The 123,672-nt window shown below is 32.7% G+C and overlaps 12 protein-coding genes across 20 annotated transcripts; 3 read left to right on the top strand and 9 right to left on the bottom strand.

Moving 5' to 3' along the window:
* Positions 1–20,954: 20,954 nt before the first annotated feature.
* On the bottom strand, positions 20,955–38,988 carry LOC110815923 (Leucine-rich repeat protein kinase family protein). Its single transcript, XM_022043899.2, has 11 exons — positions 38,132–38,988; positions 35,735–35,999; positions 28,854–29,043; positions 28,015–28,729; positions 27,489–27,918; positions 27,211–27,392; positions 26,004–26,163; positions 24,582–24,809; positions 24,135–24,485; positions 22,420–22,521; positions 20,955–21,575 (listed from the first exon to the last, which is right to left on the bottom strand). The coding sequence occupies exons 1-11, from the start codon at positions 38,689–38,691 to the stop codon at positions 21,324–21,326; spliced, it is 3,435 nt and encodes a 1,144-aa protein (XP_021899591.2). The 5' UTR covers positions 38,692–38,988; the 3' UTR covers positions 20,955–21,323.
* A 3,450-nt stretch (positions 38,989–42,438) lies between these two features.
* Positions 42,439–46,331, top strand: DMC1 (DNA repair (Rad51) family protein). Of its 2 annotated transcripts, XM_088215205.1 has the most exons (15): positions 42,439–42,581; positions 42,681–42,763; positions 43,476–43,567; positions 43,663–43,734; positions 43,849–43,887; positions 43,959–44,016; positions 44,106–44,151; positions 44,246–44,291; positions 44,695–44,756; positions 44,874–44,940; positions 45,018–45,110; positions 45,194–45,262; positions 45,349–45,427; positions 45,716–45,882; positions 46,116–46,331. In XM_088215205.1, exons 1-15 carry the CDS (start codon positions 42,565–42,567, stop codon positions 46,158–46,160), a joined length of 1,035 nt encoding a protein of 344 aa, XP_088071331.1. In that variant the 5' UTR covers positions 42,439–42,564; the 3' UTR covers positions 46,161–46,331. The 2 variants fall into 2 exon arrangements, with proteins under 2 accessions (XP_088071331.1, XP_088071332.1); XM_088215206.1 differs by lacking the exon at positions 43,849–43,887.
* Positions 46,332–46,390: 59 nt separating this feature from the next.
* On the bottom strand, positions 46,391–49,263 carry LOC110815869 (stem-specific protein TSJT1). The gene is made up of 4 exons (XM_088215207.1): positions 48,902–49,263; positions 47,556–47,796; positions 47,313–47,433; positions 46,391–46,932 (listed from the first exon to the last, which is right to left on the bottom strand). The coding sequence occupies exons 1-4, from the start codon at positions 49,099–49,101 to the stop codon at positions 46,742–46,744; spliced, it is 753 nt and encodes a 250-aa protein (XP_088071333.1). The 5' UTR covers positions 49,102–49,263; the 3' UTR covers positions 46,391–46,741.
* Positions 49,264–54,454: 5,191 nt separating this feature from the next.
* LOC110815928 (emp24/gp25L/p24 family/GOLD family protein) lies at positions 54,455–58,219 on the bottom strand. The gene is made up of 4 exons (XM_022043905.2): positions 57,890–58,219; positions 56,729–56,915; positions 56,364–56,471; positions 54,455–54,799 (listed from the first exon to the last, which is right to left on the bottom strand). The coding sequence occupies exons 1-4, from the start codon at positions 58,109–58,111 to the stop codon at positions 54,666–54,668; spliced, it is 651 nt and encodes a 216-aa protein (XP_021899597.1). The 5' UTR covers positions 58,112–58,219; the 3' UTR covers positions 54,455–54,665.
* A 371-nt stretch (positions 58,220–58,590) lies between these two features.
* Positions 58,591–60,631, bottom strand: LOC110815911 (perakine reductase-like). The gene is made up of 7 exons (XM_022043886.2): positions 60,518–60,631; positions 60,080–60,250; positions 59,764–59,967; positions 59,504–59,676; positions 59,299–59,395; positions 59,042–59,195; positions 58,591–58,958 (listed from the first exon to the last, which is right to left on the bottom strand). Exons 1-7 carry the CDS (start codon positions 60,572–60,574, stop codon positions 58,783–58,785), a joined length of 1,032 nt encoding a protein of 343 aa, XP_021899578.1. The 5' UTR covers positions 60,575–60,631; the 3' UTR covers positions 58,591–58,782.
* Positions 60,632–66,030: 5,399 nt separating this feature from the next.
* On the top strand, positions 66,031–66,940 carry ELIP1 (Chlorophyll A-B binding family protein). The gene is made up of 2 exons (XM_022043856.2): positions 66,031–66,260; positions 66,348–66,940. The coding sequence occupies exons 1-2, from the start codon at positions 66,105–66,107 to the stop codon at positions 66,792–66,794; spliced, it is 603 nt and encodes a 200-aa protein (XP_021899548.2). The 5' UTR covers positions 66,031–66,104; the 3' UTR covers positions 66,795–66,940.
* Positions 66,941–67,907: 967 nt separating this feature from the next.
* On the bottom strand, positions 67,908–75,651 carry LOC110815860 (dyggve-melchior-clausen syndrome protein). Its single transcript, XM_022043828.2, has 18 exons — positions 75,160–75,651; positions 73,990–74,226; positions 73,804–73,867; positions 73,586–73,715; positions 73,346–73,487; positions 72,921–73,169; positions 72,746–72,830; positions 71,958–72,060; positions 71,271–71,396; positions 71,080–71,193; positions 70,582–70,700; positions 70,347–70,431; positions 70,121–70,213; positions 69,948–70,037; positions 69,628–69,747; positions 69,396–69,487; positions 69,230–69,287; positions 67,908–68,302 (listed from the first exon to the last, which is right to left on the bottom strand). The coding sequence occupies exons 1-18, from the start codon at positions 75,338–75,340 to the stop codon at positions 68,222–68,224; spliced, it is 2,169 nt and encodes a 722-aa protein (XP_021899520.1). The 5' UTR covers positions 75,341–75,651; the 3' UTR covers positions 67,908–68,221.
* Positions 75,652–79,635: 3,984 nt separating this feature from the next.
* On the bottom strand, positions 79,636–81,975 carry HSFA6B (heat shock transcription factor A6B). 2 transcript variants are annotated; one of them, XM_022043894.2, is made up of 3 exons: positions 81,656–81,975; positions 81,468–81,579; positions 79,636–80,712 (listed from the first exon to the last, which is right to left on the bottom strand). In XM_022043894.2, exons 2-3 carry the CDS (start codon positions 81,534–81,536, stop codon positions 79,912–79,914), a joined length of 870 nt encoding a protein of 289 aa, XP_021899586.1. In that variant the 5' UTR covers positions 81,537–81,579; positions 81,656–81,975; the 3' UTR covers positions 79,636–79,911. The 2 variants fall into 2 exon arrangements, with proteins under 2 accessions (XP_021899586.1, XP_021899585.1); XM_022043893.2 differs by having other exon boundaries at positions 81,468–81,975.
* A 7,505-nt stretch (positions 81,976–89,480) lies between these two features.
* Positions 89,481–99,864, bottom strand: LOC110815934 (acireductone dioxygenase 2). Of its 3 annotated transcripts, none has more exons than XM_088215209.1 (7): positions 99,705–99,864; positions 98,106–98,217; positions 97,925–98,019; positions 97,545–97,659; positions 97,341–97,465; positions 89,994–90,064; positions 89,481–89,884 (listed from the first exon to the last, which is right to left on the bottom strand). In XM_088215209.1, exons 1-7 carry the CDS (start codon positions 99,720–99,722, stop codon positions 89,821–89,823), a joined length of 600 nt encoding a protein of 199 aa, XP_088071335.1. In that variant the 5' UTR covers positions 99,723–99,864; the 3' UTR covers positions 89,481–89,820. The 3 variants fall into 3 exon arrangements, with proteins under 3 accessions (XP_088071335.1, XP_088071336.1, XP_088071337.1); XM_088215210.1 differs by lacking the exon at positions 99,705–99,864 and adding an exon at positions 99,510–99,663; XM_088215211.1 differs by lacking the exon at positions 89,481–89,884 and having other exon boundaries at positions 89,995–95,754.
* Positions 99,865–102,195: 2,331 nt separating this feature from the next.
* On the bottom strand, positions 102,196–104,909 carry ARD4 (RmlC-like cupins superfamily protein). The gene is made up of 5 exons (XM_022043779.2): positions 104,664–104,909; positions 104,479–104,566; positions 104,247–104,341; positions 102,835–103,074; positions 102,196–102,431 (listed from the first exon to the last, which is right to left on the bottom strand). Exons 1-5 carry the CDS (start codon positions 104,673–104,675, stop codon positions 102,303–102,305), a joined length of 564 nt encoding a protein of 187 aa, XP_021899471.1. The 5' UTR covers positions 104,676–104,909; the 3' UTR covers positions 102,196–102,302.
* Positions 104,910–105,306: 397 nt separating this feature from the next.
* Positions 105,307–110,862, bottom strand: LOC110815819 (protein TIFY 4B). 5 transcript variants are annotated; one of them, XM_088215212.1, is made up of 9 exons: positions 110,535–110,862; positions 110,115–110,254; positions 109,697–109,860; positions 108,628–108,715; positions 108,382–108,544; positions 107,704–107,763; positions 106,578–106,641; positions 106,252–106,473; positions 105,307–105,883 (listed from the first exon to the last, which is right to left on the bottom strand). In XM_088215212.1, exons 1-9 carry the CDS (start codon positions 110,650–110,652, stop codon positions 105,871–105,873), a joined length of 1,032 nt encoding a protein of 343 aa, XP_088071338.1. In that variant the 5' UTR covers positions 110,653–110,862; the 3' UTR covers positions 105,307–105,870. The 5 variants fall into 5 exon arrangements, with proteins under 5 accessions (XP_088071338.1, XP_088071340.1, XP_021899468.1 ...); XM_088215214.1 differs by having other exon boundaries at positions 106,259–106,473; positions 108,628–108,718; positions 110,535–110,861; XM_022043776.2 differs by having other exon boundaries at positions 108,628–108,718; positions 110,535–110,861.
* Positions 110,863–116,326: 5,464 nt separating this feature from the next.
* Positions 116,327–117,188, top strand: LOC110815847 (EPIDERMAL PATTERNING FACTOR-like protein 4). The gene is made up of 2 exons (XM_022043804.2): positions 116,327–116,598; positions 116,675–117,188. Exons 1-2 carry the CDS (start codon positions 116,502–116,504, stop codon positions 116,917–116,919), a joined length of 342 nt encoding a protein of 113 aa, XP_021899496.2. The 5' UTR covers positions 116,327–116,501; the 3' UTR covers positions 116,920–117,188.
* The last annotated feature ends 6,484 nt before the right edge of the window (positions 117,189–123,672 follow it).

Consider the following 123,672-nt stretch of genomic DNA (forward strand, 5'->3'; position numbering starts at 1 on the left):
AAAAACATATATGTGTATGTATATATGAAAACATATAGAGGTTGCTTTAGGTTTCAAGCTAAAACAGTAGAAAACAAGCTAGGATTTAACATGGATTACAAGAAGCAAATGATATAAAGGAATATAATCCTTCATTCATATATATATATATATATATATATATATACACCCCGATGCTATATATCTTAGTTTCTAATCAAATCCATTAGATATACGCCTCTCTTGAAGCCCTCGGAGACCAGCAGGGTTATTGTAATACTAGAGGGTAAAATTATAGATGACATATCTGAAAACTCCATACCACCAGACTTTTTTTTTGAAATAAAATACATACACCAGACTTTAACAAGCCCTCAAGCCCTCATCAGAGGATTATCAAGCTGACATGTAGAAATCCTCCAGATGGTTGGAAAAATCAAACCAGTACTAATTGGGTACCGATACAAAATTGAAAGTAACATGGAATCTTGACCATATTGAGCTTCCCACCAAAACATAGGACCCAAAAGTCCAATACATATGAGCTAGAGAGAAACCAAACTTGATAGTGGGAAAAGAGAGAGAAATTATGATGATTAACAATTTACATATCTTTCAAGAACTTGAAGTACGAGTGTGGAGATGAAACCAGTGAGAGAACAATTTAATTAATTAAACTCAAATTGTTTGCTTAATTATTTGGGTTTCCTGGTTTCTAGATCTTCAAAACTTGAAAAGTACAAAAATCAGACAAGAGAAACATCACAAAATCAATTAAAAGATAGAGCATGCTTTGATTTTACTGGTAGATATCAAACTAACCTAACCCAAAAAGGACAAGATATTCTCTGGAATATTTGACCCAGGAAAAACCTTCAAATAAGACAAGTTTACTGTTCCATTGCTATGCTCATTTCAGATTCCCTGTATCTCATTCAGATTAAATTTTACTTGGTAGTTTTGTAAACACACATGACTACCCTGTTTGGAATTGAGAAGAATATAGAAAAGAAATTGTGTTTTTGACCCAGTCAGATCTGATGGATATGCATCTTCATCTTATACCAAACAAATCTTTCTTTCTTTCTCTCTCTCTCTCTCTCTCTCTCTAGAGCATAAATGCTATGAGTGTTTGAAATTCAATATTATCCCACTTGGTGACAAGTTGAGCACACTGGGTTAGCTGAAGAACAAGTAAAGAAAAGAGAATTCTTGTGAAATTAATTTAGGAACTAGAAGAAAATTGAAGATGCCTCTCCACCAATTGTTTACTCCGTACATATAGAAAGAAGCAGTTGGATTTACAGAAACCCTAGATAGACCAGAAAAATTAGCCATAGACAGAAGATATATAGGAGTGAGAAGCATATTCAAAAAAAGCAGAGTTCCATGGACAGGCAAAAAACATGCTAAAAAATGAACGAAAACATATGTATATATATACACACATGTATGCGAGAGATGATAATGAGTAGATTGTGTGCAGAAGATGACATGAAAGAAGCATACCCATCGATTAACAACATAAGTAGGGCAGTTCTAAGGAATACAAAGGGCTCAATCATCAAGGAATTTCTTTTTCAGCCAGTTGGGATTCTTGAAATTTACCCATGGTGCACCGAGAAGCAAAAACCTCTCTGACAAATATATATATATATATATATGTAGATAAGCCATCATTTTTACAAGAAATTAAAAAAAATAAATAACAAAAAGGAAGATATGCATTAATATACCCAAAAAAGAAGTAGGGTTAGAATTTAGGGTTGATAGAAAAGAGGAGAAAGATGATGATGGTTATAGTTAGGGTTTGTGGGTGCTGCAGTCAACGGGTGAAACTGCCATATGATCTGATCTTCACTCTGCATGATAAGAGAGAGGTTAAGATCATGCTGGCAGCTTCATCTGATGGCGGAGCACCATCTGAGAGGAGAAGAGAAGAGAAGAGAAGGTTGTTCAAATGTTTGGGTAGAGAAGAAAGGATAGAGGGGGGGGGGGGACCAAGAAATAGACCAAAAATAATTAAATGTGGTATTTAAATTTGATCGAATATAGGAAAAGCTAATTAATAATATTTAAAAAATTCTTGAAATAATATTTAAATAATTAAATACAAAAAAGTGGTCCCTCAAATTTGAATAAATATTGTCACGCCACCATGCAGTTTATTTATAAAGACAGCTTATTGTTTCTATATATATATATATTTGTTTTTTTTTGTATCACCATTAATAACTTTTTAGGTTGGGCCACAGAGAGAGAAGAGTGGTCCCCACCCTCTCTCTCTCTCTCTAACATTGAGAGGGAAGCTTCAAATATGAGCTTACAAAACACAAACTGGGGGACCATCTTCCTCTCTCTCTCTCTCTCTCTCTCTCTCTATAAATATATATGTATTGCATGGTTTCATAAGGTCATGTTGAATATATATATATATATATATATATACATATAAGGTTAACACATAAAGCAGAAAGTATAGGAGAGCATCTCAACCCAAGTTAACATTTATGTCAATCTCTTCTTTTCTTAGTTAAGCTTTTGGGCTGCACAACTCTCCAACTTACGCAATTATATGTATCTTTTAACATATATAGATAGCTAAATAAGTATGCACCAAATTTTTAGAAAATATTTTATAATAATAAAACTTAACCTTATTTGAATGAGTTAGTTTAAGCTTATAAGAATAAGTCATATACAAAATTTATTGAATTTATTCTAAATACAGACTTAATTAAAAATCAAACCTACCGGTACCACTAGAATACAACTTCTCTCTCTCTCTCTCTCTCTCTTCCTCAGCCATATGTATATGTATATATATGGGGTGTATATGTGCAATTAATCGAGTTGCTTTTGCAAGTATCTTTTATAATTTGCCTTGTTGGTGGTGTTGATACTGATAGTACTCTTTTTCTTTGCAAAGCTTGCTATATATTGGATAGTTGCTACACCTGCATTTGATTGATGCCAGCTGCATCATACCAGTTCTTCTTAACATGTGATTTCGACAATCTGGAAAATGACCCTCCTTCCCTCCCTTACTCCTTTCAATCTCTAATTACTCAACTTTTTTGTTACACCATATATTCATTTTAATATGTATACATACATATACATATACATGTACTACTTTCCCTTCCAGTGTATATCTCATTTTTTTTTTTTTTTATTTATATGTAGAGATATAGCATGCAGAATGTAGCTGCGTAGGTGTGATGATGATGACGACGAGAAGTGAGAGAGAACCCAGACATTCAAATTAATTATACATTTTGTGGGTTAATTATAAAGGCTGATCATGATGTAGATATTGCATCTCCACTCACAATCATGAGATAATATGATGTTTAGTATTCTAAAAAACACTGGCCCCATTAATTGGATTTGCCTAACTCTTTTTGGATTTCACTTTTTTTTATCTTTCTTTTTAATATTTACGCTTACCCATCTGTATTTCCATACTTTTTCTTCAATTTTTATAACACTACTATGCTTGGAACACTAATTAACCAATTAACTCAGCCTTTTAATTTAGGGATGATATTTTATATACAAAAGTCAGTCTAACCCAACATATTTGAATTTTGATACGATTCAATTATTTATTTATTTATTTATTTAAAATAACTTGAAATCTTTATATACTAATTTCTAACATTCGTAAAAAAAAACATGATAATATTCTTTTCATATAGTTCTCAAATTTATAAAACTTATGATAATTCACAAAATTATATTGTACTCAATTTATAAAATAATTAACTTTTAAGAAATAGATAAAGTAAATAATCTTATTTCTTCAAGTGTTAATTTAATAAACTACAAATTATTTATATATTGCATGACATGACAACATTTTCAAGTCATCAAATCAAATGTGTATTCACATAATAATAGAATTTAAAATTTAGAATTAAAAATATGTGCATACAACATATATACATATCTGCATATTATGCAAAACCAAAAATAACACTAAGAAGTACTTAATTCACTAGCAATTTCAACCTGATTAAAAGAAGTACTTCAATTAAGTCAAATTATTACTTAAAATCTCATCAAAACAAATATAAATTTGTAACGTTATGCACTAAGTCTTATTGATTTGAACTTTATAATCAGTAACCAATTTAATTCTTATGAGTGTGTTAAAATTTTCTCCAACAGTATTATTTTAGATTTAATTTAAACAAATTAAAATTTTCTGATTTTACTACAAAAAGGTATATCATAGTATATATGTCTCATAAATATTAAGACCATGTTCAAAAAATATTTTTTGTAATTTTTTTAGATTCTAAAACCTTAAAAACAAATGTTTTCTCCCCTAGAATAAAGTTAAAAGTCCAAAACGTTTTAAAAATATATTATTTGAAGAGAGATTATAAACAATAGATAATAAACATACTATAAATTTTTTAAAGATATATGAAAATTCCAGTTTCAAATTCATTCGAAAATATTAAAAATGAATCACACTCTTCACAACTTGAGAGTATGATTTATTTCCAAATTTAAAATTTATTTTCATATTATGATGATCGAATCCTCAACTTCATGTGTAATACTAGCAGAAAGAATAAAAAAATAAATATATAAAAGGTATATCCAAAAAATTTATGATTGTGACTCAATTACCTAATTTCTAGCCAACATTCTTAACTTTTTTTTTTTTTTTTTATTCTCTATGACTCAATAATAACTCATACTCTAATATCACTAAATTGTAACACTTTAAACTAAAGATTTAGATATATTACAGCGAATACATATTTATGAAATAATCTCACAAACATCCAAAACTCACAAATTAGACACTAACACTACACTCAAAGTTTTTATATGCGCAAATCTCTTGTTCAGAATCTGAATATATATATGTTATATTCATGAATTTGGTAACTCATAAATAATTAATACTTCATAGTTGTTATTATCATGTAAAAAAAATTATACATATATCTTCACAAATATAAATACTAAAAAAAAATTTGTAACTCTTAATTCACATTTTTTATGAGATTTCCTTGAAAATTTAATTCAAAACATACATATATGTGTATATCTAAAATTTAAATACATATATATAAGAAAATTTTGTCCCCAATATAAAGTAAAACTAATCTTAGTGGTATCAGTAACAAAATTATAAATAATATGCTACTTTGCTACTAATGGTATAGTGTTAGTTCCTAAAAAACTAACATGTTTATACGAAGCTAAAATTTTTATTTTTTTTAAAAAAGGTTGTTATATTTTTATCTAATTTTTATTAACATCCATTGCCTGATTCGACAATACCCAGCTAAAAATTTTTCTTTTCTACAATGAATAGTAGAAAATTGATACATTGTGATCATGATGATGAGCATACTCTATACAACAATAGAATTATGAGATTCATAAATTTTTAAAAAATATTTTATCTCAAAAAAATTATTTAGGAGTATGCAACAATCTTTCACATGTGATGTAAAAGGATCTCGTGATTCTAAATTGATCTCATGTAGGACTAAATTCCATGTTTTTTGATGAAGAACAAATTTATTTGTATTAAGTCTATAATTGATCTCTTTTGTATAATGTTAATCGATATGATCTCATCGATTAATACCATAAGATCTCGTGCCAAATGACAATTTGATTCTTTACCATAAGAATGATAATTGTCATTCTTATTATTATGCTTTTAATTCTTGTCTCATTCCACTAACAAGCTTTTTTTTAAAAAAAAAAAAAAATTAAATGTATCAATTTTCTACCATTCATTGTAGAAAAGAAAAAAAGGCTTAGTTGGGTACTGCCAAACCACACAATGGATGTTAATAAAAATGTAATATAATTTTTTTAAAAATATAAAAATTTATTTAGAGTTAATCTTGAGAGTGGGGTTTGTTTCTAGATCTAATTTTTTTTAGGTTATGATGATTGAACCCCCAAACTCAATTGTTATGATATCTATCAATTCTAAATGGACCAAAAATGTCATCTTGGTACAATTGAAGGAATATCAAATCCATCCAATAATCATCCCAAACATATTTTTCAAGACTGCTAAGTTGGTCGAAAATCATGCACGAGACTCATAATTTACTGCTTTTAAGTTTAATTTTTTACTCACCATATAACTCATTTGGCTTCGACTTTAGCTTAGATATAAATTTTTATATAAATTTACTAAAACAACATGGTCAGTGTAGAAAACTAAAAGAATTGTATGGAAAATTATACAAAAAACTATACAACTCCAACGTATTATACATCAATACAAGAAATTCATTCTACTAGTCTCAATTTTTAGTTTCTTATCTCATTTAAAACTTTGATACGTAAATAAATCTAAGGTTTAGGATATTGATATTTATAATAGTTTATTAAATAATAGTGTATGGAAGCTCTAACAGTTTAACAATTAATTAATTAATTAATTAATTAATATTTTATTTATTTATTGTTTTATTTACATATTAGGTATTACTCTTCTTTTTCTTTGTTGACTGTCATTGAAAGAACTAAATATTTGTTGCTTCTACAATTTTACTACTATAATATTAATATAATACTGATCCGTGTAAAAAAAAATATTAACTAACATTTGAGAATGGACTATAATCTTATTCTTCACCACAAACCCCTCCATCCACCCAGGGCTTATGATTCATATATTCTCCGCATATATCACAAGTATAATTATATATTTGTAGATACTTTTATCATTATAATTATAAATATGCTGAAAAAAAATAATTGATCCTATAAACAATATATAGAGACGGCTGTCTTTAAAGTGTAAATCTATTGTCATAGCCAAATAAGTCACGTAAATTTTGAACAAATGTATGTAATCTACCTCTTCGCTCGACCATTGGCTCCATCCATGCATGTGGAACTTCATTAATAATTGTAAGCTACTTTCAGCTCATTGATACAGGAAGAAATAATCTCTCTCTCTCTCTCTCTCTCTCTCTCATCCGCACCATGCATCCATGTGGGAGTTCATTAATAATTGTAAGCTACTTTAAGCCCACTGATAGTAGAAAAGTTAATCTCTCTCTCTCTCTCTATATATATATATATATAAATATATATGTACATATATCTATGTGTGTGTGCGCGTGTATAGCTACTCATATGTACACATATAATGAAACTGGGAATTTATTATTCAATTATTTTTTTCCTGCTAAGGTCCATTATGCAGATTATTTTATCCTGTAACTACAATGTATTTAAAGAGAATTATCAATATTAGTTCTAATTGAATTATTAGTATCATTTGGGTTTGATAAATATATATATATATATTAGTTTGTTAGTGCATTTACCAAGTCAATTTCGTCCTACTAACATGGTTACCCCATCCTTCCCAGCTTGGGAATCTCATTTTCTATAAAAATGAGTCATTCAATTTTAATCTCCATGAGATTACATTCATAGTCACCCAAGCTATGACTAAGGTTGAGTTACTTCCCACAATGAGATATGTGATGTCCATTGCTTTATTGTCTCACTGCTAAAATAGAATCCAAGATCCTCTAAATCCTTTGGGAACATGCACTTAATTGTCTCATTCTGACCCATAAACACTTAACTGCTAAAATTGAATCGAATTCCCGCAAGTCCTGGTTTTCCCCACACATATGCACCAGCATTGAACTTTAGTCTCCTAGTTTTAGATGGATTCCACTTTGTAAGTCCTGGAACACAATATCTTTTTTCTTTCTCTCCTAACCTTCTAAAGGGATATGACTATCTGATTGATGGATGTACTTCCAAACTTCTTTCACAGATATTTCATCTATTACATAAGTCTAATATCCTCACCAAATCATACTCCTCCTTTGATACAATTACTCCTTCCACTTTATACTATAGGGATTGGTAGGACTAATTGTTAATCTTCAACAAAGTTTCCCTTGAAAAATGTCAACAATATATATATATATATATGTATATAGTTAAAAGTATCAATCTATTGTACCCATCACGGGGAAGGAAAAATGCACATCCAGACAAAACTCGGAATTTAATCAGATTGTAAAATTGAATAATACTTTCAATCCCTGTTCAGTTTAATTAGAAACAATTAATTAGTAATAAATAACGACTAGTTCTTCCATGAAAACTTTGAATGGGAAATGGAGAGCTACTACGAAACTAAGATCTCGATTTATTGAGGAAAAGAGCCAGCGACCCCCAAGAGGAAGAATTTAAATGGTAGTTGTCAATGGGCACACTAATAAGTAACCTTTACGAGAAACTTAATAAAATTATGAACTTGGCAGCTCTTTAAAAAAATGAACTAATTAATTTTGGGAAGATGACTGCTCGTCCAAATTCTGATTCGACTAGGCAAGATATGGTGTTGTAATAATATTCCAGATGCATACCTCATGCAGGCCTGTTTTATTTGCTCTAATGTTGAGTTGTAACTTCTTCCTGCAACTTACTTCATCACTACTCCTATAGATACATACGCGTTGGAATGTCTTGTAATCTCTTAGTTAATCCACTTTTTTATTAATAATATTTAAATATGGGATTGAATGCCCAAAGCATAAAATCCCTCTTTAGGATCTTGCATTTATTCCACCAAGATAAAGATCGCCACGCCAATCCACGACTTTGTTTATGCCATTTCCAAATTCCAATATCAATCAATTATGTAATGAATATGATACATCAATATCTCCTTCTCAATTCCCCTATCCTATATATAATCATATTGATTCTATAGCACGTTGTAAAATATGATACAGCAACATACCAATATGCCTTTTGTTTGCTTCGCTAATATCTCTTTTGACCATAATTTTGGAGAAGTAATCTTACATCTCAAAGTTTTTATTTCATTTACTCTTACTATTTCATCTAATCTTCCATAATAATTCACATTTTCTAGTTTAATATGTTGTTATATACTTTTGGTTTATAATTGAATTTACATCAAGCGAATAACTATAACTCCTTCTGTTAGCCGTCAATCCTAGACAATCATATCATTACATATAATATTTCAAAATTTTTCCTATGTAGCTATGGTGTAAAAATGTGTTTTCCCATATAGTGCCATGGAGAGAAAAGACATAGTTATGAAATCCAAGCCAATGGTTAAATCTAAAGAGCTAATAATTGAAACAAACAATAAACAATAAAGGTTGAGCTCAATGTAATAAATTCTGAAAGTAGATTGGAGACTACAATGAATAACGATGGTGTTTAACACTTTAAAATCAAATGCATCCCAAGCTCATAAGGCCCAAAAAAAAAAAAAAAAAAGAAGAAGAAAGCCAAACCTACACTATGAGAAGCTTGAGAATATATATCATTCTGAGTTTGGTAGTATAAGGCCTATAAGCTCTATGGTGGTAGGTTGCACCTACTTTGATGGGCATGCACCTTTCGTATGTAGAATTGAGTGATTTCATGATAAATTATTAAACAAACAAAAAATGAAAAATCCTATTCTTGCACATGAATCTCTGAATTTGTAGCATAAGAATAGAAAAAATATATATAATGGCAATCAAAATAAAAGGAAAAAAAAAACCTAGAATAACAATGAGAAAAGCACCTAAAATTTAAATTTTTAATAAGGAAATTACCCTAAATAAGTTAAATGTGGTTTAGAAAATTTTACCAAACATTAGCTCTATACATAGGTCATCATCTTCAAAAGAAGAAAGGATTTTGCGGAATTAAAATATTGAAACTCTGAGAAACACTAACTCACTAAAAACTTGGTCGACCCAAACTGTAACTTGGGGTTAGAAAATGGTTCTTCCTTAGGTAGTTGACTCCACAATTTTTTTTTTTTAAGAATAACAAGAAGTCAACTAAAGTTTGAGAGTGTAAAAGTTGTTAAAAAGACATTCTAATTTATTATTTTCTTTTTTCTATCTTTATTTTTCTTGAAATTTAATTTTTTTAAAAACAATTATTCATAAAAATAAAAAGTGCTTCATGAGAAAAGTGTACGTTAGCAACTTTGTTAGCGCATACTGTCTCAATGTGAGCATTGCACATTTAGATATGAGAGTATTATGCATTACGCTAGTATAGAGATGGCAATGACCTAGATATGGGGTCGATTTTTATAAACTAAACCTACCTCAACTTGATTATGATTAAATATGAATCTATCTAGTATCAAGGAGGGTATTTTTTGTTTTACTTTACCGAATTGTTCATGTTTTTTCCAGTAGTTGACTATGTCAAAGGATTGTCTTTAGGGGAGAGAGAAATAAAGGAAATCCAGAAAGCAAGTTGTTAGATATGGCCATGATAGTTGCAAAGGTGATAAGTGGGTAACTCGTAGCAAAGACAAGTCGCAAGACTAAGAGGGCCCAAGGCTTCAATGCTGATGATCGTTCAATGAGAGGCAAGTGGTGGTAGATGTGGTCTTATTCTAGTGCTTAGTCAAAACAATAGGGAAAAAATAGTTCATATTGGTTTGATTCCATTTTAGACTGCAACTAATTGAAATGAATTAGAATTTTAAAAAATATATTAATTTTTTGAAAAATTCTAAAAATTTCTAAAAAATTAGAAAATAAAATGAATTCAATTAATTTCAGTCTTTCACTTGAACTCCCTCTTTTATCTAGTCATTTTTTCTGATCTTCTATGATCTAGTCTAGTTCAATTTTGAACTAATAAAAACCTTTAGATGGCAGGTTTAGGTCATAAACAAGATGAGAGGCAATGGTAGAGTATAGAGTGGGAAAATGCTTAATTGATATTTAATTAAAAGAATCCATTACCATTTAAAACCCTGTCATAGTTGGCCTAAACAAAGCTTCGTTTTGGCCTGGTCCACCCCCATAGTCGAAACACCTTGATGTGAAACTCATGGTCAACAATGTGATAAAAAAACTCACACATATACAATTAGCACTACAAACTTAATCTTTGGATAAACGCAACTAATTTAACTTATGATCAACCTATGATTTGAGCTAAGGTAATATGGATAAATGAATTGATTAGAACGCCATAAAAAAACTTTGATAAGTTAAAATCAATTCAAGAAATAGATTGTTAAAAATATCACAAGTTACTTTAATAAGTAAACACCAATTCTCCACTCAAGAAGAAGGTTGAAGAAACTTTATAAATTGACGAGCTAGAAAGATCTATATTTTATTACTTGAATACTTCAATGCTTACAACCAAATTCTTGAGCTTTATTATAGTTGAAGCCCAAGTGAAATACAATAAAACAAAATTTCCTAATTGATTATACAAGCTTAACTAGAAAACCAAATCAAAAATAAAAAAATAATAAAATTATAATTAGGAAAGATTTAATCAAAATAATGTAGATATGTTGCCCTTATAGGAAACCTTTTAATTGGTGAAGATCCTTCTTTAGTTGATAAGATTCTTGAGTGAAGAAAAGAAAAATTAGGTTTGATTTTAAAGTGGACACCAAATCTATCAATAATCTTCCTAAACCCCTGAAGTCCATGCCTTTAAATTCTTGAGATTTTATTTCCTCTTTTTGAAAGATTAAGATCAACCAATGAAGATCTTTTGGATTTAATGGTGATCCTCCTTGAATTTGATTCTTATTTTGGGATGAAAAACTTAAGGTAAAGGAAAGTTTTCATAAGTTCATAATTTCTTGCTTGGGAAAAGATCCCTCATGGTTAAAGGGAATTTTTCATAAGCTTATATCAGCTTCTTCCCTTAATTAGGTGAGGATGTATGACCAAATTTTTCCATGGCCAAATGGGCTTATTCTTCTTCTCTTATAGGCTTTCATGGTTAGTCTAAGCCATTTTTTCTTATTAATCCATCCCTTAATATAATTAAAGAAATCTTTCTCAAACCTTTTGGTTCATGCCTTTGTGTTTGTCCCACTTATCGTTAGGATGTTTTTCTCATGTGTTCCAAGTTCATCATAGGAGACTTTCAAGTTTTACTTCCCTCCATGTAGGCATTATTTATAGTCTAAAAATATCGATCACCCACAGTACAACCCATAAGGTCTAAGCTGTGCCTGATCAAATCACACTTTAAACGCATTGTATGTCATAACCATTTGAAATTATTAATTTGCAACTCTATTTGGTTTGAAGAGGTTTAAAGAAGCTTCTGAGAAGCTTGGATCTATGAAGATCATTTTTATATGCAAACTGTCGTCATGATAAGCTACAGTGCACGAGAAAATAGTAAATCCAACTGCATTATGGAGTATTTTTTAATCTATTAGTATTGTGTGCTAGAAGAGGGAGTAAAATCAAATGCGAATCTTGGACACAAACGAGAGAAAACAAGGATTTGGGACTCTAATTAGAGACGAGGCCATGATTTGCATGATGGAGAACATAGATCTTTGGAGATCACAAATGGGAGATTTTAACTTCTTCATATTTGTAGGCTGGAACATATTAAAAAACCGGGGGAGTTTTTTTCTTCAATTTTTTGGATGAGAATTAAAGGGGAATTGGAGAATAGAGGGAAGGAGAAGAATTGGGCGAAGGAAAGGAGGCTAAAAAAGAGCCGAAAGAAGGAGGTAATAATAGAGGGTCTTCTGGTAATTTGTTTTTTATTTTAATTATAGTAGAGTAAAGCAAAGTGATAAGCCTAGAAGATTCTGATGTATGCCCATTCAGAACCCTAGGTTCATGGAACTTAACAGAATTGCTTTAAAGGAGAATAAAACTCCCTTGAACATATGTATACATGAAGGAGAAGGAAATTGCTTAATCGTGCACATACAAAGGATAAGAACTGTTGAACATGCATACAGGAGAACATGGAAGCACTGAAACTACTTGAACTTGCACACACATGACGAAAGAGAGGACCTATTGAATGTATATGTAGGAGAATATGGACTTAAACCTATGTTTTTTTTTTGAGTTTGTTATTTTTTTCGGTATATATATCCTAGCATTTAACAACAATAAAGTTAGTTATTCATGAACAAATTTTAGGGATTATTTTTTCACCCTAAATAGAAAACTTTATTCACAAATCTACAGCTTTAATTAAGACCTACCATTAGTATCAGAGCTAGTTCCATATGTTAGATTTTTTCTAACAAGTGGGCTTAATGTGGACCTTCTTCTTTATAGTAATACTTTATTTACGTCAATTCCTTAAGAATTATTTAGAGACTATGGAGATTTAAAAGATTCATTATGTTTCAACTGTAGCGAGTCTTATGTATGCATAGGTTTGTACACGTCCAAATATTGCGTACATTGTTGGAATGTTAGGTAGATATTTAAACAATTCAGTTATAGATGATTAGAAAGCAACCAAACGTGTCATGCGGTATCTACAAAGAACAAAATGTTATATGCTCGCATACAAGAGGTCGGATCAGTTGGAGATAATTAGTTATTCTGATTCTAATTTTGTCGGATGTTAAGACAATAGAAAATCTATATTATACTATATTTATTTACTGGGAAAGTTATTTCTTGAAAAAGTGCTAAACAAACACTTGTAGGCTCTTCTACTGTGGCAGCAAAGTTTGTAACTTATTATAAGGCATCCAATCATAAAATATGACTGCGAAATTTTATCACTGGGTTATGTATTGTTGATGACATAGAAAGATCATTAAAGATATTTTGTGATAATAAGTTTACAGTTATGTATTTCAACAACAATAAGAGCTCGACAAAGTCAAAATATATAAATATCAAGTTTCTCGTTGTTAAAGAAAAAGTTTAGAGTAAATAGATACAGATAGAGCATATTGAAACATACTCCATAATTGCGGATCTGCTCACTAAGGGATTACCACACACTGCTCATATGGGTGTTGTATCCCTAAATGATATGTAGTTTCAGTGGGAGTCTTATACCATATTTACATTTATTTTGTAAGATATGTCATAAACTTTGTACTTTGGTTTTGATTTTTGTATATATGATAACATTCTAGTTTTTTTGTGTGTTTATGTTTATATATATTATTATCTCTAAGTTTTCTTACAGTTTATCTTACTAATGTTAAGGTAAAACTAGTTGAAAATAGGCATGCTTAGATCACATAACATGTAATTTCTATGTTGCGCATCCATGTTTGATCTATGTCATTCTGTTATACTAATATACATGACCATTGATGGGTTTAGTTACATTAGCTGTAGCGAAGGCCACTTTGATCCTATGTCGTTATGATCGATAGATGAGATTGTTTGGTGATGCGTTCAGGTATTGATAGAACAGTTCTGAGAACTCATATGGTTAATTAACGCATGGTTAAGGTGTCATATAAAGTCAAAGTGGGAGATTATTGGATTTTTTCTAACATGTGGGCTTAATATGGACTTTGGTATGTGTATTAGGTTATCAACTTAATGAGTTCGTTTAAAAATGATCAAATATAATTGAACAGTATTGGGTTTTAATACATTGGATTTAAGTATAGGCTTATAATGTGTAGATACTATTTTTGTAATATTTTTATTTTATGATAGATGAAATACGAATTACGAAAATATCAATATAAAAGGTGATTATGGTCCCCGAATCACAAGGTTATCATTTTATTTTTCTGAAATCCATCACCAGAAAAAACTAATTTCAATGTGTCGTGTTGATTTAGAAGATTCTACCGCCGGATGTGAACAATTCTTCTACGATGAATCCAGGTATGCTTCCTCTTATATTTCTCATTAATTTGGTACGAGATTGTATGTTTAGTTTTATAGATCTATGAATTTAACAAGAATTTTTTTCCATCACCATAATGGCAACCAGTATAGAATGAATTAAAAATATTAGAATGGAGCAAAGATGATTCAGTAGAATATGAGTTAAATGGAGCTTGGCGTTATAAATAAGTTTCTTCAAATAGAACACACTCTCAACAAGCAGAAAACTTTATTCACAAATCTACAGCTTTGATTGGGACTTATTATTAATATTAAATTTGGTTCTATAAAGACAGTTAATAAGGAACAAATTAAAAATTTTAAAGTAGAGCTAGGATGATTAAGGAGAGTATGAGTTAGATGGAGCTTGGCATTGTAAATTAGTTTCTTTAAATTAAAGACACTCTAAACAAGCTCATGAAAGCTATGTTTTCAAACAAAGAATGATCAAACAGTAGCACAATTAATCGTAATGGTCGATTTCGCTACAACAGAGAGAAACTCGAGAGAAATTAGACGAAGGGAGACACATGTTTTCATTAAATTGGCAAAATTTGAAAATTTAAAATATGGGGGAGATGACCCTACTGAATGATTCAATAGAAAAGTACCAAGCCATGATAGAAGCTTAAAAAAGTACCTTTGGTTTCTCTCTATGTTGAAGGTAAAACAAATCATGATGACAGTGATTACTCTACACTTATAAAGAAGAAGGAAGTGAAGTGATATTATTAGTTTCTTAGGAAGAACTATGGGCTCGGCTTGGACCAATAGAGTATAAAGACTTTGATGAAGCTTTATTAAAAGAGAAGAAGGTGGACTCTTTGTGAGACTACCAAAAAGATTTTGAAAAGCTAGAGAAACAAGTACAAGGCTGGACATAGAAGTCGTTAGTGGGAACATTTATAGGAGGCCTTAAAGCAGAAATTATAGAAAGAATTTAAATGTTTAAACCCAAGTTCTAAAGGAAGTAATAAGTTTGACACAAATATGGGATGATAAACTAATGCGCCTATGGAAATTCTCAAAGTCACTAAGGGTGAACCATGAACAAACCGATCTGGTCTCCCAAACAAAGACAACAACTGTAGAACACATGAAACATCTTACTTGGGATGAAATGTAATGAAGGCGAACTCAAGGCCTTTGTTTTAATTGTGATGAAAAATTCAATCCAAGTCACAAAGGTCAGAAACCTCAATTCTTACTTTTAGAAGGAGAAAATAGTATAAATGAAAAAGAATTAATAGCTGATGAACTAGAAATATCTCTACATGCTCTCACCAGATGGTTAACTTCCAGAACTATGAGGACCATAACTAAAATTGGGAATCCGGAATTGCTGATCCTCATTAATGATGAATCCACCTACAATTTCATTAGTGAATGCATTGCTAATTGGTTGCAACTCCAATAATACCAACCAAGTCATTTAATGTGAATGTGGCAAATAGAAAGATATTGAAGTGTTAAAGAAGATTTAAAAACCTTCATATTTTGCTCCAAGGTGTCCTATTAACCCTTACTTTTTATATTTTACCACTTAGTAGGTCGGATGTCGTTTTAGGAGTCTAAGTGTTAGAACAATTAAGAATAGTGACTTCTGATTGAGACAAAATAACAATGGAATTTCAATGGAATAATTAAGTCCAAACACTGCAATAAGTAGATATTCAACTCATTCAACTAGCATTTGTAAAGGTGGTGATAAAAAAATTTATGTTAAAGAAATTCCATGTTTGTTATTTATTTACTAAATAAGACAAGGTTGTAAAAAAAAGTTGAATAAGATACGCAAACCTTATCGATAATAAACAATTTTTAAATGGGCATTTTAGAAATTAGTCCCTATTAGATTGAACAAAGAATTGGTAAGGTAGCATATGAACTCAAGCTTCTCAAAGGGCCTCGCATCCATTTGGTCTTCTATGTTTTATTGCTAAAAAAAAACTAGGAGACTTCATCCTTACAACTGATGAGCTATCTCCTATTAATGATGATGGAGAAATTCTTCTATAGCCTGAAGTTGCCTTTCAAACGTGATGGATTAAGAAATAATTAAAATCTATCAAGAAAAGTCTGGTCAACTACAAACAACTTCAGTAGATAATGCAACTTGGAAAAATGCTTAAGAACAACAAAAGAGTTTTATTAACTTAAACATTAAGGAGAAGGTTCTTTTTATTGGGGGAAGTATTGATAACCTTAAAAGATCCCAATATGTGTCCATTAAAAACCTTAGATTCATGAAACTGAATGCAACAACTTTGAAGGAGAATGAAACTGCCTTGGACATGCATATACACGAAGAAGAAAGAAACTAATTGAATGTGCATACACACGAAAGAAAGGAACTATTGAATGTGCACAGGAGAACGTGGAAGCACTAAAATTGTTTGGTCGTGCGTGCACATGAAGGAGAGGAACTACTGAACACATATGAGGGAAAACATGGACGTAGTGCTATGTTCTTTTTTTTTTCTTTCAAATGAATATGTTATTTTCTTTTGTATATATACATCATAGCATTTGATAGTAATAAAATTTGACATTCATGAACAAATTTTAGTTATTCTTTCTCACTAGAAGTAAAAAATTTTATTAAAAAATCTACAACTTAGATTGCGACCTATCACAAAATGAACGGAAGAGAACAAGAAATCTCGTAGGGGCAATCAAATAGATGAAATCTTGCTTTTGAGATATGAATCGCTTCATTCTTAAAAATATTTGTATTGATTTAAAATGTGTTGAATAATAATAACAAAACTTCTTATTTATTTACTGACATGAGTGGAACTACGCAAATTGTATAAGTTCTTTATTTCATTTATGTTTTTTAAAAATTAAAAAAAAAACAAGAATGAAACATTAAACATCTAAGTAGATTTGAATTTGTTAGTTTATAATTTTTTAAACTTAATACTAATTTAGTTTATGACATTTGTATGACTTAATATTGTTTTGTAGAAATGATGATGTGATTACATAGAATTATTTGGATAACTGGATTTGTGTGTGAGTGATTTGAACATTGAATATGTTGAAGTACTAAAAACTATTAAGATTTTGAATAACTAGGGTTTGCTTAATCTCATATTGCAATTATAATTGTCTTGGCATTGTGTTCAATTTTTATATATCTTTTGTTATGATTGGGCATAACCTTGCCTTTTGGGAGTAATGTCTTTGAAAAGAGAAGATGATCGTGGACAAAGAGAAGTACGAAGAAGAAAGAACTCCAAAGATATCATTTTGAAAAAAAAGAGGTGAAAATTTTAAACAAAAAAAAAAAAAAACTCTCAAGTTATCATTATCTTTCTTTCATTTTTGGATTTATGTGGCAGTGAATGATTTTTATTTATTTTAAATATATAATTGATAATGAATGTCATAATCACACATGTAATAAAATTAGGTCAAAAGTAATTACCATATACTACTAAAAATGATGTCTCGTGATTTCATGTTTTGTTTTATTCATAAATTTAAGATTTTTGTTTTGGCTTGAATTTATTTTACATATTTGATTTATTTCTGATAGGTTCAATATTAGTTTCGTCTCTCCAATTCATTTGAAATCAAATTTGTTATAATTTTTTGAACATCTCATTCTTTCGATTGTGAAATGTATTCAAATTTTTATTTTATCTTAGTTGATTTGGGTATATGGCCTAGCATTGGAAGAAGATATAAGGCCTTCCTAATGGGACACTTATTTGAATATTTTTTGTTCTCTTACTTTTTTTTGTTCTCTTTACATGCAATTAATTTTTTGTAATTTAATTAACAACATAGTACTGTGTGTTTATGATTAATATTAAGACATAAAATTTGACCCACACGATTAAGTATTATCATATAAAATTTGATTTCAATCATAGTTAAATCACCCATACAAGATGACAATAGGAAAAAAAAAAAAAAAAAACCCTAATAATTAAGGGCTCATGTGTAAATGAAATTACCAAATATTCTATCTTCAATTGAGCTCTAAAGTGTTCTCTATTATTAGACTCAATATAAACTATTCCAGTATACCAATCAAAACATCTTTTAATTAACATTTGAGTTAAATTAAGGATCTACTTCAGCATTATAAATAAGCATTAATCATTCATCCCATAGAGTAATTAACTACTAATTTATGTATCCCAATTCCAAAGTGATTAATTAAACACTTTAGTTAGTTAATTTTTTAATTCTAACTTGATCTAAATCTTGGTTTAACTCTTTAATTAATTTTATTATTCTAAAATTATAACATCCTTATTTAACATTTAAAATCAGTTCAAATATAATATCTCATTTTTCACTCCAAAGCTTGAGAAAGATTTATTAAATTGACGTGTGAGAGACATTATGTGTAATCATCTAATTAAAAATAAATTTAGAGTAAGTTATTTTAGACTTATTATTCTTTAACAGCATGGTGAATACTTTCATTTGTTTACAAAAAATGTGTTCAAGTCGTGGTGCACCTCTTATGTGACTATGATAAGATTATGTTATGTATGTTAGCGGTAGAAGATTGTATAGTGTCACTTAATTAATAAAATATATAAATTTTTAATTAAAATAAATAATAAAAACTTATGTTAGTAACATAATCAAATAAATTTTATTTATTAATTATATTGAAAAAATAAATCACATTTAACATTTAATAATATCTCGTCAGCTACACGTATCATGATTTCGAAATAATTTTTCAAAAAAAAAAAAAAAGACTTTCATCAATAATTTATATAGAAGTCTCTCTATCTATTTATTGTATTCTAAAAAGACCTATATTATATGTAGTGTCAAACCCTATTAATCAATACTAATAATAATTGAGTAACATTTATGTAAGTTATATTTAACAGAAATTCATTTCTTTTTTTATTATTATATTTATGGATTTTTATTATCATTTGCTAATATTAATCATTTAATTATAAAATTTTATAAAATATGTTTGAATTAAGATTAAAAATAAAATTAAATCGTAATATCTGATTTTTGATGGATTATAACTCACGTACAGTAGTATTGAATTATATTGTTATTAAATCAAATATTCAGATAAGATAGCTTAAAATTTTGAAATAGAAATATGACAAGAATTAATCTAGGGAATGGGGAGCATGAGGCTAAGGAGGATTGGTTAAAAATTAAAGAGGGGAGGTGGGTGTAGACAAGTGCATCTAGAGGACAAACAAGAGAAGTGACTGTCTGTATGCCTGTAGTACACTGGCAGTGACATTGAGAGGAAGACTTTGGTAAGTGTTCCTTGATACATGATTTGCATCTGGGATGCCAGAGCTTTTAGGGCACCAGTGCGGCTGATAGAATGGTCCCCTTGAGGCCTTGTCCCTTCCTTCCCATCCTCATCAACCTGTAATTACATAATTTACTTACCCAAAAGCCTACTAAAATACAACCTAAAGGATTATCGCATGGTTATTAATAGGTCCATTTTTGTGTTTGTCTGATTTCACACACCCACAAAATTTACCCTCTTCACGTCCCCTTTCTTTCATATATTCAATATTGTCTTTTTTTTTTTAAATCACAAACCATACAAGGTCTTCAACCACCATCTAAACTGCACTCTTTAGACCCATATTAGTTCTTAACTTCCAATTTCTCTAAAATGTTTCTTCAGACATACCTCCAATAAATTAATTTTTATTATTTTTTTATTTAGTGTTTATATTATCTTCAACTAATTTTAGAAGCTTTATCTAAAAAAATAATAATAACTTAAAAACTCTAAATAAGTTATGGAACATGCTAACCCTGCAGGGTTCTATGTTAATAATTATAAACACCAACTATTTTTATCTATCAATATAAAACCCTATTTTGGTATTTTATTTAGTACAAATTTTTAAATGACTGTTGAACTTGAATATTTTAAATTAATATTTAAAAATAGAAAGGGACAATTAAACAAACCACTTTCCAAGTCACTCCCTCATTGCAGTCACCATTAAAAATCCCTCAGACCTTGTTTGTTCTATCTTTTTTTCGCTTTTTGGTCAAACGCATTTCGGTGCAGATACATTACATTAATTCTGCACACACGAATTAATGAAGTAAATCTTAATTCGCGTAAGTTCCAAGTTATAACCAAATCTATCTTCCATCTAATACTAGGGATAAATAATAAGAAGTAAAATTATAATCTTTATGTAACTTCGAAATTACAGTTTTTGAGTATTTGTATGAAATCATTAAATTCTTCCGTAGCCCATGAAACCACATTAGATCTGGAACTAAACTTTCAAATTTTACTCGGCTCAATTGCTCGGTTAGTATGTTATAAGAACAAGTAAAAATCAATTTAAAATAGAATGAGCATTACATCAGATGGACCATTAAGATTAATACCTTAGTGCAACATAAATAAGCAAGCATAGAATCCGCTTTGCCTTGTCAAATGAACAACGAAAGAGATAAAGGGTTCGTTAGCTCTAAATAATCTGTCTACTTATACACATGCCTAAGCCCAGGAAAAAACAGTACCTCCCTACAAAAATTATATTACAAATATTTGATTCAGCCGCCTGCAGCTTTCACTCATGGGCATTATTATTAGCACCTAAGGAGAGTAAAATGAGGCTTCCAAATAGATCTAAGCCAAAAACTACTAACCAAAGATTAATATTACAACATCGTTTGTGCGACAAGATCAGAGAAAAGGGGATGAATTGCTACCTAAAGTTAAATCTACAATTGTTTGTAACTTCTTGAAGGCATGAAATTAGTGCTTCGTGAATGCAACATTTCGTAGAGGTCTCCAGCTGTTGGACGATCAGTTGGATTTTTTTGGGTGCAACGTCTGAATACATCTATAAGAAATCTAAGTGTCTCTACATCTGCCTCTGATAAGTCAAGGTTTGTTCTAACTTTAACGGCTGCGTGTTCATCCAAAGACCCCAAAGCCTCTAATTCATCTGTTAGTCGTGGCCGTTTCCCTGTCTGCTTAGAAATAAGCAATCAGTAATACATCCAAGACAACTATGCTCCACCTAGAATATTGACTACAAATAAGCTTGATGAGGTGGTGTCAATTAACAATAGAAATAAATCTCCTGCTACAGCCAAACAACCACAGTGCCAATTGAATTATCATGCAAGGAGAAGAAGTACATCACTATCTCATTCCTGGGGATGTAATTACATCCTTTTCTCACATCATTCCTTCCTGCTGTAAGTTTAACTAGTTTTTACAAGATTTTCTTTATTCCCCTAAAAGCCAAAGGCAAGATTTTCTTTATTCCTTTCAAAAGCCAAATGGCATCTGCGCTTAGTTATATAATCCTCGAAAAATTCCAAATAAATCCAAACAAATAAATTTTTAAAATGAACAGAAAAAATGATTGAATACCACGATGCAACAAAAACATTTTCCAGATAGAATTAGAATGAATTAAATCTTTGATATGTCCAAAATATTCATAATTCATACATCTGATATATAATTAAATCAATTTCATTCATGATATGTCAAAAATAGTCATGGTTTTGAACCAAAATGATTGAATATCATGATGAACAAACTGAATGTTGTCGCCAATCCCTGCAATAATGGATTGAATTTTGCTTCTTTTTTTCTCTATCCTAAACTCTATTTAGCACACACTCCCATTGACTGAGTGCTAATCTACGCATTTATAGTAGCAAAAACCCTGAAATTATTGTTGTTGCCAATCTCCGCAACTTTAGATTGAATTTTTTCTCTTCTTTTATAGTTGTAATCCCTACTCTGCTGTGATACATCACATAAACGCACACACATAAAGAGAAGGCGATAGAGATTTACCTGAAGAAGCTCATGAATGTGTAATTCAGACAAGCCAGAATATGGAACTTGAAGAGTCAACAATTCAAATAGTAGGCATCCATACGACCAGATATCCACTTCCTGTGTTATTTAAGAAATAAAAGTCAGAATCAAAGAAGCAGCAGTTAGCAACATGTAAAGAAAAGGAGAATAAATCATGAAAAAACAGGTGAACTGAAGAACCACCACATATGTAGATTTTCAACAACTCTACCAAAGTACAAATTATACATAAAAAAGAATAGCGAACTTAACAAAGACTGCGCTATCAGCACTAAATAAGAAGGTGATAACAAAAGAGGATGATCTGAGACAGGTACCACTGCAACAATTAGGAAGATGAAAGGAAAAGAAGATGATATAGGATTATTCTTTGCAGTGTAGGAAATTTAAGATAGCTTCTAGAGCAAAAAAACAATATGATAAAGTAGAATAGAATAGAACTTCAGAGGACTGAACAAAGAAAAAAACTATACATATTTTTGGAATGTACAAATTTTGGACATAATATATAATTTCTCAAGTATCCTTACATTACTTTTAATCTTTATCGTGATGTAGAAAATTTACAGGTGTCTGGCGCACAAAGAGGAGAGGACAAATAGAATAAAACCGAACTACAGAAGACTTAACAAGGAAAAATAACATGCTTCGAAAGGCATAAATTTTGATGCATAACATAACTCAAATACTATTTCATACTTCTAAATTTATTAAAATTTAAGTTATAAACTTAATTTCTTTGCAATTAACTATATATTAATTATTCATTATTGAGTAGAAAAATTATTTTAATAAATGTATAAATTTTTAAAATAAGAATAAATTTAACAGAATGAAAAAATTGAAGTCAAATTTTAGAGCTTTCAACCCCTAAGATGATGATTAGTCAATAGGAGTATTGACAAAAATCCGCATTGGCCCCCAATTGGAAAACAAATTCCAATTTCGTTAAATAATTTTAGAGCAGGATAAAAGACATTTTCCCACCATTTTGTAACCAAAAAAAAAAAAATTCTACTTTCAATCTCTCCCTTTTGGTAATATAAAAGGCATGATGTCTACTAGATTCTTGGAAATGATTAAAAATTAAAAAAAAAATGCACATCAGTTCTAACCTTTAAGATTCTTGTTTTTTTATGTAACAAATTTACTTCATTACTCATTTCATATCTACTTAAATTAACAGCATATACAATAATGAAAATTTAAACTTTTGTAATAAATATATATTTTTATCAATTTTAATTAAAATTTAATCTCATTTTTGCAATCAGCATTTTATTCAATCATGCAACTGATTTTTTTTAAATAACAATTTTTCTGCTATAAGTCACTTCAAGCATCCTGCTGCATTGAATAACTTTACACTGCTGCTTTGAGTAACTTAAACCAAGACATTTCTTTAAACAATTCAAACATCCTCTCTAAGTTCCTATATTTTTCTATGGCACCAAATGCTACATAATTAATGAAACTGGAATGCATTTCCATGAAGATTTACAATATACTTAAAACTTCCTCTTTTAATTTGTCTCATATTAGATGGGAAGACAAGGACATACCAGCATTATCATTTGTATCCTGTTTATTGCACAATGCATTAAGTGGAACTATAGCATGCTTTCCATGGAACGAAAAATAATTTGAAACATCTGCATGAATTGGTTTTAAGGGGGAGAAAAAAATCTTACCAAACCATATCTACTATGTGTATGCATTGCCTGCAGAACCTCTGGTGCCATCCATCGGGGAGTTCCAACACAAACATCAGGACGAGGTATTCCTGCATGAGCAATACAGCATGTATGCAAGAAGGACCGAAGTGGCACTGCTCTATCAAAATCACAAAGTTTCACAATAGGTGCTCCATCGGCTCTCTTCTCATCTAAATCAATCAGGATGTTTTCACTTTTTACGTCACGATGAATAATGTGTTTCGAATGAAGCTCAGATAATGCACTCGCAACATCCTGTGCAATCCAAAGTGCCAAATCCATTGGCAGATGCTTTTCACCAGCTTTGGAAAGCTTCTCTATATGACTCTGTCATAAAAAAGGTATATGCCGAGGTTGAATGAAAATGCTAATAAACAAACTAACTAACTAAGTTAATCTTTCCAAAAAAAAAGTAAAAGATACCTTTAAAGATCCCCCGTTCACATACTCCATCAAAATTGCAGATTGTAATACACGATGCTCAACATTACCATCAGCTGAAGGAACCCATTTGGAAGATATCTGGTGTCCGTACAGTTCCACAATGCAGGAGTGTTTCAAAGCACCTAAAATCCTAACTTCTCCCAAGCAATTGTATTCAAAATCCCTAACTTCCTCCGATGAAGTCCCACACACTTCCAATGTTCGCACCTACAGCATCAAATGTAACAGACAGACCAACTCTTAAGAAATTTTTTATATGACTTCAACATAATGTATAAAACTAACGAGAATGAAAACAATGTTGTTTAACAATTTAAAATATATATATAATTTCTCTTCCTCTTCTAGCCAAGGGGTGTTGATCATGGATCTGAATTTGAATGACTACAAGATTGATGAACATGTCAGAGTCCTTCGGCCCCTTACCCACTGCAGTTTCCAACTAAATGATAATGATAAACCCATTTGAAAGTTCGGCACTAGTGGTTCCTTCACTGTGAAATCTTTCTATATGGACCTTCGCTCATTTGAATAGCAATCTCCTTCAGCCCCTTACCCACTGCAGTGTCCAACTAAATGGTAATAATAAACCAGTTTGAAAGTTGGGGACTAGTGGTTCCTTCAATGTAAAACTCTCTATATGTACCTTTGCCCATTTTGGCTCGCCCATGCAGTGACTACCCTGGAAGCTTATCTAGAAGCTTAAAGCATATCCTAGAATTACCTTCTTTGCTTAGGAAGCAATAAGAATGAAGGATTCTCACTATCAACAATCCCTGAAAGAGGGAGAAGATTCTAGTTGATGGCTGCTACTTGTGTATGAGGGAAGCTAAACCATCCTTTGTGGCGTCCTTTCTCCTTCCAGCTCTGATACAAAACCCTTTATGAGTTCCTTGGTGTTAATTGGGTGATGGCAGGTCTTGTGGCTACTGAAATTTGGGTTCTGGATCTCTAAAGTGAAAAAAAAAAAAAAAAAGTCATCTTTCTTATCTCCTTGACTACCTTATGTATCATTTGGAAGGAGAGAAATAGAAAAGCTTTTGAAGGCTCTGTTTTTCCCTTTAAAGACTTACGGTGCCAGATGTTTGGTTTCTTTCTTAAGGTCATCCTTCTACTTTAGATGAGGACTTGGGACACCTCATATATCTTTTGACTAATTTGTAAACTCTTTTACACTTGGGCAGTACCCTCTTTTGTACTTCAGATAATGTCCATATCTTTTTCTGAAATAACAGATAATGTCCATATCTGCTTTTCTTTCAGGAAAAAAGAACTAACAGCAGTAGTAGCATCTATAAATTCATCAAAAAGCTAATGCAGGCAACATCAATTGACTACCGGAGTATTATATCTCCAGTGAGGTAATCACCTAAGACTAACAAGACCATTCAAGGAACAAACCTTTGCTGCAGCTTCAAGAGAACCAACTTTGCATCGAATAAGGGAACTAGAAGCTGCTCTTAAAGTTTCATCACAGGCAGAAAGAGAAGGAAAATAGCATCCAGGATCAAGACTGCTTTTAGCTGCAATGGAGGCATTAACTCTTGTAAGGGGGATGTACCTGCCACAAGTAGCATTTATTATTGCAAAATAAACACAAACCAAAGAACTACTATCACATATTAGTATCAAATCCTTTTCAAGAAATATGAAAGATAAATTATAAATGAGCCCCTAACTTTCGAGCCTAATTACAATCAGGTCCAGCAGTTAGAAAAATTCATAATCTAGTCCTATTTTTAAAACAAACAATACCACCCAATCCACTGAACCAATTCTATACATCAAGATTGTAGTCAATGCACAAATCAATCTTTTTTGCCAAAGGACATATGAGAAATTTCTATAAGAAATAAAATATGTGAATCTTAAAGAAGATTTAAAAAAAAAAAAAAACCCTGACCAAAATTAGAAAGAAAGAGTTTGACTAATCAAGCTTTCTCTTCCATCACAGTTCTCCAAGCTCTCTTACAAATTTTTGTCAAGATTCAAATTTCTTCAAAATGTAATGTTTTTTCTTCTTCCAGATAAGTTCATCATTTATTCTCTTGAGAAAAAAAGAGTGATTTATGTTTTAACTGTGATTTCAATAAGTCACTGGACTGAGCTGTCACACTTCCTCAAAATGTAAGGACTAGATTATAATTTTTTAAGCCAACGGACAGAGTTATAATTAGGCCAATAACACAGGAACGTCCCTATAATTTACCCAAATATGAATGTGATAGCTCGACAATAGAGATGGAAGTAGAATGTTTTCTAGACCACAAAAAAACAATTCATAACTTGACCACCAAAAGGACTGGATTAACTGGCATGTAATCTGCAATAAAAAACAAAGCAAAAATAATACTGGGGCACATACACAGTCTTAGCAAGATGAGCAATTTTACAAAGTCTCAGTTGTTAAAAGGGAAAAAAATAACTCAGCTGTTTATACAATAAAACCAACAGAGCTCCAATACTTCAGTTAAGGCAAGAGCATCATGACACAAAATCAAACCACGTGCAATGTTGCATGATAAGACATACTCAACACAAAAACATAGAACCCAAGGATATTAGCAACAAAGAGAGTATTATGACCACTTTTAATAAAATTATTCACCTGCAAAGATATTCAATATCTTCCTCTTCCCTAATGTCATGAGGACGACAGGCATCGACTATCATACGAACCCATGAATCACCTCGTTTGATAGGAATAATATTCCAGGCATGCGGCAAGAAATCCAGGTAACCCCTAACAAGTTCGCAAGGTAGTGGAGGCTCCATCCGGTCACATAGATACTACAATTAAATGTTGAATCAATTATTAATGAAAAATGAAAACAAACAATATAAAAATTCATACTCACTAAAACAGAAATGCAATATGATAATCACCTTCATGAGCAAAGCTCTGTGTCTACAAACACCAAACTGCAAACTCCCTATAGGAACTATTATGGAGTTTCTTCTCAACTTAATGGAACGTAATGATTTCTCACAGAGGTCAGCAAAAATTATATCCTCCACAGAGTCCAATATTTGTTTGGTGGATGCGCTTATATTGTCACTATTTCCAGTTGAACAGGTGCAAACAAAAGGCTTCTTATAGTTTGAACCAGATACTGCTTTTCGTGTTCTTTCTACAATGGCACTCCTATCACTGCCTCCAAAATGATCAGATACAAAAAGTGCGAGCAATGACGCAATTTGCAGGTTATCAACAAAAATCTGATCCCTATCTTTGGAAGAACGATTCAATTGCTTCAACTGAAATACCAAAGCTTGAGCAGAGAGGAGAATGGCATCTAATACTTCATCTCTTTCCCTAAAGAAATAAACAATTAAGGATATTGCATTGTTAAACCATGCCTTTGTTCAGGATATAGATTATATTTGTATATTCACATGTAGATAATACTACCTGTCAACAAGGATGACTTCCCGTGACTCAAGATTCAAAATTTGCTCATAACTCTGAAGAGGCATAAAGGGCCTATCACGGCCTGCATCATAAAAACCATCTGGTAGACAATCATCAATACTACACAATGAAGTATTACTATATTTATGGGATAGAATTAAGCTGTCCTTGGTTGGTCTCTGGTATTTGCATGGTTTTGGATTATCTAGATAGCTATCAGAATGCCTCTTTGACTTGGGAATAGACTTGGATGTCTCCGAAGATGAACCATTATCCTCAGTACCAGCTCCACCATGTGAAGGGGCTACAGATGCTTCACACTCATAATATTCATTTTCAGCCCCGTCTTCATTATATAATCCCTTTCTAAATCTGACTTTTTCCTCAACATCAATACCTAAATTTTCACTTTCAGCATCCACATTAACTAATTGTTTATCATCATCAAGGCCTAGAACTTCCGATGCACCTTCTGCAGAACTTTTGGAGGTCTTTACATCTTCAATGCAAGGTTTGCTAATCCCATCTGCCTTGACATTCAAACCTTCAGAAAGTCCTTCACCTTTCCACTTCCTGCTGTTGTTTAAACGTTCTTGACGAGCCCTCTGCTGCAAGTAATGCTGCTGCCGCTTCCATCGCTTAGTTGACCTCCGAGGAGAAAAGCATCTGCTATTTGAAGAGGTCTCAGTTAATATGCTTGATGAGGAATGAGAGGCTGCGTCAATTTATCATATAGTCAACATCAAGTAATCTTCAGAATTAATAATTAGGATATCGAAACATGAAAGTATCAGATTCCATATGAGTGCAAGTTGGAAAAGTAACTCCACAGGCCTCACCATTAAAAGAAGCACGCCGCCCATCAGCATTACAAAAAACACTTCCATCATTCTCTGGAATAAAGGCTTCATATACATCCATTTCAACTGAAGAATTGACGAGCTCATCATTGGAGGAGTCTTTACCATTTCCTTCTAAATAGCAGCATATCCATGATGGTATTTGACAATAACTTAGGAGCTTATTGTACTAAAACAATTGTGAAGAAAAAAAAAACAAAACAAACACATTACATCGAGGAAATAAGACGTGCATGAGTAAGAAACTTCAATGAATAATAACAAAACCCTTTTAATCATACTTGAGAAAAAACAATAATGAAATAAGCCATGATCTCCTTTCAGTTCCCAATTTATTTGTCTTCTACATTAACAGCAAACTATGTCCAGGCATCCATTAATTAATAGCCTTTTCTAAGTAGCAACAAAGTGATGATATAAGGGGAGTCCAATCACTACTAAAGATATGCTTTGCGGTATAAGACCACAAAAATCACAAATACAATATGATCAGCAGAATGCCATTTCCCAATCAAAATATATTTGTGAGAATATATTAAATAAAGAAAACAAAAGAAGTCCACAAAATTGATCGATTATCTGAAGAAAAACAAGGATATTGTTCTATCAAATAAAAAAAGAAGAAAGACTGTTTTCAACAAGGGAAAAGAAAGTTGTTTCACTTTAGAGCTGTTTTTGCCAGTGTCATTTTCACAATCCAAGCATCAACCAAGCAAACAGAGCCTTATTTACGATATTCTTTTTCTGAATTCATATATTGATGTGAGCAAGAAAAGAGAAAATAATTTCTTTAAAGGGAGAATCAGCCAAGAGGGAAGACTTCTCCCTAAACCATGTGATATCTTAAAAAAAGAGGAAATCAAATCTCTTTTCTTAAAGAACTAATCTTCATGGTTTAAGAAAGATATGGGTGGCCTCTTTGCTCCTTTAATGGCCAGCCTTAATTAACCATATTTACTTCCCCTAATTTCTCCATAATTAATTATTATACTCCCATTTAAAAAGGAAAGATCCTACCTAACTTATTCTAGTCAAAATTTTCTTAATTTTTATAATTTTCTCATTCAAGATAAAATTTAATTTTCTTATAATTTTTACCATTAATTTAAGATATTTATATTTTTATGATGCACACAGCTTACTTTTGTAAATAAATTTTCAATTCATAATTGTAATCACTCAAGTTTGAGAACAATAAAACTATAGTTTTTAACTAATTAAGTTTTGTCAACCTTCTTGTTGAGTGTGAATTGATTTAACTTATTAAGGTTATTCTTGTCGCGTTTTATCAATTTTTTTTCGAATTGATTTCTAACTTATCAATTTCATACTTGTGGTATTTTTAATCAATTCAAACTATTTTAATTATTTTGGTTGACATTCACATCTTGAATATAGGTCAAGTAGAGAAAGTTTGTTGAGGATTTTATGATTCTGAATGCTGATGTTATATGCGGAGTTCTTGATCACATTAGTTGATCTTGAATTCCGTATCATTACTTAAAAAAGAAAAAAGAAAAACAACTAAATTTGTATATTTTCTATAAGTCTATCTTCAACAACTATATTACTTAAGTTGTACGTAAGTGCTTCTTTTTAATAAGTCATAATTGTTCAATTTATGTACATAATATCAAAACTGATGAATAAAAAATCACTATTATTTTGAATTTTTTAAAGCCCATGTTATTAGTACAATCGTTGAATAATAAATTTGGACTATTTGAATGATATTATCTGACAGGAAGTCGCATGCAGTCAGATTTCTAGTTCTCTGTGGAAACAAACCTTCGGGTGAAGATCCTCTGCAGGCTCATCAACGATCAAGACAACCAATTCATGGTCAACCCACTAGGTGAGAATATGAGGTTTGCCTAGATATTACAAAAAGGAATAAGGTAGACATGCCTTCTTATGATGGCAAATTGGACCCCATCATTTTCTAGGACAGGTTGAGGCAACAGAGCTAATCTGATTGGTAATATATCAACTAAATAGAGCTTGTGGGTTTCAACAAAATGAATATCAACATCTATCAATGGGAGGTAATAGAACAAAAACTAAAAGAGAGACACCTTTCCACTTGCTACTGGAAACATCTGGCTACAGAGTTTGTTAAACCTGAGGCAATTGACTGATTGTGTGACTGATTACTTAGCTCAATTCAAGTAGGCAATTCTTAGATGCAAGCTTAGGGAAGAACGAATGTCTCTGTTACTGGATTTATCAATTATTTTAAGTCAAGGGGGAAGTTTCCTTGTATTCTTACTAACTCTTTAGAGGAAGCCAGCCAAAGAGCTCTTAGGATAGAACATTTCAAGTTCCCCACTGCTCATTAGAAAGAAAATAGTTCAATCATAAGTCTATTCCCCAGTTGAATTTCTAAGCAAAGCTTGCATATCTCTAGTGCCTACCTCTTCCACTCATCCAAATGGTCTTTCTAGAGGATATGCTGGTTACCCAGTTGAACATTATCAGTTTTTTTTTCAGATAGAAAAAGAAAAATTATTGATTAAAAAAACGAATTACAAGAGAGACGAGGAGATATCTTTAAGAAAAAAAAAAAAAACAGAAAAACAAAACAGAAGTTTCTAAATCCTAGACCAAAAAAATGTAGAGCACAGACCTACAAGGCTAACAACCAGAACTCCTGTTAACCACCACAAAAACTAAACTAAAAAAGGAGTTCTTCCAGAATAACAAATCAGACCAATCCAAAAGCTCCTGAACAAAAACCAGATAAAAAACTTGCACAAAGACAAAGAAACTACCTTTTCCCTCAATTTTCTCTACATCAACCATAATTTTTTCATTTGCTACTCTCTCAAGTTCATTTTCCACTTTCTTTTTCGTACTGTGGATCTAAGGGGGGAGGGGGTGGGAAACAACCCTTACATATTCACTAAAAGACTAACCAACTTTAACCTAAGGAATCAAGAACAGATTGAGGATCTCTGTTTCCCCTCTAAGGTGGTTGGCTAAGGCTAATTTTCGGGTGGCAAAAAAAAATTAGTGGCATTGAAAACTGCCATTATAGAGTGGATGAGGGAGGAGAGCGTTAGGGTTGAGGAGGGCACTAATAGACTGTTGGAGGAGTTAAGAGGGGTTGGACCGGGAGGACAGGGAAATTGGTCTTTCGAGGGAGAACGGGGAGAGGAGGGAGATGGTTAGGGCGGAGCTGGCTAATAGGATTCGTATGGAAGAGATCTCATGGAAGCAGAAGGCTAGGGAGAAGTGGATTGAGGAAGGGGATCGTAACACAAGGTATTTCCATAGTCTGGCTAGTCATAGAAGAAGATGTAATCCTGTTGAGAAATTGCAGATCGTTAATAAGTTTGTATCGGGCAATGATTACTTGAGGGAGGGTGCCATGAACTTTTTTCAACAGCTATATATTGAAGAGTTCCTGCTGCAACCTACATTGGATGAGCTTCATTTCAATCAAATTAGTGAGGCTAGCAGGTGTTTTTTGGAGGAAGAGTTTACTGACGAGGAGATTCTTGATAGCCTTAGGAGCTGCAATAGGGACAAAGTCCCAGGGCCGGATGGGTTCAATATAAAATTTATACAAGAATTTTGGTTGCTGCTTAAGACCGATCTAGTGAAGATGTTTAGAGAATTTCATCAAGCTGGCTCTTTTGTGAAATCTCTTAATTCTACATTCATTGTGTTAATTCCAAAGATGGAGGGTGCTAATGACATCAAACAATTTCGTCCCATTAGCCTGGTGGGATGCATTTATAAACTCATATCCAAAGTTCTTACCAAGAGATTATCCAAGGTACTTAAGGAGGTGATTGGTGAGAATCGACATGCATTTGTAAAAGATAGACAGATTGAATGTGGTTCTGGTGAGTAGTGAGGTGGTGAGTAAGGGGGAGGAAGGGGTTATGTGTAAGTTAGATATGGAAAAAGTGTATGATCATGTGCGTTGGGCTTTGTTGATTACATGTTGGGGAGGTTGGGTTTTGGGTGGAAGTAGAGGAGGTGGATAAGATCTTGCATTACAACGACTTCTTTTGCAGTAATAGTTAATGGTGGCCCTTCAGCATTTTTTAGAGCCTCTAGAATGTTGAGACAAGGTGATCTGTTATCTCCATTGTTATTTATCATTGTCATGAAAGCTCTGAACAATACTATTGAAAAAGCTAAAGAGGAAAATTTGATTCGAGGTATTGTAGTTGGGAGTGATAGTGATCAACTGGAGGTATCCCATTTGTTTTTTTGCAGATGATATTAATTAATTATCTGTCAACCGGAAGTTGAGATGATTATGAAATTAAGATGTATTCTTTTGTGCTTCAAAGCTGTCTCTGGGTTAAACATCAACTTGCAGAAATCTGAATTAGCTATGTTGAGTAACAAGGGTAACGGTGTTCGATTTGCTAAAGCCCTCGGATGTAAGATTGTGAATCTCCCTATTAAGTATCTAGGGTTACCTTTGGGGGTTAAATTTAAAGATTTGAAATCCTAGGACCCGGTGATTAATTTACTTAAAAAAAGATTTGTGGGGTGGAAACGAAACTTCTTATCTAAAAGGAGGAGATTGATTCTCATTAAAAGCACTCTCACTAATCTCCCTATCTATTATTTATCCGTTTTGACCATTCCTATGAAAATTGCCAAGAGACTAGGTAGCATTCATTGTCGCTTTCTTTGTGGGGATGATGAGAATAATAGGAAATATCATTCAGTTAGGTGGGACGAGATGAAGTTGCCTAATGATAGAGGGCGTCTAGGTATGAGGTCCTTAGTGGAGTTGAATAAGGCTCAGTTGGGGAAGTGGTTGTGGAGATGCAGTTGGAGGAAGGATCTTTATGGTGTAGTGTTATTGGGGCGAGGTGGGGAGAATTAGTGGGGAGTAGGAACCGCAGGGGTTTGTTAGGCCTCATGGGGTGGGTTTGTGGAAGCGTATATGTATGGGGAGGGAAAGTTTTTGGAAGGGGTTCAGTGGAAGATTGCCAAGGGTAACCTTATTAAGTTTTGGGAGGATGAGTGGATAGGGAGGGGTAGTCTCAAAAGCTAATTCCCAAGAATCTCTAACTTAGCAACGAGGAAGGATGTGGAGGTGGGGAAGGTGTTTAGGGGAAGGGATGGGAGGAATGGGTGGGATCTTGACTTGATTAGAATTTTGAATGATTGGGAGAATGATGAGTTTACAAGGTTTCTACAAGTTCTCGCGGATATTCACTTGGGTTCAGACAATAATAAGGTTATTTGGAAATTCAAGAATGACGACAATTTCACTGTGAAGTCCTTCCATGACTTTTTGACATCCAAAGAGGACAATGGTAAACAATTCCCAATTCAGCAGATATGGAAAATAAATGCACCACCGAGGATTTTTTTTTTTACTTGGGAAGCGTGTCGAGAATGTATTCTCACTATTGACAAGTTGATGACAAGGAGTCACATTATGGCCAATGGGTGCTCTCTATGCATGAATGCTGATGAATCGTGCAATCATCTTCTTCTTTGGTGTTCGGTGACGTCTACTTTATAGTTTATGGTTTATAGTCGATTGGGTACAAATTGGGTGATTAGGGGTTCGGTGAAGGATGAATTGTGGGCTTGGGGTGGGATTAGAAGAAGTATTAAGTTTATTAGAATGATTCCTTTGTCTATTTTTTAGGTTGCATGTAAAGAGAGAACCAATACAGTTTTCAATGGGTGTGTGAGGGATATTGGTAAAATTAGAGATAAATGATTGCATACTTTTGGGATCCTAGTTCCGGCTCATGACATGTATGGGTGGAACGATTTTGGGAGGGTTATTGATGTACTAACCAATTAGTAAATTCTTTGTATAGAGGCGGCACTCTCTTGGCATTATATACGTAATATACATGTTTTTTATCTTAAAAAAAAAAAAAATCTTCTCACTTGGACAAAAAGATTCAGCTTCCTACATCTGGACATGGAAGAGTGACTTCCTTTGGATAAACATCATCACATGTAGTTTTGCATATATTGAACCTATCCGATCCAATATCTTAAAGACTTAACCAGACATCATAAATCCCCCAAAAAGATCACTTACTCTATCTAATACATCATTATCCTTCTCTCATCAATTGATACAAAATTTTGTTATTTTAGTGTTAAGCCCGAATTTCATCCAAAAGCAACCTTCATCTATTTTCAAACTTGAATCAAAATTTGAATCAATATCATGGTCAGAACATGATAACTCACCCACTCCTATAGGTAGAAGTTCAGAAGAAGGAGCCAATGTGGACATTGCTCTTGGATTATAGGAGCCCTACTTCCCATTGTATTGTCACTCAGTTCCTTGTCCAATAAAAAAGGAAGCCTTACTTCAGCTACCATTTCAATTTCTAAATGATCGCTTCACATGTTAAACCCAAAGCTCTTGGATTTTTCTTAATGTTCTCACTCACTGGAATTAGTTATTTTCAAGATGAGAATGATATAGAACTGTCTAAGAAGCATTAAGAGTCTAATTCGGAAACTTTTTTCCATTCTCTAGGAGATTTGAGCATGATTTTACTAGTACTTATATAAACTATTATTATTACCTGTGTTGGAATATTTTTTTTTTCTAATCCAGTGTTATATTATATCTTCTTATTACCTCGCTTATTTCCCATTTCCATAACCCTAATATTCCTCTTGCCTCCTACTTGATCCCTTTTCCTCTACATTTTCCTTAAATCCTATTATCTCTCTTGTAGTATTATTTCGTCCTACATCAAGAATAGATGTCAAGCAAATGATTTAATGACCCAACAATTAGCCTATAATTATGGGTTTCAAATATGAAGATTCTCAGGAAATATGTAGAGAAGAAAAAATGGATAAGTGCTTAATAGAATTATATAAGTAAAGATTGAGTGTACCTGAAGATTCAAATTTTGAAGGTTATGCATCAAACCAAGCTCAAGAGAACCCAAAGATGTCAACCGATTATTTGACAAGTCCAAGTTCTCCAATCTTTGTAGGGCAGTCAGACCCGAAGGTAGTTCCATCAATTTATTATTTGCAACTTTCAGTGATATCAAGAACTTCAAATAACTTATTTCAGTTGGCAAGCTCTTTATTTTATTAAATGAAAGGTCCAAATATTCCAAACTCTTTACACAGCCAATTTCTGGAGGAACAAATCTGAAAATATATGTAAATATATATATCAATATTAAGCTTCTCAAAGGCCTCGTAAACAAACATATTAAGCTTTATTTACGTGACTAACATTCAACAACTTCAAGTGAATTGGAAATTCATATTCTCCTAAAACAAAATAAAGAGAAACAGATCAACAAAGTTTTAATCACATGCTTCAAACTATTAAATAATATGGCAAATTACCAAATTAATTTTTTAAATTTGGTACTTGATACAGTTTAGTCTTTAATATTTTTCCATTACAATTTGATCTTGAACACTTTATATCTACTCCAAGAGTGCAGTTTTTAGTCCATTTCCTAATGGAAAAAATTTTCAAAAAAAAAATTTATTTTGGATTTTAAAATAATTAAGAAAATCAAAAATTAAAAAAATATGTGTTAATTAACACCACCTCTCTCTCCTTTCTTTTTTGTTTGATAAGCATAATAATAAATTAACTAATTAAATGAATTAAATAAAAAATAAAGGAAAGAGAGAAGTTGTTGTCAATCAACATAAATTTTCTTTTTTTAAAAAAATTAAACTTTTTAATTATTCTAAAATTCGAAATAAGTTATTTTTAAAGCATCAAATATAGGCTAACCATTTTAAACTTTTTTCCACTAGAAAATAGATAGACATTGGATATCTGAAACATCTGCAAAATGTTGGAATAAAAATTATAACGGAAAAAACATCGGGGACTAAAATATTACAAGTGCCAAACTTCAAGGACTGATTTAGCAATTTGCCCTAAATAATACAACTAGTGTCAATGCGCAACAGTCTCAGCATGCCAACAATGTTAGGAAAAGTTACCAAAAGAATTGCTGAGTTCATTGTCTTCAAGTGTGGAAAGGAGAGGAATAGTAGCAGCCATAAGAGGTTAGAACTTGGAACATTAAATATATATTCGACCATAAAAAGTATAGTCATAGAAATTGTTTTCACCAGCATAATCACTTCAAAATTAGTAATCATTTGGAATATATTCTACAAATTTTCATACTTCCTTCTTCCTGCGTTTAAGTTCCTGGTAGATAGTTAGGACCAAGTTTCTGCACTTAAGAATCTTGAAGATAGAGAAACTTGTAATAAACAGTTTAGGAGCCGCACACTGAGAGCTCATTCTGCAACTATATTAATGCCCAAAAAATACCAGATATTTTTTATTAGTCTTTACCTCTTCTCCAATAAACCTGCTAAAATTGGCAATCACATTTTTGTGCAAATAACAAGATATATTGTCTGTCAAATTGACCTAGCTACTGAATCATGCAACTATTACGACCCTAGCTAGTCTGAGCGTTCACAAATAAATTATAAAAGAATATAAATAAAACAAATAACTTCCTACCAATCTAAATTGATCCTGCAAAGTAGAGTAGCATGCATTTGCCCAAATTTAGTCATTTACCACAAATTTTTTCTATGAATCATCAAATATAAGCACAATTATCCACTTTGCGAAGAGTCTAATTAACACTGATACAGAAACAGACAACTTGACAAACAAAAAATTACATATAGATAGAATCAAGCCTAACCAACTGCTACATGTCGGCATATTCTACCTACACAAACCATTAAAAGGTTACTAACTCCTCCCATAATCTTCTGCATCTCAACTACCTAATCAGTTGTGACCAATTCTTCCACATTAAACATTTCAAGACAACATAATATTCCACAGAGAAACAGTTAATCACAATTGTCCAATCAGAACCAAATTCTATTTCTAAAAAATGTTCTGCAGTTAATATGGTGTCAGGTGATAGATTTGCAATTACATGTATAAGCACATATTTCCTATGTACTTATGCAAAGGGCTTGGAAAAAAAAATTCCTCCAAATCAAGTGCAGTTTTTTCAGAAAGCAGACCAAAAAAAATTACGAGATAAAGGCAAGGGCATACGCTATTTCTACCATTCATTGTTTTCTGAATATTTCAAAATAAACACAATTTAAGATCAAAATTTTGGGACTTATACTATGGTTAACTCTACTGAGCCAAAGAATTGTACTAATAAGCTCCATGCTTTAGAAAGTTCAGGTCGTTATGTATTCCTGGAATTAAAAAGACAACTGAAGTTCAGAGCACCCAACAGCTTAAAAACAAGAATACTCGCCTTATAGAGAAGTGACAAACAGAAAGTTTGGTCAAGCACTTTAGCGCAGCAATCTCGCTCAACATTTTCAAAACCGAAGGCCGATGAGGGACCTTAGTCAATTCCAGCTCCTTCAAGCCCTCCAATTTGGTCAAAGATAACCCACTATTGAACCCCGGCGAGGATACTTTCACCTGCAGACACTCCAACCTCCCCAAATTTCCCAACTCCGCTGGCAATAAATTAATCTCATTCCCAAAGAACTTCAAAGTCTTCAATCTTGAAAGCCTTCCTACTGCTTTCGGTATCAAATTGAACACATTCCTATAAAGGTACAACCCCTCCACCGAATCATCTGCCTTGTCCAACAACGAGAATTCAAGATTTTGATTCAAGACATCAATGACGGGTTCATCCTCGGGTTTGCCGTCACCATTGTGGCTATCATCACCGCAACTGCCTGTGTTGGTTTCTTGGTCGTTGCTGTCATCAATTGAAGCAGTAGCATTTACAGTTGTGCGCGATTCTTGGCGGTTATCGAGAGATACGGGGCCTGCTTCGAGGGAATTTGAAACCTGCATGGGGCGTTCAATCGAAGTGATTGAGAAGGATTCTGAAAAGATAGGGAGCTATTTAGAAATTGATAGGAAATCCGGGGCTTAGGGCAAGCCGTGAATCCGTTCGGGGGAAGGAAAATAAAGCTAACGCATAAAGAATGAAGGAGAATTAGAGGGAAAAGTGAAGAAAATTTGAGGAGCGGACAGGGGGCGGAGAGAGAGAGGCCGCTCCTGTGCTAGAACCTAAAAGCGAGAGAAGAAACCCTAGAATCCAGACGAAGCGTGTAGTTCAGTTATTAGGGCGGAAGTTCTGGCATTATAATATATAATATTTTATATAAACGGAGAAGGAAAATAAAATAGGCTACCAAAAGTTTGAAAATTTTGATTTTCTTTGGAGCAATTCACCTTTTTTAGCAATGGTTAAATGTCAAAAATACCCTTCTCTTTGCCCCGACGACGAGTAGTCAAATATAGAGGCTGGTCAAAACTCAAAGAACGACTTTTTCTTGTGAGGGTGAGTGAACTTTCTCTGCGATTGTTCTGGTTTAATCTTAAATTTCATACATTAAACTAGTATACTAATATTTGACAAACATGTACGAATTAATAATATATTGGTTATATGTTTTCTGACAAGTAAAATAGAAAGGAGCTTTGGAAGTAAATTAAATGAAAATAGAATAAGATTTCAATGGAATGTTATCCGCGAGTAAATGATTTTAGTAAAAAAAAAAAAAAACTCATTTTCTTTGATGTAATTAATTAATTATATTGCTAAAAATTCTTAAACAATGTATATAATAAATATTTTATGTGTGTTTTAGCTGTAGTTTATTTATGGGTCTATAATGTCAAAACACTTTATAAAAAAATAAAAATTATATTCTGTCAAAACTAAAACTAAAACTAAAAATTTATTTTTAAAATTTTACTCACATAAATTTATTAATAATAAATATACCTTTATTATTTTATATCCCATATTTTCCTATTTGACCTCTGCAAATGGAGGCCTGCAATCATCGCCAATTGTTGGAGTTGGTTGTGGGAGAGGTGGGTATGAAATGGGGTGTCCATTATGGTGGAATTTGAGCGTACACTCTCTCTCTCTCTAGTTTTTTTTGCAGTTATGAAGAGCATGTAAAGATGGTTGTTCATTTACAATTCTATTTTTTAGCCCACATCCCTTATGGGACAAGACTGAGAGTCCTCCTTTTGTAATCAATCATTCCATAAAAGATAAAAACATTTGCCCCTTTATGCTTTGTTATCTCGTCTCTCTATTTCACTTACTCTCTTAAAAAAATAATAGTCAGTAGCGTCCGATGATATCGGCTATGTTAACTTCATTTTATTATTTATTTAATAACTATTATTAAAAATTATAATGACATATTGTATTAGTAAATCATTTAAAATTAAATTTTATATAAAGAGATCGAATTTTAAGTGAGATAACTTGTGACTTTTTTTCGATACAAAGTAGAAAAAAAAAATATGACCTAGATGTTACACATTCTAGGTCAAGAAACACCAATGAAATTTTTTTTTAATAAAGTTAATGAGCTCAGCAAATGGTTGACTATGATACCAATAGTCCGAAGGATTCGAGAATGCATGATTAGCCTAATAATTTGCATAGTGGTTCCTTTTTTTGTAAATATGTTGAATCTAAACATTCTAATTTCTAATTAACCAATATTTTATAGCTTAAACCAGGTTGAAGTTAACGTTGACATGAATTATCTCATTGTGAATCACTTTGTTCAAAACTTCAATAGCAAGAATATTATCCATTTCAAAAATAACTTTGTGTGCTCCTAGATTCTATGTCATCTCAAGGCGATAAATGGCACCCCAAAGCTCAGCCTATAAGACTGAACAGGTTTTAATATTTCTACCGAAGCCCCCTAACCAATTACCATTAACGTCCCTACCAGTACCACCCGCATATGTCAGGTTGATGTTAGCTCGAAATGCCTTGTCTGTATTAATTTTAATCTAATATTGAGTTGGTGTTTTCTAACCAATAAGCTTCTCTATATTTCTGCAGGGTTAGTCATTGATCGTTACAGCAATGGGCATTACTTTAAAAGTGTAGTCCGTCATTTTGAATATAGCTTGCTTTATCTCATCAACACTGAGCGGATTACCTCAAAAAATAAAACAATTTATTTGATTACATAGCGACCAGTAAATAATTTCAAATATAATTTTTCAATCTCTGAAAGTCGAGTACCATTGCCATTTGTTCCGCAAGTTGCCATTCATCAAAACTTAAGTTAAAAAAGTTATGTTTCTCATCATGTGGAATAATGTTCATCCAGAGACTTCTTGCTTGATGACATTCTTTTAACACATGATTAATATCTTCAATTCATAGACCACAGGCCTCGCAACCCAAGATCTTCAGTCATATGTCTTTTAGCATGTTTGTCGTTCGTGAGTAAACTCTTTTATAAGACTAACCAAAGGAAATGTTGGATTCTTTGAGCACCTGGCCACTTTCAAGCTAAATCCCATTTTCCATATGGATCAAAAAAATCATTGCTAATAAGTATAATGTATACATAATTTACCGTAAACTTATCACTTGAGGACAGGCCCCAGTAAGGTTCATCAGCCCCCATTTCTCTATGCAGAACCATTACAGCTGTCAATTGAAGAATGATGTTTACAAGAAACATATTTTGCAACAAGTTTCGATTCCACTAGCCCACTGGAGTAACAAATCCCTTGACATGTTTAGATAGATTAGGCTCTTCAACAGGTTGGAAGGTAAGTAATTTAAGGGGACCACAATCACCCAACCAGTTATCTTTCTAAAATTTCACATTGCTTCCATCACCTATATTCCAATGAACTCCTTTCTTAACTCATTCTAAAGATAATTAAAGTTTCTCCATAGATGTGAGCAAACCTTCAAATTAGTCTTATTTCTATAAGGATTCTCCCAACTATATTTATGCCTTAAATTTTGGATCCAAAGAAGATGAGGCTTGGTGATAATAGCAAACTCTGCATTCATAAGAAAGACTTTATTGAAATCTTTGAGGCTAAGAATACCTCCTTTACCATAGGTACAAATACTATTTCAACAAGCCAGTTATATGAAGAGGTTGCTCGTATGAATTTCGATTCACATCAAGAAACAAGAGCTTTTATGCTTCTTATGGACAAATTAAACATGACTAAAGCTTTAATGACTTGCATTCTTGAGCGGTACAGTTTTTTCATGGATAATTTGCTTTATTAATAAGATAGTGACACAATTTTTATGATATCATTTGATATGTATTATTGCGTGAATATCTAATTAAATTAAAAAATAAGAATAATATATATAAATAAATATAAAAAAAATTTTATATTAAAAAAATACTAATAAGGAATTAACTACTAAAATATAAAGAGAAATAACTTACACAATAGAAATAGAAGCGCTTGGTGATATTAATATATATAAAAAAGTCACAAAGTTAAATATAAAAAATTAAAAATAAAATATGTTGGTATTATTATTTTTTAGTAAAAATTAATTAATAATTATATTACATTATACATTAATAATACCATAATTTACAAATATAAAATAAGATCAAACTTTTAAAAATAACGCTTGGAAATATACAACCCAACTCATCCCAGAGCATGAGTAAGAAACTCTAACTGTGCAGCCAAGAAATTTGGTAAATCTATTAGCGTTATTTGAAAATAAAAGGTTAGTAGGTAACTGTTAGGACTTAGGTTAGTAGGCTCTGATTCCCGCCCTATAAATTCATATTCCCTTACACATAAATAATCTTCATTGACAAAATTCAAATCTCTGGCTCTCTCTCTCGGAGACACGCCAAACACTCTTTTTCTCGTGTGAATTTTTCTGCCATAGCCAACATGATTGCTACTCTCAAGTCAGCTATTGTTCTTCCTTTCCTTCTGAAAATTATTTGTATTATATCGCATAGAGTAACCTTGTTGATTTCTCATTTTCCCTGTTTGATTGAGGTCAGAGCCGAAGAATCAAACCAGCTACAGCTCATTGAACGAGGAGACATCGATGACGAAGACGACTTTTTTGAAGCCATTGACAAATGTAACCTCTGCGACTCTTCAATTCTCGCCTTGTTTCCTTTATAACTCTCAATCTCTACATATTCTTTTTCTAAAGCGTTCAATGAATATTGAAGTTGTTCGCTCGTTTTAACGATTTTATTAGTAATGTTGAAATTTAAGTACGATTTCTCTCTTTGTTTACTGTTATCGTGATTAATGCTGAGAGTAGGTTTGATTTTTTTCCTGACTTTATCTTGTTATGTTTGTCAATAGGATCATAATTTTTTTTAAATGTTGAATGAATCTGTCTAGGTTTGGAATGTATCCAATAAATTTATCGTTGTTTCAGTTCGTTTTGACATCTTTCGAATAACATGTTTATTACGTATTTATTTTATTTGCTCCAATTTTGCGCATCCGGTGTGGATTTTCGTTTCGGGTACCGAGCCATGAATTTTGAGTACTTTCCCTCTAACTGTCGAGCATCTTCTGCTTCTGTTTCACATCCAAGCACTGCCAGCGAACTTCACTTCATTGTTGATGATGTTCACCTCATATTTGAAATTTGCGTTACACTTTGGTACATTTACACGAGAAGTCTTCATTCAGTACCATTTTACGCTGATGTTGAATACTGCCTTCCTGTTTGCCATGCATCTAGGAATTTCACTTTGATTAATCGGATAGACGTTCATTTCACGTTTTAAGTTGTTTCTTGATCGACTTGTTTGCGTTATTCATATCTTTTCCAGTGATCTCGCAAGGAATCAATGCTGGAGACGTGAAGAAGCTTCAAGATGCAGGGATATATACCTGTAATGGCTTGATGATGCACACAAAGAAGGTATAGGGATTTTCAATTAATTCGTTAAATATCTGAGACGATTTTCACTATATGCTAACTATCATACTGCCTGGTCCGATGCTGTCTGTTTTCAGCACTTGACGGGTATAAAAGGGTTATCAGAAGCTAAAGTGGACAAGATCTGTGAAGCTGCAGAGAAGATAGTGGTTAGTGCTTAATTTAAAATTTAAGTGATATATAGTTTTCTCGTATTGGTTTTTTGCTTCTCATTCCCGTGCTTCCCTCATTTTTATACGGCTTTTCCTTGCATCATTTCCCAGAGTTCCGGTTATATCACTGGGAGTGATGCTCTGCTCAAAGTAAGTCCTAAGTTTTCAATTTAGATATCAACGTGGATAATTTGAAAACTAATTATCGTTTTTACATACAGAGAAAGTCTGTCGTTCGCATCACTACTGGGAGTCAGGCTCTTGACGAACTCCTAGGCGGTACTCATTCCTCCCGTTACTGTTTGATACAATTGCATTAGCATTTTGTAATATTTATTCTGATTTTTGACTTCTCTATACTTGAAAAGGTGGGATTGAAACTCTTTGTATAACTGAAGCTTTTGGCGAGTTTCGGTGAGAAAGAGAGCACATTATGCAATAAATTTTCTTTCCCCCTGTATTTGAGTGACGTGTAGCTTTTCAACTTCATAACATAAATTTGTTTTAGGTCTGGGAAAACGCAGCTCGCGCATACTTTATGTGTTTCGACACAGGTTTGTTCCTCTCTTTGGTAAAGAGTTCAAAGTGTAAACTTCCGCTTGTGATGCATGGGACTTGCATAATTGGCCCTTCCATTGTTTTCTTTAAATGGCTGTACATCTGGGGACCAAGTGGTCGCATACTTTTCAGAGTTTGCCAGGAAAAATTGAATGCCGATTCTTTGAGCCCTGTATTTTTTAGGCTAGAATTGTGAAGGCAGGACTATGACTCACTATTACTTTCCAAGCACACTTAAGAGCTGTGAACTAAATGAGTACCACTAGTTGTTGATCACTGCATCTGAAAATGAATACTGGCATAAAAATTGGCTTCCCAAAAAAAATAAAAGCAGCTTATATTGATCCAAGATAACTGTCAGTAGCGGCTCCCTGATTGCATGTTGTGGGTACTCTGCAGCTTCCTATAAACATGCGTGGCGGGAACGGAAAAGTTGCTTATATTGATACTGAAGGAACTTTGTATCCTTTACATCCGTCACTGCAGTATATCTTAAGCAGCCTTGGTTACTGTTCCGGTTTGATAAGTAATTGAATGTACCTTCATCATGTTTTCTTCTTAATTACATGGATTTGCAGTCGGCCTGATCGAATTGTGCCAATAGCAGAAAGATTTGGTATGGATCCAGTGGCTGTTCTTGATAATGTAAGAACTACAAATTCCTTGTTCATTTAACTGGGGATGTAGGTGGCTAAACTATTTCCTTTCTGTGAATTTGAAAGATCATTTATGCTCGTGCTTACACTTACGAGCATCAATATAACCTGCTTCTTGGACTGGCGGCAAAAATGTCTGAAGAGCCCTTCAGACTTCTGGTGAGAGCTTTTACTATTAGATTACACCATGATGCCAAGTTCATGAGGTGGTGGTTTATGTTTTTGGTACATTACTTATGAAGATTGTAGATTCAGTGATTGCTTTGTTTAGAGTGGACTTCACTGGAAGAGGAGAACTTGCAGAGCGCCAGGTAACTCCGTAGATCTTAAGATGACTATATTATTAAGAAGTCAAGTAAACTGTATTTCTCTCACATAAGCCCAATGCCGTTTGCAGCAAAAATTGGCACAAATGCTTTCCCGATTGACTAAGATAGCTGAGGAATTTAATGTTGCTGTCTACATGACCAACCAGGGTAAATCTTGACATGTTAGGAGATGTCTTTACAGGCTGATTTTTCTTGCTTCTTTACCTCGGCCAATACTAGAGATACCCTATTGTACGCAAAGCTGAAAGAGTAAAGCTCAATTTGGATTGAACTATGTTCTATGGTTAATAGAATTAGGTTTCTTAAAATCACTACTACTCACAATCTACAGTTTTGGAGAGAATCAAACATTTCTTGGTTCACTTGCCTGAAATTCAGTAAGTATCCCATTCTGATGGACTCATAGTGCCAAACTAACACTATTGTTGGTTGCAGTCATAGCAGACCCAGGTGGTGGGGTGTTTATATCAGACCCAAAGAAACCAGCAGGAGGCCATGTGCTTGCCCACGCAGCGACTGTGAGGTTGATGTTCAGGAAAGGCAAAGGTGAGCAGCGTGTCTGCAAGGTGTTCGATGCTCCAAACCTACCTGAGGCTGAAGCAATATCCTTACCCTCATCATGCTAATTTGGATTTTCTGGCTCTCTAGCTTCATCTTTAATCATTCACAAACTCAACCTAACCAGGAATTTAATCATTACAGAAATTATGGCACTAACCTTAGATGTTTGAACACCACCATCCAAGTTCTCCATGCAGACATGATTTTCAGAGCAAAGACTAGAATTGAATCCCCAATTTTTCCAGTTGATCTTTTTTTCTCTTAACATGAGCACGTATTTCAGATAACACCAGGAGGCATTGCAGATGTGAAAGACTAGCCAGAAGCAAAGGTTCAGGGGCCTGAGTCTCAAGATCAGAAAATGGTAGTGGACTATCTTGTTTACCTGCTATTTAGCACTAGTTTTGGTTGAAACTGTAGAAGGATATCTAGCAACATGTTTAATTCTAATAGTAATTGCAGAAAAGAGGTTTGGTTGCCCATATGCAAATGTCTATGTCTTACTGCATTATCATTTGTAACAATGCATGATGGTTCCAGTAAGATTCCTGAAGAAGAAATAACTTAATGGTACATAAAAACCAACCAGCTGGGAGAATACTACACTGTAAACGTCACATGTTATCCACCCTTCAATCAGTGATAGACCAAAATAAGCTACACATGAATATTTTTGGGTAAACAAGCATGCATTCTATCACATACCAAGAAGCCCTTTCTTATTCTAAGCTTTGACAGAAAGCAAAATTTATAGCTCCACAAAATGTTTCCTAATAAGTATCAGTAGGTCATCAGAAAGATGAGAACGGAAAACGAGAGGAAGAAAAAGGATGGACGAGGCTTATATGGAAGGCCAGTAATAGCAGCAGGGGCCTTGCCAAAAAGGAAGCAATTTCAAGGTCATATATGACCAGACCAGTTTGCAGCACTCCCAACTCTTGGCATGCCAGTACCTTCCTTCTTGACTGCAGCATCCACCTTGAAATTTGCACCACATATCTCGCCAGAACTGTCTACTCTTGGAACTGCCTTTAATTCATTCAGAGGGTGCTCAAAACTCCTCAAGCCTCCAGATGAGGTAAAGAAGCACCCTGACAGAAAACACAAAAATAAAGAGTAAGCCATCTAGTTCTCACTCAATTCATGCCACCATGCTGCTATATCTATGTAACAGTATAGAATAACATGTACATGAGAAACCAAGGAAACCCCATTTTTCAAACCAACATGAAGAAGGGAAATTAACAAGAACATGGACTATGGAAAGGGATAACCAAATAACCAACTAAAAAGAGTGCAAAAATGAAGAAGATGAAAATAGTAAATAACCAAGACAAGTTCTGTGCATCCCTCAGATCATTATCTAGCACCATTTCATAAGCTGCCTGGTGTGTCACATCTGTTTCCCTCATTTATTCCCCATGCCAGGATTTTGAAATAATTTAGAGCTACTACTTCAAGATTTTTATACCTTTTGGAAATGGGGCAAAAGATTTTCCACATCCCTTCTGTACAATCTCTGAATCATCTGAAAGAACAAGATGCCCTTCAGTATCAGTTCCCCAAAAGAAAGGCACACTCCCATCCGCATCCTGCATAAGACAGAGGCAAGTAATAATTAAATCAAGCTGTTTATGCTCAGAAGACAAGAAGTTCATCCAATAAGGTGCATAGACAAGCAGCCAAGAATATACTAAGAAAATGGTTTACTCACAGCGGCTAAAAATACATTCTTTGTAGAGCTATCATACAGAATAAATGCAAACTTGCCCTCTAGGTCTCTTACAACCTGATCAGCAGGGTAAGGACCTCGGTCTCTGAGAGTTCTATAAGCTTCGATGACAATGGTCACCTCATTTGATGTTTTGTTTAATCCATAACGTTGCTTAAGAAGTGCAACATTCTCAATATGGCCTTGAAACAAGCAGAAAATGTCATCCACAGCTGCAAACAATCTGTTCACATAAGACGAGAAAAAACCAAGTTACATATAGATAGATATAACACAACCATGGAGATAAGGCTAGCATATGTAGATTAATCAAGAGAACCCAGCAAATTCCAACATGCAGAGAACAGAAAAATATGTCTATTAATAATTTTTTCCTTAGCATGGGATAGATCAGCAATCAGCAACCATATTCCTTAGCATGGGATAGATCAGCAATCAACAACCATATTACAATAACAACCCAAGCACCGCTTTTAAATTCGACTGCCGTATAAATTCAATAATCAAATTATTCGAATATAAAACTTACAAAGAAAAGTTATATAGTGACTTCATCCATACAACTCCGAACATCTTCGGATGTGTACACTATAAATTAAAGCCCATGAATGTATTTGCATATTCCCTTCCTTGAATTAAACAAATCAAGGTAGATATGATGAGGATGAAAGTATGGACAAATTTTATCTAGGATTGGACCATATGTGATGCAAATCTCACAACACGCAGCAAAAAGATCAAAGCAACTAGGGGAACAGATGAGAAAATTAAAAAATAAATATTAACTCAACAAGAAACACAAAGAACCATCGTGAACGATCAAACAAGGAAATCAAAACTATGGTTGTGAAAGTTTTGGATGGGAAACCCCCACCCTCCCGGGACTGATATTCCACCCTAGCATTAATTCAACAAAGTAAAAAAGCTCAAGAAAATATCCCTCAAAGTAAATGATATCAACTTATCAAGCCCCATAGTTGACAAAATATTTATTTCCCAGCAATCAATGCTCGTGATTCCCTGATTAAGAACCCAATGAGAGAATTAGCGACCATGGCGACAAACAAAATGATAATCAAGATTCATATTCGTGATGAAATGGAAGTAACGTCAAGAATTGCAGATCACTCCCAAATCAAGTTTATTAGATAATTAATCGTTCCGACAGAACAAATAAGAGTACCATTTAATTTCCGGGAAACCAAACAAACAAATAAACTAAAAAGTCGAGATCGAAAATAAAAAACTTATCAAGTATCAGATCAAGCAAACAAGAAACGAAAAGCAGATATGAAAAATGGATATAAACATTTTCCGTCAAAAAGTACCTTGGGAGAAGTGGGTTCTGCCTATCAAGAGAGTAGGCAATGGAACCGGCAGAACCAAGATTGACAGTAACCGAACCAGGGTGCACAGACCCAAAATGCTTAGCCAAGAATCCATCTTTCATAGCAGAAGCCGACCCAGTATGAGGACTCTGCAGAGCCTCTGGGCTCTTGGCCACCGATTTGTCAAAAACTGCCAGCATTTTTTGCTGTTAGATCCAAAAGTAGGCAGATAAAGGAAAGACTAGTAGAGAAGAATCCGTCTATACAGAGCAGAGAGTAGAGAATGCTCCGATTACGATAGTTTTATGAAAAACCAAATGCGATAAGCGAGGATGAAGACGACAGGAAGAAATTTTATATATTTTTTTGGCATGGACTTTACAAGTTTTCTTAATAGGAATCTTGGGGATGAAATTTGGATAACCCATATTGCCCTTTTTCTTTTATACAAATTACCGCCATTTATCTTATCCGCTACCCAATCATAATACACTGATAATTTGCTAAAGGGGGAAAAAGAAAAGGAAAATAATTAGCTTCCCTGCCTCCTTTAAATCGAGCATATAATATTGAAAATAATATTTTTTTTTTAAATTAATTTTTTCTAAGTCAATTAACCAAGTTAACTGATATATTAATTTATTTAAAAAATTTATTCAACATTATAACTTCAACATGTGAATAATCGTACATATTATTAATTTTTTATTATTTTTAAAATTAAATTTATAAATTCATAAATTATAAAACAAAATAATTATATCACGGAATCTATTTAATTAAAAAATTGCATTTGATTCAGCTTTCTAGTCCAAATTATATTTAAAATTTAAGTTTGTATTATTGCTTTGAATTACATTTAAAAACATATATAATCTTTGTTAAATATTTTTTAAAATATTTAAAATATATTTGAAATAGTTTTAATAATACAAAAATATGAATTTAAGATTACAGAGAAAATAATTTTAATAATCTCGAATTGTCGATCGACTCTGCGATTTGAGATAATAATTAAATATGCCATCGGCCTATAAATGTCTTTTCACCTATTTTTGATTGGGAAGGAAATTTCTAGTTGCCATGGAAATCTGTATTTATTTGCTCAATCGTTTATATCTCTTGCTGTAAGGCACGTCGCACATTGGGAAAAAACAAGCGCAACATATCATAAATTACTCAAAACCATTTCCGATCTCTTTATTCTTATATATCTATATGTAAATACTTTTTTTAAATGTACAATATATATATATATATGTAAAATACAGTGGTTATTACACTAGAGAGTTAAGTTGGATTTTATAATTGTTCAAGTATTATATATATATATATATATAAATATATATATTATGTTCATTTAAAAAATAATTTTGTATATTTACTTATTTTTAGATGTAATAAATAAATAATTAATTATTTTAACTAACTTAATTAACTCGTGATAAAATTAGACTTATCTTGCATTATATTAATTCTCTCTAATAATGAATAAAATATAGAAACATTCTCTCACAAGCAACATGATATATTATAAGAGCACAAAGTCTATATGCAAATCTTTAATTTTTTGTTTTTATTATAAATTTATTGTTCTAGTTTATCGAATATTTTTCTGTTTAGTTGAAGTCAAGATCAATTTTGTTTTTTTTTTAAATCAGAATTAAGATTGGTAAGAATTCTCAATTTCAAATTTAAAATCAAGAATGGTACAAATTTCAATTCGAATTCTTGAAGCTTTCTTGTTTATGTTTCTAATTTTTGGTATAATGAAAAACCTAGTTTTGGGAAAAGGTAAGTCCGCCATTGATAAACTACTTAATTTATATTTCCTGCATCATTGGGGCAATCAAATTTTGTGTTTGTATCACAATCATTAACAAAAAACAGTTATGCCTCATGAAATCAGACATTAAGTATCATTTTAACGGTTAAAAATAAGATTGGTTTTATAAATATATCAAAACCTAATCGTGAATATGATGATCTCAATTTGTTGTGCTCTTGGATTAGGAACAACAATTTAGTAATATCTTGAACATTAAGTTCTATTTTAAAGGATATTTCAGTAAGTCTCATATTTTCTGATTCAACTTATAAACTTTGGCATTATTTCAAGGAACGATTTTAACAAAGTAATGCTCCACACATATCAAATTAAGACGGAAATTAGTAAATCACACACAAAACCAAAATTCTCTGAGTGTAAACTACACAAAGTTGAAGGGTTTCTGAGAAGAATCAAGCAATTCCAAACCTGTGCACATATGTGGAAGATATATGGGTGGAACTGCTGCTGCCTTGAATGCATATTCCCAAATGGAATATGTCATGTCCTTTCTTATGGGACTGGATGAATCCTATGCACAGATAAGAGGGCAATTATTACTGTTGGATCTTATTCCACCAATAAACAAGATATTTTCTTTGGTATCATTAAGAAGAGTGCCAAATAAGTATTAATACCAAAGTTAGTTGATTCAATGAGGAGCATGAGTTTTTTTTTTTTTTTGGTTGGTTAAGGCTGAACCAAGTAAGAAATCTAGAATCAATAAATTGGAGGAAAATAAGATGTAAAAGGAGGATTAACCTTTCTGCACTAACTATAACTTTCACAGACTTTAATCGAGAAATGTTACAAGCTCTATGGTTATTCACTAGGGTATAAATGGAGATAAAATAATCAGTCCATTTCTGTTAATCAAGTTCATGCTCAGGCTACTGTTACGGATAAACATGAAATTAATGGTATCAATAATTTTGTTCAAAATTTGAATGAAAGTTAGTATCAACAGTTAATGACTCTTCTCAAGAATTATTTAATTTCATTTGTTAAGGCTCACGAGCAAGAAGTTGCTTCTGCTTGTTGAGTGGTCGCAGCAGGTACTTGTAATCATGCTTATTTGAAATCGTTTTGTTTAGTTCTACCAAGGTGTGGATAATTGAGGCATGTGCTTTTAGGTATATATGCCCTACTACGATACATAAGAGTCGAACATCTTTATTAGAAGATAATTATAACAAAGAGTCAGGTACTACAACTTTATTGATCAACCGAACACCTTCTCCATTGTTAAAGAATCAAACACCTTATAAGTGTTCTGCAAGAAAAAGTTTGATTACTCATCTCTTAACGTATTTGGTTGCTTTGTTTTTTCTTCAATTTGATCCTAGAACAGGGCCTTTTGTTTTTGTATCCAAATACTTCGAAGGGGTATAAGTTGTATGACATCCTGCATCAACAAGTTTTTGTATCCAGAAATGTTGCGTTTCATGAAGAACATTTCCCTTTTTATTCGGTGGCTTCTGCATCAGCATTAATAGATCCATTTCATGATCTTATTTTGCCTCTACCTGTACATGGAGAGATTTTAGAAGATGTTTCTGATGGTATCACTTCCAGTACATCTTCTTCTTATCCTGATCAATCATAGTTTCCACCAAAAACTTCTGTGCATCATTGAAGGTCCTTAAGAACAGTCCAGCCTCCCACATACCTTCACGATTTCAATTGCAGTTTATCTTGCCATCAGCCTAGTGTTGATAGCAAGATTCTATATCCTTTATTAAGCTACATCTCTGACAGTTCTCTTTTTACCCAATATCAGAACTTTTTCATAGCTGTATCTTATCGATATGAACCTTAATATTGTTGTTGGAAAGAGATTATACAAGTAGAGTTAAATACAAAGGAAGAAATAATACATGGATAGTAGTTTCTCTACCCTCAGTTAAATGTTTTATTGGGTGTAAGTAGATATATAAGATTAAAAAAAAGTTTAGATTGGATAAAGTTATTGAAAGGTACAACGTCCAGCTATTTGCTAAAGGCTATCTGTAGCCAAGTTAGTAACTGTGTTAAGTGTTGCTCATCAACACCACATAATTACTTAATGTTGATCTAGTTGAAGATATCTATACGGATGATGGTACTCAAAATTTTCTCACTTTCTTTTGAAATATGAGTTTACTTAATCTAAATCTGATTACTCTTTGTTTACAAAGGGTGTTGGTTCTTCTTTTGTGGCATTGTTAGTGATTGTGGATGACATAGTCATCACGGGTCCATCTCTTGATATCATTAATTCCTTGAAACAGTTTCTTCATGGTCAGTTCAAGTTCAAAGACTTGAGAAACTTAAGGTACTTTCTTAGCTTTAGCTTTGAAATTGCTCGTGCCTCTAAAGGAATTGTGTTATCTCAACACCATTACTACACTTTGTAACTACCTGAGGATATTGGATATCTTGCTTACAAGCATGCTTGTGTTCCAATGGGATCCTAGATTTCAGTTGCATGCAAGTGATGGCGAGTTAATTTCAAATCTTGCTCAGCGTAGGCTTTTTATTGATCTTCTACTTTATCTTGTTCTCTCTTGATCAAAGATATCACATATGTCAGTTCACACACCAAGCTAGTTTGTATCAAGTCAGCATGAGCATGATTTCAAGGCTTGAGACTGAGAGTGTCCTGAGTAGAAAAAGAAAAAGGAAAAAAGTGTCATCTTCCTCTTATGAGGATGTAAAGATTTCCCCTTCACTTGGATATCACAAATTTTCACCACTAAGGGCGGAGACGTTTGATTCTTTGGTCAATTTAGTTTGTAATTTTTTTAAAATAAAAGTTTGTCGTTAACTGACAAAACCATCTAAAAATTTTGTTACAAATCGAAAACCGGACCAACTGAACTAATTGCTTCAGCAAAACATTTTTAAATTTTCATTTTCTTATGTATGACATAAATATATTAAACAGTTATAATATGATAAAAATATATATGAAAAATAAAGATAGATATATATATATATATACATTCATAAATGTTGAACTTCAAATTTTTGAAACCAAAAATCAATAGAAATAGTAAGAAAACTGATCAATTTAGGACTAGACCTAATAAACCAAAATAATTCCTTCATTGATTCAGTTTCCATTTGAACCAAATAATGTTCTCTCCTTACTGCCAGAGAAGGGTCCAATTTCCTCTTCTTTTTTATTTTATTATATTTAAAAAAAAAAACAAAGCTTGACTCTTTGCTTACAGCCCGGAGGGGCTTCTCTACTGAAGACCCCGACACTGCTCCACCATCAAGTGTATAATTTTGGGAGTCGAAGCTCATGTTAAGACTTCAACATTACATGTCCTACTTCCAAAGGCATTTCTAAAGAAACCCAATATTTCAAACTAAAAGATAATTTTGTAACTAGAATAATAGTGTCTTAAAAATCAAGGCCAATATATGATATGAACTATAATTATATATCCTAGAAAATATAAATGAAAGAATAAAAACAAAAGTATCTGTCAGAACTAGTACTATATATATTATCTATATGTCAGCTTTGCAGTTCATGCCATTTTAGATCAAGGTATTCCGGGACTACGTTACCACAGTCATTATTTTTTAATCAAACCATCTGTAGATTATGTATGTAAAGGAGAAAATCACATAGAGACTCACTTAAGTTGATTGTTCTCGAACCTCCAGCTTCTCCTACAGTCTACCAGTTTTGAGAACAGAAGTAATAATACCAAGAATTGCAGTTTCTAGAATTGAGACTCCACAAAACCTCCAAGGCCAAGGCATTAAATTGAGTAAACTTGTTCAAAACCCTAGGAAGTTCACCCATTACATATACTTGGAAGTTGCAGTTAAAGTGGATTGCAATAAATAGAAACAAATAGTATATGCTAAAGCTTTCCTTTTTGCAATCCATCTATTCATCCTGTCGCTAATTGAACAGATTACCATTAACCAGATTGATCAAACCCGGTTGTATGCAACTGACTTGCTGAAGAGGCGCCGAATATAAACAACCTGAAGAGCACTTGCAATAGCCAGCAAAATATATTCACCAACTGTGTATCCTATAACACGTTTTCTTGTGCTCTCATTAGCTGCAGAGGACCCAGTATAGCATATTAGTATTTGTTACAGTCATCAAAAGCCCCACATATCTAATAACCAAATCCTTGAAGATCATACAGTAAAGATACATTCAACATGAAATTAATAGGCACGTTTGTTCCCTAAATATTGATCAGACCATCCATAAATCTATAGGCTGACTGAAGAAACACGACCAAAGGGGTCTGACAATTAAATGATCAAACATGAACCAAATTTGAAAAAGTTTTTATGCAGTCATCAGATACTAACATTACATTTTCCAAAAAGAAATTATCGCTTAATGGTGGGTCAACTATATTCTCTTTCCCTCACCCCAATCACACCCATGGAAGAGATGGAAAAAGTAATTACGCTGGACTAACCACATTCTCTTTAGTTCACCACAATCAACCACACTTTCACACAAATCAAATAAACTATTTACTAGGCAGAAGAGACTTCCAAAAGTCTGGAAACCAGAGATTAGACATGTGACTTCCTAAGTAGCGGTTTTGTCAGATATGGCCAAAATTGAACATAAGAATTTGGCATCATTTTGCAGATAAAGCCTCTACATGGGATCTGATCAGTGGAAATTATAAGATGTTCACTGATTTGTAAGAAAAAAAAAATGATGCATGCAACATCATTGTTAATGCAGCGATTAAATTTATACCCTTAAGTTTGTGTTTCTATATCAACTTGGTGGACTCTAGAGCATTTTTCTGCTCATTTGGTTGTAAAGGAATGATTAGCCAAATTAAAAAAAAATTGTTCCATGGACTTCAGGTGCTTCCTGTTCCTTCAACTTAACTGTAGAACGAGAGAACAGAGAGAACAGAGAAAAAGTTTGTGTCTGTATTAGTCTCTCCAAATTGACAAGTATAAACCTGGTCGGCAGATCACCAAAGAGTCATTTGAGGACTTTGTGGAAAAAAGGGCTAGGAAAACACAACTTTTATCAATGCCTTAACGGATTTTGTTATTTACACTTTCTGATGCCTTGACAGTTAATCAAAAAATTGTTTCAGATAAGATACAAAAATGTATATGGTTGTTAGACAAAAGGTTCCTCTGAATCGTATCAGCTTGAAACGAAATACTTTTTTAGTACATTTTCAAGGATAAAACCATTGCGCAATAATGCTATTTTGACTTGGTATAAACTTTAGTATTTGGCCACTTCATAGGTTACACCAATAGGAACCTAGTCCTTGAAGTCCATCCATGGACTCAGTAGTCAGCACCACTAATTCACCTGATAGATTCTCTTGATTATGAACTATGTCAATGTACAATACAAGACATTTCTATCCATCCCAAATTGACTACAATTGATAGAGAATATATTTATATGTCCTGACTGTGACATCTTTTTACAGAAAGAGCTCAGACACCTGTTCAAATTGGATATATCTTCCCTCAGGTAAACTAAACTTTCCTACTGCTCAAATGAACCGCCATGCATAACTCTCTTGAAACAACAGAGCAGTAGTGAGCAAAGATTCACAAATATATATAAAAAAGTGCTCATTGGAGTAATATAGATGAATGAAAAGGGATAGAACTTACTGTGTCGGTGCCGAGCATCTCGTGCTTTCAAGTACTTCTGCTCTGCAGTTACAGATTCCAATGCTTCTCTAAGCTCTGCAATTTTGACATTTATTGGGTCTAAATGTTCTGCAACAGAAAAACACATTTCCTCAGGAAGGAGATAATTACAGAAAACTCCTGCAAGGTTGCCCAAGAAGTATAATCAAGCTAGCAAGTGTCTGGAATCAATATAAACATCCCCATAGAAGATGTAAGGATACTTCCAACTAATATTTCAGGGCCTTGAAATACATAGGAATGTGAAACAAGACAGCCTCTAGCCAGGTCCTGTAGGAATTAACTTTTGAAAGATTGAAAGTGTTATCACGGAAGAATTGACAAACCGTCTTTAGCCAGGTCATGCTCATTGGGAATGTGACCAACATGAATGTAGAATGAGACAGTCTCTGGTGTATTGTAGGGATTGTGGAAACAAAATTTGTACATTCCACTTCTGGGGGCTTTAAACTCAAACTTGTCTCCAGATGTCCCCTTCAAAGTATGCACGGTATTACCAGCGGGAGATGTCACCTGCATAAAATCCGAGACCAAAAGTGAATAGATGAATAGCCTGGAAAAATTAGTGAAGAAAAAAAAAAACCGCAGATAATGATAACATCCACCAATAAACATGTTTTAAAGCTGTTAATCTTGCTGCATCAACCACATTCTATCCCTGTCAGGACCTTGAGAAGAACATTCTAACAATACACTTAAATTTTAACAATAGGCTTAAAAGTGTAGATTCTCCTTGTAGCCTGATATTTAGAGTTGGATCGTATCACAATTGCTCCATATAGCATCAAGAGGTTTCCCACTCAACTCTTTTTTTTTTTCTTTTGAGATAAGCAGAATATACATTAGCAGTCACCAAGTGCCTGCCACCCATATACAAGAATTACAAATGTCAGAAATAAAAAAGTCTATTAGGTTCCCAAATCCTTTTTCTTTTTCTTTCTTATTTTCTTTCTTATTTTCTTCATCTTACTTTCCTATTAATCAAAGGGCCAAGAGAGAAAAAAAAAAGGAACACAAGAAAAGGAACAAACGAATGCAGATAAAACAAGGAGGAAGATGGAAAGGGGTTGAATACGAGGTCAATTATAGGATGATATGACATTCGTTTTCTCCATATTCGTCAATGTCTTCAAGTAAAAAAACAACGATTTCGATTTATTTTCTAAATTCTAACTGAAAATTTAGTTGACAACCATACAGATAATCGACACAAACTAAAACCCTAAATGGATTCGATGAGATGCGAGTACAAATTTAGAATCTGAAACCCACCAAATTCCAATGAGATTCAAATGCAAATTTAGAATCTGAAAGACCGATCGTGAATTACTAAATTAACTGCGAATCCGCAAATTTAATAACCCAGATACAAGATTTATCCTCAAGCTCCTCGAGGAAATTAGATCAAACAAAAAATTCAATACTGAAACCAAATAACAAATGCCAATTGGGTCGAATCTCGATGGAGAGGAAGGAATTGCACTTACTGTGAAATCGATGCCAGGGTGATCTGAGCTCCAGAATATGTCGTGATCGACGACAACGAAGTTTCCCGAAATGGTGTCTCCTTCGTAGAGGACGTACTCGTAGACGCATTCTTGGTCGTTTACCGTCACCGATAGGCAGCTTATACGCTCAATGAAGCTGAACAAGAGAATACCTATGAAACAAAGTACTAGCGTATTCCGATGTCTCCGCTGTATCTCCATAGTCTTCTTCTCCTCCGGTCCCTCCGTTACAATTTATTTTGATTTTCTATCTTCTGCGAATCGAGTGCGCGAATTTATGAACTTCTGGGGTTTCTATTGCTGTGTATCCACAACTGGTCCCGTTTTAGCTATGTGACCAGGGACTGATTGGCATGGCAAGTTTGCTAGTCTGGCCCATTAATTTTTGTGACCTTAACGACACCGTTTTGCTCATAAATAAACATCACTCATCTCAGACGGCACCGTTTTGATGATATCATGCAGGGAAGACGCCGCCGCCATCTAACATTTAAACGGGCTATTCAGGTTCTTGTCCGAACGATACCTATTTAAGCCAGGTGCTAGAAAGGGTGTAGTCTTATAAATAAAATCAAACGACGTCCTTCTATGTTAGAACATGGTTAGGTACTTGAGTAACTTGACAATCATCATCCATTTTATTAAATATTCTAAGTTCGTAGGTTAAAAAAATATTAAACTAAATCCTTAAATGATAAAAAAATTTTAAAAGGAGAAAAAAGATCCAATTCCAATTTCACTTACATCATCACCAAAGCAATAAGTTATTTATTACATACAGTCACTAGAAGCCAGTATAAACTCATCCATGATCATTACTTCACACGCAACTTAAATAAATATTGGTGAAGGAGATATCAATGAAGTTTGGATCACTTTGGTGGGGTATCAGCAAATTTCCAGACATATTCAGAAAGCATTTCCATTTCTCTGTAGCCACCCACTTCATCAATCGGCACAGCATCCTTAATTTCTTTCAAATTCTCTTCACTCAGCTTCACTCCCATCGACTCAATGTTACTTATAATATTCTTCACTTTAGTTGTTCCTGCACCATATATATATACATATATGTACATAAATAGTTGAACAATGAAACTAAAAGTTATAAATTCATTTATGTATGTGTACCAGGAATTGGAACTATGTCGTCTCCCTGATGAAGAATCCATGCGAGGGCCAGCTGAGGAACAGTGCAGCCATGCTTTGCCGCCAGGTTGCTCAGTCGCCCATATATAATCTTGTTCTTCTCCAGATTCTCCCCTGTGAATCTCGGATGCATAGCCTGTTCAGAACATGTATGTAAATACATAACAAGTTGAAGGCCACGTAGTAATAAAATATTGTTTGACCTAACGAAAGAGAAGTAGAATACATAAGTTAATTACCAGCATACTCTCATTTGGCAAGCTTTCTTCTACTGCCTTGCCGGCAAAGAAGCCGTGGCCGAGAGGACCATATGCCACAATTCCAATCCCAAGTTCTCTGCCAACATATATATCTATATACATTAATTACTATGACGGATTTGATTCTGCAACGTACAACTAATCATTTAACAGTACCCCACATCTCAGAGTACAATGAACAAACCGGCAAAGAGGAATAATTTCATCTTCAATGTCACGAGTCCAGAGAGAATACTCCATTTGTATGGCAGTGAGAGGATGAACTGCATGAGCTCTTTTTATTGTATCAATACTTGCTTCTGACAATCCAATGTATTTAATTTTTCCTTCCTCTACCAACTTCTTCAGCTCTCCCATCTGCCTCACTCAGGCGTTCAAACATATAATTAATTTGGACTTGTAAATTACAAAAACAAAACATTATTTATATATATAATTACTTACAGTGTCCTCTATCGGGACAGATGTGTCCACTCGGTGCTGAAAATAGAGGTCAATGTAGTCAACATCTAGGCGTTTAAGACTAGCTTCACAGCATTTCCTAACATATTCAGGGCTGCCCTTCACCACTAATTTTCCCTCTTCTGACATTGACAGTCCGAATTTTGTTACCAATTGAACCTTTTCTCGAGGGAACTCCTTCAACGCCTAAAAATCAAACAACTAGTCTTATTAATTTGTCAACAATTTCATTGTATATCTCCTCAGCATCTTTCTTATATATATATATATATATATGTCTGTAAGAGGAGATGAGAACCTTCGCAATCATGATTTCATTGTCATGGTCTTGACCGTAGGCATCAGATGTGTCAAAGAAAGTGATGCCTGCCTTGAAGACTTCCTTCAAAACTGAACACCCCACTTCATGTGGGAGAGGAGCATTCAATAACCCAGAAAGTCCCACGCAACCAAATCCTAATCTAGACACCTGCACAATCAATATATACGTATAAATTAACTCAAACCCACTTTCTTGTTTTCTTTTTCTTCAGTTCCAAACACATAAAAGGAGCTTATTATGATAAAAACAAAAGTACATATTATGTCAAAGTACGTGGGTTATAGAAACTACGTAGAAGCTAGCCATTGCTCTAATTTCTTAGTTGATGACCAAGAGCAGATATTGATTATGCAAATGAAAGTAGATAATGATTTATTAAAGAAGAAAAAGAAAAGGCAGAAGAAGCTTATTTACTTGAAGTCCCTGATTGCCCAATTTCACCATTGGAAGGTTTACTATGCCCGTCTCCATCTTCAGTCAAACACATGAATGATCCAAGCTCAGTTTATATACATATATATACGTATATTCTATGCCCTTCCTTGTAATTTGCTTGTTACAGCTACCTTAATAATATTTCTATGATACTGGTTTTTTAGTAGGAGTCGATAAGCACGTGATAACGCCAACAACTCCTCAGATCACATTAAATCATGTATAATTAGGTTTAGGAATTCAATGATATAAATATATAAGTTAGTAGTAGCTCGTAACATATGCTGCCGGTGCTTCTGTACCTATTACCAGTCAACCACCTAATCTTCCTTCAAATTAATAAATGAAAAATCCATCTTCTCAGATCGAAACTGAAACCTCGTAAACTGTATAGAAATCCTTAACCTAAATGTGTTTATCTAAGAATGAGTTTGATATTCTTTGAATTTTTGTATCTCCATTTCATCTATGCAGGAGTTTAGTAAGTTTAGTGTGTGTTCAATTGAATGCCTATGCATATACAGCTGTCCAGACACAAACATTTTCTTCTCAAGTTCTGATGGACCTGCCACTATGAGCGTAAGACTGGTATGTTTGAAGAACTGAATTATACTTTTATTCTTTTGATCAAGTTTCCCTACACCTCTAGTTCCCAGCTGCTGTTGATTCAAATATTAGAATTAATTGTTTGTTTTTCTTCTGTTTTATTATCATTTTTCTAATATAACCAGTTACATTTCCTAGTTTAGCCCTTTACTTCGTATATAAATAACAAACATTCAAATATCAATATACAGAAAAATTAAGAATATTTTTTCTTCTCTAAATTCACTGTTTCCTTTTCTAATATGGTATCAGAGCAATAAGCTCCTACTAATTCCGCTACACCTCATTAAGCTACTATGGCCAAAGGTGGTGGTGGCTCCTCATCACAGAATCAATTTCAGCCGTTGGCAGCATCTTCAACCCAAAATTCACAGACTACCTAAACCTCACAAAACACCCATTCAGATGAAATCCATAACCCATTTTTTCTTCATAGCTCAGATCATCCTGGGCTTACGTTGGTCTCTCACACACTAAATGGGAACAATTACAACACTTGGTCGCGCGCGATGTGCTTCACTTTGAACGCCAAAAACAAATTTGGCTTCTTGGATGGATCTATTTCTCAACCGGTGAGACAAATCCTATGGCAGGGACGTAGTTCCGCTGCAACAACATGGTTTTCTCCTGGCTTCTCAGCGCCATGGCAAAAGATATAGCAGATAGTCTCCTCTACCTTGATAGCGCGCGGGCAATGTGGGTCGACCTCCATGATCGATTCCAACAAAGCAACGCCCCTCGCATTTTTCAGCTGAAACAAATGATGAACAACTTAGTACAAGGGGTCCTTAATGTTAATAGCTACTATACGAGAATGAAAAAGTTGTGAGACGAACTTAAAACTTACCAGCCTACTTCGGTATGTTGTTGTGGAGGAATGAAAGACTGGAATGATTATATAGAGCAGGAATTCGTTATGCTCTTCTTAATGGGACTCAACGATTCTTACACGTCCATATGGAGCCAAATCCTCATGATGGAAACACCTCATTCCATCTCGAAAGTCTTCAGTCTCGTGATTCAGGAGGAGAGACATCAGGTTGTCGCAAACGCCATTGGAACAGAGGCATTCAGCGGCGCGATGGAATCTGCCAATGTTGCCCTAACACAGGGAGGAAGAAGAAGGCCCACGTGTACCCATTGTGGGCTTCTGGGCCATGTAGTGAACCAATGTTATAAACTACATGGGTACCCGCTTGGCTATTGGTCCAAATCCAAAGGCACATCTGGGTCATCTACTACCACTAAAGCCCAACAACGTGGATTTTCACAAACCGGATCTTCACAAATCGGGTCTTCACTAAAATTCGTTGGGTTACAATCTTCTTCTTCCCCGAATGTCTCCTCCACTGTTGTTCCCACTGGTTTCATCGGCGTGCCGTCTGCCACCTCTAGTTCTGCTGCCTCTGTTATGGCTCTTTGAGGCTAGGTACTTAGGTTGCAAGGCGTCCTCTGTTCCTATGGAACCAAATCTCAAGATTTCCAAAGAAGATGGAGAACTGCTTGGTGATGTCACCAGTTATAGACGGTTAATTGGGAAGCTATTATATTTAACTATCACTCGGCCGAACATTTGTTACTCTGTTAATCGTTTGAGTCAATTTTTAACTGCACCCCGGACAAGTCACCTTCAAGCTGTTCTAAGGATTCTACATATATTAAAGGAATACCAGGACAAGGGATTCACTTCCCTGCAAATTCTCATATTTAAGTAAAAACCTTCTCTGATGCCGACTGGGGCACCTGTCCTAACACTCGGAGATCTCTAACAGGATATTGTACTTTTGTCGGATCATCACTCATATCATGAAAATCCAAGAAGCAACAAACTATGTATCGATCTTCTGCAGAAGCTGAATATCGTTGTATAACAAATACAACATGTGAAATAATATGGATCTTGAATTTAATGAAAGATTTGAATGTCAAGCACATAGGGCCAACATTATTATATTGTGACAATCAAGCTACTCTTCATAAAACTGCCAATCCAGTTTATCATGAAAGAACAAAACACATCGAGTTAGATTGTCATTTTGTTCGAAAAAAGATCCAAGCTGGAACACTCAAAACAATGCATGTCTCTTCCAACAACCAACTCGCGGATTTGATGACTAAAGCTCTTCCTTCTACACAGTTCCATACACTTTTAAGCAAGATGGGTACGATCAATATATACTCTCCATCTTAAGGGGGAGTATTAGAATTAATTGTTTGTATTTCTTCTGTTATCAATTTTGTTATCATTTTTCTGTTATAACCAACTACTTGTAAATTTCCTAGTTTAGCCATTTACTTTGTATATAAATAGCAAATATTCAAATATCAATATACAGAAAAATTAAGAGCATTTTTTCTTCTCTAAATTCACTGTTTCCTTTTCTAATATAAAATAATTAGTTCCATCTTCTTGGATATCACAAAAACTTATGGATCTTAAAACATACACACTCCTAATTTGGATGATGATTCTTAATATCAATATATTGATAATTAGATGGTTTTATACTATAGCTAGTTGAAATGATTGTACAACATAATATATCTAAACAATCAACTATGCCCATAAACGTAAAAACAGAGTTACAAGCAAGATTGCACTTGCTTCTAATACCCAACATTTTCCTTTAATCCATTAGCCAATTTGAACTCCATTACCTCTGACCAAATACAAATTAATAGCTAAGCTATAATTTTAATTTAGTTTATGGATCCTTTGTGAAAGAGGAAAGTAGAAGATGAGATACACTTAGAGTAGTCTCCACTAGTACTCAATATTGATAGTAAAATCATATACCATCAAATCAAAAATTCATCTTGTTAATAGTAAGCGAGTTCTTAATTTTTAGAATAAAAAAACACACTCAAAGAGATTGAATAAAATGAATATCATTTAAAAAATAATAATAAAACCGTGAATTTTACACCTCATATTCTTGAAAATATATAAATTGATAATTAATTTGTTAACTTTGAATTTTTTAGTTTACTTTTAAATATAAAATTCTCCATTGTAAATAAACTGTAACACTTATCTAACAATGGGTACTGATTTCCAAATTATTTACATAATGATTTATTTAGAAAAGAGAAGAAAAATTTTGATTAATAATATAAATGAAAACTATGATTATTATGTCTTTTATGTGAAAAAATAAATTGTTATGTAAATTTACTGTCTATTATGTAAAAGATAACTATATAGTAAAAAATATAAAAATAATTCTAATAATAAATATTTTAAAAATAATTTATATAAAAAAATTAAAATAAAATAACATTTCCCAAATATACATATAATTATTTAATAAGATAATTTATGTAATAACATTATTAATCAATTATCATCGATATATTTAACACAATATAATAAATAACTAATAATTTAAATTATATTTAAAGATTAACTGATTAAACCCTTTTATTAGTAATTTATTTCAGAAACAGACATATAGATTTTTTAAATATTACCAGATAATTACTTATTAATTATCTTAAGTCTTAGAATTCTTTATAATACTAATTGATATGTAGAAGATGCGACTCATATCCATTATGAGGAGGTATTTGGTTGGAGGTGCAAACCGATGTCGTTTTGGAAGTGGAAGAGGGTGATAGCGTTTGTCTGGTTCCGCCTGCTTCCTCACATGAACAAGTTCAAGAAAGAGAACTCTCTCTCTTTTTTTTTTTTTTTTGGTAAATAGAATATTTCAAAATAATTTACTTCTTTTTAGATAGAATATTAAGTTAAAATATTATATATAATTGTCAAAAAAAAAATTAAAAGAAGATAAAGAAAGTACATTAACCTGGTAGATACTGTTTTAGGTTAAATTTATGGGACAATTTTACTTAACAGTTACTATAATTAGCACATAAAAAAAATAATTATATCTTAATTTAATAGAATATACAATTAATACATATTATTATTTATTTTATTTTATTATTATTTCTTAATAAACCCTAGTAAAGTAGTGTTGGTCTTTAATAACTCATATTCAATGTACTATTAAATTTTTTTAAAATTTATGTATTTAATTTATTAATTAATTACTTCTTAATAAAAATACAGAGAATACAAAATTCTACTCAAATTAGCAACCTCTCATAGAAAGAAGAAAATACTAACTATTCAACTGAATTATTAATATTGTCATAACGTATAACTAAATTAATTATAATCATCAATGTCTCGAATTTTACTATTAGAATATTTGTATTATTACTTGTTTAGAGAAAAATTATAATTTACAATAAATTATTAAATTAGTTCTCAAAATTTGACATTTCTCATATATTTTTTTATAATTTAATTTTTGATATTTTTTATTTATTTTTATTTTCTAATAAAAAACAATTGAAGCCAAGTAATATTTGGATACCTTAAAAAATAACTCAAACCAATAAATTTAATTAATTTATTAAATTAATACATATTAAAATATTTATTTATTTATTAATCATGGCCCTGAGAGTCAGGGGTTTCACAGGGTCCTGCATAGCTGGGTTTTAAATGCCAACACCATGCACCGACTTTCGGCCCATCAGCCCACCACTTCAATGCCCTGCTCGGTCACAGGCCTTGGAACCAGACCCGGCGGAGCTTCAACTGAATAAGTTCACATCAACTTAAATTAATTCTTCCAAATTGATTATGCAGTGAGTGGAAGGTACTAGAAAACGCCAGTGCATAATGAGTAAACTGAAAACCTAGAAGAATCTTTGTGATAAAGGATGTATCCAAGTCACCCCAACATTAATGTGTGTGGACAAGGCAACCTGCGTGAAATCAATGACGTGGCCAAATAAGATACGGATGACGTGGAACCTAAATATCCACCCGTTGCTTCTCTGCTACCCACTATATATATATACATCCACCCCTTATTGTTTCAGTAAGTTCAAATTCTAAAACTTTCTTCAAAATTTTTCGAGTGATTTGTTAAAGAGTTTTTGGATGATAATGGCATCATCATCATATGCAATGCAATCGATCTTCGGCAGCCCAGTTCAGGGCCGACTTACTCCCATAACTAAACAGTTTTTGACTCCAAACCACCTCTTATGCCGGCGTAGAAATGGTGGCCTGCTGATAAGATGCATGGCTGACCAGGTGAGTCTTATTGAACCATTTGATCATCATGTGGTAACTTATGTACAAGTGGCAGAATCTTGAACGTCTAATCTTGTGATTTTGCAGGATGATGGATCTGCCTCGACCACCTCTTCTCCTCCACCTAAGACATCTAAATCTCCTGCTCCTGCTCCTGCTCCTGCTCCTTCTCCAGCTGCTAAGCATAAGGTTAGCACCAAATTCTCGGATGTACTTGCATTTGGTGGTCCAGCACCGGAGAGGATCAACGGGAGGCTAGCGATGATCGGGTTTGTTGCTGCGATGGGAGTGGAGTTAAGCAAGGGTCAGGATTTGTTTGCGCAGATATCCAACGGTGGGATCCCATGGTTCCTTGGGACAAGCATTGTGCTGTCGCTGGCATCTCTGATCCCACTGTTTCAAGGAGTGAGTGTTGAGTCCAAATCAGAAGGGTTGATGACGTCAGATGCAGAGCTTTGGAATGGCAGATTTGCCATGCTAGGTCTCGTTGCTTTGGCCGTCACTGAATACGTCAAAGGGGGCACCCTCGTCTAATCACTTTAATTACATTCCGTTTTCCTAGCTGATGCAGTTTTAATGAAATTAAGCAGATGTAGTGATATCTTAATGAACGCCTCTTCTAATACACTGTATAATCTTATCAGCTTAATTAAAGACTAATAGTCACCGGCAATTCTGCATGAACTTTTTTTAAACTTTATCTTAAATGATGTTTGAAGCTGAAATCCAAAACTTAAAACTCATTCCGACGTGACCAATAATTTATTTAGTATTTATTTTAATATTACACACCTTTAACTAACAAATTTAGTTGACTTGTTAATCAATTTTAAATTTATTAATAATCATTTAAAATACCTGTAAAAATTTTCAAGTCAAGTTGCTTCAAATTTCAAAAAGAAAAAAAAGAGAGGTGAATTATGATTGGCAAGTTATCATGCTGCTTGTTATTATAATTTTTATATCCCCATAACAAGTTGAAAACTTTAACAATATAAATTAATAGAAGTTTTTAATTAGTAATTAAATGAAAACTTGAGTCACTTAAATCTTAATGTTTTTAAGATGGTCAACTGATATAGTAAATATAAAAGGTAGGGGGACTAACAATATATTTAAACCCTTCCAAATAAATTGGAATCATATTGAGAGATCTGACCAAAAATGGGGGCAAGATAAGAAGCAAAGAAGAAAAAAACTGCTTTGTTTTACGAAAGTTTATAATAATCATCATATCCCCCTTCCTTCAGCTTAAGACAACTCTTTACTTTATTATTACTATTTTTTTAAAATAATAAATCTTACCCACGTAATCTTCCAGTTAAGTCATATTATACATAAAAGTAACACGTAACTTCCATTTCACATAAAGCTTTTCAATTAATCAAACAGAAGATTCAAACTTTCTACTAACGCCCATTTCAATGAAATATCATAATTACAATATAATCTTATCACTACATATTTATTTAATATATAATTTTAAAGGTCTTTAATACCACTTGCTTTCTTGTATAAAATTGGTAATGCAAAATTTTCTTCTTCCTAATGCACATTGGAATAAGTGCGACTCCCGCATAGAGGTTAAAAAAATTCTCAGAGAAATGACAAAAATGCTTGGCGTAGCCGGTCGCCAAACATAAAGAGTTGCTCCAGGAAGTTTGCTTGCTTGAAGTAGCTAATTGTTCCTCACCCAAAATTCAACCGGGATACAAACTTAGCTCTTGCAGGATTAAGAAGAGCTGAAACTTTCTACTGAAAAATTATATCAGGAACTGAAATTATCCTTCTCTTATTTATTACATAGGATAATCTCAATTTCATCTGTGGGGAAAAGGCCTCTACAGAAACTCATATATTAACACCAAAGAATGACACGAATACATTTTCTGCTATCTTATCTATTTACATACTCTGCCTGGATACACACATGGCAAAGACCAGGATATTATATCATTGAGCTACAGCTCCACAACAACCCTATGTTCATTAAACTCACCATTCAGATGCATGTTTGTTTCCCCGCCATGATCAATCTGCTTCTGCAGCAAAAGCAAATGTTGCTGTTATCTACCACATAAGCCAAAAAACCTATCGATGCTTGCCAGTAGAACAATTAAAAGTACAAACGGAAATATGGAAAGAGAGTACAGTAAGATATTCCCAAATTATGCTACCCTTCTAACCAACTAGGGGATTGACATATAGATGGTACTTAACCACTATGTATATTGGAGTAACAGTGAAAGTAAATTTAAACAAATTTCTTAGAGATAGGAAAAACAAAATTGCTAATATAAGGAATCACTTCTTGCATTCTCCCAGACTGGTATATGATGTATTAAAATTAAAAGTGAAATTTGTGGTTAAAATATTTCAATAGACTACACTCAGAATTCAATTGTTTATTGCTCCTTTCATATGTTACACTCAGAAAAGAGTACCATGCATAAAACGCAACATGACATTATCAGAATCCTGACTGATGACCCAGAAGAATTTTGAGGACACATCATTGATTAGTGATATAATATCAATAATAAAAGTGAACACTTACCTATCTATATGGTTCCTGGTCATTCAACCAATTACTTATCATGGTATCAAAACCGAGACCTAAGTTCAAACTTTTGTTTGCTTAAATTGAGTCAAATGTGAAAACTGTTATACCACTTAATCATCAAGGACTATGCTACTTAGAATTGGAAGCAGCTAAGAAATTTTCTACTCTTTACAATCAAAAGAGCCCTCTCAAACCAAAAGAAAGGAAACAAAAAAAGACAATTGAACAGAATCTAAATGTTGCCAAACATATACAAAATTAATGCCAGGATATAGTCAAAAGAGAAAAGAAATAGGGAAAGGCAAAAGAGCCCGCATGCATTTAAAAATAGTTGCAAGAAGCATTAAGAGTAAGAATAATCAAAAACCTTAAATATTGAGAACGTAATATGAGATAATTTACTTACTTCAGCATGCAGCTCAACTGGAAATAGATTAATAGCATGGGGATTAAAACTGAATCCGCTGAAAAATGTGGGAGGCGAACACAGAAAAAAAAATATGAGCAAACATACGACCAATTTATATCTTGAAACTGAAAAGAAAGGAGATTGGCGAAGAAAGAAACATTACCAGTGAGATAGGACAAGCTGCCACACGTATGGAATAAAGAACTCCTCCGGATGACTCTCTTGTTCGTATGAGAAATGTAATTGAGTAAACATCTGTCAAAACAGCATCATTGTCCTTTTCATAAAAGAGAAAATAAGGGAAAAAGATCTTGATGGTGGGACAGGTAAGGAGAAAACCTTTAACCGCCAGATAAATAGTACAGAAGCTAGAAACTTAAAATAATTTAATTTACCTTCATTCCTTCACCTCGCCAGGATCGGCAATTATTGATTATGAATTGGAGAACTTTCTCTACTGACCATTCACCATCTGACCGTTGAGCATCCATGCGACTATTAAAGAAATCTAACACCTAAAATGAATGAAGGGAGCAAGATTTGATTTGATCTACTTTAAAAATTATTATATTTGGAATTAATAATTAACAATGAATTTTTATTTAAAAAAATTACTATATTAAGGAATTAATAATTAATAAAACTTAATTGTATCTACCACCTGAATTTCTTTGACAAAATTTAAAAGTGTTAAGAAGAATTTCATGGAGCATACAGTATATATGTTATCAAGCAGCTCATTGAATCGTGGATGATTCTTGAATGGCTGAAAAACTTCCTGCCGGTGCATAATTGCGTACACAACCTGACAAGTCCATGTATAAAAATGCATGGTGTTATATTTCAGATGGAGAAATTAGCAACACTGATCTAATAAAAAGATGGTACCTCAGGATTTCTTGGTAAGGCATAAGTCAAAATCGCATTTAGTATTTCAAGGACAATTCTCAGGAAGTCTGTATAGATATGCAATTCCGCTGTCTACACAAAGAACAGTATGATTTAGAAAATTGAATATTTTTTCCCAAAAAAGAAATAAAAGAAGTTGAGGTGAAATAGCAGACATATGTCATGCGTAATCTACAAAATCATAACCAAAGTCAGGAACAAATACCAGATCATCTGTGAGGCTTTCTTGCTCAAAAGAATTGCCTTGGGCATGCAGCTTCTCATCTCTAAGCTCTGCTAATTTGTTATACCTGAATCAAGTGTTACATTTGAAACAATTATTAAGTGCAAATTCAAGAAAAATGAATGGCACAAATCAACTAGAACAGGATAATAATAATAAAAAAAAAGGCATGATACTATGGTCATAGAAAACAAGGGACCTAACATAGGTGACATACTTGCGCGAGAGCATATAGAAAAGACTAACTAGTCTTTGTGAAGCATATGCACTTAAACGGTGGACATGAGGGGCCATGTTTGCCAATGTTGCCAGACAAGTTGTATGGAGATAGACATCCTGTTAATATTTGAAAAAAAAAAAGTTGATAATACAAGGAAAAAGTAAATGCCAGAATAGAACATCTGTCACCATATCAACATATCTGCATAACTATTATTCTCTTAGAAAAATATTCAATCTTAATTTTGCATATTCAAGAATCAAGAATATATTACATGAATCCTAGGTTTGTAAGAATAACAGGGTTCATTGACCTTTGGTACCTTGATAATCATGTCAAAGCCTAAACCACTACGTAACATAATTAGATGCATTAACTAATGGATTCTCATGTAAGGCATTTCATATAATTGACAGTAATATCAAGTAAAATAAGCAATCTGCTTATATCTCAACATAGCTAGGTCAGCCAAGATGGGAAAAATGACAGCCATACCCGCAGCTTAGAAAGGTTATATTGTACAGTCCTTATTAAAACAATCACCAACAAAGAACCAAGAGATGTCTGATGTAGCAGGTGTTCTTTATACCACGGAACTCCTGGCAGGACCTGTAAAAGTACAGAACATATTCACTAAAATATTTGAGTAATAAAGTCACTGGTTAAGCAACAGAAATGATTCTTACCATTTTGTGAATACTTGCATTAAAAGAAGAATCTTGGCTAAGTATGAGAAGTATAATCAACAACATGTAGATTTGATTAGATGTCCTCCTTGAAGCATTATATAATGTTTCCAAGATCGGTATCAACTGTAGATTGTATTGTAACAACATAGATAAGATTCAGGAAGTGTGAATCTAAACCCTATAAATAGATTAGCAGCATGGCACTGCGCCAACTCATATATTAAAAAAAATTAAGAACATACTTAGCAATTAAAACAAGTTGAATTACTACAAGAATGGTATAAGTTAATTCAAAGGAGATGTCACATAACTGAAAAGCTGTCAAAAATACTTGATATGTACATAACAGCAAGGTCACAAAGGAAAAACACATCAGATTATAATTTAACATGATTTATTATGTTTTTATCTTTTATTTTTTCCTTTTGGCCAATCAGAAATGGACAAGATTACAGAGCTATGGTAGAACCAAACATTAACGAACAGAGTCTTTCATTCCGAACCAGACCATGGTAACTGCAATGTCAGTGGCAGATGCAGATTTTTTAGAAAAACACCACCTCATAGTACATCAGTGACAGTTTAAAATCCAGGCTAAAACAGAAACCTGTACCTAATGAATTGAAGGAAGCCATGCATAGGGAACTATTAACTACCTATTAATGGTATAAGTGTAAATCATACCAATGTATCCAAATCAGTCCGCACCAACACATACTCTAAAAAGTCAGAGTTCCCTTGCAACAACGAGTACAGCAATAGAACAGCAGTTTCATCAGACAAGCACCTGAAAAGGAAAACCTGTTATGCAATTCTCAGAGAGAGAGAGAGAGAGAGAGATGTCATGGATAGTAAGAACCTGAAAAAGCAAATATCTAATAATAAGACCAAGGATATGTGAATCAACAAAAAGAAAATAAGTTATTCCCATATAAAAGCGCGACCAAGTCTTCCAGAATTCAGCACTTTCTAGTGACCACACTATTGTGTGTTGACCTCTGCTGAAGAAAAATACTTACTAAAATTAACAGGATTTAACAAGTAATGAGTTGGAAACATTTTAGTATTAATATGTTATCCGTCCCCGTCATACTAGAGAAAGTTCCGCAAGAAACAATAAAATCATGTGTCTCACATAAAAATTATAGCAACAAGGATTCAAATAGGAAACAAATCAACTTAAAGAAAATTAAACTCTTATAGCTTTAGAAATTCGCCATAAAGTTCACTACTATTATCATATATGTTTGGAAAATTAAGAGGCGAAGTGAGAACATTATCACCATATCTTACATCATGGTTTAACATACAGTTAGGGAACCACATAAAACATTGTTTTTATATTCAAAAATCAGAACTAAGGATGCCAATCATAGAAGTTTAAATCCAATATGAGCTGGAAGATTCAATAACTCAAAAAATGTAACTTAAGAAATTGGGAATGGATTTGCAAGAAAAAATACGATACTCACATGCCAAGAGTATCAAATAGAGACGCAAAAGGTAACCTTACAAGTGGACCATCATGGGCATTTCCCTCAATATCTACACGGTCAACTGTGATGACAACAGAATTAGCAACACAATATATTGTGCCACTGTACTTAATAAAGAAACTACAGATAAATAAAAGATAATGGATCTCACATTCAATATCCCTTGCGTTTCCCAAAGCCTTGGAATAAGGGTTATCAGAGAAATAAGCAGTATCTTTTGAAACAGAATCCAATCCGGCACCATCATCACTTCTATCCGTTACTGACACGTCACTCACAAGACATTTTTGGTAATGAACGAGAATAAGCAACACATGGAGACTACAGTCTGCAAACAGATTTCTAGATCCTTCACCACTTGAACTGACTAAATAGTTGAAGGGCAATAATACAAAAGTTGCTGCAGATCAAAACAATTAATAACTTACATAAGTTGTGTCAGAAAAATAAGCCTCCATTAAAGTCCAAGCATGCATTTATATTAGTAAAGACGAAAAATTGTATAGAAAAGGCTATAGAGCTGAAACAAACACAGCAATAGATGATATATGATTATTACAAAAGAGAAATCGATACCAGCTGCAGAACCAACTCTCTGTAGGACACCAGGTTGACTTCTTTCAGAAAATATAGAATAAGAAGTATTCCTTGAGATGTGAGGTCGGATTATGTAATTTAATAATAGCCTGCGGACCACCAAACTAACAAGAGAAGTTTCCTGCAAAGTTTAGTACAAGTTTTACGGGACTGAGATTTGGCTGGCAAGATTTGCTGATGCTGCAACAAATAGAAAAGGCCAAAGTTTAAACATGAAACCTGAGACACTGCTGCATCAATAAAAGGGTTTATATGCCCTGGTCCAGGAGACGGTTCTGAAAGAAGTTGAGTTGACATTGCAACAAGCATAAAGTTAAGCAACTCCTGATGTAGAGGATATGTATCCGCACTTGCCAAAAAAAGTATGATACAAAATTAGGATAACAATAGTAATAGACCTCAACAATTAAAAAGTACCATATAACATCTAAAATTACCTTATATCTATCGATCCAATAAAACTAAGCACACTATGCATGACAAGATTCTCAATATTTTGACCTGCATATAAGAAACCCAAACTAAGTCACTTGAGGTTACGACATCAATTTGCAAGACTACTTTCATGCGTTACTTCAACTCGTTGCTAATAGCAGAATAATGATTATCCCTAAACTGGTTACCTCTTATAAACTCTTTGGGTATTGGTTCACTTTCATCCAAAGAGAGGTATAACTCTTTGAGGTCGCCACTTTGTGAGTTTTCAATTATGTTTTTCAGGAAAATAGATGATATGTACGCTGCGTTGACAGCCTTCATATAAGTTGTAGATGAAGCACCAGAGGCAGGAAAAGACTGTAAACACCATGCTAGATGAATCAAAATTTTTGCAAGATGCCTCGTGTAGCGATTGTTTTGTGCTGCACAAGAAAGTTAGAAAGTTAAAAACCTAGCATTCAACATGAAGAAGAATATGAGAATTTTAGAAAAAAAAATCAGTAGTATTGTCCGCAAGTAAATTATATTTTCCTTATTCCAGAAAGCAGAGTGCCCAAAGTCTACACCATGCTACCAGAATGACAAAACCATTATGTATAATATTCTTGAAGGAAACAAAAAGGAAAAGTTTGTTCGTTATTCAGTGATCAGGGAATTATTGGGAATGCCTGTGGATGAGAACATGAGTCACCATTAACACGATGCATACGACATTTCATTCAACTAAGAAACTATTTCCTTTTCCACTTTTTATGATTTAACTACCATCGGGTTTCTACATACAATCATGAATCATGTATGTCCTTTGTATTCCAATCTAGTGTGCTTTATCTATTTACTACATTATTTGGGAAACTCATTGCATTTTTATGACCGTCTAAATAATTTCTTCTGAGTGAGAAGTACGGATTAGGTAAAAGGTGAAAAAATTTTGTCACACAGGCGTCAATTTAAATGCACGGCTAATGTTAGGCAATGCAGCGCTAATCCTAAAATATCTTCCGCTTCAAAAAAAAAACGTAGTTGCACCATCAGGAATTCAAGAACTATCTGTAAGTGGATGAACGGCAGGAATGAAAAGAGAAAATTAAATTATAGGCTCTAGATGTTCATATCCACTCTCATAAACCACCGAATGCTGAAATGTAAAGTAATCTCTAATTCAAACTCCCAAACTTCTCATTACAGGCTATAACACAGTACGTCATATCCCTCCGCGATTATTTATCGAATTAGCTAAAGCGAGAGCTCAATGCAAAGTTATATGTAGCATAAACAGCAAAAAAGTGATTAGAAATACTATAATACAACACTGAAGAGGAATTGGACACTGCAAAAGAGATAAAGACACTGACCAAAGAGCTGGTAGGCATGATTGACGCGGTGACTGGGCCAGTTAAGAGTGAATGGGAGCTCCAGGAGCTTTTGCCAGAAATCGGAGGCCAAAGGGAATGATTTCTCGCCAACGAACGTGGCGATTAGATACTCCGCGGAGTCGCTGCTGCTGTGACGCGGCGTCGAAGGCACAGTTCCCATTGAGAGGAAGGAGAAAGTGAATAAGAGAGAGAGAGAGAGAGAGAGAGAGAGAGAGCTCTGTTTGAAGTGGTTGTGTGGATGGTTGTCCGGGGTGAGTCAAGTTCGATCAGAGAGCCAGTCGAGGGATTCTGGGCGTCGGAGCTGAATTGGGAGGAATGGCATTGCACATCGTTTGGATCTGTTTTGCAGAGAGATTATGATTCAAAATTAATCAAAATTAAAAATGAAAACGAAATTTGGCTTTTGCAGAGAGAGAGAGAGAGAGCTTGCGGACGAAGGTTTTAAAGAAGATCGAGGGAGAAGATAAAATGAACGACTTTTGGCTTGCCCTGAGAAGCTGTTACGTCAAAACGCGTCACTAACATCCTTCATGATTACGAAATTGTCCTTCTCATTTTACTTTTATGCTTTTTTTAATTTTAATTATTTTCTAATAATTTTTTTGATAAAATTATACATTTTAATAATAACTATCACCTATATACCAATAATAATATAATTATTATGTACATAGCACATTAATACTTGAAAGTTATGTACATACATTAAAATTTTACAATTTATTTAGCACAACCAGAAAAAGAAAAATAAGCAAAATATTGAAGGTTATTATAGTAATTTTATGTTCAGGAAGGTAAGGTTTCTCTATTAATTGCAGTTTTGTTGTAAAGGTGCATTACAATTTAATATTATATAATTTTAGATTTTTAAAATTTAATATAAAATTTATTTTTTTAACAATTTTGGTTAGAATTTTATTAGCTAAAATATTTTTGTTGTCTCAATTTTAAAAACTAAAATAAATTAACAAAAATAAACTAAAATTTTAAAATACATACAAAAAATATTTACAAAATAATTTAGAAATGGTTTAACACGTGACAAATATTAAAATTGTACTTTACTTTTTTTTTTTTTTCTCCCCCTTAATTTATAGTTTTGGTGAATCTCATTTCATTTACCAACTAGATTGTTGCTTTTAAAAATAAATTTTTTTTTATTTATGTTAAGTAATTTTCAAACTTGTTTCACATTTAAAATATTTATAAGAATAAATAACTTAGAATAATTGCACCATTAATTGTTGTATATATTAATGAGGATTAATTTATTTGGCCTATTGTTATTACTAATTACTACTTTAAATAAATAAAAGATAAAATGATGATCCCGTGTTAGACGACGTGCTGCCAAATACCAAGTCCTAATACGACTGACAGATTCCTGGGGTCTGGTATTTGACTAATCTTTCATTCATTCATTTTTTCATTATTTTAATTTTGAAGCATCTAGATTCTAATAAGTCTTATTATTAACCAAATTTATAGTCTGACTTCCAAATAAATTTTAATTTCGCTATTAAAAACACTCTTTGATGGTAATTTAATTTTTATTAATGAGTCAATCTGACTTCTTTTTTAAGAAATGATAATCAAATTTTAAGTTTGATTTTATTTTTATTCCGAAAAAGTATTGGAATTACAACCCATAATAATTTATTGTTATAATTTAAAGAAGCATCTGCCTATCACAAAATTTCATGTGTAAGTCTTGGTAAACTTTGTTATTGATTTATTATATAAAGTAAAAAATTAAATGGTATAAATTAAAATTATCGCAAAAAATTATAAAGATTTAAATTGCAATGAAGTCAGACTATAAATTAGGAATGGATTTTATTGACTTGTAAACTTTAATTATATGCATTTATGATTTAGTTAAATATAAAAATTTACGTGATGATCAATTAAATAGATTAGCAATGGCCTAGAGCATGTGGTTTTAAGTCTTACTTTATGATATATTTGAATTCAAGTCTTACATATGTATATATAATAATTAATTAATATATATATATATATATTTTCCGGAAAGAAGGATAAGCCTAAAAGTGGAAGGAAGCGGTGTCGGCGAGAGTGGATAAGGAGAAACAAAATTAAAAATGGAGTGAGACAAGTAACGTGTGGAAGTTGGGTGTTAATGGGCCTTGACAAGGAGGGCCTTCAAATAAAGCCTTGGCTTCTCTTCTGACTTTCAATTCCCTGCTTGCATTTTTTTTTTTTTTTAATGAATAAAATCAACTGTGGGCTGATAATAACTATTATTATTATTATTATATATCGATATACCTATATTTAGAAATGAGGATTAATATAGCTTAACTTAAACTCAAACTATTTTTAGAATAGTATCATAACTCTTGTTTTTATATCTTTTTACTTTTATATTAAATTAGTTCCTAGAATTTTAATTAAAGAAATTATTTTTGTGTATATTTATCTTATATTATATTAAAATGGAACTAAAGGTTATAAGTAAACAATCTTAAAGACATATCAAATCCAAATATTTAATTTATATATATATATATAAATTTTCACATTTATATAGAAATTCTTTTAGACTGGGTAAATGATATTGCGTTTTTCCTAGCAGAGCATATATGAAGAATCATATTTTGTTTTCTAATATGTAATTGAATTAGTAAATTCTTACCTTAGGAGGTTTTTAGATTTCTATTATAGCAACTCTAGATAAACTTTCTAATGTTTTTACTGAAATTTATTAAAAAAACTTAAATATAGTAATATGAATGTACATTTGAAATTATTTTCTAATTACATTTATGTAATTTCAAGAGAAATTAATGATTAACATAAATGTAAAGAGCTTAATATTAAATTTTTAATTAAGGAGAATTGGCCATAACTTTCTTTTTTAATCTTTTTAAGATGGAATTAATAATTAAATACACGAGTCGAATTGCAGGGTGGAGGCAATTAGTTTTGGTTTTGGTTTGAATTGTTTGTCTAACTCAATTTCTATTTTTAGTTTAGTATTTTAATCTTCTTTAATTTTCAAATTGATTTATACTTTTTAATAGTTCAACTATTTTTGGTTGCTATAAAATGATTCAAAGTTTGAGGTTTTGTTTTAAAACCGAACAAAATTAATGCTTTCTAAATAAATTTAAAAGTTTGGAAAGCAAATTCTAAGAGAAAATGTTTTTGGTACTAAATTGTGTAATGTGCAAAAGATTACTGAACCAAAACAGTATTTTACCCACCCCATATCTTTTATATGTAAGAAAGGAATAGAAATGTGGAAGAATGGAGAGAGAGCATTAATTGATTTAGGGAAGCATTCCCATACTAATTTGTTGGGGTCATGCACAGCATGTGCCATTCTATCTCTTGAGCAGACAATTACAAAAGGTTTAATGTGACCCAATTCAATTTCTTCATCTTCTTCCTTGCGCCCATAAAAAGAGAAAAAGTTCCACACCTTATTTAACACTTCCACATCTTTCTCACTACTCAACCCTAATTTACTTCATCATCACCATCCATTATAATTATATTTACCATATCACAATAACCCATTTCATTTCTAGTGGATGCAGCCATTGGAAAAGCATTTAAGTCCTGTAATTAACTATCATAACTCTCATTCTTGAATTATTACCATGACAGTCAAGCTATGATGCCATTAATTATATCAATGAAACTTACTAGGCTTCAACTCGGCCGGTGGACAATCAGATTAATCATGTCTCCTTGTCTTTTCAAATATATGGCTGTTGCAATAGAAGAAGCTGGTAGACACTGAAAAAGCTATATATATTGTAACATAACAATATTATTTTATGCATCTCAAGAAAAACAAGTATTATTTTATGCATAATGTGTGGCAAACACACATCTGAACATGACTTCCCGGCCCCTTAGAAAGCTATCAAAAAATGCATATAATTTATTAGCTAGCTTCAGGCTTTCAATAATTTTTGTGACCACCACCATTTAAGCACTTTTCTGGAAATGATTATACGCCAACTTTCATTCCAGAAACTGTAAAGCAAAATGGGTTTGTTAATATTATAGATGTATCTATACATACCAAAAACCGCAGCATGATGATTACAACAAAACATGAATCACTCCATTTGCCATCTGCAATCTGGTTTTGAAACTTGAGATATACTTCATTTGCTGCTGATCAAGCAGACAACTATATTTTATTAAATATCATGTGAAATTGGATTTTCAGTTAAGAAGAATATCAATGTCGTGAGGAGATCTATGAAGCCTTGCACTACTTTTGAGCATAAACATAATCTAATTCCAACCACTTCTGGCCTATATATATAGTTTAAATAAGATGAACAAAGGATATATACTGCAGCAACAGATGCAAATGGCGAGTTCTTGATAAAAAACGGCTGGAAGATAAAGTGGGATATATATATATATATATATGTATATATGTATACTTCATTCTTGAACATGACAAACAGCTAAGAAAGTGTGAGTGTGCAAGTACATTAATCTTGCTCTCTTATACAAGAGTTCATTCTCTGGTGAGCCTATTTAATGATCGATATTGGTCGCTCTCTTAAGCCAAATATACCAAGAACACCCACCTAAAATTTCCTAGGTTTTTGGCATCAAGAAAAGACTCTTATGATCAGTAAGAGAAACAAGAAATTAATTAGAGAGTTATATTACAAGATGGAAAGTCTCCCATTCATCTCATTTAAACAAACAAGTAGAAATTGTAACATGTTCAATTAATTAGCTTCTATAATCTGGACTTGAACCCAAATAGCCCAGATGTTCAACCAATGCGTCTACATTTTCTTCTTCAACACCAAGCAACCCCATTTCTTCTTCCATACTCTCGTCCAGTAAGTCTTCCCAGAAACCTTGGTCCTTGTCTTTACTTCTTTTTCCATCTAATTCCTCACAAGTATTTTCCATAAGTTGTTGCTGTGGATTATTTTGAGTTTCATCTAATCCCTGCATGTCCATAGCAAGCATGTCTAGCTCAGAGACGACTTCCAATTCAGACATATCACCATATTCTTTAGGTTCTAACTTAACAAAATTTTCCAGCTCACTTCCACCTTGGCCTAATTCACCAATTATAACATTATCGGGTCCTTGATCAATTGGTCTCCTTCTCTTTTTTCTGATTGCATCTTCAAGTTGTCTTGTTCTCTCTTTTTGCTCTAGTAATTGCTGCACAAAACTAGGATTCTTCATTGCTCTTGCCAAGAAACTCATCATCTGTTGCTGCTTCGTCTCCGTCTTTACAAGTCTTTCTTCCATGTCTTGAAGGCAAGCTTTAGTAGTCTGCTGCTGTTGTCGAAGTTTCACCAATTCCACCATTAAAGCCTGTTTGTCACGCCTTAATCTGTCAACTTCTCCGTCTAAACCAAACCTTCCAACTTCAACACAAGGGTCTAAAGCTTGTTGTGAACCCTGCATTTGACTTGTCTTTCTCCTCCTAATAGTCTTTAGAAGATGCTTCTGTCCCCTCAGAAAACCTTCACTAGCAAATTCCCATCTATCTGGATCAACTTTTCTAAACCCCTACATTTATAAATCAACTCCTTTCTTCATCATTTATAGCTTCAACTCAAACTAGGCGCATAATATATTTATGTATATATTATTGAACTGAGTATCATATGTTTCAAGTGCTAAGAACACTAATTAATTTAGGAGATACACAAGATCAAAAAGGCAAATCACAGTTAACAAGTGGGCTTCCATTAGCACTGCATTGAAGATGCTAGACGAAGCAAAGCCTAATAATATACGTACATCTGATATATATATATATATGTGTGTGTGTGTGTGTTGATGTGGCTTGATGCTGATATATATATATATATATATATATATCTGCATTTTTTCCTTGTTTAAACCACTAACAAACAAAAGCTTTACAGTGAGGGGCATAATAAACAAATCAATAGGAAAAAGAGGGCGGCAATTGATTGAAGCTTTTATTTTGGAGAGAGAGACGAGACAAAAGAAAATGATTAGATGTAAATATTCTAGTTATGTAATTTCCCTAAGTGGGAAATGGTAATATGAACCAAATGGAACCGATAGAGCTGATTAATTACAATCAACAGATCTTTCCTGATGGATATAATTTTCACATCTTTACAAAAGCAAATGCATAACAAGAAAACTTGTTCAGTTTAGCAGCTAGGTATATAACTAGTCATAGCTACTGAGAAAAGGTCTGAAAATCAATATGAAAATAAGAAGTGGAAATTAATCAAACAAAAGAGAACCATAACTAATATGTAAACTAAATTCCAGAAAGGACTTACATAGGTATTGAGCTGCCTTACAAAGCTGGAGAAATTGTTGTGCTTGAAATATTTTGGGAGGAGACTCATGGCAAACGTCTGGGGATCCCACACAACGAAGCTGTTATTGCCTCTGCTCCAAGAAATGATGTTATTGGTGCTTAAATCATCAACAATATCATAAGTTTTTGTTAGAAAAGGCGGGGGACCTATATCGTGAAGACCCGCCATTGGCTGCGGAGCATCCATGGCAGCTGAATACTCCTGCTTCAATCTACTCTGACGATTCATGAGGAAAAATCTGATCTGGGTGGGTTTCTTTTTCTGTAAATGATTTGCTTATAGAAGGAAGAAATTAACCCAGTTGATGAACAATCTCAAGACAACATTTTGAATACACGATTTAGTTACGGCTTAAAAATCTCTACAGGAAAAGGGGGTTTATGAGAGAGAAATAGGAGAGCTGCAACAATGGAGTGGTAAAAGGAGAGTGGTAGATGTGAAGTGATGAGTATGATTAAATATAATCGATGAAATGGAGTATTATTTTTTCCATTTGATTTTGTTTTTTCTTTATATATTCTTTCCCTCTTAGGTGGAACATGAGAGCAGACGATGCCAAAGATATTTTTCTCTCTCCTAATATCTTTCTCCTTTGGGAAAGCCACGTGTCCCTTAAAAAAACAACAGTATTGCATAAATTTTACAGTACAAAATTACACCCAATAGTATTTACATATATATATATATATATAGCTCTTTATTGGATCATGGTCTTTTTATGTGACAGTTACCCATGCTTGAGAAATTGCTGATGAAGATATGAGTGCGTATTGCTTCTTGTCTCTTTTCCCTGATGTCGGTAGGTTGGATTCGCTAACGTGTCCTCTTTTGATTGATGACAGACCAATAGCCAGTCAAGTTTTGAGACCTGACGCGAACCAATTAGATTGCTTTGTTTATTTTAATTTCCCAGCTTCTAGGTATTTATTATTTTTTAATATCAATATAAATTATGCTTATGTAGTAATACATTAAAATTTTATTTAAAAAAAAAAAAAAAAAGGTTGCCAACAAAATAATGCAAAAAGTGAAAGAAAGAACCAATTAGAAAAAGGCCCCCTGAAATTAATTGAAAATATGAGAAAGGAAAGCCATGCACGTGGCATTAGTTGCTCTCACTTGTTAAGTAATTTAAAATTGGTAAAGTGGGACTCTTAGGTTCTTAATCTTATAATTAATGTTAAATATTTTTTTATGAAAGATATTTAAGGGGGTTTGGTTCAATGTTCTTGATCACAGTAATAAGCATCCAAGAGCTGTGACAGAAGATTTTGTGACAGTACCCCACAATTAAACTCATATATTTCTTTGTGATTAAAGTTTTCTACAGGGGAAACGTGGCAGCACATGAACGGCGGTGTAGATATTAAAATAATATTTATATAAAAAAGGTGGGGCCCCACCAGGGATTAGCCTAGAAACTCATCGAATGTACCCGACATGGCAGAATCCAACCACACCATTTTCAATTTCTTTTTTCTTTTCGAGAAACACACTAATCTAAATTTCAAATAACAAATATTCAATTACTTACTCCCAACTACCATAATTTCAGTATTTTTCTTTATTTTAATCAAAATACCTCTCTCAAAATTTATTTTTTAACATATATTTATTGTAATTCACAATAACAATAAATTTATTAATTACTACTTAATTTAATTATTTTTATATTCATTTCCTCTATAAACAAATTTTTTTTTAATATTTAAATCGTATTATATTTTTATATATGTCTAAATTTGAAAGTTATTTATGTAATATTATAATTAATGTTTCTATAATATTTAATTAATAAATTTACGTATCATCAACTCAAAAAAATATATATAGATAACATTCTTTTTTTTTTTTTTTTAATTTTTTTTTTTAATAACTTTTTTTAATCAATTTGTTTGTTTTCATTTCAACAAAATTTCAAACCTTTATCCCAAAGGGGTATTCTAAAAAAACATATTTTCATGCTTTGGATTTATATAATATTTGGATATGGAATTTAGATCGAGATTAATTGTAAAATTTAAAAATGTATAAAATTGTAATTTTAAAATTAATAAATTTTTATTTTATGTGAAATTATGAAAAAAAAAAGGTTAAAAATAAAATTAAAAATAATTTTGAGAAAAAATGGTGAAAACTTGAGTTCGGATGGTGTTTTTGAAAGAAAAATAAAAAATTATGGGTTAAAACGTAATTAAAAAAAAAATTTGTCACGTAAAACTACTCAATCAGCAGTCTCGACGAACTGGAGTACGTCGTATGGCAAGACACGTTTACTTAGTGCCACGCGGGAGGCCACACTGTCGATCTACGTGCCCCGCGATTAGACGGCCCGAAAGCATTCTCGCGCACATGGACGGTTTAGATCCGTTCCCTCATCAGGCGTGATCGGACGGTCACGATTAAACGTAATGAAGAGTTCAGATTCGTTCCCTCTTTAAACGCGATCGTATGATCGAAATCAAATCGCAATGAACGGTTCATATTTATTTTTTTTTTAAACACGATCGGATGGTCGAGATCAAACGCGATGAACAGCCCAAATTAACGCGAGATGGGTATAAATATCTCGCATCACACCGAATCTAAATTCTCTGCTAGCCTCCTGTCGGAGAAGAAGAATCAGTCGCCAGAGAAGAAAGTCGACTGTCGCCCGTCGCTACGCTGGAGCTACCTCTGACCGCCAAAAAAGGTAAAAATTCTCTCATCTGCTTGGAATTTAATTTTGAGCACCCCCATGGCCAAGTCAGAGTAAAAGGAATGATAAATGAGTCGGAAACTGCAGATAAAGCTTGACGGTGTTGTCGCGGGCAAAATTTAAAACCTCCTCCGATGAGCCCCTTCTTGTTTCCTGTTTCGTGTAATTTTCAATCATTCTGTTCACCATTCTGTTCTATAAGTTGACTAAAGAACCATGCCCAGCCACGAAGGTGAGTTAGCAAGCCGCACCAGAAAATTCTACCGCCGGTAAGTTTTTATTTTTTGACTTTTTTCGACCAACCGAGGTTCCTTAACGTATTTTCTCACAAGGAATGGTATAAAACTAGCCGAAATCAGTCAAAACTAGCCAAAAATGGCCAGGTCGAGACAAACTGACGTTGTAAGCGGCGGTGTTGCCGTACTGGAATTTCAAAATTGGTAGAAAAAAGTTTTTAACATCGATTTTAAATTTTTTGAGGTATTTTTAAGTACATAAAGCGTGTTTTATGGAATTCATCACCTCAGGAAACCCGAGGACCGCCAGTAAGCGCAGCAGAAAATTCGATATTTCGGTCCAATTCGAGTAAGAATCTATTACCTTATTCTCTGTTATGGAATTGAAGCTTAATAATCGATAATATGATATTTTGTGTAAATTAAAAAACTTTGAGAATAATTATATGTTACTAATGAAGCCAAAATCGGTTAGTCATTTATTTGTTATCCTGTGTAACTAATTGTTAAATTTACAGCTTTAAATATATAATGATACACTGGAATGGTTGAATGATTTAGTTGTGCTTCCTTGATATATATGTTGTTTGTTTTGCGTAATTTACGATTGATTTGTGAAATTAGAAATTAATATGCAAACAGAGAATTGTTTGATTATGTGAATTATGAATGAAAGCCTTAATAGATATCCTAAGAGATGGTAGACAGATCACGTACATAAGGAACCCTACCGTGAACATTGACTCATATGGAACGAGGTATCAAGGAATTATATTTTTTGGCGCTCATACAGGATGGAATATTGGGGGGAGTTGTATTTTTGGCGCTCATATCGAACGGAATATAGGAACGGTCAGTTAGCTGACAATGTTGTATATTGGTTCACGCGTAGTGGGACATTCATGTGGCTCCCTAGGGATACTAGTAGGCAGATAAAAAAGGAAGATTATTATTCTTACTCACTTGAATATGATATTGGAATGTTATTTGAGTTATTGTCTCTATAGTTCGATTTTAGAAATCTCGCAACGGTAAATATCTGCAATAAATGATTTTTTTTATGATAAATTAATTTACTTAAATCAAGAGCTCTATTGGTTGTTTTTATAATTTTTACCAACCTTCAGTTTCTGTATCGGTGAGTAGTGTGATATTCTTTAAGAGGGTTGTGAATAGTTCACAACTCGAACTCCCTTCAAAAGTTAGTAAAGGTCATCCTAAAATGCTAAACATATTATCTTTTGCTTGTCTCTTTGATTTTTATCTGTTATTTTAGAATGGACATTCCCGTATCTCTATTGGGCATTCTAAGGAATGCAAACCCTAAACTCTATTATTTCGCTTCCGCATTTAATTCATAATTTTATTACTTTATGAGTTTTAGGCCTTTACAGTCTAACTTATGTTTATTCCCAATTAGGGTGGAGGCAAATACCAAGCATTCAAAAACTCTTAAACGTGTATAAGTTGGTTGTCTCCGAAATAATAGTTCAAAAGTAGGTCCATAAGAAGGGTTCTTATTAATCAGATATATTATTTCAAGAATGAAATTACTCTAATACTTCAATTCAAGACCACTTGGAAATTTGAGTGCACTACCAATGTTCATTATTTATTGATGTTTCCTCTCTACTCTTACGTTGTGTTCATATGTTTTTATATAATTTTTTTAACGGATAACTTCTTTTCTTAGATAAAAATATCTCATTTTAAATATTTTCTATTATTACTGCGAACAACTTTGATTTCGATGTTGAACTGTGTCTCCACGAAAATACAGAAACTCTATAAAGAAAAAACAGTCTATAATTTTAATATGAGCAAATAAATTCATATATATATATATATTAAAATCATCCATAATAGAAAGAAAGAAATGATACTCATCATTAAAAAAAATTATCGCAAGGGCTCCATATAATATCATAATTTATCGTAGCAAAATAATATTTAGATTCGTACTAACTAATAAAAAATAAAAATCTATACAACTTAACTAGTGGATAAATATAACAATTTCATGTTTCTTATCTTTTAAAGTATATACAAGAAAGTCCGACTTTGTAAGAACCCCAAAAATTTTAAAGGAAATAAATTACAAATTTAGTGCAGAAGCGAAATAAATAGTTAGAGTTTACATTCCTTACACAACAACTGAAAGTACCAAATAAGGCCTACGGGAATAACCCTTCTAAAGAACAATTAATAACCAAGAAAATAAATTAAAAGTAAACAACTAATATTCTACTCGCAATCTTCTTGTGGATCAGAATCTAGATCATGGTCCTCTTAATCTGAAATGGTTAATGAAAGAATGAGTTACATTAACTCAATAAGAATATCACACTACTCACCAACATAGAAATAAAGGTTAGTAGAAATTATAAAAATAACTAATGGAACTCTTAATTAAGCAAAATTATTTATTATAAATAAAATTATTTAACTTCTACTTACCGTAGCGAGATTTTCAAAAACAACTTATAGAGGCAATAACATAGCACATATTATAATTTCATATGCAATTGGTTGAAATAACAATTTTCTCTTTTATCAGCCTACTAGTATCTATGGGGGTCCATAGAGATATCCGCACAACGCGTGAACCATTTCCTTTAATATTTCTAATTAACAAGTCGTCCCCATACTTCGTTTGGTATGAGTGCCAAATTACTAAACCTCGATACCTCGTTCGATATGACGGTAAAACGGACCATCACCATACCCTGTCTGGTATGAGCGCCAAATTATCAAATCTCGATACCCCATCCGTTATGAGGCAACGTTCACGGTAGGGTTTCCTAAGTACCTGGTCCGTCTACCATTTCTTAAGATATCCAGTAAGGCTGTTGTTTCTTCCATTCACTTAATCAAACAGTTTTCTGACTTCTTTTAATTTCAAGTTTCTCAATTCAACCATAATCACATGTAGCAAGTAATACATGCATTCAAACTATAAGATCAATCAATAAGGTATTATCATGCATTCAAACTGTAAAATAAATCAATAGAATTAACAGTGAATAATTTCTAGTTCTGACTCTATTAGTAACCTCTAATTAATCACGGATATTTTTTAAACTGCCCAAAACATCGTATTATTATTATTAATTAGATTTCAATTCCATAACAGAGAATAAGGTGATGAATTCTTACACAAATTGATGTCCGAAATGTCAAACTTGTTTATTGCGCCTACTAACGATCTCTAAGTTCCATAAATTTTTCTTCGGGGATTAAAATACATCTTAAGTACCTAGAAATATCCTAAAAAATCCAAAATCAGTGTTGGGACCCCTTTTTGGCCAATTTCAGAATTCTGATACGGCGGTTTTGCCGTGCTCCGACGATGGCACCGCCGTTTGTAGCGGTGGTTTACCTTGGGTCGGTTATTTTCAGTCGAATTCGACCAGTTTTGTATCAATTCCTGTAAGAAAACACGTTAAGGGCCTCGATTGGCTGAAAAAAATTGAAAAAACCGAAACTTACCAGTGACGGGGTTCTCGGTGCAGCGACTCTGCCAGCTCACGTTTGCGGTTGAGTGTTTTGCTTCAGTCAACCTGTAGAGAAGGGAACGGTGTTACAATAGTGGAAGAATTACGCATAATGGGAATGGGGAAGGGCCTTATCGGATGCATTTTTTGTAATTTTTCGCGGCGCCGCCGCCGGATTTTATCTGTGATTTTCAGCTAATTCATCGGTCCTTTTGCTTCAATTTAGCCATGAGGGTGTTTAAAATCGAATTTTCAAATAAAGAATTTTTTTTACCACCTTTGACGGTCGAAAGTGGCTCCGGCATGGCGGCAACGGCGGTCGGCTCCCTTTCTGGAGGCTGAGTCTTTTTCTCCGGCGGGACGGGGGGGGGGGGGTCTGGCGGCTAAGTTTAGGGTTTGGTGTGAAAATGGTTATTTATATTCGTTCATTTTTAATCTGAGCCGTCCATTACGTTTAATTTGAACCGTCCGATTGGGATTAAATAGAAAGTAAATCTGTACCGTTCATCGCAATTTAATATGAGCCGTCTGATTGCGTTTAAGTAGGAAGTGGATTTAGACCGTTCATCGCGTTTAAATCTGACCGTCCGATCGCATTTGGGGGAGAAAGGATCCAGACCATCCGTGTGCGCGAGAACGAATCTAGACCGTCCGATCGCGGACACGCGGATCGCCCGCGTGGCATCACGTCAACATCCTTTGTCACGCGACGCACTCCAGTTCATCGGGGCTGTTGACTGGGCGTTCTACGTAGCACAATTTTTTTAAATTATATTTTAACCCCAGTTTTTGAATTTTCTTTCAAAAATATCTTCAGAACTCAAATTTTCACCCATTTTTTTTCAAAATTATTTTTAATTTTATCCCCAATTTAATTTTCTCTCTTTTACATTTAAACAATAATTAAAATAAAAATAAAAATAAAATTTAAATTATATATATTAATTTAAATATTGCAAATTAAATTCCGAGTATTACAGACTTAGGCAACGACAAATGTCCCATTGATAGTGTGATAAATTAAAAGTCTTACCTTGATTCAAAACTAAGGCAGGTGTTGCAGACAAAACTTAGTGACTCTGTGAAGAGAATTAACTACAGATCTCAATAAGACAACTCAAATGAAATATCTTTCTTATAAATTAGTCATCTAGCAAGAGTTTAAAGAACTTTTAAATTCCGTATTAATTTCCATATCTTATCATTTTTTATAACCTCTTGGATTATAATTTTTTAACTTATTTCTATATTTAATCAATTATCTTTTTTTCACTTATTTTTATATTTAATTTATGAACATATATGAATAGAAATTATAAGAGACTTCAGAGTGCAATAAAATCTCCTTGTTCCCTCCCTTTTGCTCTCATTGTTCGTGTTGTTTACTGTTTTCCTCTTATCTAGCTACTTCATAACCATAATAAAAGAAACTATATTTATTGCATGAGACTATATATAATCTCAAATACTACCGAGACACCGAGGTGCGTGAAATTTCGAAAGCCAGATTAAAATGACATGATTGAATCCGGCTGTAATGTGATTGTGGACCAAACAAGCTCATATATTAATACCACAGTATGTTGAATAGGGAGTTGACAAGCATACATGCTAAATTATGACAACGATGAAAGTAAATGAGGTCGACATCTCTGTCTATACATAAAAACAATACGCCATATTCATATTTTTTTTTATCAACTTGTATATCTCTAGTTACTTGGAGCCAACTGAAATCAGGTAAACATAAATATAAGAAGCCAATAAGAGCACAACATGGTGTATACTGTATGCCAACCGCATGATTTTGCATTTATTATTATAGCCAAATAAAGAGTTTATTATACTTCAGCTGTTGATCCTATTAGAAGGAAATTTAAACTTCAGGCTGCAGCATCAACAGCACGACCTCCAGCTCCCTGCACAAAGTTCTCAAGGTACTCCTTCCTGCATGGGGGAAAATTAATGTCTACTAAAATGAGCCTTTTGAGTTTCAGAGACATCATATGCATAAAAGAATCAACTTCTGTAGTACACGAGTCATGGAGAACAGTACCTTGCAGGCAGATGATCGTGGGGCCGATTATATGGGGTCCATACAGGATCACCCACAAACAATCGCATCGCCTGCAAACCAATTTTACTTTGTGAGGAACATTGAAGAGATTTTAATCAATATATGTGGCGAAAGATTTGATGACACAACCTCAACAACCACAAAAAATATGCTGACACCATAAGCCCACTGCACATGTACTTAGTCACGTATACTTCATGACACAACAATAACGTCACAATTTTCATGCATCCCAATATTTTACCAAATAAGTGTTTAGTGGTTTCTGCGCCTTGGGCATCTTTATATGGTAGAGAAACATAGCTCATAACCAAAGCAGACATTGGCTATCTAAAACTTCAGATCAATATCTTTTATGTGTAATAAGTGACTCTGCCATGAATGGAACCAATGGTGATTCCATGTCCTTGTAGTTAATTTTCAATTTCAATAATAAAAAACCAAGAGTCTGGTTGAATAGAAGTGTAACATCTTCAGATCAATATCTTTTGCAAATGTAATCAGTGACTCCGACATGAATAGATCAATGATGATTCCATGTCTTTGTAACTAATTTTCAATTTCAAAAATAAAGAACCAAAAGTGAGGTTGAATAGAAATTCAACATCATAAAATTCAATATGGAAGTAAATTTGTTTGCAGAATACAATGTAGGAGTGAATTGGTTCAATTGTAACTCATATGAAAGTTATGATCCATTTCTACATAAAATAAAATGAGAATAGATTATAAACTATCTTTACCTAATTGCTCTAACTTCCATTGAGTATACTAGAATCTGAATGTCGCCACTACACTTAATAAATTTTGCTAGTAAGATCTGAAATCCCATTATTAAAACTGTGTTTCTGTCACATAACTGCAACTTTCTGCTAGGAGTTATCATTTTCTACCAAATTGTTGTTAAGCTTCAAAAGGTTTAATTCAGATGTTATTCATTCAATCAGCTGAATTATCAAAAAACTTGCGCTGCTAATATCTGTACACAAACTTTCTGGTAGAAATTATTTTCTGCAAATTATAGTTAAACTAAAGAAGGCTTGACTCAGATGTTAATAGCTGTAATAATCTTGCTAGCAGATTGATCCAATCTGTAAAGTTATCATTTTCGACTAAATATAATTGAACTGGGGAACTCTAAACTCAGATGCTATAGTTTCAGTAATCAAGTGAGCAGATTGATCCAATCTGCAAAATTACCAAAATGCTTGGCCTGTGATATCTGAATCCCCACAAGGCCTTTTACAACACAAATGAGCTCCTGGTGGTACTGAATGAGTCTAAATAGATTAAACAATTGGCATTAGAGCACCACCCTCCTTTTCTCACCAAATTAGATTCTCTATAAATTCTATACACACACAAAAGTAAATGATGAAAAACTCAACCCCCTTAAACACCCTATGTTTCTAAATCTATCAGCCTATTGCAATTAGGGGTATTGAAAATGCATTAGTATCAACACATAGCATAAATGAGAATCTCTTATAACCTATACATGAGCTATTTAATAAATGGGTCATGATCCGGCACCTATAAATAACCCGCCTAAAAAATGAGTCAAAATCTATTTAGACTTAGTTGTCCTACTCATAGTAGAAAGATCAAATGGATTAGTCAACCCGAATTAACCGTTTAACCATGTATAAATATATATATTTTATATGATACTTCGAAATATATTATATATCAGTACATATTTTACTTTATTGCATATACTGTGTGTGTATAGCTGATGCAGAATGGTTTAGATTTAGATTAATTAAATTGATCAAAAACTATAGTTTTTTTAAATATAAAACTAATATACTACTGAGGAAGTATTACAATAATTTTTGTAACTTCAGAATTTTATTCTTTTAAAGTATTTAGTTTTCATAAGTAATCTTTTATGAGTTAGGATTTTCATAATTTTACCACTAAAAGATTTTGTTCTTCTAAAGTTTTTCCTAATAGAATCTTTAAAGTCTTTCCTAATTTAATCCGAGGAAAAAATTATTTAGAAAGCTTTTTTTAGAGAAAGGAGAAAAAAAATAATAACAGGGCACCAATGGGAAGCTACCCCTGTATAGAAGCAAAAGATTAAGAAGCAAAAAACAAAAAAAAAAAAAAGCCAGTAAAGTTTCCAAGATCTTCTCTAGAGGACGGGATGATCCCTAGACAAATAACTTAAGGACTGGAATCAATGGTCTCCAATATTAACAAAAGATGAGACTTAGCCTACAAAAAATTCTATCATTTCTTCATTTCTAAATGACCCACAAAGTGACCAATGGAATGGGCAAAATGTGAAGAATGAAAATGCTATATATTTCACTGTCTTTGATAATGATATAAACATTGTATTTATAATACCAAAAGTTATCATAGTTAAAAAAAAAAATCTTCCTAATTTGTAGGAGGATTTCCAAAATAAATGGCAAATTAAATCAAAGAGATTTGCTATGAATCTTCCTAATTAGTGAGGATTTTCCAGAATAAATAGCAGACCAAATCAAAGAGACTTGGTCAACCTTAGTGTTATATCTTCTAAATTAGAAAGTACATGTTTCTAATATAGTAACTACAATCACTCGATTTTCAATGCTCCTTCTCAATCTGGGTTGTGAAAATTCAAGTAAGCCTATCTTGAACCTCATATCTTCAAATTTTGCCTTTGGTAATGCCTTAGTCAGAATATTTGCTCTTTGTTGATTAGTAAGAATGAAGGAGATGTTAATTATACCCCTTTCTATCTCTCTTTGATGAAGTGTCTATCTATTTCCACATGTTTCGTCCAAAATTACCGGCTATACTTATATCAGCTTGGTTATCACATATCATATTGATGATATTACTTGAACATTAAGTTTGCTGAGTAAGTGTTTTAACCACATTCCTTAGATATCCAATGGGCCATAGCTCTGAGCTCTACTTTTGCACTACTCTAAGCAGCCATTTTTTGTTTTTTACTTCACCAAGTAACCAAATTTCTAACACACAAGCACAGTACACTAAAGTGGATCTTCAATCTGTACTGGATCCTGTCCAATATACATTAGTAAACACTTCAATATTCTTGTTTTTAGTCTTACTGAAGTGAAGAGATCAAGGAGCTTTCTTCAAATACCTTAGAATATGATACAATTGATTTATGTGTTCTTTAGTAGGATTATTCATGAATTGACTAGCCAGACTAACAGCAAAGCAAATATCTAGTCGTGTCCATGAGTGGTAGATGAGTTTTCTGACTAACCTTTGGCATCTTCCTTTGTCACATTAAACATTGTTTTCCTCTCCCATTTTTTTTGGTGATTGCTTCCGTTAGAGTATCTGCAGGTTTACTACCCAGTATCTTGTTTCTTTGAATAAATCAATGACATACTTTCTTTGTGAAATCACAATTCCTGATTAAGACTTTATAATTTCCACCCAATAAAGTATTTTAGGTCTCCTAGATCTTTGATTTCAAAACTTTCTTAAGTTCTATAATCCCCTCTTCATTATTTTCTGTCAATATAATAACATCTATATAGAAAATTATGATAGATATCCTTCCACTTGGAAAATATTTAACAAATAGGGTATAATCTGACTAATATTGGACATATCCAAATATTTTTACAACTTTAGAGAATCTCTCAAACCAGACTCTGGGCGATTCTTAAGGCCATAGAAAGATTTTTTTTTAGTTTAGAAACCTTCTTTGAGTTACTTCAAGGATCTCCATGTACACTTTTGTTTTAAGTCTCCATTGAGAAAGACATTCTTGATGTCTAAATGATGAAGTTTCTAATAAGAATTCACTGTCACTAACAAGAGAACTCGAATGGTGTTGACTTTTGCAACAAGTGCAAAGGTCTCCTGATAGTCAATACCATAAATTGAGTAAAGCCTTTAGCAACTAAATGAGTATTAAATCTATCTATGTTACCATCTGCATTGTATTTAACAGTGAAGATCTATTTGTATCCCGTAGGTTTCTTTTTCAGAGGTTGATCAACAAGTTCCCATGTACCGTCTTTCTCAAGGGTCTTGACTCCTTAATAACAGCTTGCCATTCATGATCTTGGATGGCTTTTTGAATGCCATTGAGAATCTGAATTTCCGTGAGTTTAGCAGTAAATGCACAATATTCAGGTGACAATTTCTTAGATGACATGAAGTTGGAAATAGAATGATGAGTACATGGCCTAAGTCCTTTTGAGCATTGGTAAATCAAGATCTTGAAGATGTCAACTTACTAGAAGTCTTAACTACTTATGTCTCTTCCCAGATTGGCTCTGGTCCAGCTTCATAGCTAGCTCTTTTTGTATTTGTTCCTCTACAGGTGCCTGGCTTTTTTGTCTTCTTGAGCATCCTAAAAGTTATTTCTCATTGTTGGGAGGAATACTTTAAGAGGGGTCTTCTAGACTAAAAGTGATGTCTGTGAAACAATAAATGGATAAGGAGGATTTAACTCAACAGGTTTGGGATCTTGTGTTTGGGTGTTATTCCCAAATTCCCAAAAAGGATGTTTTTCTGTATTTCCACACTCCCTCTAAACATCATTTTTAGAATAGAATGGTTTGTTTTCAAAAAATGCAACATCCATAGAGTGAGAGAATTTCTTAATGACCAGAGAGTAATATTTATATTCTTTTTTTATTTGGTGCATATATCCAAGGAAAATATACTTTATGGCTTTGGAATCAAATTTGCTTCTAAATTGTTGAGGAACATGAACAACTGATGAGCACCCGAAAACCTTTAGAGGAATTGACAAGATGAGCCATATTGATGGATAGGTATTTTTGAAGACTTGACACCGTATTTGGAATTGTAGAACACGTGAAGACATTCAGTTGACTAAGTAGGTTGCTATGAGTATGGCATCTCCCCAAAATATTTTGGGAACATAAGATTAGATCATATAGCTCGTGCAATTTCTAATAAATGTCTATTTTTTCTTTCAACTATCTCATTTTGTTGAGGGGCGTAAATGCGTGAACTTTTGTGACTAATTCCCTTTTGACCAGATACTCCTCAAGAATAGAATTGAAATAATCTTTAGCACATATGTGTCCAGGATTTGGACTTTTGTGTTGAGTTGAGATTGCACCATTTTATTAGAAGACTTGAACAATTTTAGTGCCTTCAAGAGTTTTTTCTTTTTTAAGTATTTAGTTTTCCTATTCTTATCATTTTTTTAAAATAAAAAGTGTAAAGTATTATTCACAAGGTACCAAAAAAAGGGTATTACCTATGTACAAAAACATCTACGATGAAGTTAATGTATCAATGACATTCCAAAATTCTCATAATTAATAATGTCATAACCTAGCATAATTGTCCCAAACAAGTATATCCACCTATCAATTAATCTATTACAACTACTTTCTATACTATCAAAAACTCTTCTATTCCGCTCTTTCCAAATGACCCAAAAAGCAGTCAAAGGGATGATATTGGCAATGTTTCTTTTTACATATAAATCATCCCAAGCCCAAATCTCCCCCCCAACCGAACCCGAAATTATCCAATCAGTACCTAACAAATCATAAATCCTGCATCATAGGTTATACACAATAGGGCACCATAAAAGTAAATGATTACAAGTTTCTTCTGCCTTAAGACAGCAGTAACAACCATTTACAATAATCCTGCCTTTACTTTTCAGCCTGTCAAAGTGAGGACTTTTTCCCAACATGCCTCCCAAGTGAAAAAAGCAATGCGAGGAGGAATTTTTGTCTTGCAAATCAGCTTAGCCGGAAAGATTCTTCTGTTTCCAGCACCCATATCAGTTTTCCTATTCTTATCATTATAAGAATTAGTAATTTAATCCTACTTACAAAAGCTTACTGTTTGAAAGATATTTATAGAAGTTTAATTGTCCAATCATCCAATAAAAAGTTCTTTAATATTTATAAAAGTTCACCCATGAATGCATTAGATGGGTAGTTGGCAAGCGGGAGAGAGTTAGATTGTAGCAGGACTCGAGGATGGAAGGTGGACCGCTAAGATATTAGTATCCTCAATTCTTTGCCATTGCACAACAGAAAGACATCTTGATTAGCGAAGGTGACCTTGGAAGGGGGTGAGAGGGTGTAGCAAATTACATTTGGGAGGAATCTCAATGATTAGGAGATCAATAAGTATGAGAAGATTCTTGACACTTAATCTCATATGTCCTCAGATGGCAAGAATGATAGTCCAGTGTGGTTTCTGACTAAGAATGGGATTTTTTCGGTGAAATCATACTATAAGTTTTTGACTAAACATGATGATAATGGCATTGGATTCCAGGTTAGACAAATTTGGAAGGTGAAAGTCCCAACCAGAATGGCTTCTTTTGCTTGGAAGGTTAGCAGAGAGTGCATTCTTACCACTGATAAGTTGATAAGATGCGGTAAGATTCTGGTGAATAGTAGCTATTTCTGTAAAAAGACTGCGGAGACTTGCAATCATCTACTCTTTTGTTGCCTGAAGGTTTACAAGCTTTGGACCATGGTTTATGGGTTATTAGGAGTGAAGTGGTTGGTGGCAGGAGTTAAAGATGAGTTATGGGCATGGAAGGAAATCAGTGGGAGGAGGAAATACAAGGACATCATTCCGATCACAATCTTTTGGGCGATTTAGAAGAAGAGGAATACAAGAGCTTTTGAAGGGGTGGAAGAGAAGAATGGTTTTGATTTAATTAAGAATAAAAGGTTCCAAAACCTTGGTTTTTGTTATTGGGTCATGCTTTGTAGTCTATGGAGAATTTAGGAAACTTTATTGATTTACTAATAGATATATAAATATCTTGTATATGGTTTGGCATTCCCTTGGTGCATTTGTTAATAATGCTGTTTATTAAAAAAAAAATTGATTTTCTTGTTGTGTTATCCGATAATGATGTTCAAATTTTTATCCCGAATTACTAATAAGGCGAATTAATCCTAGCTGTTCCTACATCAATTATATAAATACATACATGTGCACGCATGCATCAAATGTGTAATAGATCATAGTTAAATGGCAGAAACAACAATGTGACTTTGCCCCACTGTCCACTCAAACAAATTTTGTGACTCCTCTCCCAAGATGATGTCATAGAACCAGTGTATTTCTGATCCCGTATCTCATGCCATGCAATTGTTAAGCCACCACAATCACTACTAACACAATCCCCCATTTTACTTTAACAAACTAATGATGATCATAAAATTACTGTAAATGTGATAGGGGCATATTAAGTCATTCAAATGCCTTTGCTCTCATCAATTACACAAGTGCTAATCGAAATAACTTTATCAACTGAGTGATCAAGACAAACTGTCAAATTTTAAAATTCAAGTGATTGTACGAAGAACATAGTTAGAATACCTTGATGTAGTTGTCTGCATCCAATGTAAAGCGGTGATAGATTCCAGCAGGCAAGACAATCATTCCTCCTTTCTTTACCCACACACGAATCCAAGCGTCATTATCATCTCTAACATCAAAATAACCTTCACCAGTAAAAGCATTAGCTTATGAATTGCCAGGTATGTGATGGCTGCAGAATCGAAAAGAGAATACTAATCGTACCACTTCCTGCAACACAATAGCGGATCTCCTCATCAGTGTGAAGATGTTCTTCAAAAAAATTTTTTATTTTCTCTTCATAATTTGGCAGCTTTTCTGGGCAAACCTCGCAGAAGTCCTGTGGAAGGGTTTTTTAATCTAACTTGTTAAAAAAAATGCATGGAAAGGCTTAATTAAAGAAGTTGCGACAGTTACAGATATCTTGTTTGAAATTACTGAAGATTTTGTTTAAAATTTTACAATTTGAAAAAAATTCAAAAGGGCCCAACTGTCCACTTGTTATCATTTTGAGACTATTATACGAGCACACAGAGTCACATGTCCTGATAGTTCAGATTAGTTGATGGATTTATCCAAGAACATTATAAATTTGTGTAACCAACCATGTAGGAGTAACCACGAGTTTCGCGGATCTTCTTCAATTCCTCATCAGTTTCATAGTTATCCGCATCCAACCGCCAGCTGAGTACTCCAAGCTCTAAAAGGCCAAAGTAATTGATAGTAATAAGTTATAAACATGAAACTAGAAAACATTATCAAAATAAATGCGTAGGAGATGCTTACTAGCAAGTTGGTCCAGTGATACAAATTGTTTTGGCTCTCTGTGATGAGGAAATCTCTGGTCCTCATCACTGTCATCCATATACCATGCTTGAATAACCTCCTCTCTGGGATCCTGTGAAATCATCAAATAGAAAGAACCCATCATTCCACATACTTTTTGTTTCCTTCTATGGAACAAACAATTCATTAGGATTGCTATCATCTTCCGGTAGAATTTTTATCTTCTAGTTGAATTAAGTGTGAATTTCCAAATAAATTCCACAAAATCTGTTCATTTTGTACAATCCATAACCCACAGCAACACTTCTCACCAACACTGGTCTATGCTTCATACATGTCTATCCTTGTGTAAACAAATTCCAAGAGCTTTTCACACTTCCCACCAACAATACTCTGTACTTCATGCATGTTTACCCTTGTCCAAAATGAGAGAAGAACTAAATATATATCAATAGAATCTGTGAAGTGATTAGGCGTTCAGACATTGTCTACATAAAAAGACAAAACATCAAAATCTATCCGTGAGGGACCTACAATCAAGAAGGACCTCTGATACTTAGATTCCTTTTGTGTTGTTTCATGCAAATAAGATAAGAGCCACAGAAGCTATGTCTTCCATGCATGCCTATCCGAACCAAAGTAAGACAACAGCTACATGAATATCAATGGGCGCAAGTTGATTAGGTGTTCAATCACACTACAGAAAGATATTAAAAAGAAATTAAAAATAGACAACTGAAGGATCTTACCAAGTGTTCAACCTCCGACCCTCAAAATTCTGTTTAGTTATTCAGACAGATTAGCTAATTGGCAGAGATTACACACCCTTTACAGAGAAACTTAAAACCAGGCTTCATTCGTGCAATTAAAAAAGCCTTTTTAAAAAATATTCATGATCATCAATGTTCACTGCCCTGGTAACCAAAACAAGTCAAGAGGTATACCCATGGTATCATTCAAGAGGACAGAACATATTTAAAATAATGTTGTATACTACAGTTTATAAGATAATTATGAGCCATACAATTAATCCGCATACCAAAACCGGTCCACACACTAAGCCAAAAGTGATCTTAACATCATTTAAATACCCCAGATCAACATATAAATTAAATGAAAACCGTAGAATACAAACTATAGAACAGCAAAACCAAAAACAAAAGAAAGCAAGAAGCTTAAATCAAAACAATATTGGAGAAGAAATATCACTTAAAAGCAAAGTTATCAATTCATGGACTAATTTACAATAGGATTTTATTTGAAAAATAAAAATAGCACAAATAGAGTAAAATCAAATTATACACTTTTCACCAAAGCAAAAATGAAAATATACGCACACAGACACATATATATGCATTATAGAAGTAATTCCTCATAAATAAAAAATAAAAAAAACGATCATACCCATAAACTACAAGTATCGGCGTTAAGCTAAACTAAACCTCGTTTCGTTCTACATATCCTCTGTTCAGGTTGAATAAACACTAGATTAAAGCAGTAAATTCAAAAAGAAAATGACGAAAGGAATTTCTCAGAGGAAAATAACAATCCAGGAAAGTTTGCGGACAATTATCATTTCGAAGATAGCTTGAAGAGTACCTTGTCCGATGCACCCATGGCTGTTTGCTTTTAGTTTTCCCGAAAGAAATTCTTGTCTAGAAGCGTCGTATGGGATCACGCGGAGGAGTGGTAAAGATGGATGTATAAAGAACACGGTTCCTTCAGATGTTTTCGATGGGGACCACGGGGAAGGATTTTGTTTTTTTTATAGGCAAACGGTAACGGTAACGGATTACCAACTCCCGGTTAGACTGCTATCACAAAATTTTTTCTATCCGTAGTCTTTATATATACTTTTCTTGCCTTATTTTTAATTTTATATTTTTAAGATTTTACTAAAATTACCTTTATCAATAATTATTATTTATAGATTATTAAATCTATTGCACTTGATTGATAATAAGTTAAAATTATAATATCTAATTAATAACGTGTTTAATTCTGAGTCTCAAACTAATTTTAGATAATTTTTTAATAATGTTAAATTAAAAATTCTGCCTTCTAAATAAAGATTCAAATAAAAAGAATGATTTGAAGGAGAAAAAAAAATTCGAATGCTCTGATAAAATTTTAAATATTTTAGTCTGATATAATTATCATATCATATATTATATTATTATTCTCATATTTTAATTTTAACATGTCATTGATTATATATTTTAAGTTTAATAATTTTTATATTACAGTTAGTATTAAATATGTATTTAATAAAAATTTTAAAAAATAGTATTAAAATAAAAAAAAAATTGAATAGTAGAAAAGTACTTTGAACTTATTTTATCATTTAAAATTAATAAAGTCTACAACAAACCATGGAGAATAACTTTAGAATTTTATTTTTTATTTTTTAATGGAAAAATGATTCATAAAAATGAAAAGAAATCAAATTTAAATTGAATTTTCCAATAAATGAATAATGTCAAAAGTCAAGTTTAATGAGGGGTAAATCGGTAATTGGAGATGGCAGCAATGTTTCCACGTGGAATATTATATATAATTTTAATTTTTAAAAGATAAAAATACCATATTAGCTCTAATATGAGTTTAATTACATATATAAACCAATCTAAAATACGTTAGTAGATGATCTGACACATATAACCACGTCAAATTAAAAAAATTCAAAATTTCTTCAAATCATTTTTCTTGGCATCTATTTTCTTCTTCTTTTGGACCTTAATTTCAGAGAACCAAAACTTTTAATTTGAATGTCATCTCCTTCTTTATTCTCAAACAAATTTTTTATAATTTCAAATTAAGAATGTTTGCATTTTTTTTGAAATTAAGACAAAAGGGGTACTTGAAGGAAGAAAAGAAAAAAGAAGAAGAAGAAGAAGAAGAAGAAGAAAAAAAAAAAAGAGAGAATTCGGGGAAGTCAGATGAAAGTTTTAAGTTTTCTAATTTGATGCAGTTGTCACTTCATTTGCTACATGTTGCAAATGTAACACCTTATCGATTAAGTGTTTTTTAGATTTAGTGATTCCCAACTCTTCACGCTGAATTCTATAAAAATTTGAAATATCAAACTTGATAATTTTTTTTTTTAAAAAAAAAAAAGAAGAAAAAAACAGGGACTTACCAGTAAAAAAAGCTTGACAAGTTATTTTGGGTTTTTAGAATAAAAATTTACATTGCCTGCTCACACGCACATCATAATTATCATCCTATTTTCTTCTACAATTCATCATAATTTTCGAAATTAAAATTAAAATTACAAAGTAAAATTCATTTCTCCATGAATCCCCACGAAACAGAAGACGAAATCTTCCACCACACAATTTAGGGCCACCACCATCGCCTGTCCTCCCACGACCACAATCCCAATGACCCTCCTTTTTCCATCCTTTGTTGACTCGCCCAATCACTCATCTCATGAAATTAACGATCCTCTCTCTTACATGCTACTCCTGATGCTTCATTCAAACTCAAAAATGCTCGCCCACTCTGTTGCCTAGGGGAGAGAGAGAGAGAGAGAAGAAGGATTATAGAGAGGAGCAAAATGAAAATAATTTTTTTCAAAATTATGATGAATTGTAGAGAAAAAAAAAAAAGAATGGAAGATGATGAGAGAGAGAAAAAAGAATAGGAAATGGTAATTTTCATTTTTAAAAATTAAAAGTAAATATATGTATATATATTAAATATGGGTGCCAAGTGACATTCATGTCATATAAAATTTTTTTCATCATAATTTTAACATGTCATCAGTTATATATTCTAAAATTTAACAATTAATAAACAACTGTTTAGTTAAAGGGTGAATTTAATAAAATTTAAAAATATATAACTCAGATAGATCAAAAAATAATAATGGATTTTAAACTGAGAAAAGCAAATGGTAAAGGAAATTTCTCACAATAAGTATATATATATATGTATATGAATGGTTGTATACAAAACCTTCCTGAATAAGTGTTTTATTCACGTCCAATTAACTCTTAGATTTCAGGTATTAGAAGATCCTCTGGCACGAATATTAGATTCTAGGCGAATGCTTACTAGACCTTCACTGATATTGTTCTGTTGTAAATTGGTAAAAAGTTTCTGCCGTGTAAGAAATTTAAGTTCTGTCTGAGTAATAATACATATCAGTATGTCCAAATACATAATTAACAAACTGACAAGATTCTTATAGCCTTAGTGAGCTTCAACTGCCACTGAGAACTTCTCTGCTACACCCTTGACGTACTGCTTCCTCGCTGGATGATTTTCTTGCGGCCGGTTATAAGCAGTCCAGACTGGTTCTCCCACAAACAACCTCATCAGCTGGAAACCATAATTATAAATCAACAGTGTTACCAAATAATATATTGTAAGACCCACTAACTCGAAAACTTAAAACTGTTAGAAAATTATTCATTTATTATTTATATTATCGTTTCTACTCACGTTTTTAAGTCTATTAGGTTGGTTATGCACCGATCAGATACTTTATATTACAATCAATTAATATTGTGAGATGACAGCTAAAATTTGAACGCTAGATTTATAAATATGATACCATGTCAAATAGTAGCTTGTGAATGAATATCCTGAAAGTTCAAGTTAATAGAAAATTTTCTTATTTATTATTCACATGTTGATAAATAGAAACTATCTTAACATTCCTCCCATCACTTTCTCAGCACTAAAACCAAGTAAAATTTGTCATATCTTAGAGCTTCCTTACCTTAACATAGTTGCTAGTGTCAAGAGTAAACCTGTGGTAGATCCCAGCAGGCAGAACAATAAGATCACCCGGTTTCAACCCTATCCGAATCCAACGATCGTTCTTGTCTCGAACATCAAAATATCCACTTCCTTCCAAGCAGTAGCGTATTTCTTCATCTGCATGTATGTGCTCTGTATAAAAGTTCTTCAACTTCTCTTCGTAATTAGCAACTTTCTCTGGACATAAATCAAGCAAGTCCTTCAACACATTCACACAACCATCAGGAGCTTCATAATTGATGTTTTTCTTGTATGGAATGGTAAAGAAAACAAAAAATGTACAGAGTGTAAATTTGAGAAAAATCTCAATCCTCTAAATTTGCACCCACCTTTCTATGCTAATGAACCCTAGAAAAGTAAATTCCAATTTCTGTTCTACAATCTGACCTTTTTCTTCCACAGGCAGATGAAGTCTTCCTTGAATAATGACACTAAGCCTTCATTTTTTACCCCAGATATAAAGGTACTTTACCCAAAAGAAAAATAAAAAAAGAACCCAAAGAAAAGGCCAGAACAGGAAATGACACTGCAGTTCCTCCTTGTACTCCCCAATGTCGATGCTTTAATTATTTCAGAACAATCTATAAGAACGAAAGAAAATGAATAAGCACTGTTTTCTTTTTCAATCTGTCTGTGATTTTTGTTCCAGTGATATACAGTCCCAAGATCAAAAGAACACCTCAGGCTATTAATGAAACAAACGAACTTCATTTGTGAAGTTCATGCATAGATCTATACTTAATTTAACCAATAAAATTTTTATTTCAAATGATAAAGTTAGCATTCTAAAGAATTCAAATAGAACTTAAAATTGATTAAATGTATCCTTTCACTTAAAATTTCCTATAATATCAGTTTTCATTATTTTTCCAAATAAAATTTTCATCTTTCTACTGACTGAAATAAACAAGATTTTCTCCTAATTGAAGTAAACAAGATTTTCAACTGAAGTATGCAAACAAAGTTGATTTTACAGACACAGCCTTGGAGATTCTGGATAGCAACTCAGCAGGATAGAACCTGTACAATGAACTTCCTCCCTCAATTTAGAGGGAGAGAAATGATCAACATAGCTAAGCTAACCGTGAGCCCTCTGGAATTAGTGATATCATGTTAAGCAACGCACCCATTGATGGATTGTAATGCAAACCGTAAATAAACTAGATGGTTACAATTCAATCATGTCCCAAATTAGTCCTGATACCAAGAGGATGACAAATTCATTATATTCATCGGCTAATTTGATAGTACCCGTTACAGTCTTGATTAAAAATCGGTTGATTCACTTTTGTACAAGAAAATGAACATATAGAGGCGCAAGTGAGAAGTACTAAAAAAAAAGTGAAAGGATATGAAAACAAATCTGATTACCATGTAATTGTATCCCCTGGCTTCTCTGATCTTGCGCAATTCCTCATCGTTTTCGTAGTTGTCTGGATTCAAATGCCAGTATAACACTCCTAGCTCTGCATACGCATTTACTTGGTTACTCAACACTTCAAAAGACATATATACACGCGCGTTTATTTATACACATACATATGATATACGGAGAGAGAGAGAGAGAGAGAGAGAGAGAGAGAGAGAGAGAGAGAGAGAGAACCAGCGAGGTGGTCCAAGGAGACGAACTCTTTCGGGTGGCGGTGGTGAGGGAGCCTTTGGTCTTCATTGCTCTCATCCATAAACCATGCCTGCTTTGAAATTCAATTCAAATCTTCAGCAAATAATTTATTTTTCAAAAGTCACAACAAATTAATTAACGAATCATAAAAAGGTTGAAGAACTCACCTCGATAGCCATGGGCTTTTAAAGTTCTAATCCCTTCTCGATACTGTAAACATGGCTCTACTCACCTTCGGGGTTATATATATACACACACACACACACAAAAAATGGCAAAGACTATAAACGAAGCTCGATTTGGTTATTGGTTACCGATTGCCGCGTGGACGATTAGATTTCCTCCAGTTATTCTGTGGTGTCTGGCCCTTCAGCGGTATAATATCACGCTTGGCGGCGTCTTCCCAACGAGCAAGTCCACTTACCTACAAGCCCTCTATTTTCCTACTTGTATTTTTCCTCCTCCTTTGAATGGATTTTTTTGCTTTTAATTAATAAAAAAAATAGTTCTAAAACCATTCACCATTGTTATCTGTTTTCTCCATTATTTTAATTATATTATATTTAGTGTATATATATTATCTAATTAATAAATATTCAAACTTGATCAAAAACAGAACTTCTTATGCACTGACCATAGCATATATGAATAAGTAGCCTCTGTTATTCCTCTACCAAAAAGAGAGAAAGAAGATAAAAACTATGTACCCTACAATGCTGGCATTGAAAATACCCATCAATCTGGATTTGCAAATAAGTCAATAATTATGGGATCACCAATTTATGTTGATTTTTAATCATGAATAAAAAATAAGCAATTAATGGTTCCTATTATTTTCATTAATTATCATCTTACCATCCTTCTGTTGTTCGTAAATTAGGTAACCAACACCAAATCAGATCCATTGGTTCCCAATACTGCAACACATTCAAGTTATGTAGGGGGAGAACTCATGTTATATTCTCAACCCATCACAAGAACATAACTGCTTCAGCTTCCATCATGACCTAAAATAGCATATAGCTAAAGGCAATACTACATTTACATGTTACACGTAGAAAATGTCTCCATTCGCCTCTTTATCTCGTGCCAAAAACTCTTAATGTCAGAACCAAAAAATTCCCGTGGATGGCACTACACTACACAAAGTTGCAAAATTTGGTGAGTGCCAAATACTCACACCACTCAGAAAGTGAGTTATCTCATAAGGATCCCCAACCAGAGCTTATATGTCATAGAGCAGCCCAATCAATTCACCAGGAAGGCATAACTTCTATATCCTTCTGTTAAGTTCCGTACTTGGATGGTTTGTAACAGCAAGCTCTCTAGTCAATTCCAGTACCCTACTCGATCATTAAAGCATCTTGATAGTCATTATTTTAGATTTCTGCAAAGCACCCAGAAAAGTAGTAAAAATTTAATATATATACAGGACAACCAGTAGGAATTAGAGGGCAGAGTTTACATCCTTCATATAAATAATCTTCACAAGAAAAAAATAGAAAATAAACATTTTATTTGATATACTCAACATCAAAAGCCAAAGTGATAATTCCAGACCTAAGTTCAATAGAAGAAGCATACATGCAGCCAGAGTTTAATAATATTTTTCTTAAAGAAACCAAGATTGAACAGGATATATACACGTATATGCTGGCAGACAAAATAAAACAAAAATCCCAGTTGTCATGTATATCTCTTACCAGTCGGTTGAAAAACAAAAAGTCATGACTCATACCGAGGAAAGAACTTTACATTGTACCTTCGTCGTTAAGATCAACAGACAAGCTGCCATGTTTTATCTGGTTGTCAGCTGAGCTATGTGAGATGTGTGGCAATCCAGGTTGGGGTGGAGAGTTTGTGCCACTCCCACTTGATTGTCCAGTTGAGGTATTTGGCCTCACTTGATGACTCAAATACATCTCCAACCCGGAGGAAGTTACTCCTGTACTCTTTTTAACCTTAAAAAATCTCCCCCTGATAGGATTATAATTTAGTTAAAAAGGAGAAAAATGGGATGAGTTTAGCAGCTTGGAAGAAATTAAACATCAATTAGATGATATATTAGTCACTTTTCATACCTGTCCTTCCGCTTTTCGAGGTATCTCTGCAATAACACCTTTCTGTTTGCTTGACCTTCTAAATCTTAAGAAAAACCAACCAGTGTTAAAAGAAAGAACAAACAATATTCTTCCTACTTTGCTTGAAGGAAAAATATTCCAATTTAATCGGACATATATACATAATTACAGTCACATCAACTGGCACATCTTAATTTCTCAGAAAGGTAAAATTTAGACATGGTTGACAAATATCACTATGGCAAGCAAAATAGCCTGCTAGTTTTAGAATTTTCCCACATAACTTCAGCATTGAAAGGGCAGAGGAGTTAATTTCAAAGTTGGTAACTGCAAAACTGGAATGGCTAACTGGTGGTGATGATGAAGACACTTGTCTGGGGTTAGCAGTTGTATGCCATATTTGATATGGAAAAAGCATAAAGCTATCTCTTGTAAGCACTAGAAATACAGGGGAAAGTACAGCATTTGAGCACATGATGATAATTACTTCACAGTAAATGTTTCTTATTTTCTTTTTTGGCCCATTTTTTTAATCCATCTATGTCTGAAACAAAGCTGTATTGCCTAAATGATCTTTGATGTAGTAACTTAAGCCTTATTTTATTCCTTTAGAAGTATGGGAACACATTTAAATGCTTCCCCAATAATGAACTCACAAGAAAGCAGGATCAATTTCCAGCATTCATCAGATTCAGATTCTGTATGATACTGTGATTATCATCATGCAGTAACCATTTTATGTCCATACAAGCACTAGAGATCTTTATATTCAGTACCATGTGGTTGTGGTGGATCTAAAGTAACAATCAAGTGCATACCTCAGCCTTAGGGGATGTAATAGAGTTCCGGTACAGTGACCTTAATAATATATTTTGATGCAATAAACAAAAAAAAAAAAAGAGAACCCTACAATACTTTATAAAAGTTTCCGAAGTTTGAGTATTTGTTTCTATAAATAAAATACCAAGGAATATTGTCACTTCCAGGTAATTGGAACAACAACAACCATTATGTTATTCTAACAATTAATATGACCCGTAACTCCCTGAGAGAGCTGGGTGCCTGTACTATCATTTAGGAATTGCATAATTTAGTCTATTCAATGAAAAGGGTATATAAACTGTACCAGGCTCACGAGTGTTATTTCCCTTCTCCCGGTGTTGCTGAGGGTATTCCAGAACCTTCTCTGTAAATGCAAATCATAACTGGTTTCTAACCATTACAAATCTCAAAAGCAACAAATTGCAGAGAGAAACTTTTGACATTGTGAATACTGTTAACTATGTTAGACTATTGGAAATGCCTTGATCCCAGCAGCAAAAGAAAGTCATGTCACTCTTGAGCAAACGCTATTAGTGGATGTAAAATAAAAATAAAAATTTACATATTACTTCGGAAACAAAGATTCAGGGAAAGATCAAAATAACACCTGTTCTCATCCATTCTGCATTCAGTGGACATAATTCATCATATGATACAGAGGAAATGCGAGCTATATATTAGATGTATATTTCAGAAAATAACTACCTAGAGGATATAAAGAATGCTATTTTTTTCAGATTGGATCATTTAACGACCGTATTTCAAACAAAAAAATTGCTACTGTATAAGCATAAATAGGAGAATGTGAACTATGAAGACCTCTAGATCCATGCACTGGATCTTCTTCTCGTTCAATAAACCATAGCTGTAGAGCTATCCCTAGTACAGTTTATATAATCGTCAGAACAAAAATTTTGTAGGTGACATGTTAAATTCGCAATTTTCTAGGGTAAGAGGTGGATGCTTCTGCCCAAAATTGTACCTGTTTGCATTGTCTGAGAGATAACTGCACTGGGAGGAACAAAGGCGTGTTTGTCACTCATCTGCAAATGGCACGGAAAGGACCTAGGTACTGTATTCCCACCAATGGCGTCATCTTGAGGGAAATCTAGCGGACTTGCGGCAAGGTGCATGATTGCTTGTGCCTGCAAACCCATTTCACATATGCATTTGAAGGCAATGCTAGTACTGTCATCTTGAGGAATTGAAAGAAAGAAATGTGTATTACCTTATCAGGGGGCACTCCATCATACACATTCACCTTGCCACAGTAAAAAATGGTCATCTGCCCAACCAGCGCATTTGCTTCTCCTGGACTTCTGAAGCCATGTTTTCAAGTATATTATGTCTAATGCTTGCATAGCAGTAGAAAAATGGGTACATCTAACGCAGATGAAATATGCCCCATCTTCCCTCATAATATCTTTTAGGTAAATCAGTAATACTTAAGCATAGCTCTTTTAAGGCAAAGAAACAACACACTAAAGTCCAACACATTTATATGATTCAACTGACAAAGAAAGTGAATTCTTGTCCAGTGTTTCAAAATTGAGGACATCTATTGTGACATATGGCTTAATATGGGCATCAATCCTCAGTGGACACCCATAATTGGAGCGTATTACATCATCTTCTGCCAAAACTCATCAGCAAAAAATGAAAGCATCTGCTCTCAGAAGATTTCATTTCCTGCCTACACTAGCAAGTAATGTGAGAGTAGATTTTGCCCTAGAAGAAGTAAAGGGCACAGATCATTCTTCTTTTACCATAAAGACCACTTTCCTATACACTCCGAGGAGCATAGATGAGCTTAAGGAGCATGTGTCATTTTATTTTATATGATTAGAGTCCCATAAACAAGTAGCCTTCAATTCCTTCCTGACATAAAGATAAATTATATATATTGATAACTCTTCCCCTTTAAAGAGCTACCATTTTCTATCAGTAAAAAAAAATTTATACTAGAAGAGGGAGCAAAATACTTTGAAGAGGATGCCATAAAGTCCAAGATGTCATTTCAGAAACTTGAAACAATCATGGCACCCTTTAATAACCATTTCAGGACCGATTCTCTCGTAAATGATTTTCTAATAACTTCCCTAGCATTTTCATTTAGCAATATCCTTCCAATCATCAGCAAATATGAGTAGTTATTTTCAGAATTACAATATAGTGCCAAATACCAAAACAAAATACTGATTCAAATAAACCCCTCCATCATTGCCACTAATCAATCACTTCCTTATTAACCCTAGCAATTAGCCATATAAAAGCAAAACGAGAGTAAGGAAACAAACCTGGGAGATGAGGTTTTGGTATCTGCTTCACCTACTGGCCTGCAACCCAACTCTGCAGATTTCTGAGGACTTTTTCGCCGGTAAGGACCATTCTCGTCCGCAGGCGGGGAAATTTGGGCTCCAGCACCCAACTCCTTCACTGAATCAACTGGAGATGAAGTTACCTACATATACAACTTTGATTATCTTTAACAACTAAAAAATTACATAAACCATTATTAAGGTGGTCATGCCAAAACCTAAAACTTATTAGTAGCTCTGAAATAACTAAAACAAATGCACAAGTGCCAAAAAGAAAAAGAAAAGAGAGAGACAGAATAGAAACTTTACTTTTCAGAGATTTCTCAAGAACCAAACAAGGAAGTTTGCATATATACAGAGACAAAGACGAAAATAGTATATATACGTATGTACTCACGCGAGGAGTCGTTTCTGGGGGAGAAACGAGGATCTTACGAAGAGCTCCGGCACCGGAATCATCGGTGGTTTCGAGGAGAGCCTTAAGGGAAATAACTTGCTGGATCGCCTGCGATTTGTTCCAAGATGGTCTACGCATTCCTGTGACGACACGTGTCAGGTGAGCCGCCATTTTCAAGAGTATTTTTTAGTAGTAAATAAATGCAATCAAAGGAGTAATTAATAAAAAAAAAAAAAAAGAAAAAACACACCCTGGTTAGAGGTAGACTACATATTATTATTATTATTGTAGTAAGCGCACTTTACTAACTGGAGTCTCCAGGGTTGCAGGTGCCGGAAAATATGGAAGAAGAGAGAGGACAAAAATGGAAAGCTAGAAAAAGGAAATGATAAGCGAAAGAGAAAAGAGGGGAAAAGAAACCTTTTTCTTTGAGGAATTTGCGGCAATCTTCACGGGTGAGCTGAGAAATGTCTTCTTCGGTGAGTTGGTTGAGGGGTTTGTCGAGTATCGACCTGAATGACGTCACCCCGGCGTCCATCTTGGGTGAGATTCCGGCGACAGGCTCACCGGAGTTCCCGACGCAGCAGCAATGGCAAAGCTTTCCACTTTCCGGTAAAAAGTAAGAGATTCGGAGGGCAGATTTGGAAAGGGAAAATCGAGGGCAGAGATTGAGTGAGAGAGAAGGAGAAGAGTGAAAGAGAGAGGAAAAGAGAGGAGAGAGGGGAGTGTTTGTGTGTGTGTGTGGGTTTGAGGGTGTAAGGTTTTTAATTTGAGGAGCTGCGCTGCACCCTAGGCTGCCACGTAAGAGGATTGTCCGTGCTTATTATGGCCTAATTATGTATTAAAATTACCACCTCATTTCTGATTTTACTTTAACCTTTTGGTTTAATTAACAAATTAATTAAGATTAATTGAATAGACATTTTGCTAATATGTCATTATAACGCGAAAATTAAGGCACAATTAAGTTTTACTTGCTGCGATTAAGGTTTCTTTTGTTTTTTTTTTTTTCCCCAATTCATACCACTGTCTTTTCTTTTGCTCCCCATTTCGCAACAAGCAACAGCTTCAAAATCTTTTGCCCTCATCTTACTCATTTTATTATTATTTTTAAAATTTAAACACAATAAACTACTTTCTTAATTTTGGAGAAATAGATATATAATATAATGTTTGAAACAGACTTTTTGTAGTTGACCAACATGCTCCCTTTAGCTGTTTTGTGAGAAAAGAAAGGGTTTAAAAGCCAGGCGCATCCCTCCAGCATTTTTTCTTATTTTTAATTAATTTAAATAACTCTGACGTATTGTCTTTTTTTTTTTTTTTTTTTTTTCTGAACTCTTTGTTTGTTGTTGATTTTTTTATTTTCTGAAAAAAGAAAATAGAGTGGGAATTTTGATTAGAATTCTAATTTTGTTTATAATTAATGAGATCATAATTAGGTTTAGGCATAATTGATGGGATTGGATTAGTGTATTTACCTAACGATTAGAAAGTATAAAAAGAGAAGAGAAGAGAAGATAATAATTGAGCTAAACTAACAAGAGAGGGGACCCAAAATTGTCAACTGCTGCGTTAATTTAAATGTAATTATTTTGTCAACTGTATTTCATATAATTATCAAATTTTAAATCGTCATTATTCAATTCATAACAAATTACTTAAACGTTAAAATATTACTACCAGTAATTAGACAACAAAAATAATAATAACCTACTGGTGCGATGGGTGGTAGGGTCACTGTTGAACCTCATGCTTACACAGACCTATGAGGCCCACTCTACAGAACTGCTAGCTTGGCCCTTTTCGGCTTTACCAAACCCACCCTCAAAGCCCACTTTCTACCGCAATTTTCTTTAAAAGACATTGTTTAATTAATCATAAATAAATAAATAAATAAAATTACTTGATTAATCAATTCCACAATTTAACTATAAACATAATATTATTTTCACATTTGATCTTTTAATAAATTATGGACCCATAAGAGCAACATGTCTTCCCATTTTCTAAGTAAATCCTAAGCCACTTTGCTAATGTTATAGTTATAAATACAAGTCTTCCGCCAATATTTCTTTTTTTTTTTTTTTACATCATTCTTTACTAAAATATATATATATATATATAAATTAATTATTTTTTATTACATTTTTTCTATGTATATTTTGTTAAAATATTTTTAGATATCAAAATACATAAGAAAATAATTAATTTATATGTTTTAATAAATAATAAAATACAAATTCTTAAGTTTTGTTCTTTTAAAAAATATTATATATATAAGAGATATTATTATAATAATTTACTTAAAAGACGTTATAATGATTATATTCATTAAAAAATAGAAATTATTATCTTTTACTATTTTGTCACAAACTCGTAACAACAAATGTTTATTAAACTATAAGAAAAAAATCATATTATAATGATATTGTAATAATGAGACATAAACATAATTTATAAGATTTATTAGTTAAAACATTAATATCACCAATCACATAGAGTATTATGCAATATATTATTTCACAGTGAAGTATTTAATTGCATTAAATGTTAGTATAATGACTACCCTAAGATTTATGGTTCATGTTTGTTAGAAGAATAGATATGATAAACTCAAATAAAGAGATTCGTTTTATGAAGTTATACTACATGTCGACCAATAAATTAATTTTTTTATCTTATTAGTAGTTGTTGTTAAAGTTACTCGTTCATTTTATTTATTCACTGTTAAGAGATCTATATAGAATGTTATAATTTAAATAACTCATTTTTTTATTATTTTAAGGAGACTAACACTTGAACTTTTTGATATTTGATTATCAATGAATTATGTAAAAAGACAATCTTTTATGCCTTTGAAAATATGAAAAGTTTTTATTCAAGTACATAGAGTCGTTTTTTTACTCCTTTTGTCAATGATGAGGAAATTTTTTTAGCAAATAATAAATTTATTGTTTAATAAAATTTTATTAGTGTTTAATTTGTAGTTATAGTATTTTAATGGATATTTTATTTTATCATATTGTTTGAGTTATAATAGTTTAAATTTTATATAAATAGGTTCATTTATTAGCTCACGAGTAAAAAACAAATTTATATCATATTTGAGGTCATAAAGGTCATATTTGGATAATTTTATATAGTTTCACCAAACAAGTTTTGATTTTAATATAAGTCTCTTATTTTACAAACTTCATGTCTCATTTAGAACTGCAATGAAATTTGCTTTTGAGTTCTTCTCTATAGTCTTTTCAATGCTTTTGAGTCATGATATACATTATTTCTTGCATCCATTCTACAAGCAGGCATATCATCGTCCTCTGCAAATTATTTGACTTGTTGACATGTTTACTACATACGTATAGAGGTTGCTCATTCTTTCTTATACGCTCACATAATGTAACTTGATTAAGTGATAAAGAAGCTCTCTCAAATCTACTAGCTAGTGCTTTAGAGATAATAATAGGCTTATTTCATTATTCTATTACTCTAAAAATATTTTGTACTCCCATTAGAGATATTACCTATTAGAGAATTTGATTCCTTATCCTACTATCTAAGGAGTTATCTCCTTAAGTAAATTTTTTGTTCTCAATTTTTAAATGATCCCATTGACTAATGAAACTTCTTTTATTTAAAATATTTGTTTGCATTCTCATAATCGATGCCGAATGATGATGTTAAATTTGAAAGAAAATTGATGGGTGAAGGTGGTTATCAATTAATAATAAATGTATTTACTAACGACTTGATAAATAATGTTTACGAGAAGAGAAATTTGCTAATTTGAATACACATATTTTAAATTTACCTTAATTGATCACCAACTGAGTGAATATAATTGGTATGTAATGTTTTTTTCGTTTAAATGCATCATGACTTATTATAACTAATTTTAATTTCATCACTGTAGTTTTAAAAAATATTTATTTTATTCGATTATTAAAATACGTCATGATTTATTAGAATTACTTTTATAATTGCATTCTCATCAATACATCAATTTAATTTTGAGTCATTAATATCACTGAATTAAATATTATAAGTCAATTATTAATTTTTACAAACCATGGAGGTAGTTGGTTTTATACAATGTCTAGTTGTGTGCCTAATAGAAGCTAGTGACTATTTTTATGTGTTCATTGTCATTAGACATACAATCAGACATTATATATGAAGTTTTGGTATACAACTCATAATCAAATTTCTATCAAATAGTATCATGTATGGTTTAGTTAAATAGATATCACCTTAGCTAACAGCTATATATCTTCTAGTAATTTCTTATATTCAAAATAATTATCCCAGTTGAATTTCTGAATGCAAATTTACAGTCACTTTAGATAAAGAGTATGGGTCGGAATGATTTGTATGATTAATTTACAACCTCGTTGGTTTGCCTTATAAGAAGAAAACCGAGAGGTCCCCTTAATCTTGGTCGAACAGGAGGCTGAAGCCATTACTTGTATGGAAATTCCCATGGAAGCCAGCTGAAAGCCTCAAGCTCGCACTTGCCCGAAGTCAAATATCATTTCAGTATCTCTTGTTTTTTTTTACCACAAAAGAAATGACAGTACAAAAGTAATTGGGTACTTGTCAAAAAGCAAAAGAACATACATACATATATATATATACACACACACACACACACAAGTGTTCAGCCCATCGTGGCCCACTGTCTGCGTGGGTCCCACCTAAATTTATGAGGGAATACTGAAACTTGTACTGCTGAATGAATACTCTGATGGTCAGGCCACCATGTTCAATAATGGTGGTGGTGGTAGACGATGGGTGGGTCGAGTTAGATGTTGGTTCAGTACGAGACAGCCAACCCACACGTATGCACCCACACGTGTGCTGCTTCCAGCTTCCTGAACACCCTCCTCTTTTGGAAATTTTACATTCACCTCTCTTCTCTCTCAATCTCATCCTCTCTTTTCTGCCTCCTTTCAACATAATAATATCTGCCTTCTTTACATCAAGTTATATATGCAAATGTATAATCCTGAATTTTTCTAATATATATATATATATAAAAGGAATAAGTTTTCTTTAATCCTTTTATTTTTATTTAATTTATAATTAATAATTTTAAAAATACCTTGTGTCAATTTTGATAAAAATCTGCAGAATGAATTAAATATAAGAAAAGAATATGTGATAATAATTTAAATAATATAATTCTAATCAATTAAAAATAATTACATAAAAATATGATCGTAATTACATTTTATTTTTATATTTAAAATACTCTAAATAATTAATTATTGTATACTATCATATCAAAATTTATTATATTGAATTAGTATATAACTCTTACCAATATTATCACATTAATTATTTTTCTATTTAAAAATAAATTTATATATATTAAATATAAAATTATTTAAAGAAAAAAGAGATATTAAAATGTGTTGAGTTTTGGTTTTATGTTTATGTATAGTAGGTTTTTATTCCGTATTATACACAAGTTTAAAAATTAATTACAACATATAAGTTATAGTTAATTAAAAATTAAAATTTATTTTTGTATTTAAATAAATTATTATTGTATATGCTATGAAAATTATTTTTATATTTAAATATTATAGAGTGTATGATTTGTGATCGTAAAAACTAGAATATATTTTTATATTTTAGATTTAAGTAGATAATATTTAAAATTTTATTTCTGTATTATATATAATATAATAAATATTAATATATAAATAAAAAAACAAAAAATACTACCTGAAATTGTTTTGGTATTATTTATTATATATGTATATTGATATAGAAATTAATATGTGACCAAAAATCAGTATTCTAATTGGTCCAAACTTAATACAGCACATGTATAGTATGTATTCTAAATTTTCTTTTGAATTTTCCTTCCCCAGATAAATGAAATTAATTAATTTCTTAGATCACTTCTTTCATCTACAATAAAATAATCATTGAATTAAGAAATATATATATATTTATATTAATTTATTTAGAAGAAAATAAATGAATTTCATTAATATACATATGTGTATGTATATATATATATATAATGGAAAAGGTGTGCCACTTGTAATAATGAAATGTCAATTTTGTAAATTTAGCATATATCTCCAATGCTCCCTCTTTCTATCTATCACAATCATTCAGGGCCTCGTGGGTCCCACCCTCTTCCTTTGGCCAAACAATAAAACAAAAACCTCGCTCCTTCTTTTTCTCTTTCTTCTCTTCCTTCCTTCCCTCCCTCCCTCCCTCTATGTCTCTTTTGACTTGAGACTCTTCCTCACCCCCTGCAACAATAATACACTTCCTCCCTACCTCTCCATCTTTTCCTTTTATTACTCCTTCCCTATAAACATACTACACATAAACTCTGCTAACGTGCGCGCCTCCAGCTTGGCTATGGGCGTAGTGCGCCACCGTCTATCGACATTGATTGCCCTCACTTGCCTCTTCTTTGGCTTGGCCTCCGCCTCCTCTATTACCCTCTCCCAACTCGGTATGCACATACAACTCCCCTCATTCAGTACAATTCTTAACTTTCGTTGTCTTCACTCTGTAGCCTCTTTTTGCAGATACTAGGTTCCAGCAGAAGGAAGAGAGTGAGACAGGAGGTGGGTCGACCTGGTTGAAGAGAGTCCTGACTGATAGGAAGCTGGGGGGGCCGGGTTCTTCACCACCCTCGTGCAGATCCAAGTGCGGTAGGTGCTGTCCTTGTAACCCGGTTCACGTGCCGATTCAACCCGGTTTTAGCACGCTGCAGGAGTACTACCCGGAGGCCTGGCGGTGCAAATGCGGCGACAAGCTCTTTATGCCGTAAAGGAGAGAGAGAAAAAGAAAAGCAACACGACGGAAGTTCAAGAAAAGAGAGATCCTCTGAATTATTATTTTTTTGTCATGAAAATTTTTATAGTAATTATGTTGATACTTGATTATTAAAATTATATATATCGCTCTTTCTATGTCTATATAATGATTTTGCATTTTCTGTGAGGGACAGGGAACTTTGGGAATGTAAGTTTGTAGTGAAAATAGAGATCCTCCCTTTTCTTCTCCTCTTTTGATTATGATATATTTTCTTTCTAATCACTTTTCGTCTTTTTGTGTTTTGGTTTTTGATTCTTTCTCGGCTTGCTTGCATTATCCTATTCTATATGAGAAAGAGAGAGAGATTAGGTAGCATGACCTCCCCTATATCAGGTGCATATTGCACTGATATTATTATTGTTGCAGTTTAAAATCTTGTTCTTTTAAGAAACCGTATATGTGTGTATATATATAGAGAGAGTGTATAGAAGGCTGTACTCTGAGCGGAGGTGGTTGATATTTTACCATCACAAGTTACGGGATAATGAGTTAAATGCTTACATGTGTTAAACGTAGCATATACGTACCTTGGAAATCATATAAGCATCTGGAAGAATAAGATTTAGTAATTCCTGTGTTATAAATGAAGGGGGGTACGTATGGTGATCATGAACAAATTAACGAAGGTGCATGGACTGTGATTATGAGGTTAATTAATAATTAGTAGGAAATATTGATGAATATAATATATATATATATATATATGAGTGTGGAATGGGTAGGTGTGTAGGTAGTATCGTTTTCTTAATATTAATTATGGGAGTTGGATAAGTCGAAAAGGAAGAGGGGGAAGCCATGGAAAGGGAAAGAGACAGAGACACTTTTTGTTGGGCAGCCTGGTCTTCACAAAAATTATTAGGTGTTCAACAGGAGTACACAACAACCTTAGCTTTACACTTCAAATTTTATTTTTTAAAAATTTTTAATTACAGAAATCAGAATTAATATTATTGGAGTATTTTGATGCTTGTTTTTTTTTTTAATATATATTTTTTTAATTTTTAATTTATTTTCTATTTTTTCCGCACATCAATTCATTTGCATTTAATGATTATAAAGTTGGATCCTAAATTCGTTTGTAAAAATTATAGTTATTATATATACAAGTGGTATTTAAAAAAAAAAAACAAAAAAGCTGAAATATTATTCGACTAAGAAAGAAAAGATGAATCCTATAATCAAAGAGGAACAAAAAAATAGGAGGTTCCCATACAATGAAGTAACCATCCAGATTACAAAAAGTTTTGTTTGGTAAAGTACCAGCTACCAAATTCCAATCCCTAAGAATTGAAGAAATAAAAAGAATAGTTAATAGATGAGATAAATTATGTAAATTATCAACGATCATACAAATATTCGAGTGTAAATACACTAATAAAGTAAGAATGTGCACAATACGGTGGAAATCTCCTTCCGCCATTAAACTAAAAAGACTGAATTGATTGTCAGGTATAGGCCATATCAAATCGTTAAACCTTCTACAACATCAATCGATCTTGGTATGAAGTCCTTATTATTTCGACTAGATAAGCACCAGCAAAAGTGCTCTTTTTTTCTCTCTGTTATTCGTATTAATAACTACTCTATTATAAGTATTTATGTAAATTCAATATACTTTACAGATAAAGAAATATAAAGAATTGAACTAATAAAAACAATCCTACAAGTAATATTTTTCTACACCACACAAAGACTAGCTCACTCATTTTTTCCAACAAATACATTCCATTTAAACTAATGTATGCTTGCAATAAATAAAACCCATGAATAAAGAATAACGACATTGGGTCAACTGACTTTAAGGAGAGAAGAATCTATACTCTTTGCCAACTCTAGCTCATTTATGCTAAATTGGACTTTATTTATCAAGAATGGTGTTGGAATCCAATGCTAGTGATGAACCCATTAATTACATCTCCACTAGATGCCCCACAGAATATATAAAAATCAAGTCCAAAAGTGAAAAGCAATAGTAAATGACTAATCCATACACCAATAATAAGAGCTAACTCTAGGATAGTATTAAGATGAAGTGAGCAAAGTTTCCTTATCTCTTTTGTATACACATAACGTAAAGAGATTATCACTATATTCCTCACATTCTCTAAGCAGAAGGCATTCCTGATCCATTATCATACTTTTCTAACTCAACCTAATTCTCAATGGGAATATGTTCATTACCAATCTCCATATTGGGTGCTTCATCATTTATAGTGCATTAACATACTAAATCTTCTTCGAATTAAGTAAGGAATAAGTAGTAGTGAAATTTTAGTGGCTTAAAACTTCCTATATCCATGCCATTTTATATCTTGATTTCATGGAGTAAATTCCATTTTGTTTAAAGGCCATATTAGCCTATCAGGAGGTTTTCTATAGCTCAAATGTATGTCAAATATCTAAATAGCATCTATCGAGCAAAACAACTCTCTAACAAAATCAATATTCTATACAACCATACCAAAAATTTAGTAGTGTTATATTGGCATATGCCAGTTTTAAAGATTTATTATATTGGTATACATCGACCAATATTGTTTATATCGAGTGGTATGATCAATTTTGATTAATTTATCTAAAGATATCTAATTTAATATTATTTTATTCTATATAGAATTTAACATATATCAAATGTATTTAAGAATATAATACCAAAAATCAATTTATAATTTTTTTTATAATACATAGAGAATAAACAAATTATATAATATATTATTGCTATATCAATAGTGTTGTTAATACTTTTCTATTTTCTTATAGCTACATACTTAGTTTTTCTGGTAAATCAACATTATAACAAAACTAATAAGCACAAGTGAATCATCACAAACAATAAAAGTTCTTCATACAAATGTCTATACATGATAGTTTAAAACTTTATTCGACATTTCTTTGTTGTTTGTTTGTTTTTTTCAGGGATAAAAGATTTATAAAGCCACCAAAAAATATTTACACAATTGTATCAATATCACAATAAAACTAATAAATAAACAAGAGCAAACCACATGTTTAAACTAAAAAGAACATAACTAAACTAAACATGGTAGCCATAAATGACAAGCTAAAAAATGAGCAACAAAAACATAGAGTAAAAGAAAGACGAGGGATCTAAACTCTTCAAAGGTTAGGTGAGTGAATAAAGAACATATAGTATAAAGAAGTAGAGAGATAAATTTAGGGATTTTAGGATAAGAAAAAAGAAAAAAACTTTCTATGATCTTAGGGTACTTATAAGGCTTGGCTATGGGAATACATGATAAACTTTAATTAAAGTTTGAGAGAAATAGCCTAATTTGACATGTTGGCAAATTTAAATTTCTACTGATTTTATATGATCACTAGATTTCGCTAACTCCCAAGAAATAATTATCTAACTTTTATACCTATAATTTTAAAAGGCAATTGGTGTGAGTCATCCGAAATGTTAGTTAATAATGTCTTTGATAGTTTCCTTAATTAATTGACGATGATTATTCTACAGAATCTTGATAGTATTATAACTTGGTGTCTAATCTAATCATGTTGGGGTTAGATTACCTATTTTAGGATAAGCATAATATTTTTTTTTTCAAACACAAAAGGGTATATATTTGTAGACATGTGGCATCCTCATAAGGCAAAGTATAGTAGCCTTACTGATGTTCAAGGCATGATACCAAGGGAAGGGTCATGACATAGGTCTTTTATGCCTAAACATATATGCACAATGTTTTATATAAGGGGCATAAATGTAAACCAACAAAATAATAATCAAAGAATTAAAAGAAATCATTAGGAATAAATAAGTGAATCGAATTAAAAAATTTCGATAATGTCTCTCAAATCTCAAATTTGTTAAAAAAAAAGTAAGAATTTTGAGAACAAAAATTATGATAAAATAATTTTATGGGATATGAGAATGTAATGTCTCTACGTAGACAAGTTAATTTAATTATGTGGTTGTTAGGTGATATATTAAATTTTAACAGAACAAGCTTGCTATTAATAATAATGGATAAATAATGTCGGTAAGAGCTTAAATAATAACGGATTCATAATTAACTCTATCTTTTAGTTCGACAAAGTTAAAATTGTTTAATTAATTTTTTTTAATAATTCTAATTTAAACTTCTACTACATATCATCTAATTAAAACTATAAAAAAACTAAAATAATTTATTGTAATTGTATACATTAACTATCTAATTAAAAAATTTATATTTTGTAATTCAAGGAACTAGTTCTCTAACTAAAAGTATAATACCCGGGTCTGAAATTTGGCTCGAGATTAATTTTAACATTTTAAATATATAAAAAATTATTTTTAAATTAATTTTTTTTGTTGAATTTATGAAAAAAATAGGTTAGAGATAAAATTAAAAATAATTTTAGAAAAATGGGTAAAAATTTGAGTTTGGAGGATATTTAAAAAAAAAAATTTAAAAACTAGGAGTCAGAGTGCAAATAAAAAAATTTTTGTCACGTAGGACTGCCCAGTCAGCCACGCCGATGAACTAAAGCACGCTGCATGACAAGGTACGTTGACGTCGATGCCACATGGGCAATCCGCGTGCTCTGTGATCGAACGACCCAGATTTATTTTTCATTTAAATGCGATCGGATAGTCGAGATCAAACGCGATGAACGGTCTAGATTAACACAAGATGCATATAAATATTTCGCATCACACTGAATTCAAACCCTAGGCCCCAGCCTCCCGCTGGAGAAGAAGAACCAGTCGCTGGAGAAAGGAGTCGACCGCCGATTGCCGCTGCACCAGAGTCACCTCCGACCTCCAAAACAGGTAAAAATCTTTTTATTCGCTCGAAATTTGATTCTGAGCACCTCCATTATCAAATTGGAGTAAAAAGAACGTCAAGTGAGCTGAAAATTGCGTGCAAAGTCTGATGGCACCGCCGCAGGCAAAACCTTCAACCTCCTCCAATGAACCCTTTCCCGTTTTCCATTTCATGCGATTTTTTCACCGTTGTATTTATCGTTTTATTTTCTACAGATTGATCGAAGAAAAACTCCTAGTCGCGAAGGTGAGTCGGCATGCTGCACCTGAAAAACTTCACTGTCGGTAGGTCTTCGTTTTCTGATTTATTTTTTACCAACCGAGATCCCCTAACGTATTTTTTTGCAAGGATAGATATAAAGTCGGCCGGAATCGATCAAAGTCAGCCCAAAAAACTGTCAGGTCAAGACAAATTGCCGTCGCGGATAATGGTGCTATCGCCAAAACACCATGGTGCCGCCGTGCCAGAACCCCTAAATTAGCTGAAAAGAATTTTTTTTACCAATTTTGGATTCCTATGGTATTTTTAGGTACATAAAGTGTTTTATATTCTGCAGAGATAATTTAGGAAACCCTGAGACCGCCAGTAGGCGTAGTAGAAAGTTCAGTATTTCAGACACTAATTTAGGTAAGGATCCCTCACCTTTTTCTCCGTTACGATAAATTGGAGCTTAATAATTAATAATTGTATGTTTTTATGAAAAATTAGAGAACTCTAAAAATATTTACAGGTCACGAGCTGAAATCGATTAGTTCACAGTCGTTTTGATTTCCTGTTTATTTTTCTATATTGTCTATATTTGTTTACTATTATACTGTGCGTAACTCAATTGATGATTTTAAAGATTTTTTTGGTTATTTTGTTATTTTTTTCCCTGCATTACGTGCTGGTATCCCGGTCATTGGTTATTTGACGGTGTGAAACTATATTATTGTTTAAGTAAACGGTGAGTATAAAATGATATATAGTTATTATATGGTTGATTATTATGAAAATCTGTATAAAAAAAACTTACTAGGTACCTGGAAAAAGATGGACAGGGCTGGTACATAGGAAACCCTATTGTGAATGTTACCTTAGTTCGACGGGGCTGGGAAGTCCTTTACCAGGAATGTTTAGGAGATATGGTTCACTCTCATAGCAGACAAGATATCGAGGTGGTAGCATGTTTGGCGCCCATACTGGATGGGGTATGGGGACGACTGGTTAACTGTTTAATTAGATATTGGATTCAGGAGTAGAAGCACATCCCTATGGGCCTCTAGGGGTACCGGTAGGCGAGTAAAAATGTAAAATAATCGTTTCTTGTTATCTTCTATGTGATAAGTAATTGTGCATAAATACGAGTTTTCATAAATTATTGTTGGAAGAGACTTGTTACACAAATGTAGAATAAATGACTTTCTTCATAGTAAATGAATTTACAATAAATTAAGAGCTTCATTGGTTATTTTTTTTTTATTTTTACCAATCTTCAGTTTTTCATATTTGTGATTAATATGATATTCTTACTAGGCTAGTGTAACTCACCCATTCATTAACTATTTCAGATCAATTTGGACCAAGATCCAAATCTTGATCAACAAGAAGGTTGTGAATAGTTCACCACCCGAACTCCCTTAAAAAACTAGTAAAGATCATCCTAGGATGCTTAATGATTTACTTTTCGTTTATTTCTTTGATTTTCGTTTGCTCTTTTAAGAATGAACATTCTCGTAACCCTATTGGCCATTTTAAATTATTATATAAGGAATGTAAACCTTAACTCTATTATTTCGTTTTCGCATTTAATTTATGACTTTATTATTTTTATTTACGTTCCGGACCTTTACAAAAGTTTTATTGAAATTTAAAAAAAAATTGCAATTGTGTTAGTTTTCTAATTAAAATTTTTATCTCTTGCTATACTATTAGTTATTTAATAACTT

The sequence above is a fragment of the Carica papaya genome, chromosome 3 (genome assembly GCF_054855325.1).
Source record: "Carica papaya isolate Zhongbai chromosome 3, ASM5485532v1, whole genome shotgun sequence".
In the NCBI taxonomy this organism is placed as follows: domain Eukaryota; kingdom Viridiplantae; phylum Streptophyta; class Magnoliopsida; order Brassicales; family Caricaceae; genus Carica; species Carica papaya.

Excerpts from the sequence above, each read along its gene's own strand:
- ELIP1 (XM_022043856.2), top strand. The coding sequence starts at position 66,105 with ATGATAATGGCATCATCATCATATGCAATGCAATCGATCTTCGGCAGC. Across the intron at positions 66,261-66,347 it reads TAAGATGCATGGCTGACCAG|GATGATGGATCTGCCTCGAC; the intron begins GTGAGTCTTATT and ends GTGATTTTGCAG.
- HSFA6B (XM_022043893.2), bottom strand. The coding sequence starts at position 81,737 with ATGAATCGTCAGAGTAGATTGAAGCAGGAGTATTCAGCTGCCATGGAT. Across the intron at positions 80,713-81,467 it reads TAAGGCAGCTCAATACCTAT|GGGTTTAGAAAAGTTGATCC; the intron begins GTAAGTCCTTTC and ends TTATAAATGTAG.
- ARD4 (XM_022043779.2), bottom strand. Across the intron at positions 104,342-104,478 it reads CTCCTTGGACCACCTCGCTG|AGCTAGGAGTGTTATACTGG; the intron begins GTTCTCTCTCTC and ends ATGCGTATGCAG. Across the intron at positions 102,432-102,834 it reads ACACTAGCAACTATGTTAAG|CTGATGAGGTTGTTTGTGGG; the intron begins GTAAGGAAGCTC and ends TATGGTTTCCAG.
- LOC110815847 (XM_022043804.2), top strand. The coding sequence starts at position 116,502 with ATGGGCGTAGTGCGCCACCGTCTATCGACATTGATTGCCCTCACTTGC. Across the intron at positions 116,599-116,674 it reads TATTACCCTCTCCCAACTCG|ATACTAGGTTCCAGCAGAAG; the intron begins GTATGCACATAC and ends CTCTTTTTGCAG.
- LOC110815911 (XM_022043886.2), bottom strand. The coding sequence starts at position 60,574 with ATGGAGACGGGCATAGTAAACCTTCCAATGGTGAAATTGGGCAATCAG. Across the intron at positions 59,677-59,763 it reads CTGTCCCGATAGAGGACACT|ATGGGAGAGCTGAAGAAGTT; the intron begins GTAAGTAATTAT and ends TGAGTGAGGCAG. Across the intron at positions 59,196-59,298 it reads TGCCAAATGAGAGTATGCTG|GCTATGCATCCGAGATTCAC; the intron begins GTAATTAACTTA and ends TGTTCTGAACAG.
- LOC110815869 (XM_088215207.1), bottom strand. The coding sequence starts at position 49,101 with ATGCTGGCAGTTTTTGACAAATCGGTGGCCAAGAGCCCAGAGGCTCTG. Across the intron at positions 47,434-47,555 it reads AGAATGTATTTTTAGCCGCT|GATGCGGATGGGAGTGTGCC; the intron begins GTGAGTAAACCA and ends TGTCTTATGCAG. Across the intron at positions 46,933-47,312 it reads TTTTGCCCCATTTCCAAAAG|GGTGCTTCTTTACCTCATCT; the intron begins GTATAAAAATCT and ends GTTTTCTGTCAG.
- LOC110815934 (XM_088215209.1), bottom strand. Across the intron at positions 97,660-97,924 it reads CTCGTGGTTACTCCTACATG|GACTTCTGCGAGGTTTGCCC; the intron begins GTTGGTTACACA and ends ACCCTTCCACAG. Across the intron at positions 97,466-97,544 it reads CTATTGTGTTGCAGGAAGTG|GTTATTTTGATGTTAGAGAT; the intron begins GTACGATTAGTA and ends TTACTGGTGAAG.
- LOC110815928 (XM_022043905.2), bottom strand. The coding sequence starts at position 58,111 with ATGGAGATACAGCGGAGACATCGGAATACGCTAGTACTTTGTTTCATA. Across the intron at positions 56,916-57,889 it reads ACCCTGGCATCGATTTCACA|GTGACATCTCCCGCTGGTAA; the intron begins GTAAGTGCAATT and ends GATTTTATGCAG. Across the intron at positions 56,472-56,728 it reads GCATGACCTGGCTAAAGACG|AACATTTAGACCCAATAAAT; the intron begins GTTTGTCAATTC and ends TTTCTGTTGCAG.
- LOC110815819 (XM_022043776.2), bottom strand. The coding sequence starts at position 110,652 with ATGGACGCCGGGGTGACGTCATTCAGGTCGATACTCGACAAACCCCTC. Across the intron at positions 109,861-110,114 it reads CCCCAGAAACGACTCCTCGC|GTAACTTCATCTCCAGTTGA; the intron begins GTGAGTACATAC and ends TTGTATATGTAG. Across the intron at positions 108,719-109,696 it reads ACCAAAACCTCATCTCCCAG|AAGTCCAGGAGAAGCAAATG; the intron begins GTTTGTTTCCTT and ends ACATGGCTTCAG.
- DMC1 (XM_088215205.1), top strand. Across the intron at positions 44,292-44,694 it reads CTTTATGTGTTTCGACACAG|CTTCCTATAAACATGCGTGG; the intron begins GTTTGTTCCTCT and ends GGTACTCTGCAG. Across the intron at positions 44,941-45,017 it reads CAGTGGCTGTTCTTGATAAT|ATCATTTATGCTCGTGCTTA; the intron begins GTAAGAACTACA and ends TGAATTTGAAAG.
- LOC110815923 (XM_022043899.2), bottom strand. The coding sequence starts at position 38,691 with ATGCAGGTTTCAAATTCCCTCGAAGCAGGCCCCGTATCTCTCGATAAC. Across the intron at positions 28,730-28,853 it reads GCGGCGTGCTTCTTTTAATG|CCTCTCATTCCTCATCAAGC; the intron begins GTGAGGCCTGTG and ends AAATTGACGCAG. Across the intron at positions 27,919-28,014 it reads GAAGTCATCCTTGTTGACAG|GGAAAGAGATGAAGTATTAG; the intron begins GTAGTATTATCT and ends TTATTTCTTTAG.
- LOC110815860 (XM_022043828.2), bottom strand. The coding sequence starts at position 75,340 with ATGGGAACTGTGCCTTCGACGCCGCGTCACAGCAGCAGCGACTCCGCG. Across the intron at positions 74,227-75,159 it reads TCATGCCTACCAGCTCTTTG|CACAAAACAATCGCTACACG; the intron begins GTCAGTGTCTTT and ends TTTCTTGTGCAG. Across the intron at positions 69,748-69,947 it reads TGCTTGATAACATATATACT|GTGTTAGATTTCTTTAATAG; the intron begins GTATGCTCCATG and ends CATTCATTTTAG.